The following is a 144,179-nucleotide window of genomic DNA, read 5'->3' as shown; positions in this document are numbered from 1 at the left end:
GGTTTGGGCTTTCTTTTTAGTTTTGGGCTTTTTGCCGTACTATTGGGTTTTGGGGAGGTTTTGAGCCTTTGGGATTTCTTGCCCTTGTTTGTTTTGTCGTTTTGACTCTGCCTTGCAATTTTGAGCTGTTTTCAAGCACTTTAGTTTTAATCCGGATTATATCTCCGGATAATCCGGATTATATTCCGGTTGCGTTTTTGAGGTTTCTTTGCTCTGAACTGTTCAATCACACTGAAGTTAAAATGTTGTGAGCTCTCAGGACTTTGTGCTGAGCTTTTTTGAGTTATTTTTGAATAAACTATATTTATCTAACTGGCTGGCATCTGACCTTTGACATATATATTACAATTGTAATGACAGCTGGTCATCAACTTTCTATCCCATTTATTTGAATTTTGTCACTTTAATAAGAGAGAGATTTGTGGATGTTTTTATACATGAAGAATTATATCATTACTGTCTAGCTGGAATTAAGATAATTGTGGATCTTTTTCAGAGGGACCTGCATCTCCATCCCATAAGACTAGCTCAAAAAAAACAAACAAACAAACAAAAAAACCCCAAAACAAAACAAAAAACGCTGCTTCTGCTATAACCTGAAATGGGATGTGTTATGATGAAATTGAACAATGGCTCTCAACCATTTATCCCTCAAATTTTTGGGGCGTCATCTCCCAGAAGCCCCAGCCAGCTTGGCCAATGGGATTTTTGAAGCTGAATGAAGCAGAGGAAAAAGAGGATGAAGTTTTGGCCCCTCTACTATGGCATCTTAGAGCTCAATCTCTACCATGGTTGATAGAGGAATCAGGAGTCTATACAATCGATTGCTTCCACTTTCCTCATAAATAATATATTAAAAGGCAATGAAAGCACAAGACAAAGAGAACATAAAAATAGTTATGCAACCATTTTGATAGCCTTTTCAGGTTCATGAATGAATTTAGCTTAATTTTTGGACTACATTGGTAGTTGGTCTACAATAGGGTTGTATAAATTTATTTTCTACTTCTTTTTCACAGCTGGGAGGCATGACACTACATTTTTATTATCTTCTCAGTAAAGGAAAAGGATCTTAAGCTGTTGGTAGTAAATGTCATTTCACATTCACATCTATTCAGGATTGATGGCAAGAAATTCAATGTAGCCTAAGATTTCCGCTGCTTGCTGTTCTTTGGTGAGATTTGTTACACAGGAAACAAAAATGCATGCTACTTCCACATACAGACAGCCAGAATGATGGGTGACATTTCCTTATATAGTTAGGATTGAGACTCTCTTTCTGAAAAATGGAATTAAAAACTTTCCCTTTTTTAGGAGCAAGCGCCACTTTGGCAAAACAACTAACCTGAAGCCCATTTGTTCTTTTGGTCAAAACATTAGCAGAGTACTTTGTTAACAAAATGTTCGGATCACGACAAGGTCAACACATGAACTGTAAGCCTTTTTATGAGCTAAATGTTTCCAAATAGCACTCCAAGTCAAAAGTGCTGAAAGTAAACTTTCCTCCTGTAAACAGGCAGCTGCTGAGCCAAACGCCTTTTCGTGATTCAGCATCAATGACAGTGCCACACACTTGTTCCTTGTGCAGAGTCAGAAAATAACAAACACAGCAAGGCAACTTTCCTTGCCCCCTTCCCCTTTGAAAATATTCAAACAACGAAGTTGCTTGGGTCAGAATTAAGCACTTTGAATCTCTACTTCATTGAACTGGAGATCTTTGAACTGCATCTTTGTTTTCCTTACTGAAGCTGAGGGAGGCTTAATTGGAAATAAATCATGCAGGGTTTTTTTTAGGGTATTTTTTTTCTCCAGGTGAAATTATGTTTATGCTCAGATATATTCGATGTAATACCAGTTTCTACTGGCCACAATGCCCGGGTACCAAAGTGAACATGGCATATTGCTCTGCCCATATAGCTCCTGGCTTTCCCTTAATGACAGGTAATAGAGGAGGCAGACGCATTTGGTTTGGACTTGTGGAGGAAAGAAATGAGAACATTTTCTTGTACAGTGATTTTTCTTCCTCTCAAAACAAAGGACACCCACATTTGTCTTTTAGCAGTTTCTGGTATCCCTAGAACACCCCTCAAATGAGCTGATTTTCTTCTTGGGATTGTTGTGTGTTTTCTGTGCTGTATGGCCATGTTCCAGAAGTATTCTCTCCTGATGTTTTGCTCACATCCATGGCAGGCATTCTCAGAGGTTGTGAGGTATGTGTGTACCTCACAATCTCTGAGGATGCCTACCATGGATGTGAGCAAAACGTCAGGAGAGAATACTTCTGGAACATGGCCATACAGCCTGGAAAATACACAACAACCCTGTGATTCCGGCCATGAAAGCTTTTGACAACACAATTTTCTTCTTGTCAGCTTTTTTTCACTATCCAACTTTCCCAACCATATATAGAAATACTGTGGCATACAAGGTTTTAACAAGGGCATAAATGAGAAGACTAAAAACAACACTTCCACTTTCAAATGGTTGTTTTGTTGCTGTGTGCCTTCAAATAATTTTCAGCTTATGGTGACCCTAACACATTGGTTTCTTAGAAAAAAAAAATTGTCTTCCTCTGAGTCTGTGAAAGTGCGATTTGCTGGTAAACTGGTTGGGATTTCTGGGAGTTGTAGGCCAAAACACCTGGGGACTCACAGGTTGAGAACCACTAATATGCATCCTTCTGGTCTCCTCTGAGACAGGAGAGAAAATGTGGTTTATTGTTCCACACAGACATGCTATAGCAATTATTTTTTCCCCTTTGCTAATAGACAGCTTATTGCTATCAGCATCTCTGAGCAATACTTTATTCCACCTTTGAGTCTTAACAAGAGGTTCATTATATTCCACAGATTATTTTATTAAAAGAGATAAAGTATGTATTTGTGTGCTTTCCTTCCATTCACACTTCTCCCCCTGTTTCTCCTCCTCCTCCATGGGAGAAGTTCAGACTGGATCTATCACTGGGAGATTACTTAAATGGCAGAAGCAGGATAAAGATTTCAAGATCTTCACTCTTCTTGTTTATGACCTCTCCTGCCTTCCACCCCTCATCCCCCGACCCCAACACTTGGCAAGCACATGGAGATCCATGACAAAGGTCCAGCTATACACCTTTCAGTTCCTTCAAAGTTACAACTTTTAAGAGACATGAGGGGAGGGGAAGGAGGAAGAGAGGTATGGGGAGAGAAATTGTAACTCCCCCTTTTACAAAAGAGCCTTTCAAAGTAGATCCTCTTTCTTCATCAGGTGATTTTTTTTAAAAAGAAAATATGTATAAAAGCTCCTTTATCAGTCCACTTGATCTGGAGAATAAAAGCAGCCTTTGAAGCAACTTAGTAAGAAAAAAGGGGAGCTGGTGGAGGACTTTAGGCATAACTTGTATTCTATTCCCTAACCTTTGCTTCAAGTCTTTGCCCTTCTGTCATTTGCTTCTAGCTTTTCAACATCAAGTCTGATATTCTAAAGAATAGCATTACAATGTTTAATTACCCCATTGAAAGTAAAGCGGGTAGGGAGGTGCACTATGGTAGTGGAGAGGTGTGAAGAAATAGGAGGAGGCTGGGAAGCTCTGGGAAGATAGATAAATGGCCTTTACCTATGTTCAGATAACCTTTTGATATCTTCCTTATTGCTTAGCTTTCCACAGGCTACAAGCCACTGAGCTAAGGTCACCTTCTGTTCTAAATAAGCCACACATTTTGGCCAACTGCCCCGTGACTGCAAAATTAAGGCAGTTGCTGAGTGTTCACTAGGCTAGTGGGTTTCATTTACCTGAGTGGTATAATCCTGCCACAGTAGTAAATAAGTGCTGCTCCCAGGATTCAGAAAACATGCAATAGCAAGAGTCCAAGGTCATAACTTTTAGAACTGATGTTGTAGCCAGCAACAAGTTGCTAGGCTAGAGTTCCTTAAATCCTAAATTCACAGATGTTACCTGTTGTTGGCTCTCTTCTCAGCTAGTCCGCATAGCTGAGACCTCTCAACTTGAACTGTTAACTCTTCCTCAGCCTGCTCAGAGGAATTTGCTTGCACTTGTTTTGCAGGTAGAGAAGTAGTAGCTCCTTCCATGGCCGCTTCTTCAAAGCTTGGCTGAGGGAGCTGCTGGGTACTGCTAGGCTCCAGCTTGACCACTGAGCCTTCCACCAGCATCTTCTCATCTATGCTTACACAACATCAGCCTTATGATAGCCTTCAAAGGCTGTTGTTGTTGTTGTTGTTGTTGTTTCCCCACTTTATCTCTCCCGAAGGAGACTCTAATCAGCTTACAATTAAAATCATGACCACATAATTTAGAATATATAAATATGCAAACATTAAGTAAAGGTAAAGGTTTCCCCTGACGTTAAGTCCAGTCATGTCTGACTCTGGGGGTTGGTGCTCATCTCCATTTCTAAGCTGAAGAGCCAGAGCTGTCCGTAGACACCTCCAAGGTCATGTGGCCGGCATGACTGCATGGAGTGCTGTTACCTTCTCACCGGAGCGGTACCTATTGATCTACTCACATTGGCATGTTTTCGAACTGCTAGGTTAGCAGACGCTGGAGCTAACCGCGGCCGCTCCCGGGGTTTGAACCTGGGACCTTTCGGTCTGCAAGTTCAACAGCTCAGTGCTTTAACACACTTCGCCACCGGGGCTCCTCATGCAAACATTAAAACAGGATTAAACATAACAGTATTAAAATTCAAAGTAAAAATCCATTAAAACATATTCAAAGCTAAAAATCATAGTACTGTGTGACTTGCTCTTAAAAAACATTGAATCTATGGATGGAGAACACGAGTGTACAGAGGACTAACTATAATGTTTTTACATCATGGCTGGTGCTCTTTAGTTTTTACTTAAATTGGTTCTCCAGTTGTTACTGCAGATGTTATATGTGTAATTGACCATGGAACGGCTTTAGACTATGAAGCTGGGAGACTCCTGCTCAGACCACTGGCCATTGACCTGTGGAGTCCCGCAAGGTTCTATTCTGTCTCCCATGCTTTTTAACATCTACATGAAACCGCTGGGAGAGGTCATCCGGAGTTTTGGAGTTCAGTGCCATCTCTATGCAGATGACACTCAACTCTACTACTCCTTTCCACCAAACTCCAAGGAAGCCCCTCAGATCCTTGACCTGTGCCTGGCCGCTGTGATGGACTGGATGAGGGTGAACAAGCTGAAACTTAATCCTGACAAGACAGGTCCTCCAGGGGTATAGGGTGGCAACCTGCGCTCGACGGGGTCACACTCCCCCTTAAGACACAGGCCCACAGCTTGGGGGTCCTCCTGGATTCAGCACAGCGCTGAGGCTCAGGTGTCGGCGGTGGCCGAGAGAGCCTTCGTACAGTTAAAGCTTGTGAGCCAGCTGCAACCATACCTCGTGAAGTCTGACTTGGCCATGGTGGTCCATGCCTTAGTTACCTCCAGGTTGGATTACTGCAGTGCACTCTACGTTGGGATGCCTTTGAAGACTGTCCAGAAACTACAGTTGGTACAAAAATCAGCGGCCAGATTAATAACAGGAGCAAGTTATCGAGAGCGGTCAACCCTCTTGTTTAAACAGCTCCACTGGCTACCAATAAGTTTCCGGGCCCAATTCAAGGTGCAGGTTATCACCTATAAAGCCTTAAACAGTTCAGGACCTGCCTATCTCCACAATCACCTCCTCCCCTACGAACCTACGCAGACCCTAAGATCATCCGGGGAGGTGCTCCTCTTGCTCCCACCCCTCTCTCAAATGCGGATAGTGGGGATGAGGGAGAGGGCCTTCTTGGTAGTGACCCCGCGGCTCTGGAACTCTCTCCCTAGGAAGATCAGGTTGGCTCCCTCTTTGCCCATCTTTTGCCGGGAACTGAAAACATGGATGTTCTGGTGCGCGTTTGAATAAATAGTCCCTTCAGACTTGTCTTCATACTGTTATTGGCTATGTTTACAAAATCATCTGGCACCTTATCACTGTTCCTTATCCCATTTGTTATAGCACTTTATGGAACCTGTCGCCATATTTCTCCTTTAATCGTTTTGATTTTATCTATGGACCCTTGAGAGTTGTACTTGTCACCTTTTGCCGTGTGTAATAATTGATGCTCAGGCTTTTAAGTAACTGTCTTGTTATGTTGTTTGGTTTATTGTTGGAATGTTTAATCTGCTGTTAAATTTTATACATGAAATGTTGTTATATTGTTGTTTGGGCTTGTCCCTGTGTAAGCTGCCCCGAGTCCCTTCGGGGAGATGGGGCGGGGTATAAGAAAAAAAATTATTATTACAGTAGAGTCTCACTTATCCAAGCTAAACGGGCCAGCAGAAGCTTGGATAAGCGAATATCTTGGATAATAAGGAGGGATTAAGAAAAAGCCTATTAAACATCAAATTAGGGTATGATTTTACAAATTAAGCACCAAAACATCATGTTATACAACAAATTTGACAGAAAAAGTAGTTCAATATGCAGTAATGTTATGTTGTAATTACTGTATTTACGAATTTAGCACCAAAATATCACAATATATTGAAAACATTGACTACAAAAATGGCTTGGATTATCCAGAGGCTTGGATAAGCGAGGCTTGGATTAGTGAGACTCTACTGTATTATTATTTTGGATAGTGTGATTTTAATTGATTATAAGGTTTTAATGTCATTGTATGAATTTCAATTTGTTTATATTTTAAACTCATGTTGATATGTGCTCTGAAGGCATTTTACAAGTGCCAGTGTAAGCCGCCTTGAGTTCCCTCCGGGGTGGAGAAAAGAGGGATACAAATGGAGGTAAATAAATAAATAAAAATAAATACTGAATGACAACTCCTAACACTTGGTTATCCACCAGGTGTACTGGGAATAAAGGGAATTGTAATCCAACAGAATTTGTGGCTTTGAGGTTGGGGAAAGCTTGAAGGACATTTTAAAGTGAGATATCGTATCCACAAGCCTTGTATTTAAATTCAAACCTTACTGAATAAACAGAACCAACTGCTGTCTTCCAAATGTTACTGTATCACAATTCTCATTAACTCTAGTCATGATGTCTAATGATAATAAATATAGGAGTTGTAGTCCAGCATCTGGAGGGACACTTAAAATTACATGGCTGGCCAGATTTGGATCGTAGGCCTTGAGTTTGACATATGTGCTCTAGGTCCTCCAGTATGGCACTATGGTCAACTACTTGTTGATTACTGGAGCCACAACACCAAAAGAGACCATAACATTTGCAAATAAATAATCTGCAAAAGTATAACTCATAAATATGGAACGCCAATTGTAAATTTTAATTTAGTTCAGTAACAGGTTTTCTCTTTCTCAAGCCCCCATTAGTCAGGTTTCAAAACTACTGATAGAGCCTTAATCTCTATCAGCATAGCTATGCTGCTGGCCTTGGGGATCCCTAAGTACAATTTGCATTGCTCCACCCTTTAGCTCTGGGAGTGGACTGCCCCACTGCCCTTGAAGTCAGGTGCCTTCTAGTGCAATGACAATCACCTCAAGTGAAACCAAAAGGACATTCAGCTGTTGATGAAAGGAAAGTTGGATGCTGCACAACACATATTATAGAAACATGGAATGTGAGAAGCATGAATCAGGGGAAGCGAGTCATTGTAAAACAAGAAATGGAATGTGTAAACATTTCAATTGGAGTGAGTGAGCTAAATACTTCGAGGGAGAGAGCTAAAGTGCACAGGAATGGGACATGGAATGTTTGTACTCAACCATTTGGGTTTACTTGGTCAATATATAAAGGTCTTATACAGTTAAAGGCAAAGAAAGAAAAGCTAGAGACCTTTAAACCAATTTGAAACTATGATTCTGACATTTGAAAAAAAACTGATTGAAAAACAGGAAAAGTAAAGAATCTATATAAATAAAAATGTAATATTTGGGACCTCATATCTCCCAAACTACTTCACTGATTGCTACGAAATTTGGACACAATGTAGCATTCAAATGGATGAGTGTTTTAAGGTATTCACATACCTACTATAACAAACCTGTCACACCTGAGACAGGTAAAACCATGCCCCTTAACAACGGCCAGTCAGACTCCTCCTCCTTTAGCAACCGTCATAGCAGTGGGCTCCTCCCCTTAGCAATGGCACTAGCAATGGCCAAGCAGTCTCCTCCCTTTAGCAACCAGAGTGGCCAGGGCCGCAAGGGACTGCTAGGCCCACCTTCTCACCACTCAGTTTGACTTGGCAAGTTATGCAAAGCTTCAGAAAGGAGGGATACTGAAAGTGAAAATTCTTTTTGCAGGCCCCAGCGAGGTGAGCGAGAGATACTACTTATTATAATATTATAATTGCATTACATTATTATTATATTTTATTATTATACTTATTATGTTATTATATTATAACATCATATTATAGCTGTATTATAGTATAATTAGTATAATAATATAATATAATAATAATATAGTATGTGTTATGTTATTATTATATATTATTATAATATTATAATATATTACACCATGTAACACTATGATTTTTGCTCCTAGGTTTATCAATGTCATTATTTCCTAGGATTCGATCATAAAAACATGGGAAAAGGTTTATTAAGCTGCAAAAATTATGTTGTTGCAAGACATCCTGCAGCACAGCACATTATATTATTATAGTATAATTATATTTTATTGTATTGTTTTTCTGTGTCAGGAACAACTTGAGAAACTGCAAGTCGCTTCTGGTGTGTGAGAATTGGCCATTGGGATGTTGCCCAGGGGATGCCCAGATGTTTTACTATCTTGTGGGAGGCTTCGCTTTATATAAGTGTGAATGTTGCAATTGGCCAGCTTGATTAGCATTGAATAGCCTTGCAGAAGCCTGGCTTCTTTCCATTGAACTAGACTGGGGCCACAGCAACACGTGACTGGGTACAGCTAGTATTCAATATGATCAAACTGAGGGACACAAATAAGTAGAGGAGCAAAACCTGAAAATAATGCTATCACCAACAGAATGTTGAAGATGGCTTTTCTAAGGTTAATCTCAGCCAAAGGCAAGAATAATGGGGTATATTAACACTTCTGAAGGCAAGCACATGAAATGGTGTTGCAACTGGGAATGTGTGAGTATATGTGGCATTTCTTTACATCTGTGGTAGTTGTGCACACAGAAGACCCATCCAGACAGGCCCAAAAACTGGGACTTGTCTCAGTTTTTACCAGAGGCATCCGAATGAGGCCTCTGGTAATAATGATGTGACGCCTCTAGGCTGCGTGAGCACTGGAAATCAGACACGGAGGCCAATAAACAATCTAATATCTTTATTAAAGCAATAAATGAGTCAAACAAAAATAAGCAGAGTATATAGTCCAGCAATAGTCCTTTTAGGAAAGGTCAAATATAGTCCAATAATATAAAATTAGATGTCCAGTATTAGAGTTCAAAGTTTTAAATCCAATAACCGAAACACACTCAAACTTCCAAGCAGTTTGAGTGGGGAATAAAGCAAGGTCTTTCAAAGAGTTCCAGGTTCAATGTCCAAGGCTGGGATAACAAGGCAAGGCAAAGTTGGTTGTGGTGGAACTGAATTGCAGTCCAGACTTGACAGGGAGACGAGATGCAACGCGCGGTCTACTCAAGAGTAGCGCGCCACAGGAACTAGAGTCGATGTTAACTTTCCAACTGACACGTTGACACCGCGCTGGCTAGCCTGCACGCAGAACTTTTATGGGTCTTCAAATCTCCCCTCTAACCAGGTGCCTGAACACTTTTTCCCAAGGGAAACGGACTGAAGAAAACAACTTTGCCAGATGCAACCCTCCCTGGAAACTCTCAAGGGAACCGGTTTAATTAGCGCCCTCTCTCTCCGCTAATCTCGGGCTTCGTCTCCGATTCTCCTTCTCAGAGCGGAATGTTTTCAAAAACAATCTCCTATCAAAAAGAACACTTTCCGGGGAACCAGGCTCTGTTTCAAGGGCTTTTGTAATTAGCTTTGGGCCCAAACTGTCAACAGGGAACATCTGGAAGGGAGCAGAATCTTGCTGAGTTGGCACAAACCCCATATCCTCTTCAGTCTGATCCATAATGGCTGTGGGGTCATGACTCGAGGGTCCGTGAGACATCACAAATGAATCAATTCGGAACAAACCAAGGTTTCTGAATTAATTAGATACTTCTTTAGATCCGGACCTTCTTGAAAGACCTGGGTCTAATGGGGCATTAGGCCTGTGGTGAATCACTCCTGAGATGCCCCAGGCGTGAGTCTTCAGAGCCACCCCTCACCTTTTGGGCTCCTGGAGTCTCAGAATGTAAATTGTCTTCACCATCATCATCATGCACAACAGTTCCCTAAAGGTGTCAGTTTACTTCACAAAAGGATCAAGATAGGTAGACAAGGAGAAAGGACATTTTGAGCCACTCAAAATATTCAACCCTATTACTATTTCTCACTTAGTGGCATTCTTGACTCGATAGTAAAAGCTATTGTCCTCCCAACTTTGTTATATGCCTGCGAAATGTGGACTGTCTACAGACGTCACACTCAACTCCTGGAATGATTACACCAGCGTTGCCTCCAAAAAATCCTGTAAATATTTTGGTAAGACAAGTGGACAAATGTTCTGGAAGAAGCAAAGGCCACCAGTATTGAAGCAATGATCCTACCCCATCAGCTCCACTGGACTGGCCATGTTGTCCGAATGCCTGATCACCATCTCCCAAAGCAGTTATTGTACTCCCAACTCAAGAAAGGAAAACAGAATGTTGGTGGTCAGGAAAAGAAATTTAAAAATGGGTTCAAATCTCAAAAACTGTGGCATAGACACCGAGAAGTGGGAAGCCCTGGCCCTTGAGCGCTCTAACTGGAGGTCAGCTTTGACCAGCAGTGCAGTGGAATTTGAAGGGGCACAAATGGAGGGCGAAAGGGAGAAACTTGCCAAGAGGAAGGTATGCCAAGCCAGCCCTGACCGAGTGTGATGTCCCATGGCCCTCTGGGTCGTGACCCTGGCGCCATTATGGATCACAGTGATGAGGAAATGGGATTTCTGCCATTTCAGCAAGAGGCTGTTCCTTTCCAGATGCCTTTTGTTGACAATTCTAGCTTGGAGCTCATTAAAAAGGACCTTGAACAGGCGCCTATTCCCAGCACCTTTGCGAGAAGGGAGTTTTGGGAAGCTAGCCGCTCAGAGAAAGCGCAAACACGAAAAAGCGCCTGATTAGCGGCCAGAGAGAGTGCTAATTAGCTCGTTTCCCCTGAGAGTTCTCAGGGAGGATCGCATCTGGACGAAGATGTTGTTTCAGTTCCTTTCCCTTGGGAAAAGGAGCACTGGACACCTGCTTTGTAGAAAGATTTGAAGTTCTTTAAAAGTTCCCTGCACTGGCTAGTCCTCGTGGAGTCAACGTGTGAATTTGGAGGATTAACTTCGCTTCCAGCCAAGTGTGGACTGCGTTTAAGTCCACTGCCTTCCAGACTTGTCATGCTTCGCCAAGCCGTGTTCCTTGACTTGCCTTGCCGTGAATCCAGTCTTGCCTTGTCGTGTCGTGTATTCAGCCTTGTCTTTAATTCCTTGCCTTTGGACTTGTTTTGAACTCTAGTGAAAGATTTGGACGTTTTTCCCCACTCAAACTGCTTGGAAGTTTGAGTGCGTTTTGGTTTTGGATTACAAACTTTGAACTCTAATATAAAATATTGGACAATATATTACTGGACTATATTTGACCTTTCCTGAAAGGTCTATTGATGGACTATACTTTCTACTTGTTTTCATCTTAATTCCTTAATAAAGATATTAGATTGTTTTTTGGCCTCGGTGTATTGGTTTCCAGTGTTCTCGCAGCCAGGGGCGTCACACCGAAACTGCCTTCCGCCTGGAAACAGATGCCCTCACTGTGGAAGAACATGTAAGTCAAGAATAGAACTCCACAGTCACCTAAATTACTTACTTAGGTGATTCCTCGTAGGTTGAGGACGATGGTCCTCCATTTGTGGGGTCTTGGGGGTGGGTCCGTAGATGACTGAAGAGACCTATTCTTGACCTGCATGTTCTCCTGCAGTGAGGACATTGGTTTCCAGGTGGAAGGCAGTCCCGGTCAGGGTTGGCTTGATGCTCCTTTCTTTTGGCACGTTTCTCCCTTAAGCCCTCCATTCCTACCTCTTCAAACTCCGCAGCACTGCTGTTCACAGTTAACCTCCAGTTGGAGCGCTCAAGGGCCAGGGCTTCCCAGTTCTCAGTGTTTATGCCACAGTTTTTAAGGTTTTTGAGCCCAAATTTAAATCTCTTTTCCTGCCCACCAACATTCCGTTTTCCATTCTTGAGTTGGGAGTAGAGTAACTGCTTTGGGAGATGGCGATCGCGCACTTGGACAATGTGGCCTGTCCAGCAGAGTTGATGGTGTAGGAGCATCACTTCAATGCCAGTGGTCTTTGCTTCTTCCAGCACACTGACATTTGTCCGCCTGTCTTCCCAAGAGATTTGCAGGATTTTTCTGAGGCAACGCTGATGGAAACGCTCCAGGAGTTGGGTGTGATGTCTGTAGACCGTCCATGTTCCGCAGGCATAGAGCAGGGTTGGGAGGACAATGGCTTTATAAATGAGCACCTTGGTATCTCTACGAATGTCCTGATCATCAAACACTCTCTGCTTCATTCGGAAAAATGCTGCACTCGCAGAGCTCAAGTGGTGTTGTAAGTAAGTATCCTAAGTACCCACTGCCAAGACACTACAATTGGAGGGCCATCATACTTGGACAACGAGGGATCGCCTAAGTAGGTTAAGTAAGTAAGTAAGCAAGCATTATTGCATTTCCAATAGGAGAAAGTGAAACTGAAACATTTCCCCTTCCATTCCTTGGGTCATTCATCTTGTAATACCAGGGAAATAACATTTCAGATTCATTCTTGCTTTAATCTCTCGGCTTGCTAACTCTTCCACAACATTTTTATGGCACATTTATTTTGCTCATGCTTCTTTGGCTCCATCTAACCCTACCAAGTAAATAATAATGATTTCAAGCAGGGTTGAGGCTTTGGTGCCTGAACCCCACCCTCTGGGACTAATCAAGGTTGCAAAGACGTCTTCCGCCGAATAGGCAAGTTACAGTTAAACTATAATTCCCTTTCCCTTTCCCCTGGTTTTGTGATCTCCCCACTTCATCACATTTGCCAATCGGCAGGAATTCTCTTCACAGTGCTGTCTTTGAAAGAGAACCAGACTCCGAAGAGTCCCTTTGGAAATGAGAACATTTCCTGCCTAGTGGTTCATGGAGAATGTGGAATGCCTGCACAGCTGACACCAAGTTTCTTTGTCCTGTCATAAAGGTATAGTCATTCAATAAAAAGAGAACTGGGGGGCGAAAGGAGGGGTGCGGCAGCTTTTGCCATGTGTAGCCCATTAGAGTAGAGTTGCATGGCAAATCTGCTCTTGATTACTGTTCCCCCCTCCCAGGAGAAACTCCCCCAAATCCCTTGTAATGCTAATGGTTCAGGAGATGTGCCAACACCTCTCAAAAACACAGAGACTTTAGCAGGACAACAATGTTTAAAACTGCAATATGGTCAAAAATGGAGCACCCTAAGCACAATTTCAAGCATTTCCAATGAAAGATATGCTGATGGAAGTGGAGAAGGGCTTCACTATTCAAATTTTCATTATAGCAGGAGAAAATGGCAGTACCTGAAGAGCATTTTAATAAAATGAACCCACAGAAGAAAACACTTATGAACTGTTATAAACAGTTTGGACCATAGTGGTAGGATGCTATCAGTACTGGACAAAGTTCCTTTTCACTCTCACCACAAAACTCTTCCTCTTTAGGCATCATTAGTTTCATTAAAACTTTAAACAGCTGTCACTTGTGATACTCTTCAAGTGTACATGTGGGGAAAATTACAGTGTTGCCAGAGATCTGCTACTCAACTACCTGCCAATGTGAAACCTCTTCCCTGAGCTTCACGTCGGGCTTGGAAATGTTCCATATAAAATTAGAGGTCCTGTGTAGTTATGCAAGTGAGTTGTTGAGATTGTGAGTTGTGCAACCTTATGAGCATTGGCTATTCTGCTATAGTTTCCCAAAACATGAGGATTTGATTCTCCTTATAAACATGTAGTACTGCATCTTTACAATACATATGATCCACTGACCTTTTTTTTCTGTTGTCAACATCTTTAACAAAAATGAAAATATGACATTAACCTACAGTAATAAAAGGTGGAAGTGTGTGTCTTTTTCTGCCATAGCTTATATTAGACCATGTAATATAAACATCTGAAATGTTGCACACATACCAACAAGACCAAATACTGTGTGCTTCAGCATTATCTGAATTGAAAATATCAATAGTCTGCAGTACCATCTTCAATGACAAGGTGGAAGACTTCCCTATCAGAGAGAAAGCAGTAGATGTGCCTGACACATTCATCTCTCTAAGATTGATATAAAAAGGTGGATAGTGAGGTTTGCATATATGTGCATTCTAACCCATACTTCTGCTAATCCTATACTAAATAAAATTGTTTACATTCAAGAAAATCTGTTAAATGTGTAAGGATGTGTATGGATAATATCTTGTCAGAAGTTAGAGATAGCACTGTAGAGCAGTAGAGCTTCCATTGTCTGTTGTACATAGTCTTCCATAAAACTAGTTCTATAGTAACATTTCTATGGTATTTTATGCATTACTCTGGGAAGTCTTCATTCCTACCAGTTTGTCCAGCTTTGTTAGAATAGAATAGTGTACATTTAGGTGTGGCTCACAGCAAGTTATTTAGCAATAGGGATGTAAGGAATACTTGAAAATGTTCAAAAATGGTCAGACTTGAGAAAGAAACTCTATCAAGGGGAATTCTGTACTGACCAGACTCTTCAAAGTTTGAAATTTATTTTGTGCAAATTTCGTGTATAGTTAGTTTGGACAGAAACAGCATTTCCTCATGGAAATCAACATTTCATTGTATAACATTCTGTTATCCACTCATTGCTATGGGAGACAACAGCTACTATAGCAACATTTTACATGTCACGACCCAGGCTGCAGAGCACCAATAACCATGCGCAGAGACCAGAATCTATCTAATATCTTTATTAAAGAAATATATAAAGTCAATAAAAACAAGTGAAGAGTATAGTTCAAAAGCAGACCTTTCAGGTGAGGTCAAATATAGTCCAGAAATATATTGTCCAATATAAGATATTAAAGTCCAAAGTTATAATCCACTTGACCGAAACACACACCTTGCCAAGCAATGGTGTGGGGAATGACAGGGTCTTTAAAGTCCAAGGGAGCTTGACAACAAGGCTGGAAAATAGGCTTGAATCTTGGCTAGATCAAACTTGAAACAAGGCAAACATGAAACAAGAACTGAGTCCATAGAAGTCCGTGAAACAAGGCAAGGCTGGAATCTTGATCCGTGAAACAAGGCTAGGTTGAAAACTTAATCCGTGAAACAGGGAACTGGGGTACGAAGTCTACACACGATCTCTCTCCTCAAGCTGAACAAATTGACTCCGCAAGGTTCCCCTTGCGGCAAAACCCCTATATAGAGTCTTGTTTTCCCGCCAATAGAACACTTTCCCTGGAGAACAAGAAGTGAAACCCAAACTGTGTCCAGATGCATGACTCCTTAGAATTTCCCAAGGGAAGCAGACCTAATCAGCTAATTGTCTGGCAGCGATTCTGAGGCTCCGGCGATTAGCCTCCCTCGCCCCTCTATCTCTCTTATAATTGTCCTTTCGGGAAAACGGGGGAGAATTCTGCCCAAGGCTTGTTTGGTTAACTTCCTGAGGACAAACATCCTCCAGGTGGCGAGGCTCCGATTCAAGCTGAACCGGTGGAAATCCCAAATTTTCCTCCTCATCTGCCACAATAGCACTAGGAACGGGACTACAAGGCCCATGAGACATCACATTACATTTATTTATTTTGTATTTATTTATTATATTTATGTATACCCTTGCTTTATCTCATCTGAAGGGGACTCCAAGTGGATTAACATAAAAGCGACAGCATACAATTTAAAATATTAAAAAATTTCCAGTTAAAATCATTAAGACAAATTCAAAGTTAAAAACACAGCACCTCTTGAATTGATCTTTAAAAACTTCATCTTTAAAGGCCTGTCTAAATAAAAAGATTTTAACTTTCTGCCAGAAGGATAGTAGGGAGAGGGCCATTCTGGCTTCCCTAGGCAGAAGGGAGTTCCAGAGTCGAGGTGCAGCCACTGAGAAGGAAGGCCTGCTCTCTTGTTCCCACCAACCAAGCTTGTGATGGAGGTGGGACCGAGAGAAGGGCCACTTCGCTACATGTTTGGGCCTGGACAAGTTCATACGAGGGGATGCGGTCAGCTAAATAGTCTGGACCTGAACTGTCTATGGTTTTAAAGGTCATAACCAGCACTTTGACTTGTGCCTGGAAACAGACTGGCAGTCAGTGGAGCTGCTGCAACAGGGGTTGTCCGCTTCCTGTAGCCAGCCCCAGTGAGCAACCTGGCTGCAGCTCTTTGAACCAGCTGAAGTTGCCGAACACTCTTCAGAGGCAGCCCCACATAGAGCACATTACAGTAATCCAGGTGGGATGTAACTAAGGCATGTACCACCATGGGCAGATCTGGCCTCTCAAGGAACAGGCGTAGTTGGTGCACAAGATTTAATTGTGCAAAGGCCCTCCCAGCCACCGCTGACACCTGGGCCTCAATGCCGAGTCCAGGAGGACCCTCAAACTGTGGTCCTGTGTCTTCAGGGGGAGTGTGCCCCCATCCAGCACAGGCTCAATCCCTATTCCCTGGTCTGCCTTCCAACTGATCATGAGCACCTTTCTCTTGTCTGGATTAAGTTTTAATTTGTTTGCCCTCATCCAGTCCATTACTGATGATAGGTACTGGTTTAGAGTCAGTACAGCTTCCTTGGCATTAGTAGAAAGGAGTAGTAGAAAGGAACCAGTGCATGGCAGTGGTTCACTGGTAACATGAGCTTCTTGGGGACATACTAATTTTGTCTTTTCCTTAAATAAATTGGCATTTTTTTTTCCAAAGAAAAACATAGAATTTTGCAATGATTGAAATATAGTATCAGGAATAAATTAAGCAAATTTATTTATTCAAAGAGTTGAAATTTCACGTGTAGTTTTTTTTTTTGGCTGCATCTATGCAATCTGAAATGGAGATAAGAGCCCTAAAGAATGGGACTACATCATTAAAGTCCAAGAATGGTGTTTGTCCAAATATTTCAGTCAGAGAAATTCAGGCTGTGAAGTCTCTGTTTTTAGATTTATATTAGTTGGCCAAAATAAATGTCAGCCTTTGTTACAGTGGTAGATATCTATCTATAACTCTGGAGTAATGAGATTTTCATTATTTGTATCTTCATATCCTTGTGATAACAGTGGGCTTATGTTGGCTGCAATGTCTGCCTCCTTTTACTGCCTTGCCTCACACAGCTACACTGATTCTTAGAAATGTGAATTATATCAGAGACTGCAAGAAAAAAGAAACATTTTCTAGAGTGTTTCCAGGTCTAGAAGTGGGTTAAGTCTTGCATTTTTAGTTACCTTATATTAGCAGGGCTGCAAAGAAATCAGAAATTAAAATAATTCTGCAGAGCTTTATAGCAAGGGCATTCAGACTTTGTGCCTGCAAGAACTCCTTGCCAAGGGAGATTAGGGAAGCCCCCTCACTCATGTCTTTCTGGAAACAGCTGAAGACCTGGCTGTGGGATCAAGTATTTGACCCATCCTAAGATATGAGCTGATATGACCTGATGGATTAATATTAATTTGAACACAGACTGGCTCTGACTTTGGCTTGAAACTTCCCCTTTTTGTAATGGTCACATGGTTTTAATTGTTTTAATTTGATTTGGATACCGGCTTTTATTTGTGTGTTATGTTTGGTTTTTCTACATGTTGTATTATATGTGGCATTTAATTCTGCTCTGGGTCCCCCTGGGGAAGAAGAGCGGCATATAAATTAAATAAATGAATGAATAAACTATGATATTACGTTATTCTGGCTTTTTTACTCTCACTTTGAAGTCCACCAGGTAGAGGCAAATGTTGGTTCTTAAAAATGAAAAAGGTTCAGAATTAAGGATCAACAGAAGTACAGTTGGCCTTCCACATTTGTGGGTTTAACTTTTTATGGATTTCATTATTTGCTATTTGAATTAGTATAATATCTCTAGGGACTTCATCGGATTATGCTGGGAAGTGTTCAGAAGTGTTCAGAAGAAGAGAGTTCAGTCTAACTCCATCTTGTAATAAAAAGGAGTTTTTCCCTACCTTGGGATCACACTGTTTAGTGCACTTAGTTGTCTTGCATATTTTTCAATGAAGAGGTTTCCACACTGCAGACATTTGCCCACCCACCATCCCTCTTGGTGCTTCCTGATACGTTGGGAAAAACAATGCTACCCTCAATGTTTAAAAGGCTCAAATCTTAGAATTGTGCTGGAGGATGTAGATATTCTGTTCGGAATCTATGAGCAGTTAGACTCAAAAGACAACCCTCTTTCGGGGGTGATTCCTCAAAAATACAGCAGAGTCACAGAACCATGATTCATAAGCAGCAAAAACTTTCTTAAGATGGCAAAGGATTGCAAAGTCTCCTTATAAGTTCAAAAAGTATTTATTGAGGTAAAAAGAAATCCATTGTGGATAGAAAAGGTTTTGGAGCTAACTAGCTCTCTAGGCTAGCATTTAAGGAAGGTAAGCAGGTAAAAATAACAAATATCTAAATAGCTACATTTTGTCAGGAGAGTGGGCAAAATGTGTCCATCTCAGGTAGAAGACAAAGGAGGAAAAGAGATATGCCTGACCGCATGGTCCAAGCCTTTGGGGCAATTAACATTCCAATCTAGATAGAGGAAGTTGCCTCATCCCTAAAAGGGTTAACATTACTATATCAACACATCCTGTGTAGTCCAGGATGATACCCAACACATCCTGTGTAGTCCAGGATGATATCCAACAGATTCCTAGAGATGACTTTTCTCTAGGTCTTTTAGTATGATTCTGTGGTCAACTTATTGTAACTCAATGCTACGGAATCCTGAGAATTGTAGTTTTACAAGGTTTTTAGCCTTCTCTGCTAAAGAGTGCAGGCACATCAAGAAACTACAACTCTCATGATTCCACAGTTTTGAGCCATAGCAATCAAAGTGGTGTCAAACTGCATTAATTTTACACTGTAGATGAAAGCTTATTTGCTTTTTGGTTGACTCTAGTGTTACTCCAGCAACACATTTCAAATGAGTTGACCTTCTTTGTCAAGAACTGAAAATCATACCTAAGAACTGGAAGTACCTTGGCATAGTTGATTCTGACTTTAGATTTCAGCTATAAATGCTGGACAGAAAGGAAAGCAGAGAGCAAGATGGGAAAGGAGCATTTTGAAAAGTGGCTAGACAGAGAGAGAGAGTCTGGGCACAGAGAAAAGAAGAGGAAGCGGGAAAGTGGCACTGGGTAGGATTTTGTTGTGGTAATCTCTGAGTGGTTAGACTCAATTTAACCCTCTCTGGGGGAGATTCTACCAAAATCAGCAGAGTAGCAAAAGCAAAGCTTTCAAATGCAACAGTTACTTATACGCAGGCGAGCAAGAGAAGCCTTTGTCTAATTAGGATTGCAATGGAGTGCAGAGTCTCAATAAAAGTTCAAAAAGTATTTATTCAGGTAAAAAGAACTCCATTGTAGATGGAAAGGCTTGGGAGCTGTCTAGACTACTCTAGACCGGTTTCTAAGGAAAAATAAGAAAGGAAAAATAACAAACACCTAAATAGTTACATCTTGCCAGGAGAGATGGCAGGATGCTTCTTGTTAGCTTGAAGAACAAAGGGAGAAGAGAGAACCAAAATGGTTCTGACCTCATGGTACAGTTTATTGGGGCCATAAAAGACATTCTGACCGATGAGAAGTTAGTGTCCCTGGAGAGTCACTTTTCTGCTAACTTCAAAGTAAGGGATGTGACGTAAACAGGATAGGGTGAAACACAGTAAAGCCCGTCTAGGCATGCTTTGGAAACAGGAAAGGATTCCCTCACTCTATCATCTATCTAACTACATTTAGACTTGAGTAGTCCAGGATTATTCCCAACAGATTTGACCTGGGAAGATATTTGGATTCAATGAGAATAGAGAGAGGAGATGAAAGTCTGAAAAGATAGTCAAAGCAAACAATGGGAGCAGAAAAAAGAGTCAAGAGAAATGTTAGCTCCTGAAAAACTCTTGTAGGGCAAATGATACAAGGGCAACCAGGGATCCAAGGACATACATATTTTTAAGGGTCTCTCCCCAATTTTAGCCAAATAGTGCAGCCTATGAGCAGTTCTATCAATTCAATTGCTGCTGTGGTAGACCAGGCCTCAGTTCTTAATCACTGTATTACACCATTTCTTTTTTTGCAGTTCTGTACCATGTGAAAATTGACCCCTAAGTGAGAAGAAACTGAAAAGGTCCTTAAGTGGCCAGATTGGGTGGCCTGGAAATATTTGGTTTAAGGAGCAAGGCCATTATTTTTATTCAGAGTGTGTAATCCTACAGATAAACAAGAGGGGGAATGTAAGCCTTTGCTGTTGCATTTTCAACTTGATGCTCTTGCATGTCTCCCTGTGTCACCATCAATCAGTACCCGGCAGGGCAGAAACAGGAGCACAAAGGCATAAAGGACCTTGTGAGTATCTGTTGAAACCCATTTTCATTTGGAGACAGGCTTAGAAAAGATTTTCCCAAAGAAAGCTGTGTCAGTAGTTGTTTAAACATCCATAAGTAAACAATTTATGTGAACAAATTGGCCGAGGATAGAGCTGTGGAGAGATCTAGCTGCTTCTTCTCATCTGAGATCTTATCTGCACAACCTGGCTGGGTGACAGGAGTAACAACATTTCTTTTAGCCCAAGTCCAAGGGGAGATGTCCTTGCTGTTCAAGTAAGATCTCTGTTGCAAAAAATCAAAACACAGCCATGCCAAAAGGGCTATGTTCTTTCAAATTCTCCCCTTTGAAATGTCCTGTTTAATATTCTCAGGGCTTGGAAAATGTTTCTTAAAAGGAAAATCGGTCTGTAACTCATTAGTAAAACACTGAAAATAACTAACTTGTGCTACCATTGTTTGTTTGTTATTGTTATTGCTGCTGTAACTTAAAACAGGACAAAGTGAGATCCTGTGGCTGCATGTATTCCCAGTCCCCACAGCTGTTTCTACAGCGTTCAACACTTCCAAAATCTCTCAACTGCCTTTTCTCTGGCCATAAAAATAAGGATATATTGCCAGTTCTGGAAGCATCTACAAGTGGTAAATCAGCCTTAAAATACATCGTGCATCTTCCCATGCTATTTAATTTTTAATGCCATTTTTTAAAACTAGAAGTGGATTGTCCACTTTCTTTGTGAATTGTTTGGCATTTTGAGCACTCCACATGGTCCTTGGAGAGTCCTTCGGCAGAAAAATAAAATACACATGTAGGGTAAAATAAACAGAACTTTATATCCTTACGAGAATGGCATAACAGATTAACCCAGAACCCAGCAATGATTACCCAAGGATGGTGTATAGAATTATGTTAACACTTGGAATGGTTGCACTTTAGATGCTTTTTGTAAATTGCCAGTTTCTAAAATGCATTGTTTAAATGCAGAAGAACAGGGAATGCTTCTTTAATCATGACATTGCCACTTGTGCTGAACAGACTTGTCAGGGTATAACATTGATAAACAATTTGTGGTCCAGATTGTATATTGCTGTCAGGAGATAGCTCATGAACATGCCATTCTCCTCTTGCAGGATGTCTAGAGACATGCCTGGTGACTCCATGGTCTATGGAACCCAGTTTCTCAGTGGTTATGACCCCAGTCTAGGAACGCTACTTCATTATTACATCTACTTTTAGTGGCACAATACACAGAAACTCAGTCAATTGTACAAATTCATCAAAAGTAGAATTCCATCTTGTTTGTTCTTCCAAAGCCTTTTTTCTTTTTAAAAGCCTTTATAGAAATTGGATGGAAAGTTAAAAACGTTCTTGGAATGATAAATAAAATATTTGCAGCAAAATGTTACTTCTCCAAAATTATTTTTGAAATCTATGCAATGGGAAATGGCTGTGTACAGCTTTTATGTTTAGCCATGTAGAATATGGTATTACTTTCCCTTTCTCAGTTCTTTTTATGGGATCGAGTGCTTTCCATCTGCTTGACACCAATGAGAACTGGAAGAGTATAAGATCATTGTCTTTGTTTTGCTAATGCTTGATGGCTTCTTATTCTTTTTAATTTTTTATTGCACCTCAAAGGTTGGCAAAGCTGAAAAGACTTCTTAAATTCTTGTGCTTCTAAAGCAGGGGTCCCCAAACTTTTAAAGCAGAGGGCCGGTCCACAATCCTTGAGACTGTGGAGGGGCCAAATTATCATTAAAAAAAAACCGAATAAATTCCTATGCACATTGCACGTGTCTTATTTGTAGTGCAAAACAACAAAAACAATGAAAGAACAATACAATATTTAAAAATGAAAACAATTATAACCAACACAAACCTATCAGGATTTCAATGGGAAGTGTGGGCCTGCTTCTGGCCAATGAGATAGTCAAGTTAATTAGGATTGTTATTGTTGTGTTCCTTCAAGTCATTTCAGACTTTGGGCGAGCTTAAGTCTAAAATTATTTATTTATTCATTTACTACATTTATTTACTACATTTATATCCCGCCCTTCTCACCCCAAAGGGGACTCAGAGCAGCTGTATGTACATATAATATATTATATTATTAGCACAGCACAATATTAGCATTATATATTACTATATTGAACTATACCACTATACTGTAATATATCTATATATATAAAAGAGTGATGGCATCAGGGTAGCGGACAAAACAACAAAACTACAGGCCCCCCAACCTCGAAATTGACAACACAACCCATCATTCACGGCTCTAGGTTGATACAACAAAAAGAAAAGAAAAATAAAGTCCTAATTACAGGGAGAGGAATAATAGTTTTTATCCAATTGCTGCCAGTTTGAAGGCTAAGCTCCACCCACTTGGTCTCCTAGCAACCTACTCAGCCCAGGGGACAGGCACAGTTAGGCCTCACTTAGGCCTCTTCCACAGATTATCAGATTTTAACTGGATTATATGGCAGTGTAGACTCAAGGCCCTTCCACACAGCTATATAACCCATTTAGAATCTTATATTATCTGCTTTGAACTGGATTATCTTGATTCCACACTGCCATATAATCCACTTCAGTGTGCATACTAAACATAAAGACAACCATACAACAGACATTCAATACCACCACTACTTCAACAATTTCTCACCAACGCCACAGCAACGCGTGGCTGGGCACAGCTAGTGTAATATATAACATATAAATAATATTATTATATGGTATTATTATGAGTATTATATTGTATAACATAATATTATTATCAATATTATATGTATATACAATATACTATACTATTTAAAATGATATAAAAATATTATATTATAAAACTGAGGGCGGGGCCCAGGTAAATGACCTTGGAGGGCCACATCCGGCCCCTGGGCCTTAGTTTGGGGACCCCTGTTCTAAAGGATTGAGGGTATATCTGGTTCATCTTTCATATGCTAAAAACATTGTCTGAACCTACTGCTTCTTCTTCAACTTTGCTACAATGTGTCTAGGGTCTTGGAGAGAGACACAAAGTCTTCCATGTCTACAGCACAAGCCAGCAATGTGGCCTTGAAAACTTAGATGCTTTGACAAATTGTGAAACCTTTTTTTGGTAGTGCACATAATGTATTTTGCAAATCATGTACTTCACATCTGTTTCACAAACTCCCTGGCTGCTGTTTTCTCAGTTCTTGCATACCTGATAACATAGTATCCTATACTGCACTTACTAGATCCTGAAATGCTATTCAAGGCTCCAAAATCCAGCACAGTGTTCCCTCACTTATCACAGGGGTTATGTTCCAGGACTACCCGCAATAAGTGAAAATCTGCCAAGTAGGAACACTATATTTATTTTAATATTTATACATTATTTTAGTAGTTATACACTATTTTAAGTCTTTATCAACCAATTGAGTGTTGATAAATCACCTCCTTCTCCTCCCGTTGCTGCTTGGGCTCCTTTTCTCTCCCTTCGGCTTCTCCTTCATCCCTTCCTTAGGCTGTAAATTGTAATTTTTTTATGATTTATAATAGTCTTTTAGAGTTTATTGAAAAACCGTGAAACAGCGAATCCGCGAAAAGTGAACTGTGAAGTAGTGAGGGAACACTGTAGTTCTGGTGTGGTAAAGGTCTTTTCATCCAGCACACTTGATGCTAAGGAAGAAATCCTGAGTCCAAAACAGCTCAGTTCCACTGAGAGAAAGACTACTTAGGTGATTTTTAACCAAGCTGCCATAAATCAAGATCTGCAAAGCAACAAAACTTTGTTTGCAGATGATGCGATGAGTGGGTTTTGTCACAGTCCCTTCATTAAGAGGCACTGAAGGTTAGCTAGGGAGGTGACCTCTGAGCTATATTAAAGCAACAAGAGTGGGAGAAAATTAGGGAAGGCTAAAATAACAACATAGGAGCACAATACAACTCACTGAACTTTGTCCATCTAGGCAGCCTAACAGAATAATCTAATGGATAAAAAGTTAATAATTTTCTCTATTTATATCCTGGAATACATTTTGTGTGTTTGTGTGTGTGGTGGGGAGAAAAGTCTGGCCAGTATCCAGTGGTGTCATTTTGCTATTCCACACCATTTGCAAGGGGGAATCCAATGTAGTTACACAATCAGTAACACACACAGTTATACATTGAGTTGTGTAACTGTTTGGTTAACCATTACTACAAGTGTTAGGGTGCCTAGGAACTTTAAGAATGAATATACTACAATTTCTACAACTGGAAGACAATTCAGCTAACTTCCAATTCAGCTAACATACTGTTTTCTTTATAATAATCTATTCAATGCAGGCATCTGAGACCTACATTAAACCTTTAGTAGGGTGAATTAAAGGAAAGAACACCAGGATTCCCAAGTAGTGTGTAGTACCTATTTGTGCCTGGTGTATAATAATTCTCAAGAAGTAGTTTGGGTGCATAATTAGCAATGGTTATGTATATGCAGTACAACCATGGTACCTATGGGACAGGTATCCATGATTATACCTACCCACATCTTTCAAAATATGTCTTTTCTAGGAATTTTCTAGATCCTTTCTTGGCAGAAGTTACCATGGAGTCATGCTACCAAACTCCTAGAGAGGATACTTCCTTAAGAAATTTCTAGATTCCCCCAGCATGATTTTTTAATAACTTCCAACAGATATTGTTCATTTCAATAAGATTAGCTATTATTCACATTTTGCTGATTTTACAGGAATGTATATCTCATGGATACAGGAACCTTACTCTGCAGTACTGAGCACTCTTGGTTGTTATTTTGGTGAAAGGAATGGAAACATAATTGTCCCCACAATAATTTACCTCCACATTTCTCTCTTTAAAAATGGAATTTTCTCATCTTTTGCATCCAGAAGATATGAAAGTACTAGACATAGAATGCCCTGGGCTGGGCAGGAAGCAAAGAGAAAGCAGAACAACAGGAAGGAGAAGAACAAGATTGTGGATAAAGGTGACAATCAAGATCCATTGTGTCTGTACAGAACAACAGGCGGTTTCCTCTGCAAGATCTGATAACCACTGGCCGATACTTCAATTAAACTGACTGCAGAAACAGGAACTCAAGGTGTACACACATATTGGATCCTTTTATTTGACACCCAGAGGCTCCTCACCCTTGTCTTTCCCAGGAAGCCTCTTGATCACCCAATATTAGGACAATTAAACCAATCAAGGACCCAATATGGACATGGACTTGCTGGGGCTTGCCTCCTCCCCGGAGAGCTGCCTCACTACAGCTGTTTGGCCTTCCCCAGGCCAATTTCCCCCATCCCTCGGTGAGGGAATCCCCACCTGGATGCGGCAACTAAGATGCCAACCAATCGGGGTGCAGATCCAAGCCGGTCCCTCTTTTGGCCAATCAGGGTAGGGAGCAGGCAGAGTGGGAAGGTTTGAATAGCTGTGTCAAGTGTATAAAGTCTCATGTCTCTGTATTCATGGTTATGCATGTATTTTTGGTGCTAGCCTTGCACGTATCCCTTCTGGCCAGATTGCGAATAAACCTCTGTTGCGAATGAACCTCTGTAAATGCAGTCTTTATTCTAAATTTGACCTCAGTAAGTGTTGTTTTTGAGCCATTGTTGTTTCAGAGAAGAGATTGTGGGCATTGAAATGAAGTGAATGGGAAGTATATTGTACATCAGCTGTTTCTGTGTTTTCAAAGCAACTTTTGTTTGGGGTCATATACACTAAATGAACCTCTTGAATACTTATATTAAAAGTCATCATGTGTTCTGTTTCTAGAAAGCTTATTTCATGTGATCATGTGTCTTTGAATTGTGATTAACAAGGCAAAGTTCAGTATATTTAAAATATGATTTTTTTTTGGAAGTGAGAGGAAGCAGCTTCACAATGTTTGGCTGTGAACACCTTGAAACACCTTGGTATGAATTTTGTACCTAAGCTTATTCAACATTTACTGCTAGTTGCTAGATTAGTCCTGGCAGTTTGCTGGAAATTTCCAGTCCCTCTGAAAATTCACACCTGTTTTTCAAGAAGTAACACACATATTTTGGTAGATATTACCAGTTTGAAATGGCAATATCTAGAAATTTACTATCTATAACTTAAGAGGAATTAATTCGGGGAATACACCATTCACAGCTCTGCCTTGTGGTAGACAAGGAATCAAGGTAGAATGTGAGTCCATCAAGCTTAGATCTCATTTTGTATGTAGTTTTGTGGTGGACAGCAATGACTACAGACAAATTAGACACCCTTCTATAGATTTATCCATAAAAAGGCTAGCATGGTCTAAATGTCTCCCCCTCCCAACTGAGGCATGATTGGAGACTAAAAGAGCTATGGATCCAGCATTCTTTCTCCTCTCTATCTCTCATCATTCCTCTCCCTCTCTTCTCTATGAGATGAACATCAACATTGTAGTGGGAGCCACCACAGAAATGTCTTCCATAATTAGGATGAGACAGAAGAAATATTCTGAGATGGATGATTCTTGGTTGAAGTGTTAAAGCTACACTCACATCTAGAAAATTTAGCACATGAAAGGATGTGTCTGAGGGTTCTTGTGCACAGGTGAGAAACCTAGAAGCTTGGGAATAGTGTCTTCAATTCAATTCCCAGCTGATATATTTTAGACCAGGGCCTCCTAAACTAAGGTCTGCAGGCCAAATGCGGCCCTCCAACGTTATTTAACCATTCCGACCCTAAACTTTAGACTTAGAAACATCCTAAGTTTGAAACTACTTGAAGGCACACAACAACAACTATTCTAATTAACAGGCCCACACTTCCTATTGAAATACTGGTAAATGTATGTTAGTTGAAATTGTTCTTCATTTTAAATACCGCATTGTTCTTTCATGTTATTTTGCACTACAAATAAGATATGTGCAGTGTGCATAGGAATTCATGTTTTTTTAAAAACTATAGTCCACCCCCCTCCACAAATAGTCTGGGGCACTGTGGACTGGGCCTCTGCTTAAAAAGTTTGAGAACCCGTGTTTTACACAGACCAAAGAGTACCAAGTCATCAAAAACTCCATCAGGTTGAAAGAAAATTCTAGCTTAAAAAGAGATAAGGAAAATTGTTTGTGTTTCTAAATGGCTATAAGAGAGACACTGGACCCTTCCACACAGCCATATAACCCAGAATATCAAGGCAGATAATCCACAATATCTGTGTTGAACTGCCATATAATACCCTGATCTGAAACCTTGTTTGCAAAGAATAAGAACCAGAAGTCAAAATAATCACCACTTCAGATTCACTTGCTTCTAGACCTTCCAGCTTCTGTTTTGATCTCACCAATTGAAGCAAACATATTAGAATATTTGATATAGGGAAAATTATTAATGAATCCTATTCACTAAATAACTTACTACTGAATTTTCTAATATGAGGGCAGGAAGACACCATGGGTGTTCGGAGAAATATAAAGTCTCATTGATAATCTGGAGTGCTAGGGAGAACTAGACTTAGGGCTGTGGCACAGGCTGGTGAGCAGGCTGCTGCAATAAATCACTCTGACCATGAGGTCATGAGTTCGAGGCCAGCTCGTGGCAGGGTGAGCACCCATCAATTAAAAAATAAAAATAGCCCCTGCTCATTGCTGACCTAGCAACCCGAAAGATAGTTGCATCTATCAAGTAGGAAATAAGATACCACTTATAAAGTGGGGAGGCAAATTTAACTAATTTACGACGTTGGAATGAGGAAGTGCCATCACAGTGGATGATGAAGCAGCTGCTCCCCCTTGTGGCCAGAATCGAATATTCCCTCAGGAGAAGGTTAAATTGCCTCTGCGTCTGTCTCGGTTCTATGTGTATATGGGCATTGAATGTTTGCCCTATATGTATATAATGTAATCCGCCCTGAGTCCCCTTCAGGGTGAGAAGGGCGGAATATAAATATTGTAAATAAATAAATAAATAAATAAATAAATAGACTTCTACATAGACCCATTATCCCAAAAGGGTGGTGGAGATTAGTATCATGGGATTGAACAGCACACGGAGGGTGCTTCTAGACAGGGACAAATAAATGGGGCAAAAAATTGCAGTACCTGACAGCAAGTCCAGACACAGAGCTGTAAGTCCCAGAAAATGCTCCTCCAGTATCCTGACACCTTCATTTGTAGTGGATTTTAGAAATCCACAGGATGGATGAGGCATATCCAGCAGAAGTTTACCTTAATTTTTTTATGCTCTGAGATGTGCTGGATTTCATATGCGTTGATGCGGATATCAAAATGTGCACACAAGCAGATTTCTTATTATCTCTCCTCACCCTACAGTAAATTCAAGCTCTGTTTAATTTCATAAACATCAGAACAAAGAAATGGTTGCAGAGAACTCTCATTATAATTGCTTTCCAATTGTGCTTCCATTTAGCCACGTGTGTTTCTGTGGTGCCATTTGTTTGCAGCCTTCATCAGCTGTTTTGAGATTTTAAAATGTGGACATGCACTGAAGCAGTCCACACCAGTGAATAGGAAGTCACATGTGTTCCTTGACTGCAGGGATATACAGTCATGTGAATATGCACATTTTCTGCACATTTTCGGCCAAAACCAGGTTTTAAGCACATCTTTTTAACGTGTGTTTTTCATCTTTTATTCCGAGTCAGCACATTTTCCTTAAACGACGTTTAGCCACCCCACCTCCTTTTATCCCACTTTCTTCTGCGTTTTAGAGTTTGTGTAAAAGGGCCCAGAGTACATTTGGGTTAATGAGGGTCAAGGTCATTTAATGTGGCCTTGAACCATATTAACAAATTAACAAATGGGTTGTTCTGAATTCCCCATGAGAATCTGAAGCAAACCATGATTTTGGGTCCATGTAAGCAGTTGGGCCAGGTCTGAGGTGGAAACGACCGCAAATGTTTATCCCACCATCCTATATTCCCCAGGTTCGGGTGACAGCGTGGGTTTTTTTTCTTCTTCTTTTTTAAAAAAAATAATCCGGAGTTACACATTTTCTATATTAACTACTTTCTTGAAAACCCTACATACAGGCCTAAGAACTTTGCCTAGATGGAAAAATAAACAAAAAAAATACAACTTAGCAGAAAGTAAATATCTAGATAATCTGCTATTAATTGACAAATATCACACATTTTGGAGAATGAATGTTGGAATTCCCCAGAATGGCAAGAAGCACAGAACCATCCTGAAAAGTCCCAGAACCATATGCAGTACTACATTTACTACTACAGGTAGACAAATTAATGGGTATGGGGTAGTAGGAACACCAGCTGAATCTGTCTCTCAAGCCCTATACCTTATTAAAAACATGCATTTGCTTTAACAAATTTCCTGACAAAGTATTGCCTATTATGAATCTAGGGATGGCTGGAAATTTCCAAGTCAATTAGATGGTGAATATACTCCAGGCTTTAGTCTGAATTTTAAAGGACTTATGGAAACTGCAGATTATCCTCAAAGTAGGTTCAATTTTGGATGACTAATTTAAAGTTAAGGCTAATACATGGAGTGGATTCATCAATCCTCTGACATGGGAGTCACTAGCTGTCATTGTGTGAATGTGTATGGGTGGCAACAAGCCTTCATCCTTGCCAATCTAGATGTTACGTAATATAAGTAGGTGGTCAAAATTCAGAAAAATACAATCTGTCCAGTTCATCCATTTAAATTTCTGTTATAGATATAAGGTCAGCAGTTAACATTAGTGGCCATAATATATGAATGACAGTTATACAAGAAAACTAGCAGGTGGCAGGGCAACTCATAACTCATAGAATTATGTATTTGCAAAGTCTGTAGTATACTTCCATGATCCAGTAATGAAAGTTCACATTTACATTGCATAAACTGTACTCATTAGCTATCACTCTGAGCATTTGTTTCTACATTAATTTTGGTTCCTTCCAAAGTCCCCATTTAATGTAAATAAAATATAATTTCCCCCAATAGTTAGACTAAGAAGAAGAGAAATATAAACGGAAAAGAACTATAATAAAAAGCTGTCTATTTTATTCTACTCTGAAATAATGCCCGCCTTTTCCTGACATTCTGGTTCTCACTCGAAAAAAAGGTTCTCATTTCCTTGCAGTAGGCACAGTGGTAGAAGAAAACATATACATTTGTGTAGCTATCTACCAAAGGCAAGTATTATTCCCTGTCATTATACCATAAGTCTTTCTGAGACCAAACAAGATATGCTTACTGCTAATAAATCAGAATGTTCTGCTTTTAGAGTCTACTAAATGCAGATACATAAATCAAGACCAGACCTAAAAAACCTATGTCTGATTGATTAATTGCCTCTTTCTCAACTAAGCCAAGAAAAAGTGATAAAGCCGTGAATTGTGTACTGAGAAGCTAATGCATTCAGTATGATTGTGGTTTTCATTTCTGAACTTAAATGTTACACACATAGAGGAGACTGGCCTTGTACAGTAACCAAAGCAGCAATTCTGAAAACCTGCCTAAAGTGAAAAAGAGAAATTCATAATGCTTGTTTTAGGGGTGTGTACCATTTTCGGTTCCATTTTCTGGGAACTTTCCAAAATTTGGGAGGGGGGTGTCATTTTCATTCTGGTAAGATTCTATTCATTGGTGCAAATGAGGAAATTTTAGAGACTAATTTTGCCATTATTTTAGGCATATCAGGATGAAACTTGCCTCAGTTGTAGGCCACATATATGACTGCAAGCCTGCCAAGTGTCAGAAGGTTTCACCAATTCACTGATACAACATTTCTTTTTTTTTTTTTTTAAACCCACAAGATGGGGTTCTGGGAATTGAAGTCCTAACCAGCGTGTGCCACAAGAGGGGAGGGGAATGGACAGAGTCAACTAGGCCTCTGATTGGCTGAGAAAGAAATGTGTGTGAGAGAAAATAATGCCCTGGGCAGGAGAGCAGAGGCTCCTTCAATGCCTGCACCATGAAAAGTGCTACTGGGAAAGTGATTTCCCAGCAGGGTCCTCTCTGGAGAGACCAGGGAAACCTTTTCCGCCTCTCTCTCTCTCCCTCTCTCTCTCCCTCTCTCTCTCTGGCCTTATTTGTCTCAAGTGGGTGCTCTGCCAGGAAAGAAAGAAGAGGAGCTGCCACCGGCAGGTGCCCACTCTTGCCTGATTTGCAAGAGTGGCCACTGCCTCATGTAGAGTGCTGCTCTGCCCCATCACTCTCAGTAGCCAAAAGATCCGGCTGCTCGTGACTCCATTCTAGTTAAGGCTTCGGCTGGGTCCTGGGGGATCTGGCTGTCAGATTGCTTAATTTTCCTAAATCCCCTGTTGTGAAACGGAATCATGCACACTCCTAGAAATGATTGCTACTCGTAACACTCGCTACATTAGTGTACCATATGCACCTGAAAATAAAGATATGCATCCTAATCTAGGAGCTCTATTATAGTTCTAAACATGTTTTAAAACTAACTAATTTGCAAGTGTTTTAAACTGTAGAGATGATGATAACAAATAATAAAACTTTATTTATATCCCGCCCTCCATCTCCCCAAGAGAACTCAGAGTGGTTCACATGGGACCTGAGCTCAAAAATCAAACAGATAAAAGCAGAACACAATAACAGCATATATAATTAAAACAATTAACAATAAAATAAACATTCATAAAATACATCAATGGGTTGATCTGGGTTGTCTTTCTGCATTTAGGCCATGATGCCAGTTTCTATAACCTAGTACTGCCAGAAATCACCATTTCACCTTCATCTTCCATATTGAACTTCCATGAACTTCCATGTTCCCAGTTTGACAGGAAAAATTAGCTTGCAAGACCTAAAGAGTTAATAAATTGTGCATTTGAAGTTTCTGCTAACTCTATGTATTAATACTGGCAAGGAAGTGGCCTACTTCGACAATACATTCAATTGAAACTGCTTGAAATTGACCTTTGCTGACAGTTTTTATCACGTGACACCATAAGCCTCCTATTACCAGTTTCCCTCCTAAACCCACAATTCTCTCATCCTATTGATAGGTAAACCCTATCATAGTATGATGGATCCCTTCTGCAGCTGTGCTGACATGCTGGCAGTCGTGTGAAGTCAGGGAGCAAGATCAGGGTTAGTGGGGAAGAGGGAGAGGGCCTTCTCGGTGGTGGCCCCTCGGCTCTGGAATTCCTTCCCCAGGGAGCTCAGACTGGCACCTTCACTGTCCACTTTCCATAAGGACCTTAAAATATGGCTGTTCTGACGCACCTTTGAATGAATAGTCCACCCAGATACCCAACTTGTTTACTATCACTGCACTTTATCATTGTCCCTCATCCTTGTTGACTGTTAATATTTTTAATAAGACTTTTCCCCGCCTTCCCTGAGCACCCATTTTATCCTCGAGTCTCACTCGGAGTCCTGCACAATCTCACCCCTGCACATACTTTACTTATGCCCAGGTTTTTTTTTTAAGTAACTGATATGTTTTTATGTTGTTTTATGCTGTTTTATGTTGTTTTATACTACATATATTGTTATATTGTTTTTAATTTCATAGATTGTTTTAAATTATGTTGATGTTGGGCTCGTGCCCATGTGAGCCGCCCCAAGTCCCTTTGGGGAGATGGAGGTGGGATACAAAAATAAAGTAGTAGTAGTAGTAGTAGTTGTTGTTATTACTGTATTATATTGTATGACACAGCAAACAAGATAGATATGCTGGATTTCGTATTACAAAATCACAAGTCAAACACTTCCCAAGTGTCTAGGACTGTTTGATGTATTTTCGGATGATGCGTGCAGATCCCACTAGGGTGGCCTTTTGCAGTTGGCAGATTGTAATTTTGTCAATATCTATTGTTTCCAAATGCCAGCTGAGATCTTTTGGCATGGCACCCAATGTGCCAATCACCACCGGGACCACCTGCACTGGTTTCTGCCAGAGTCTTTGAAGTTCAATCTTGAGGTCCTGATAGCAGCTGAGTTTTTCCTGTTGTTTTTCGTCAATGCGACTGTCACCTGGGATGGCGACATCAATGATCCAAACCTTTTTCTTTTCCAGAACTGTGATGTCTGGTGTGTTGTGTTCCAGAACTTTGTCAGTCTGGATTTGGAAGTCCCACAGTATCTTTGCGTGCTCATTTTCCAATACTTTTGCAGGTTTGTGATCCCACCAGTTCTTTACTGCTGAGAGGTGGTACTTGAGGCATAAGTTCCAATGAATCATTTGGGCCAGATAGTTGTGCCTCTGTTTGTAGTCTGTCTGTGCGATTTTCTTACAGCAGCTGAGGATATGATCAATGGTTTCATCGGTTTCCTTGCACAGTCTGCATTTTGGGTCATCAGCTGATTTTTCGATCTTGGCCTTAATTGCATTTGTTCTGATGGCTTGTTCCTGGGCTGCAAGGATCAGGCCTTCCGTCTCCTACTTCAGTGTCCCATTCGTGAGCTGGTATTATTATTATTATTATTATTATTATTATTATTATTATTATTATTATTATTATTATTATTTCTTACCCCTTGCCACATGCTATTCCTAAGCTGGTTTTTTTATACATAGTATCCATTATCTATGGGCCCTTCCACACAGCTATATAACCCAGAATATCAAGACAGATAATCCACAAGATTTGATTTGAACTGAGTTCATACTTCCATATGACCAAAAAATGTTGAAAGCAGAAAATGTGGGATGTTATAAAGCTGTGTGGAAGGGGCCTATGTTAACATGACTGCAGCAAAATAGTGAGTTGATCTGATAGTCCATGGAATTTTAACCATAGTTCTGTGTTTAAATTATTACTGAGAAAGTTGGGGTGTGTGTGTGTTCTGAATCTACATGCTTTCACCCTTCCTTTTTAATCCAATCACTATATCCATACGGGCTTCAGTTAGTGGCCAGGGAGGCCATTAAAAATATCCAGGTCCCCCTTGTAGCCTGGTAACTTTAACACTATCACTTCTGGGTTTCTTTGTTATTCCTGGAAGATTTTAAGTCCATCCATGGATAATAACCATTTCAGACATTATCCCATGCAGCCTCTCCCCATTTCTAAACATTTTGATACAGTAATGTACTGTAATTATTTATAATGGAGCCCATCACATGATGCAGGGGAACTTCCTTTCCATGTCTGTCATGCTTTGTTAAAAATTGTTTCTGAAGTGTCTGTTAATGGAGCCGGGGGGAGACCTCCCAGCCTTAAGGTCCTGCTTTTGAACGCCAGATCCGTCAACGGTAAAACAGCTGTTATCCAGGATTTGATCCTGGACGAGGGGGCGGATCTGGCATGCATCACCGAGACGTGGTTGGACGAGCAGGGTGGTGTGAATCTCACTCAGCTGTGCCCACCAGGTTTCAGGGTGCATCAGCAGGCCAGGGCTGGGGGGCGGGGAGGAGGAGTCGCGGTGATCGCTCGGCAGTCCATCGCCCTGATCAGATGCGCCGTTCCGCAGTCTTCGAGGTTTGAGTGTGTCTTCCTGAAGGTGGGAGCCCGAGACAGCTTGGGGATTCTGCTGGTGTACCGTCCACCCCGCGACCCAGCAGTCTCTCTGTCCGAGCTAGCAGAACTGGTCTCCAATTCGGCCCTGGTCTCCCAACAACTCATAGTTTTGGGGGACTTTAATATTCATGCCGAGACCACTTTGACAGGTGCAGCTCAGGATTTCATGGTTGCCATGAAGACCATGGGGCTGACTCAAGTTATATCTGGGCCTACACATCAGGCGGGACACACGCTGGACCTTGTCTTCATTGTGGACAGTGGGACAGTCAGAGTGGAAGAGCAAAATATTCTTCCATTGTCATGGTCTGACCATCATCTGATCTGTTTGAGTTTCGCCGTGTCTTCTAACCTCCGCAGGGGTGGTGGACCCATTAAGATGGTCCGCCCCAGGAGGCTGATGGATCCGGATGGACTCCTGAGGTCTCTTGGGGATCTTCCTGTTCTGGAGACTGGCGATCCTGTTGATGTCCTGGCTGATCGTTATAACAGCCAGTTGGCAAGGGCACTTGACACGATCGCTCCCGAACGTCCCCTTTCGCTGCGTAGAGTCACGTCGACTCCTTGGTTCACTGAGGAGCTGGCCGTGATGAAGCGTGCGAGGAGGGGACTAGAGTGCATCTGGAGGAAATCTCGGGATGTGTCTGACCAAGCACGGGCGAAAGCCGCTATTAAGGCTTACTCCGTGGCTCTGCGAGCAGCCAGGAAAGCTTTCACGACTGCCCGCATAGCGTCTGCGGCCAACAGGCCATCGGAGTTGTTCCGAGTTGTTGGGGAGCTCCTGCGGCCTCCTGAGACCCAGGGGCTTCCTGATGACTTGGCAACTAGGTGCAGCGATTTTGCGCACCACTTTGCAGGCAAAGTTGCTCAGATACGCCATGAGTTGGACTCCAGCTTAATTGTAGTTCCAGCGGAGGCAACCGAGGCACCTGTCTGTCCGATTTTGTGGGATTCTTTCCAGCTTGTTCTTCCGGATGACGTGGAGGGGATTCTTGGGTCTGTGAGGGCGACCACTTGTGCTCTGGATCCTTGTCCCTCTTGGCTGGTTAAGCAGGCCAAAGAGGGGTTGTTGGATTGGTTTGTGGCTATAATAAATGCCTCCCTGGGTCAGGGGTCATTTCCATCTTGTTTTAAGCAAGCGGTGGTAAAACCGTTACTAAAAAAGACCTCGCTAGACCCATCTGTATGTAACAACTACAGACCAATTTCCAACCTCCCGTTTTTGGGCAAGGTTCTGGAGTGGGTGGTGGCCACGCAGCTCCAGGAGTTCCTCGATGACACTGATTTTCTGGACCGCTCGCAGTCTGGCTTCAGGCCTGGGCACAGCACTGAGACGGCTTTGGTCGCCCTGGTGGATGACCTCCGCAGGGAACTGGACAGGGGGAGTGTGACCCTGCTGGTTCTCTTGGACATCTCAGCGGCTTTCGATACCATCGACCATGGTATCCTTCTGGGGAGGCTCTCCGGGATGGGACTCGGTGGCACTGTTTTGCAGTGGCTCCAGTCCTTCCTGGAGGGCCATTCCCAGATGGTGAAGCTGGGGGACACCTGCTCGGACCCCTGGCCTTTGACCTGTGGGGTCCCGCAAGGGTCTATTTTATCCCCCATGCTTTTTAACATCTACATGAAACCGCTGGGAGAGGTCATCCGGAGTTTTGGAGGGTGTTGCCATCTTTATGCAGATGACACACAAATCCACTACTCGTTCCCACCTGACTCCAAGGAAGCCCCTCGGGTGCTGAACCAGTGCCTGGCCGCTGTGGCGGACTGGATGAGGAGAAACAAGCTGAGGATCAATCCTGACAAGACAGAGGCCCTCCTGGTCAGTCGCTCGTCGGATCGGGGTATTGGGTGGCAACCTGTGCTGGACGGGGTTGCACTCCCCCTGAAATCACAGGTCCGCAGTTTGGGGGTCCTCCTGGATTCAGCGCTGACGCTTGAAGCGCAGGTGTCGGCGGTGGCCGGGAGGGCTTTTGCACAACTCAAACTTGTGCGCCAACTGCGACCATACCTCGTGAAGTCTGACTTGACCACGGTGGTGCATGCCTTAGTTACCTCTAGACTGGACTACTGTAATGCGCTCTACGTGGGGCTTCCCTTGAAGACGGCCCGGAAGTTACAGCTGGTCCAACGTTCGGCCGCCAGACTAATAACGGGGGCGAGTTACAGGGAGAGATCTACTCCCCTGTTTAAGGAGCTCCACTGGCTGCCGTTCATCTTCCGGTCCCAATTCAAGGTGCAGACCATCATTTAAAAAGCCGTAAACGGTTTGGGACCCGCCTACCTTTGTGACCGTATCTCCTACCATAAACCTGCCCGACCTCTCCGATCATCAGGGGAGGCCCTCCTGTCGCCACTACCTATATCTCAGGCCCGCCTTGTAGGAACAAGGGAGAGGGCCTTTTCTGCGGTGGCCCCTCGCTTGTGGAACTCGCTGCCCATTGAAATCAGGCAAGCCCCCACCCTTTTAGCCTTCAGGAAAGATTTAAAAACATGGCTCTTCCGGTGTGCTTTCGGAGAGTAAATGTTCTATGCTACTCCCCCCCAATATTTATCCTCTAGACTGGTTCACTATCTGATGTCCCGTCCCTCGAGGTTTTATTCTGATCCCTTTCTCACCCAGAGTTTTAATTTTTAATCTAGTTTTTAAATGTAGTGTTCATGCGGCCCGCTCTTCTTATATTGCTGTTTTGATCTTATGTTGTACTGTTTATTTTATGTAATGTATTATTTAATTGTATTATGTTATGGTTTATTGTATTGTCTTGGGCATGGCCCCATGTAAGCCGCCCCGAGTCCCCATTGGGGAGATGGTGGCGGGGTATAAATAAAGTTTTATTATTATTATTATTAAAATGGGCAGAGATTGTCTTCTGAGCTCAGTAATCACTATACAAATGGAGAAAATGGCAAAAAGCATATGGGTTGGGATCTGTGAGATTCCATTCACTGAATCGAACTGATGACATGGAGTAAGGGGTATTCTTACAGGTGAATGCCTACCAAACATTGACATGTCTCTTCCAAAATCCTGCTTCATGAGAAATATTGAAATTTCAAAATACCAACACTTGGTTTTTACTGTCATTTCTCCTTCAAAGTAATCTTGGCTTTCAAAATTGCACTATGGCTACCTTATGAGATTGGCAGAAAGGAGAAGAGCCAAGAAAATGGGGGGGGGGGGTGTAGATCAATGCCTCCTATCTCCTTGGGAATAGAATTGGAAGGGAAAGTCTATACTGCCAAAGTGGTGTCCATCTTCCCAGATCAATGCCTCCTGTCCTCTTGGGAGTAGCAGGATTGGAAGGGAAGGTCTAGTATTCCCCAAGATTTTTCCCAAGTTTTTTTAATTGGGCAGGAACTGCACTCGTGATGAATCTGAAAATGGATAGTTTCAGGAGAAAAGGCTTTCAATGGCGGTGATGGTGGGGGGTTCACATATGGCTGCCTGGGGCTTTCCTGCCAAGAGAAGAGCTTGGCATGGGACTCTCGGGGCTCTCTGCATGGGCCGTACATCCTCATGGTGAGAAGACAGGGAGATACACGGCTGTTGAGAGCTCCTAAGAGTTCTCAGCAGCTGCGTGTCTCTGCTTTGGTCCTCTCACAGTATGAGAGGCCGGGGTGAAAGGAGGGCCAGAGGAAGGAGGCCGAGCTGCTGCATTCAAACCACAGGCCTGAGTTTCCCCATACCTGTTGTAAACTCTCATAGGACAGGTCATTCCTTTCATGAGACAGCACCTGAAATATCAAGTTTCTTGTCAATATTGGTTTTTCATAATCTGAGTGAGTGTGAGCGAGAATTTTACAAGATAGGACGCATAAAAATGATAAACCAGAGCTGTCACCTGTTCTGATCCTTATTCATTGAGAGAAGTTATGGTTTATTATTAGACATAGTTACTGTAGTTTGCACTTGACTGCTATAAGATCAATTATTTAGAATGTTGCTACAGAATGTTGCTGGCTTCTTGCGTTCTTTCATCATCTACATAAATAAATAAAACATTATGGTTTAGTATCTGTCATGCAGTGTGGGATTTAAGTAATCAACAGTGCCTTTTTAATTCCAAAACTTTATCTGAAGGCTAACCAAGTGTGTCATTTTGTTGGACGTCTTTACATTGAGAGAGCCATAATCTATCACAAGAAGCCCAAGGAAGGATTAAAGCTAGTCACTTTGCAGGCGGTCTTCCCACAGAGATAGATGAGCAACTTGAATATATTATCCCAAATTTATTCTACATGGTGCTACAAGTTTTTGGATTTGAAGTCAGCAAACTTCATGGATGATTGAAGTTAAAGGAGGGCCCTTCTACACAGCCATATAACCCAGAATATTAAAGCAGATAATCCACAATATTTGCTTTGAACTGGGTTATCTGAGTCCACACTGCCATATAATCCAATTCAATGTGGATTTTTTACAGCTGTGTGGAAGGGGCCTTACTTATACATATGTTCCATGTTACAGACATTGATGGTGCAACTCATTTTCAGATTTTTCTCCACAAAATTTAACACATTTTGTTTGCTTGAATCATCTATATTTAGTTTGGTTACCACTGGTCTCATCCAGCAGTAATGCTTCTGAGAGCTCTTCAAAACTTAACAATAGATGAAAGAAAAGGAAGCAGATTTCCTATTACTTCTAAAGCAGTGGTTCTCAACCTGTGGGTCCCCAGATGTTTTGGCCTTTGATTCCCAGAAATCCTAACAGCTAGTAAACTGGCTAGGATTTCTAGGAGTTGTAGGCCTTAACAGCCAAAGGTTGAGAACCACTGTTCTAAAGGGAACCACTTCCACCTCCTCCATACTACTCTGCAAGACATACAAATTTCCATTTAGATATAACACAAAAAACTGTGTATACGTGACCAAATTAAAATGGACCCACCACTCAGCTCCTACAGGGAGTTCGCTTTTTTGGCCAGGTGAGGACCAACGACTTATAAAATCTAAACTCCATTAGCAACAGTAAGGTAACTCCTCTTGGGATGGAGGATGTCTCTGTCTTTCATGAAGCCCTTGCCCCTTTCCAAGAAGCACTGTACTACTATATCTGGAAAAACTTTAGGTGCTGTATAGGGACAACATAGCCTCATGCTGTCCTAAAGAAGTTTTATCTTTGCTGGAGGTAAAAACTCCAAATCTGCCTGCACTGCGATGTCTCCAGATCAACTGAACAACAGAAACAACTTGTGATACAAAATGTAACCCTGTGACTTCAGCACCATAACGTTTCCTTTCTGTCACTTACCTCGGTTTTATATATAATAAAATCTTTTGCTTGGTGAATGGACGTTTGGAAGCTTTAATGAAGAATTTTGTGCATAAAGTTATTGCTCTTTTGTGAATTTTGATTTACCTTATAGAAAGACGGAAACTGATGTGTAGGGAGTCTACAATGATAGCCAAACACAATCAGGTTACTGTAATTTATTGAAAGAATCAGCCTGTAGGACCAAAGGGGGCAAAAAAGGATGATAAAAAGGGCACTCTTTCTCAGGATAATTGCTTTTAAAATACAAATTGGGAAGGGTTGGAAATATTAACAAGAGGAAAGAAAAAAAAATCTGAGGACACTGAGAGAAGGTCGTGGTTAGGATGCATGAAAAGGAAGATGAAAGTCAACTTTAAAACCAGGATACGAGATGATTACAGATAAATGTAATAAGAATTGGAATGGATAATGATTTTTAAAACGATTTCAATGATATGAAATGTGATAAAAATATTGGTGTTTTAATAAAAAGGCTATCTTAAGAGTAATAATGGAGTAGTATAAATTTGGAGTAATATAAATCTTTGTTATACATTTCTAGCTTTAATTTGTAATGATTAATGCTATGTAATTAAGTAAGCAGCTATTAGTATTAAAGATTAGAAAATGGAAAACTACTTATCATGATGTATTATGATGTAATGGTTTATAGGTATAGGTTTGAGGGGAATATAGAAAGATAATGATTGCTAGAGTGATTTTTTTCATGTCAGGAGCAACTTGAGAAACTGATGCTAGATATGTTAACTTATGGAAGAAGAAAAATATTTTGCTTGTTGGGGAAAAAATGAAATAGGGGATGGGAAGAAGAGAACTGTACACTTTCTTTGAGACGCTGAAATAATTTGAGTGTAGTACAGTAGAGTCTCACTTATCCAAGCTAAACGGGCTGGCAGAAGCTTGGATAAGTGAATACCTTGGATAATAAGGAGGGATTAAGAAAAGGCCTATTAAACATCAAATTAGGTTATGATTTTACAAATTAAGCACCAAAACATCACGTTATACAACAAATTTGACAGAAAAAGTAGTTCAATACGCAGTAATGTTATGTTGTAATTACTGTATTTACGAATTTAGCACCAAAATATCATGATATATTGAAAACATTGACTACAAAAATGGCTTGGATAATCCAGAAGCTTGGATAAGCGAAGCTTGGATAAGTGAGACTCCACTGTACATGGTTCAAAGGAAGGGTGGAAGCCATCCTTGTCTTTGTTCTCTTTAAACTTTTATTTTATCTTTTTTGTTTTTTTCTTTCTTCCCTTTATATATATATATATATATATATATATAAATAATCTTTATTAAAGTTTTATTTACAATAATTAAAATCAGGTCAAATAAAAACATAGAGCTTAGAAAGGAAAAAGATAGGGAGGGAGGAGCCTCTCCTGAGAGGCAGAGGTGAAAATCCGGAATCATGAAACGGGGAAGGAGGGAAGAGAAGACAGAGTGTGTTCAAGAGTAAAAGAAAAAGATAATAGAGTGGGATAAAAGAAAAGAAAAAGGTAAAGAAGTGAGTAGATTTAAATTTAAATTGGTATTGACTTCCCGAAACATCTTCTGTGAGGTTTTTCCTTTTCAATCATCCGTATCTATCTCTCATCCTTTTTTCTCCTTATCTTCTTCCCATGTCTCTGGTTTCTTGGGTTTTTTCTTCATCCTCTTTTTCCTTGTTAATTTATTTGTTTGGTTTTCATGTTTGTTGTCTTCTTTTCTTCTCATTTATGGCTGTTGCTATTTTCATATTTATATCTATGTTTTATAGTTTTTTTGTTTTAGATAATCTGTGACCCCTCTCCAATCTGTTTCTATCATTGGGTTTCCCTTACTTTTTGATAATAAGAAAATAAGCCTGTGCATATTCCTTATGTCTTGGACTTTTTTGAGCCATACAGTCTCTTCCGAGATCTCCTTTGTTTTCTAGAGCCTAGCGTAACAAATCCTAGTCACTGTTGTTAGCAGGAACAGTAACTTATCTTTATTCTTTTCAATTTTCAGGTCATGGATGCCTAGTAGGAATAACTCTGGCTTCATTGGGATTTTTGTTTGTAACATTATTTCTACTCTATCTCTTATATTTTTCCAGTATGTTTTGGCCTTCCCACATGTCCACCACATGTGGTAGTGGGAACCTTCTTTTTCCTCACATTTCCAGCATTTATTCCAGCCACTTTCGATCCTTCCCCTAAGATGTCAATATCTTTCGTTAAGTTCCTTTGATAATTGGATAAGCCACTATTGATTCTTCCTTCCTCCTCCTAAATTTCCCTCCTTCCCAACAGCTTGTATTTCTCTTCTCTGTCCCTCCGGAGAACCTCCTCCCTCCTTCCAATGTTTCTTACTTACTTTCGTCTCTTCTTTCACGGCTTCTCAACCTCTGTGTTTTTTTTTAAAAAGGTGCACCCGGTTGGCGATTTCTGCCAGGGGTTTCCCCCTCACATGCTCTTTGCCGCGACCTGCCTTAACCGGGGGGCCCCAATACCGGGTCCTCTTTGAGACCTCCTGTTGAGGAGGGGGCCTCTTGTAGGACCGTTGGCTGGTCCCCCGTGGTTTCCGCAGTCCACCACCTCTCGATCCATGTGGTGGAGGGAGCTTGCTCTACCCAGTTGCCCGGCTTGAGCTGGCACCCTCTTACGAGCTCTAAGGTGCCTATCTTGCTGCCATGCTTGCACACCCAGAAGTTCCCCTTTTCATGTATCTGAAGAATTTTAGAGTATTTGAAAACATTTAATAAATCAAAATAAAAATTGTAAAAAAGTTTAAATTTCCAACCAGATTTTTTAAACTTTTGCATTACAATGCAGAAGTAGACCAGAACAACTCTAGTTGCACAACTTGAATGACATCAAGCTTGAAAGATTCACACATTCCTTGTCTGCAAACAGCATTGATCATCATGGGGCATGGTCTGGAAAGGTTTTGATGTATATGGCTGAGCTCTCAGTGAGTGGCCTTCTTCCAATGTTTTCAAAATGGTTTTCACGTTTTGAAAATTTTACAAAAATAATCACTCTGCTAAGATTAATAAATTACATCAACTGTCTTGACTATGGATTTTAAAGATTGGAGGCAATCTGGTTCAGTTCAGTACTAACTTAAATGTTTCAAATGATTGTTTTGTACTGTATTAGTACAGTTGTAAGAGGTGAAGCACACTTATGAGATAGTTGGAAAACACATAATACTTTTGGTATTGGTGCTGGGGGGGAAAGGCTCACAAGATAGGTCATTAGTAACATGAGTTAACTACCAGAACAATTCTTCTAAAACAAAATGGGTTTATATGAGCAGTTATATGCTGGTTTTGGACACGCTTCCAAACAGCTCAGAAGTCGCTTTGAAAAAACTTCCAAATATATACATAAATCAGAGAGATGCTAAATCTTGCCCTTCAGAATTTCCGTTTTTCCATCAAAATTCATATCTAAATAAATTATTCTTCCTGCAAAAATAGCACAGGGAGGAAATGTAACAGAAAAAATAATAAAATTAGTTGTTCCTTAATTATTAAATTGGTAAAAACAAAGATGTTTTCTCTCTATATATAATCATAGATTGAAGTTTATGAGAACGTTCTGCTGATACCAAAAATAAACCTTTTTATTATGGTGCTTTGGTGTTGAAGCCTAAGATATGATGTGCTTCAAATTCTTTCATCATCTACTAAAACTTGATTTGCTATGATAATTTTATCGCTTAATAATGATTTTACGGTCTTAGGGCCAAAAAGATGAAATGTGAATTGGCATTTCTAATTCCCACACATATGGGAATATTTTTTCCAGATGTTCAGTTGTAATATTGTTTGTGAAGATCCAAATGGGCTAAGTTTCACACATTTAAGAGCCAGAACAATATTAAAATTACAACATGTCTGGAAATTTGTGGGGCAGGATTAGAAAACAGGTGCCAAAGATATACATGATGTAATTTTAATTTTTTTAGTGAATTTGCATTTTGGTACAGGGGGAGTTACTTGAAATGTTTGGGATCAGAAGTATTTGGGATTTCAGCCCCCTCCCCCCAAGATTTTGTATTTTGTATAGGCACATATGTACATAACGTACATAATGAGCTATCTTGGAGATGGGAAACACAAAACACGAAAATTATGTAATGTTATGTAAGTTTCATACACACCTTATACACACAATCTAAAGGTAATTTTGCACCATTTCTTTCATAATTTTGTGCATGAAACAAAGTTTGTACACTGAACCACCAGAAAGCAAAAGTGTCACTATCTCAGCCGCCCATGTAGGCAATTTCAGATTTTGGAACATTTTGGAAATCCTGGATAAAGGATTTCTCAATCTGGATGGCATTTTAGAAAAATAAGTGAGGTTTGGGGAACAGCTCTTCTCTCTTTATAGCAACAACTCGTTGGATAGTGCAAGTGACTCAATATAGCACTTGGCTAGTGATCCCTTGTTTGTATGTGCTCCTCATCCACTAGCATTAGCTATGAGCCCACGGGAAGTGTCAGTTTGTATACAAATTGTAGATATCCCACACACAATTGCAATTTTGACAGAATATTGCAACATCCTCCTGTTTCATTTCCAGCAAGGAAAAGGAATGCTTTAAAACAATCTCTTTAAGCAGCTATTTCCAACTTGTTTTTACTAAACAAAAAACTGGATGCATTAGGTTGAAGCAATAGCAATGAAGCATAATGATTTGTGTATCTGGAGAAAACACAGTGCCAAGAACCTTGGTCCTTGAACTACGGAATCAATATTTTACCACCCTGTGGGGGGCGGGTAGGGGGACCAGGGTTTTTTTGTGCAAAATGCTTCGTACTCAGGAGGCCTTAGGGCTGAACAGGAGGTCTGAGTAGAGTGCATCTACCACACGGCAGCATTAATGCATCTTGACACCACTTTGACCGCCATGGCTGAAGTCTATGGAATCCTAGGAGTTGCAGTTTTACTTGGCCTTTAGTCTTATCTGCCAAAGAATGCTGGTACCTCAGCAAATTCCAAACCCAAAGATTCCACAGCATTGAGCCTTGGCAGTTAAAGTGATGTCAAACGGCATTAATTCTACAGTGTTGATGCCCCTGTAGAGAGGTTTCTCAGCTCTCTCATGCAAAACTTTATGCCTGGATTTTCTACATCAAGCAGAGGAATAGCATGCATTGCCAACTTTGACCCCATCTACACTGCCATATAATCTATATTATCAAAGCAGAAAAATCCTCATTATCTGATTTGAACTGGATTATATGAATCTACACTAACATATAATCCAGTTGAAAGCATATAACCTGGCTTTTATATGGCAGTGTAAAATAGACCACTGAATGGGATTCTTGTGGTCTGTCCCAGATTATCTGGCAGTGTAGACTCATATAATCCAGTTCAAAACAGAAAATCTGAGATCAAATCCTGGGATATAGGGCAGTGTAGATCCAATTTAAGAAAACTAATGCTAAAATAAACCAGTCTTAAAGGTGTTGTAAAATCCCCTTCTCCCCTTTTATGCCAGTCAGTCATAGTTTTGCTGCTGTTTTGGACCAGCAGAGGTTTCCAGAACATTTTCAAAGCCAGCCCAATCTGTAATGCATTGCAACAATCAAGCTTATCATATGTTTATTTCTTTGTGGGTTTTTTAAGTGTCAGTGGCTAATAAGGCAAGAACTATGAACCTTCCAAGTAGCAAGCTGCTAGATCAAAGCAAAACACCCAGCAAGAGCTTGTTTACACGTTAATTCACATAAACAACTTCAGCTTTCCAAGAATTCCAAAATACAACTGTATAGCAAACACTTGGGTTTTTTTTGTTTGTTACAGAAGCCAGAAGAGCATTTAGGAATCACTTTAAAAGGCAACCAGTAGCTGCTTATATAGTTCAAGTGATCCTGCTTTTCAAGTGTATATCTAATCGTGTGAGATTATATATGTTTTCAAGTGTCTTTTAAAACTAGTATGCATTTCATACATCGGCTACTAAATATGATGTTTCCCCAAGAATCTATGTAGAAGTGGCACAATGTAAATGTTTAATACTACAGCCTTGGAAATGGTCACTAATCCTAACAGTCACAAACAATATACCTAAATTGGCATTGCAACAGCTCACAACTAATGGGGAAAGTATGATATTAGAGCTGCTATTGATCAATAGGCAGGCAATAATATTGCTTTAAGAGCCCCTCTAGATGAAAAAAATTATCTAACACTTCCATTTTTTTTTTCATTGTTGTTGTTAATTACAGTCAAGTCAACTTCCATCCATGACAAACCTAAGGATGAGAAACCTCCAAGGGTACGTCTGTACTGTAGAATTAATGCATCTTGGTAACACTTTAACTGACATGATTCAATGCTATAGAATTAGGGGAATTGTAGTTTAATGAGGTTGTTAATCTGAGGTCATTAATGTTTCTTCCAGAAATTTTAACTCTAGCCTTGGATTCATCAAGCCCCGTACGTCGCATGAAGTGTTCTGCATACAGGTTTAATAGGTAGGGTGAGAGTATACAGCCCTGCCGTACTCCCTTCCCAATCTTGAATCAGTCCGTTGTTCCGTAGTCTGTTCTTACTGTTGCTAGTAAAGGTAAAGGTTTCCCCGGACATTAAATCCAGTCGTGACCAACTCTTCGGTTGGCGCCGAAGAGCCGGCGTTGTCCATAGACACCTCCAAGGTCATGTGGCCGGCATGACTGCATGGAGCGCCATTACCTTCCCGCCGGAGTACCTATTGATCTACTCACATTATTTGCATGTTTTCGAACTGCTAGGTTGGCAGGAGCTGGGGCTAACAGCGGGCGCTCATTCCGTTCCCGGGATTTGAACCTGGGACCTTTTGGTCCGCAAGTTCAGCAGCTCAGTGCTTTAACACACTGTGCCACCAGTGTTGCTACTTGGTTATTAAACAGATTTCTCAGGAGACAGACAAGGTGACTTGGTATCCCCATACCACCAAGAACATGCTACAATTTATTATGATCCACACAGTCAAAGGTTTTAGAATAGTCAATAAAACAAAAATAGATGCTTTTCTGAAACTCCCTACCTTCCTCCATTATCCAATGGATATCGGCAATTTGGTCTCGTGTTCCCAGGTCAGTTTAAATTAATATAGTATTTTCTGAAATTGAATGTATATCATCCAGGCCGCTTCTAAACTGCCATATAAAATCCAGTTTATCTGCTTTGAACTGGTTTATATGGTAATGTAGACTCAGATAATCCAGTTCAAAACAGGTAATGTGGATTATCTGTTGACATTCTGGGTTATATGGCAGAGTAGAAGGGCCTCCAGAAAGGGGGAAAAAGTCTCTGGAAGCATCAAAATTCCAGCTCTTTTTGTTTTGCCATGATTTTACCAATCCCAGATGTGTGACCTTCCATGAAATTTCTTTATTTCATTGTTGTTGTTGTTGTTGTTGTTAAATTATTATTTCTTGATGTTTTTCTCCACTCGATTCATTGTGTTTCTTTCTCATACCTATCTCACTGAGCACTTTGAGTATAACTCTTTGGGCCTTTCCACACGGCCGTATAACCCAGAATATCAAGGCAGAATAACCCACAATATCTGCTTTGAACTGGGCTATCTGGGTCCACACTGCCATATATTTCAGTTCAAAGCAGATAATTGGGTTTTTATTCAGCTGTGTGGAAGGGGCTTTTAATAACAATAAAGAAATGCAATGTAATTAAACTCCACCATCTAGGTACACAGCAGATATTTTGGATTACAACTCCCACCCAGTCTGTGGAAGTTACCTCTCAAAACATCTGGAAGGCGGTGGTCTATTCCTCCAAGGCTGGGAAGTGGTTCCCAATCTTTGGGCCTCCAAGTGTTTTGGACTTCAACTCCCACAAATCCCAGCCAGTTTACGAGCGGCTGGGAACAGTGGGAGTTGAAGCCCAAAACACCTGGAGGCCCAAAGGTTGGGAACCAATGCTCCAAGGCTTGGGCTGCATCTCCACTAAGGTATGACTGCAGTTTGACTTCACTTTCACTGCCATGGCTCAATGCTATGGAATACTGGGATATGTAGTTTAGTGAGGCACCAGCACTCCTTGGCAGAAGGCTAAGGACCTTGTAACACTACAGCTCTCAGGATTGAGCCATGGCAGTTAATATGCTATCAAGCTGTCAATGCTTCTATATCACGTATGGGCCAAATTGGTGGAGGGAGGGCCTTAAGCGGCTGAGGGGGAAAAGGAAAGTACCTGAGGAAAGGTGGGAATTGAAGTCCAAAACACCGGAAGCCGGGCCCAAGTTAGCCCATATCTATTCTATAATGTAGAGTGCATCCCTGCTTTAATATAAGGAGGGTGGCTGCGGAAACTAACCTCGGGCTTCAGCCTTCAGCCAAACTGTCGTTCGGCTATTTCCGGCAACATTCAATCTGGCTCGGAGCTTATGGGCGGAGCTTCGCTTCGCTCCCTTTCCCTTCCCTTCGCCAATCTGAGTATGTGCCGCCGCGCGTCATAGTTCCCTTGTGACGTAGCGTGGCGCGCGGCGGCAGCGGCACATTTGAATCTTCCTGGCGCAAGCGTAAGGCCTGTTGGGAGAGGACGGCGACAATGAGGCGCACTGTTCGGCGGAAAACTCTGAAGGACGCGGTGAAAAGGCACGAGCCCCATCTCGTCCTTCGCGGCGACCTTGACGTACTGGTAAGGGCCCGCCTCTTGCTGTACCTCGAGGTGACGAAGGAGAGCGTAGTAGTGAAGGGCCGGGTCCTCAGGCTGAAGAGGCAGGCAGGCCCTTCCCTCCTTTCAGAAGGCCTTGCAGCCCGCAGCCTTTGACAGGCCGCACTTCTTGGTTCAATGCTATGGTATCCCGGGTTGTGTAGTTTGGTGAGGTAACAGCACTCATTTGGCCGAGAAGGCTAAAGAGCTTGCAAAACTATAACTCCCATGATTCCTTAGTATTGAGCTATGGCAGTTCATGTGTCAACCGGCTAAATTCATTCTACAGTTTAGCGTAGACTTGGGCCCTCCGGGTGTTTTGGATTTCAACTCTCACAATTCCTAACAGCCCACTGGGAGTTGGATTCCAAAACACCTGGAAGACTGAAGTTTGCCCATGCCTGGTCTAGATCCAGGGAAGTCATGCTACCCCACTATTCTGCCTTGGTCAGACCACACCTTGAATACTGTCTCCAATTCTGGGAACTGCAGTTGAAAGATGTTGACAAGCTGGAAGGAGACTAAAATGATCAAGGGTCTGGAGACCATGCCCTATGAGGAGTGGCTTAAAGAACTGGGCATGCTTAGCCTGTAGAGGAGAAGGCTGAGAGGAGACATGATGGCCATATATTAATATGTGAAAGGGTGTCATAAGGAAGAGGGAGCAGGCTTGTTTTCTGCTGCCCTGGAGACATCATAACAACAACAACAACAACAACAACAATAATAAAAAACAACTTTATTTCTAGACTGCCCTCTCTCCCCAAAGGGACTCAGGGCGGTTAACATATATATAAATGGCAAACATTCAATACCACAATTTCTTCATAATGTTAAAAGTATAAAATGACAATAACATACACATTATAATAAAAATTCCACATTAAAAAAACAATGAATTTAAACATGACAATCAGTAAAAACATTATTGCACAGAGTGAGCGTATACCTGGACAAGTTAAAGTAACCAAGTTGCTGAAAATGTTCAGTTTCACTTAGACCATAGCTGCTATGGGGTGGCAGTTATGTTCGTCCTCCTCCTCTCCGTATGTTGAGGTGCATAGATGTGTTTTTAACTGTTTCTTAAAGGAGAGGAGGGTGGGGGCCATTTTTATTTCTTTAGGAGGTAGTTCCAGAGGTGGAGGGCGATCACGGAGAAGGCCCCCTCTCTCATACCCACCAGCCGCGCTTGTGATGGGGGTGGGACTGAGAGCAAGGCCTCCTCTGCTGACCGAAGTGCTTGAGATGGTCTATACAGGGAGATGTGGTTTGACAAATAGCCTGGACCTGAGCCATTTAGGGCTTTATAGGTAACTAAGATGTGGAACAATGGCTTCAAACTACAGGAAAGGAGATTCCACCTGAACATTAAGAAGAACTGTGAGAGCTGTTCAGCAGTGGAAATCTCTTCCCTGGAGTGTGGTGGAGGCTCCATTTTTGGGGGCTTTTAAGCAGAGGCTGGATGGCCATCTGTCGGGGTGCTTTGAATTTGATTTTCTTGCTTCTTGCCAGGGGGTTGGACTGGATGGCCCACGAGGTCTTCCAAATCTATGATTCTGTAAGTAAGTAAACTTTTATTACGGTCAATGACTAGCTCATATCAAGGGTAACCAGTCCCGTACATCCATATGAAACAGTTAAATACTTCAAACAGTTATATATTTCTGTAAGTACAAAACACCTGGAGGGCCGAAGTTTGCCCATGCCTATGTTAAAGGGGAAAAATTCCCAGTGATTCCGTTTTTCCACCAACAACAGAAGACATATGCCTCAGTAATTAGATTTATCAGACAAATTAAGCCCATATTATTATTATTATTATGTTTATTTATATCACACTTTTTCTTGCCATAAGGAGATTCAAAGTGGCTTATATTAAAAATATTTCAATGCAGTTTTAAAATATTACAAATATTAAAACAAATATCATCTATATATATAAAAGAGTGATGGCATCACGGCAATTCACAAAACAACAAAAGTACAGGCCCCCCAACCTCAAAATTTGACAACACAACCTATCATCCATGCCTCAAGGTTGATACAACAAAAAGAAAAGAAAAATAAAGTCCTAATTAGAGGGAGAGCAATATTTTTTTTTATCCAATTGCTGCCAGTTTAGAGGGCTAATCTCTGCCCACTTGGTTGCCTAGCAACCAAGGGACAGCCAGGATTCAGTTAGAGGACAGGCAGATTTAGGCCTTACTTAGATTTCTTCCACAGATTATCTAATTTGCAGTGGATTATATGGCAGTGTAGACTCAAGGCCCTTCCTCACAGCTATATAACCTATTTATAATCTTATATTATCTGCTTTGCACTGGATTATCTTGACTCCACACTACCATATAATCCACTTCAGTGTGCATTTTATACAGCTGTGAAGAAGGAGCCTCATATAATCCAGTTCTGAGCAGATAATATAAGATGATCAATATACAGTAGAGTCTCACTTATCCAACATAAACAGGCCGGCAGGATAAGTGAATATGTTGGATAATAAGAAGGGATTCAGGAAAAGCCAATTAAACATCAAATTAGGTAATCGTTATACAAATTAAACACCAAAACATCATATTATACAACAAATTTGACAGAAAAAGTAGTTCCATGCGCAGTAATGCTATGTAGTATTTACAGTAGAGTCTCACTTATCCAACGTTCTGGATTATCCAACGCATTTTTGTAGTCAATGTTTTCAATATATCGTGATATTTTGGTGCTAAATTCATAAATACAGTAATTACTATATAGCATTACTGTGTACTGAACTACTTTTTCTGACAAATTTGTTGTCTAACATGATGTTTTGGTGCTTAATTTGTAAAATCATAACTTAATTTGATGTTTAATAGGGTTATCCTTAATTCCTCATTATCCAACGTATTCGCTTATCCAACGTTCTGCCGGCCCGTTTATGTTGGATAAGTGAGACTCTACTGTACTGTATTTACAAATTTACCACTAAAATATCACAATGAATTTAAAACACTGACTACAAAAACATTGATTATGAAAAGGCAGACTGCGTTGGATAATCCAGAACATTGTGTAAGCGAATGTTGGATAAGTGAGATTCTTCTTTAATATGAAATAATTACTGGGATAGAATAAGGCAGAACAATATAATCTCTAAAACCAGGACAGTAAATAAACGGGAATTCCACACAGGAAACAATCAGGGCCAGCTAACACCTCCCAACAAAGGATTCCCATCATCAAAGTCTGGCAAATCCTCTGTTTTCTCAGGGCCACAGACAGTAGAAGCACATAAAAATATCGCAAACAACACCACTCTGAAAACAAGGGAATTCCAGACAGGAAACAATCAGGGCCAGCTAACACCTCCCAACAAAAAATTCACTCAGGGAGGAAACAGCCATGCTTTAAAGCTGCAAGGCCATTACATCCTAATCATTTTTCCTAATTGCAGCATTCATACTTGCCTCCAACAAACAAAAAAAGCCAATCAGAAATATTGTATGTTCACAACCTTTAGGAAATAATATCCCCTGATGGCGCAGCGTGTTAAAGCGGGGAGCGGAGAGAGCCCCCACTGTTAGCCCCAGCTTCTGCCAACCCAGAAGTTCGAAAACATGCAAATGTGAGTGGATCAATACGTACTGCTCCGGTGGGAAGGTAACGCCGCTCCATGCAGTCATCCCACATGACCTTGGAGGAGTCTACGGACAACGCCGGCTCTTCGGCTTAGAAATGGAAATGAGCACCAACCTCCAGAGTAAGACACGACTGGACTTAATGTCTCGGGAAAACCTTTACCCTTGACCTTAACTACCACCAATTCCTCAATACTTTATTTCCCAGACCACCATACTTCGCCACAGCAACGCGTGGCCGGGCACAGCTAGTTAGTATTAAAAACAATTCAGTTAAAAATCAAACATATTCAAAACTAAAAACCAAAGCATTGATACTCTGTAAAAGATAATGGCTTTCGCCAATGGCTGGTACAGTCTAGGCACCTTAATTAGAAATATGTGCTTATTGTGCTTAGGATGAGTAATGGGCCTGCTATGGGAGCCTTGGAATCCAAGGTTGTTTCTGTTTTGAAAGACAGGGAAGTGGGGAAACCAAAAGATGTTTTAATCATACTATGTAACAAAATTTGAAAAATGTTCTGTTCCTGGTTTGAAAGTGTTATTTTTCTAGTGTCAAATCACAAAACAAAACAAGTGGGAGGGGAAAAAACATGTGCTATGACAAACAGACAGCTTTTACCACTTGAGGAAGCACCTCTTCTAGATGCATATGCTAAGCATATTGTATGGTTTCATCCCAAGAGCCTTGGGCAGACCACATCTTTTTTATACTCCAGCCTAAGGGCATTAAAGATACACTGAGAAAGACAACAGGAATAATTATTCATGAAATCATATGATGTTAAGACAAATCTTCCCAAAGGTAATTAATCAGATCCAAGCTAGGTAGAGTTTGCCCTTGGTATCCACTGGAGTTTGGCTCCAGGAGCCTCCTGGATACCAAAATCCATGGATGCTTAGGTCCCATTATATACGATGTTGTAGTGAAATGATTCAGATATGTGCATAAGAAGAGGGTAGAGCACTAAATCTCCCATCCCTGGCCGTCACCACCACCACCATTTCCCCGTCAGGAAGTGTTGAGGGGGTTGGTGCCTGTTTTTGGTTGTCCCAGGATGGAATAAGGGCCCTTTCACGCAACCATGTAACCCAGTATATCAAGGCAGATAATCCACAACGTCTGCTTTGAATTGGATTATCTGAGTCCGCACTGCCATATAAAGACAAAGATCCTAAAGACCCTAAAGACAAAGAGTATAACTGTATTATATTAAATTTCTATTAACTGGTAGTTTTGGCAAAAAGAATGGTGATACAAGATCATGCTGAAGTGATGTGCTTGACTAGAAATAGACTTCAAAAATAAAGAAGCTTTATCTGTTATATAATAAGAAGTAATAGTTATATAATTAAATACTTAGTAAAATTAGTATACATTTGTTTGTCTAATATATATTTATATGTATAGCTTGACATTCCTTGAAAAGTTTATCTCATAAATCAAAATGTGCCAATCTTAAACATCCCTTTTAATGCATTCTCTTTCGTTAAAGGTATTTTTGAACTTTTTGTTGTTTCTACATCGATTAGCAGAGGAAGCCAGGACCATAGCTATAGCAGGAAAGAGCAAAATAATTAAATATGAACATGTTCTCTCTTCAGCAAAGGTAATTGCTATTAGAAACTGAAATCTCTGTCCTGTGATATTAAGCTGGTGACATTTTTCTATTTAGTGTCAAGAGAGTATAATGCTGATACCACCTGACTACCTTTTTCAAATATGGTATCTATTATACTTTTGAGTTATTAAATCAAGTAAAACTATAGTTAGTATAATATCATATATTAAATTGTGTTGCTTCAAATCATGTTTGTGTAAAACATGATTATACAGAATTATATTCTGTAAGGTTGCTGGCAGGTTTCTAGAAAAGACAGAAAGTGGCCCATGGCACTTTGAGGTTGAAAATGTCGATTCCCCACATCACATAATTTGAGAAGCAGTGATCTAGGTCAATATGGAACAGGAACCTCTATACACACTTCTCAAGAACTCATTCATGCCAGTCAAAAAGGAAATATAGTATGAAAAGACATCTAAGGAAGCACCTGTATAATGAGATAAACTAAAAGCCAAAATTGAGCTTTCATTAACTGTGTGAGTATAAAAGACATTTATAATCATATCAATAACATTGGAAGAGAGAGCATTGTGGACTGTGGGAGATGAGAGGCAATTTCCCCTCTTCCTCTCATCCACCATCAGAATTTTAAATTTCCCTTTTAATTTCAAGGGAAGTTTCCAGAAATGTATAAAAAGTGGAGATGAAGAATGCAAAAGGTCCCAAGTATTTTACTTGGTAAAAGACCCACTTTCATTCTTTCTGTAGGAAAGCAAAATCTCTTGTCAGTAAGAATGGACAGTTGTCCATAAGGGCAGGTTGTCATCTCAGCCTATTGCTTGTCTGCTTAGTAAATGTAGTAATGGTGGCTTAGGAAGCTTATTTAGATGATAAGCTTGTGTCATCCTCAAGGTAATCTTTGAGAGCAGGAATTCCCTCAGCCTCTTGTGTAATTACAATTTTCTGTGCCTTCCAAGTTTTTTTTCCTGACAAGACGACCCTAAGGCGAATCCATTATGTGGTTTTCTTGGCAGGATTTGTTCAGAGGGTGTTGCCTTCGCCTTTATGTGAGGCTGAGAGAGTGACTTGCCCAAGATCATCCAGTGGGTTACCATGGATTCCAACTGTGCTCACCAGACTCATAGTCTGATGCTCAAACTGCTACCCCACAGTGACTCTGAATTGGTTAATATATAATTTGTGCAAACATTGCCTAATAATACTAAACAATTTAAATTCCTTTCATATCTCTTTATCTGGAATCAGATTATTTGTCATACAGATAAAAAGAACTTGTGGAGCTCCAAATATCATGGACTACAGAAAAACTCAGTTCCTTACTATTGGCTATGCTGTGTGACCTGAAATGTCTAGAGAACCATATGTTCCATACTTTTATTATAATGTTGTGTGTCTTCAAGTTACAGAGTTTCCTTGGCAAGAGTCACACTCTGTTCTCCCACAGTTCTAATCTAACACTAAAATCACTAAAGTACACTGGCTCTCCCTCCTGCTATATGGTCACTAGATCAAGGCAAGATATATAGCACGGCAAACTGAATATAAATTATGCTTTTCTACTTGAAATGAAGGAGCTTGAGCTTTATGGCAGTTAAAGTACATTCTAGAACATAAGTACTTTTATATGGTTCCTTCTGTATCTAGATATAAGAGGTGACCTACATGCAATAAATAGAAATGTAGAAGAAGAAATAAAAAGTGTTTTCTGTTTGTGGTGTTTGTCAGACTTTCTCAGGGATGTTCGCTAGATGGATCTATCTGAAGGAAGTTCCTTCCTTTGACACCACAGGGAAGGTTTGTGACAGGCCTCCCTTGATCTTAACTGATGAGTGTCTTCAGAAAATCTAAAAACATAGGTGAGGGGGAGGAGGAATCTGTAAATCCATTTGCAGGATTTGTAATTAGATGCATTGCTGTGTGAATTTCTGTCATGAATTGGATTTGAAGAAGAGTGTTCCTTCTGACATATTCAGATCTACACACAAAAACACAACAGCAAACAGAATGAGAATGAAGTTCTTTTTTATTTCAGTGGGTTGGTTTAGTAGCATAAAAAGAAAATTACTGTTTTTGCTCGGTTATCTTTGTAGCAATGTAAATATAAATAAATAAGAACACTGTATAACTAATCTATTTATCTGACATGATAGATTTATATATCTGTATTTGTGTTTTCCTCCAGATAATTTTGAAGAAGAGCCGTGGCTAGAGCCAAGAAGTATTCTTTCATCCTCTGGCTGAATTTAATGCAGTGTATTAAATTGTCAAGTAACTATGTATGCTAATGCCAAAATAGCTTGATAATTGCATTTTCATGCTCTTGTACATGATCATTTTCAGGAAAGGTTATGTAATAATATAGTGTAAGAATGACTGCATAATGAACTAATGTATGTAAATATCAGTGACTGAGATGCAAGTTTTAATATTAGCTACAAAGTTTGTTTTCTAATACTAACTATATAAGATGGCTTCTGTGCGACTGTGAATGTTAACTTATCTGGATGTTATTATGAATAGTACATAATTCTTTCTATAAAAACAAATTATCTTCTAGAATATTTATCAACAAGTCTTTAAAATGTACATACTTCTCATTCTTTTTAAACACCCTTCAAGGTTTTTAAGTGACATTACAAATAAAATTGCAGTTAAGCAGATGCTTGCTGTAGAAAACTTAGAATAGGAAACAGAATATATATGGCAGTAGTTGTAAACATAATATAGAAACTGTTACACTATTTCAGAAATTTACACTCCCCTCCCTCTTGGTTTCTCATGATTTTTCCAAAGTAAATGAAAATAAAATAAAATAAAACATTTTGCAAGGTCCACTTCAAACAGAAGTTTCCTAGAAAGGATATTGGTATATTGTTTTCCTCCTTTTATCAAAGAGCTGGTGGGTGGTAGGAGTGGAAAACTGAAATTCCCCTTTTACATTGACACACCAGTTCCCATTTTTGGAAGAAGCGGCATGTCTAAAATCTTCATTCTTATTTTATACAAACAAGAGAAAAGATGTAACAGGAAGCCTAAATCCCCATCTTTCTTTTTCAGAAGTAACAATGCTCAAGAATACCAGTCATAGGCTTCTGTTTTATCGTTCCTGTTTGGAATGCTGTTCTAAGCCAGTAAGTCCAGATCCCTTAGAGGGATAGAAAAATGATACAAAACTTTATATTTATATTCTGTAGTCTTTTTATAGAATGTAAACTATATGTTCGGAATGCCTGCATTATTTATGTATGATTCTTTATAAATATGATTCAATAAATGAAAGTTTCTATATTAAATCATGTTTTGCCTCACAGTGCCTGAGTGGCATAGAATATGTTGGAATAAATGCATTTTGTGAATAAATTCTACTATCAGTGTCTTTGTTATGTAAACCTACTTTGAGATTAAAATTCCTCACCTCAGTAGATGTTCCTTTAGCAGCCATAAGATGGGGATAGAGTTAAGTGTCCCATATATTTGTTGTATGTAAACTTTTGTTTTATTAATTCGCTCCTTTTCTAGAATTATAATTTTACATTAAAATGACAACAGGCATGAGGTGTACCAAGTTTTTATTGTTGACAGATATAGGGCAATTAAACATTCAGTTTTTCACATAAAGGAAATAAAGTAGTTTTGAGCTTTCATATATCTTGGTAATGAAGGTGAGAAGGAGGAATGTTCTGTGTTTTGACAGGATGCCGAAGATGCCTCATTTTCTCAACTAAGAAGTGTCATCACCTAATCATCCAGCATAATTAATCAAGCCTGGGTGATTAACACTAGACATTGTAGTCTGTAAAGTGAATATATATTTCAATCAATGCAGATTTTAGCACAAATATAGAAATCATCTACTTAAAAATAATAATCATATTGCATCGACGAGATTTAAGCATGAAATAGAAAGAAAATCTACCCCCTTTTTCCATCCAGTATTGGAAGATCTATTTTAAGATTGCTTTGCTTTCAAGTGATGTATGGTTATGGTTTTGTGGAACAATAATGCTATGTCAACAAACAGCACAATTAAGATAATTTGTAATAGACAAAATAAAGCTCACTACACAACCTATTCCAGGACTATTATAAACATTAACTGGAAAGTTCAAATATGTTATATTGATGCTTGTTTTAATGTTTCTTAGATTGATTGTGACTTTTTTTGTCTTGTCTTTATTCTGTTTATATCCAAGTTTCTGAATGTACTGGTTCTGATTCACCAGATTTGTACTTATACATGCTGGTATTTTCCAGTTCATACATTAAACTTCTTTTTGAATGGTTTGCGTACACTTGTTTTCAAGGCCCATGATTTTAATATTTTTATGTTAGACTAACAGAAGCAATGTTCCCTGTCTCAAGCTCATTCTTGCACTCTTCTTGTTGACTATTCGCCAGATAAATTAGTTCCCTTTTCTGTTGTGCTAGAGTGTGGGAGTCACAGCAGCCCAGCTCTTTCCCATGCCTCTAGGGTAATACGAGATTCAAGATTTGCTGGGCTTCATGGGAGGAAGGCCGGTGGGGTCCTTATTTCAGCTTAAGCTTGGCTTTGTGGGAAGGTCACCGTGCAATAGCTCTCATGCTACCAAAGTAAAGGGAGAAGAGAGTTTTAAAACTTTTGAATAATATAACTAATAACCTTGGAAGAAGCACCTGGTGTTCTTCCACATTAAGCAAGCAACGCGAGGCATTCTCACTAGGGCATAAGTCCTATTGAATTCAAGGCAATTTCTGAGTGGCGGTGCATAAGAAGATTAATAGTCCTGTACTCTCTAGTACTTCAAGTGAAAGATCACATTCAGGAACACATCCATAAATTATTCTTTTGATTATACAAATAGGTATACTGTTTGATTTAATTAGAATTAAAATAAATAACATCACTTCCTCAGGACCCAACAATGATGGTTTAACATACATAGTCCAAGGTCGTTGATCTTTTGTCAGAATCTTAGTTTTACAAAATTCTGAAATTGTTTCAAATACAGGAAATTATAATTTTTATTAATGTCCTCATCACTTTGAAGTTCATACAGTGCATTTTAAACCAAAACTTTCACATTTTAAAATGCAAATGAATATAATTTGAAACTTGCTGCTGTTCAGCAAATTTACTTATTCTGTAGCACTTTTGTCTCTGAAAATGGGACTCAAAATAGCTCTTACTGATATTGAACAAAAAACCACAATTAAATACAGTTTAAAACTTGAACAAAGATTGTTAGAACCACATTTTTAAGAGCCTTTTGCTCTTGTCTATTTTGAAAACACTGAAACAAAAGGCATTTTCCTGTTCGGGAAAATACAACAAGGAGAAAATATCACAACTTGGGAACAAACCAAGAAAATCTTTGAAGATGGTGGGGCCAAGAGAGGCACCTCTGAAAAAAATAAGGTTTATATGGAAGATTATGGTGTGTCAGATCCCAGTTTTGTGTTGGATGTTGACTCTGTTTTGATATGCATAGCTAATGTTAGTAAGTTTAAGCCAGTGGTTCTCAACCTTCCTAATGCCACGGCTCCTTAATACAGCCCCTCATGTTGTGCTGACCCCCAACCATAAAATTATTTTCGTTGCTACTTCATAATTGTCATTTGGCTACTGTTATGAATCGTAATGTAAATATCTGATATGCAGGGCGTATTTTCATTCACTGGACCAAATTAAACACAAATACCCAATATACCCAAATTTGAATACTGGTGGCGTTGTGGAGAGGGGGATTGATTTTGTCATCTGAGAGTTGTAGTTGCTGGGATTTATAGTTCTGCAAACAAAGAGCATTCAGAACTCCACCAACAATGGAATTGAACGAAATTTGGCACAACGAACTTGCATGACCAATAGGAAATACTGGAAGGGTTTGGTGGGTATTGACCTTGAGTTTTGGAGTTGTAGTTCACCTACATCCAGAGAGCACTGTGGACTGAAATAATGATGAATCTGGACAATACTTGACATAAATACTCAATATGGCCAAATTTGAACACTGGTGGAGTTTGGAGAAAATAGACCTTGACATTTGGGAGTTGTAGTTGCTGAGATTTATAGTTCACGTACAATCAAAGAGCATTCTAAACTCCACTAATAATAGAATTGGGCCAAACTTCCCACACAGAACTCCATGATCAACAGAAAATACTAGAGGGATTTGGGAGGAATTGATAGTAATTATGGGAGATGTAGTTCACCTACATCCAGAGAGCACTGTAAACCCAAACAATGATGGATCTGGACCAAATTTGGCACAAATACCTGATATGCTGAAATTTGAATACTAGTGAGTTGGGAGGGGATTGATTTTGTCATTTGGGTGAAGGACAGGCGGAGAGATCTTCAGCCTTCTCTGCCAAAGGAGTTCCGAAGACCATCAGAAATATGTATTTTCTGGTGGTCTTTGGCAACCCCTCTGACACCCCCCTCGCGACCCCTCAGAGGTCCCGACCCCCAGGTTGAGAAACACTGGTTTAAACAAAACTAATATTTCAGCTACATTGTTTCTCATTTAAGAATAGGGATAATGTGTTGCATAGATTTCAAATACTGGGTCTCAAAAGCTAAAGCAAGGGGTTACTTTTCCTTTCTCCATGTTAAGCAACACAGGGAACACTTTTATGACCTCTTTCAATGTCAAAACATGAAACAGGGAGGATATCCTATGGTTTATAGTGTTAAGGGAATTACCTCACCAGCTTTGAAAGGTCAATAGCTAATGAACACCAGGGAAAAGTGAGATATTGGAACCCCACAGCCTACAGAACATAATGCAATACATCATTGCTTTGGGGTTTTATTTGTTTTTCATTAGAAAAATCATATGAGCCTGCTCTTGGTATCTTATTTTCCTTAAATCATATTTCACCTACTGCATCCAAAAGAAAATCTTATACTAGAGGGACCATTAAAAGTATGGAAATTAAAAGCTCATTCGTAGGGTAATGAAATTATGTCAGATTTATCGATCCCACCCCCTTCCCTTTGTTTCAGGTACTCTTAGCAGGCAGATGTCCAAGCCAACAGATAGGTCTTGCTGGCTAAGTTCATTTTGAGCATTAGTAGTAGACTTCTCAATTTCACAGCTTCATTCAATCCCCTTTGAGAAAATGCTGTCATCGGGACATTTAAAACTGATCAAAACTTGTCTTCAAATGCTGACTTTCCCCCTATCATCTGTAATTTGAGTGGCTTGAGTATATATGGCATTGAAGCAAGTTCCCAAAGCAACATTAGTTTCAATACCTCTTAAAAAGTTGCACTGGGAGGAAAGCACTGAAGGATAAATATAGGTGGGATTTATTTTGCAGTATTAGTAATGGTTTCATTATGTTCAAATACTATATAGTGAATTGGGGGGAAAGTCTGCAATGGTGTTATATGAGCCTTTTTATTGTAGGCTTTCTATACCTTGGCAGATGCCCTTGTTTTGCACATACTCATGCCATGCCACAATCTGATTGCTATGATAGGATTAGTTTATTCATATGCCAGTACTTGTCCGCCCCCCCCCCCCCTTGAATGCATTTCCAGTATATATTTGGGCTTTCCCAATTGTTTGCTTAAGAGTACCACATGATAATTCATCACACTGTGTGTAAGTGCTATCCAAACACCACAAAGGCAGTTCCAAAGTTCAGACATTTACCAGTCCTCCATGTCTCCCAAAGCAGATAATAGTAAATCTTTCTTCTAAATTCAAGGCAAGCCGAATACTAGAGTATCTTCAGAGTAAAAGGCTAGCTGCAGGCTTCTTATGTATTAACCATAATTGGGTTGACTGTCTGCCAAAAAATTTCTACATAATTAACAAACTGAAAAAAAATGCTACATGTCTCTATATGTGATAATTACCAAGTTAACTTCAACACTAGCTAGGGCATTTCCCCAAATGCTTAAATTTTTTTGTATGTGCATTCAAAATTCTTGCCAGTATCCCATTAGCTCAAGTCTAGGGCCTCTTTGCTGGAAAATGATGAAATGAAATCTAGCTCAATTCTTTTTTGTAATTCGAATAACTTTCTTCAAAGAAACAGAATATTTAACCTTGGGGAGAAATGCTTGTCAGAATGCACACTAAGAAATACAACGTTAAACACTTGGGCATCAGTTTGCTCGCTACATGGGAGCAATGCTCACAAGCCAAGGCTGCTTAAGTCTACATAAAAGTAGGACCAGGACCAGCAAATTCTTATGGGGAACTTGAGGGCAAGGCACATTTTCCATATACTTATCCAACTCAGTTGTGTCTGCTCAGTACAGTTAAGTGAGATCCAGACTCTTGATAGATATTGTACACATTACAAAGTCTATTTTCTCTTGCTTGAGAAGGAAGGACCCGAGCCAATGGGTTAAAAACAATGGGGGGAGGGGGGGTTGACACCAGGAGCTGTTTGATGGGAGAACATCTTTGGAAAGATACAGACTTTTTTGGGGACTTTTTAAGCAGAGTATTTAAGGTCACCTTCTAGAATCCTAAAATGTATTTCAGACAAAGGAGAATGGAGTAGATGACCTTTGATGTATCTTTCAATTTTGAATATGCTAGAACTAAGACTGCTTCTTGATTTTTCTAGATTAACCCCCCCCCCCTACAAATAAGGAGGCACTTTAGAATATCCCATGTTTTGCTGTTCACTACTAAGCAGCCTAAAAATGTAAACATTAATTGGCAGATGTTAGCACTATCTTAGCATTTCAAGCATCAACTTATATTATAATCAGCTGAAGTTGAAACCCCTTTCTGAAAATTTCAAAGTTACTGTAGATAAACATTAGACGTAATCAGGGACAGCTGTATTCATTAGTTTCTGGAAGAACAAAAATAATAGTTGTGGTGCCCTTGCTTGGAAGAGAGTCTAGCTCTGATCATCTCTATGCTTTCCTCAAGCCAAGTTCAATTGAGTTCAGTAAGGATTGCATATGATTACATATATAAAGAATTACACTATAAATCTCCTGCTATCTAGTGGTCATTTGAATGTAATGGGTTGATAATGATAGAACATGCATACAGTGGCTAGCTGCTATTATTAAGGAGCATTGACACCAATGGTAATAGGAAATAAACTAAGGTTTTATTATATGAATTCCATTAGATATAGGAAAACTCTCTAAGGATGTGAGGTTAAACTAAGCTAGAACAGGAAGAAGAAAAGTTTACTTTTGGAGCAATGAAAGAGCAAAAAGGAGCCGAAGAGGTGGAATGATCCCTAAGAATACCAGTCTAAGGACTTTATTACATGAACCCGCTACCCTACTACGGTCATGTTATGATAGCAGTATTGACTACTTTTTATATTATGCCTCTCTTTGTTAGCATAATTACTCTAGTTTGCCCATTTGTACTTCCATGACTGTACTTCTGCACATCCTGGAACTCCTCCATCCCTCACGATTGTTCTATGATGATGGTGATAATAATAATGGTGCTCAGTTGCACAATCTCACAATGTAAACACAAAAAGGCAAATATATATAAAGTATAAAATAAATTTTAAAATATAATTTTGAGTATGAGGGAAGGCAGAAAGGAGGGGAATCCCACCTCCAGATGTCACTTTAATGCTGATGTGCTGGCAGAGAAATGAAATAGACTATTGCACCAAGGTAGGTGATGGGAGTTAAAAAGTCAGTATACTTCCAAAACAGGATTCTCGCTCCTCCCAACCTCCTTTGGCAGTCACATGACACAGAACCAGGGAGTGCTATGGACCAGCAGCATGCATGTCTTGTAGTAGCCAATGTAGGTGGTAATGGTGGGGTGGGAGAGTGGGCAGGGGCCAGTTGGGTCCCTACCCAGCAGCGCTGAACCAGCTTTGATGTGGCTGGACAGTGCCATTTTGAATGCCAATTCCAGCCTTCATTTGTTTATGGTAAAAAAATTCAGTCTTTAACTACACTGGCATGGGGAAAAATGAATGAAAGAAGAACAATGTGTAGTAAAGAAAACGTCTGACTTCAAAGGGGAAGAACTATAGTATTAATGACCTGTTTTTCATATTGACATGTGACAACCAACCATTGTTAGTCTATCTCTAGTCCTAGAAGAACAGAGTTTTATCTTTTTGCTCTATTTTGGTTATTATTGGTGCTGAATAGGGACAAGGAGAATGCAGCCATGTGCTAATGCAGTTGATGGTGCCAACATAGCGAGGGAGGGGAAGAAGCCCTTGCGTTATTGTCGCTCATTAAGTAGGGTCATTAAGTGACCCTAATTGTACAGCACAAATACAGCATCTCTGTTCGATTTAGTTCTGAGTGAGGAACAAAATGCAACTTTAATCATTTTCAACTGGATGATCCTTTTCATCTGGAGTACATTTATTTCCTGCACCCCTTGCATTTTGAGAGGTATGCACTGCAGAGACCTAAAATGTAATTCTTCATTTCAAATTCTGTATTGAATAACCATATTTTCAAAAGACACATTTTTAGCTGATTGCAGGAATATGGCCCTTAGTGCACAGTCAGCAAACGAGAGAAAAACATGCAGATTAGCAGAGGCATAGCAGTGAAAGTCTATTGGGTCAGTTTAAGGAAATGGCAGGAGTCCTAGGGGTTGTAACACACCTATTCAGTGAGAGACCACATAATAACTTAATCCTGATGATATCATTTTCATCATGTTGGTATTTCTCTGCATCCCATAGCCCCACTCTTTCGTCTAAGAAGGTAAAATAATAGCTTCTCCCTGCTGAGCAAACAAACTCAGATTCAGTTTACTGTGCAATAAACATTGGATAGACTAATTCCATTTGCACGAAAAAGGGCCGAGAAATTCTGCCTGTTGAGGGTTTTGTGATCTCAGAGGAGAAACTTGGTTTTGAAAATAAATATTACTTATGTCTGGAAGGTTTGCAGCTGTTTTCCATTGTTAACTGTCCACTGCCTGCTCTGCTAAGATGAATGCAAGCACACATTATGATGACAGTAAAAAATTGATAGGGGAAGCTTAAAAGGAGAGAGACATAGGCTTCATTTTTTGGGTTAATTATAAGACAAGATGAAATACTAGAATGCACTAATCTGCTGTCTAACAGCTGGATTAGCATGGGCATTATTTTGATAAGGAAAAAGATAACACTATTAAGAAAACAGATATCTTTAATAGCTTTTCATGTAGTAGATTAGGAATGGCAAACTTCTGAACTCTTGGCAATTGTAAGTCTCTGGGACGAGAAGTGTCAGATGCAGGCATATGCAGCTAAGCTGGTCAAACCACCCTGCTTCCCTTCAGCCTTGAACTTCCAGAAGTTTTAGGTGTCAGCTATCAGAAACAGCAGCAAGTATGGCCAATGGTATGGGATTATGAGAACTGCAACCCAAGTCATCCCATGAGTCAAAAATTTGCTATTGCTTATAGAGTAAATTTGCTTTGCTTAACAGTATGGGCTATGCTATATCATCACCATCAGGAAGATAATTCTGGACTCTAAATACTGAAGAAATGGCATTTCCATACTACAAAAACACAGTTTATTTTGGAAATATAACAAAGCATTTCCAGTTTGCTTGTGTTTTTTTAAGATACCAAATGCAAAGATGTTCCAGAAAGTTTCCACAGCTTTCTCATAACCAGAAGAAATGTTGATAATGATTTTCCTTTTAGTGGATATCAACTTCCTAAACATTCCTGAACAAGATCCAAATGATTTTGGTAGCCTCTGAACTTGGAAAAATAGAAGTATATTTTTACTGGGTTGGTATTTTGATCAGGGGTACATTTCAAGAAAAGCCAAGCAGGCATAATAATTTTGTATCTGAATAAAGGTGTGAAATAATCTCTTTAAATTATTTCCTCCAGCCATATCTGACTCAATTAACCACATGGTAACCATACATAGACAGTGCAAATTAATGCTAATCGGGTGTCATGTGCAGGTTTTCCTGGGTCTTTAAGGTTTTGGGGTTCTGTGAGGGATTATGATTAGGAAAAAAATAAACTTTTTTTTAGCTCTAGATAGTTTATTTTTATGCACAGTTTCTCTGATACCTAAAATATATTTCAAAGGTCCCTTCAAATAATAAAGTTAGAAAGAGCTGCACAGGAAGGACCAACAAGTGAAGCATGAGATTTTTATACATCTCATGTTTTAACATGCAGTGCTTCTCAATAATGGGGAACATGTATATTTTACTCTTATTTGACTCCAACTTTTATGCTTTGAATACTGAGTAGAATTCATTATGTTTTATGCTGACATGGTTTTTTATACTGACTTTCCTGAACCCACAGTGCAGCAGAACCTAGAAAATAGGACACTGCTGGGATCTATACAACATATTACCAACCTGCAAAATTTGTTTTCAGAATTGGCCTTGAGAATGTTTATTTTACACTTCATCTTTTCCCTACAGAAAGGTTGAAAGACTTGGTTGAGAATTTTATTATTTCTATTCCTAAGAAGGAAGAAAATTGAGAATCATTTTAAGCCAATATAAACCAAAATTATTTCTGCAACAAATGCTAATTTGGTAGGGAAATATTTATTTTGAGCTTTCTTTCAATGTTTATGTGTATGCACACAGACATAGCTAGCAGAACTGCTATTAGTGCCCCAAATCTTGCACATTTACATGTGACTGAGTGTCACATTAGAAATCTGCTTTCCAGTTAGTCTGTTCCATGGAGCTACAATATTTACATGAACTAGCAACTCTAGGGTCAGTTATGTGGGTCTTTCCTCATGAATAAGAATGCAAAACATACACATGAACAATTACATAGAATGGTAAAGATTTCATGTGAATCATAGAGTTGGAGGGCCATCCAGTCCAACCCCCTGCCATGCAGGAACACACAATTAAAGCACTCCTGACAGATGACCGTTCAGACTATGTTTAAAAAACTTGAGAGAAGGAGATTTCACCACACTCTGAAGCAGCATATTATACTGTGGAACAGCTCTTACTACCATAAAGTTAGTCCTAATGTTTAGGTGGAATATCTATTCCTGCAATTACTTGCTTTTTATTCTAGTATCTAGTGCAGCAAAAAACAAACTTACTCCCTCCTCAATGTGATATCCTTTTAAATCATAGAATCATAAAATAATAGAGTTGGAAGATACCTCATGGGCCATCCAGTCCAACCCCTTGCCAAGAAGCAGGAAATCGCATTCAAAGCACCCCTGACAGATGGCCATCCAGCCTCTGCTTAAAAGCCTCCAAAGAAGGAGCCTCCACCACAGTCCGGGGCAGAGAGTTCCACTGCCGAACAGCCCTCACAGTGAGGAAATTCTTCCTGATGTTGAGGTGGAATCTCTTTTCCTGTAGTTTAAAGCCATTGTTCCACATCCTAGTCTGCAGGGCAGCAGAAAACAAGATTGCTTCCTCCTCCCTATGACTTCCCCTCACATATTTATACATGGCCATCATGTCTCCTCTCAGCCTTCTCTTCTGCAAGCTAAACATGCCCAGCTCTTTAAGCCGCACTTTGTAGGGCTTGTTCTCCAGACCCTTGATCATTTTAGTTGCCCTCCTATGGATACATTCCAGCTTGTCAACATCTCCCTTCAATTGCGGTGCCCAGAATTGGACACAGTGTGATTCCAGGTGTGGTCTGACCAAGGCAGAATAGAGGGGGAGCATGACTTCCCTGGATCTAGACACTATACTCCTATTTATTTATTATTTATTTATTTATTTCAATTATTTATACCCCGCCCTTCTCACCCGAGGGGACTCAGGGCGGCTTACAAGTGGCAATTAATGCCGTTACACGGATATACAATAAACTAAAATGATTAAAACAGTTAAAACAATCATAAAATAGTCATAAAATAGTCATAAAATACAATATACAAAGTTTAAAACAATGCAAAGTGCTTATTGATGCAGGCCAAAATCCTGTTGGCTTTTTAAGCTGCTGCATCACATTGTTGGCTAATGTTTAACTTGTTATCCATGAGAACTTCAAGGTCTTTTTCACACGTACTGCTGTCGAGCCAAGCGTCTGCCATTCTGTATCTTTGCATTCCATTTCTTTTTTTGCCAAAGTGAAGTATCTTGCATTTGTCCCTGTTGAACTTCATTTTGTTAGTGTCGGCCCATCTCTCTAGTCTGTTAAGATCGCTTTGAATTCTGCTCCTGTCTTCTGGAGCGTTAGCTATCCCTCCCAGTCTTCTTGGTCTTCTCCTAACCTTCTCTTCTCCAAGCTAAACATATCCAGCTCCTTAAGCCCCTCCTCATAGGGCTTGGCTTTCAGAGCTTTGGCTATTTTGGTTAATATCCTTGAACTAGACACTGGGATTACTGTCTATGTTTTAAGTTATTTTAACTTTTGTAAGATGTGTTATTATACTGTGATTTTATTATGTTACTGTTTTTATTGATGTAATACTGTTTTGGACTTGTCCCAGTGTAAGCCGGTCGAGTCCTTCGGGAGATGGAGTGAGGTATAAAGTTATTATTATTATTTTTTTATTATTATTATTATTTTATTATGACACAGCAAACAAGATAGATATGCTGGATTTCGTATCACAAAATCACAAGTTGAACACTTCCCAAGTGTCTAGGACTGTGTGATGCATTTTCAGATGATGAGTGCAGATCCCAGTAGGGTGGCCTTTTGCAGTTGGCAGATCGTAATTTTGTCAATGTCTATTGTTTCCAAATGCCAGCTGAGATCTTATGGCATGGCACCCAGTGTACCCATCACCACCGGGACCACCTGCACTGGTTTCTGCCAGAGTCTTTGAAGTTCAATCTTGAGGTCCTGATAGCGGCTGAGTTTTTTCTGTTGTTTTTCATCAATGCGACTGTCACCTGGGATGGCAACATCAATGATCCAAACCTTTTTCCTTTCCACAACTGTGATGTCTGGTGTGTTGTGTTCCAGAACTTTGTCAGTCTGGATTCGGAAGTCTCACAGTATCTTTGCGTGCTCATTCTCCAATACTTTTACAGGTTTGTGATCCCACCAGTTCTTTACTGCAGGGAGGTGGTACTTGAGGCATAAGTTCCAATGAATCATTTGGGCCAGATAGTTGTGCCTCTGTTTGTAGTCTGTCTGTGTGATTTTCTTACAGCAGCTGAGGATATGATCAATGGTTTCATCGGCTTCCTTGCACAGTCTGAATTTTGGGTCATCAGCTGATTTTTCGATCTTGGCCTTAATTGCATTTGTTCTGATGGCTTGCACCTGGGCTGCAAGGATCAGGCCTTCTGTCTCCTTCTTCAGGGTCCCATTTTTGAGCCATAGCCAGGTCTTCTCATCAGCTTTTCCTTCAATTTTGTCAAGGAACTTTCCATGCAGTCTTTTGTTGTGCCAGCTGTCAGCTCTAGTTTGCAGTGCGGTTTTCTTGTACTGATTCTTTGTCTGCTGTGTTTTGAGGAGTTTCTGATTTTTGACTTCAATCAAAGCAGGTTCTTCACTTTGCTTTACATATTCTGCCAGGGCATGTTCTTCTTCTTTGACTCTTTGTTTTATTTGTAAGATTCCTCTGCCCCCAGATCTTCTAGGCAGATATAGCCGGTCAACATCTTTGTGGGGGTGCAATGAATGATGAATGGTCATGAGTTTTCTTGTTTTTCTGTCTAAATTGTCCAGTTCCACCTGTGTCCAGTTTATGATGCCAGCAGTATATCTTATGACAGGTATGGCCCAGGTGTTTATGGCCTTGGTGGTGTTGCCTCCATTGAGCTTGCTTTTGAGAATTTTTCTGACCCTTTGTATGTATTCTTTGCTGACCACAGTTTTCACATGTTCATGCTTGATGTTGTCCAGCTGTAATATGCCCAGATATTTATAGGCTTCTGGTTGGTGACTTTATTGTTTGGCCATTAGGCATATTTATGCCCTCACTTTCAATGATTTTTCCCTTCTTCAATGCCACTGTCGAACAAGACAGATAACAAAACTCACAGATAACAGAACTCACAGATAACAGAACCCCGACTGGCTGACCAACGAAGATTCATACGTTGTTATTATTATTATTATTATTATTATTATTAATAATAATAATAATAATAATATTATTATTATTATTATCCATAGCAGGGTAGAGTGATTTTATTATTTTCCTCAGTCTAGATAGTAGACTCCTGTCGATGTATCCTAGAAATGCATTGGCTTTTTAAACTGCCACATCACACTGTTGCCTCACGTTCAGCTTCTGATCTACTAAGACACAGAGATCCCTTTGACATAGGCTGCTTTTAGCCAGATGTCATCCCGCTTATATATGGGAATTTAATTTTTATGCCTGTATAGTTGAAATACTTTTTAAAAAAGTTTTGGCTCAATACTCTAATCTGGTAAGGTCATTTTGGATTCTGGTCCTGTCCCCTGAAATATTAGCTCATTCTCCTAATTTGGTGTCATTTGAAAATTTGATAAACATGCCTATTATTTCATCATCCAAGTCATTGATAAAGATGTTGACAAGCACTGGACCCAGGAGAGAACCCTGTGTCACCTCACTGATCACCTCTCTCCAGGATGAGGTAGAGCCACTGGTAAGCATCCTTTGGGTTTGGCCAGTCAACCAATTCTTAATCCACCTAACAATAACAATGTCCAGCCCACATTTTACTAGCTTTTTTGTGAGAAAATCATGGGGGACCTTGAGGTCAAAGGCCTTACCAAAATCAAGATGTGCTATATGCTATATTTCCTTGATCTACCAAACTTGTAACTCTATTTTTAAAAAGGGTTAAGATTATGTGTGGCATGACTTGTTTTTGAGAATGTATCCTTACGTTGTATTTTTCCACTGTTAATATCAGTGGCACGTTTTCAAATTTTACTGACTTCTTTGGTTGTCAAGTTCGCAATAAATGATACTATGTGCGTGCTCAAAGTTTAGCTTTTTGGATTGTCGCATTGCATGACCATTTCATCCAATTCATCCACTCTCCACTGTCTAGTCTGATAAATGCAGTTGCTGTACAGTTTTATAATCTTGGAGAGATATTGAATTCTGATGAAACCAAATATTTAACAGAATTATTCACTTTGCTGCACTGTATTTTTAAAATAAGTCATGTTCCTTTTTTTAATGAACTTTATTAAGTATTTCACAAAGCATACATAAATAAACGATCATGGAAGAAAGAGAGAAGAAAAAAACAGACAAAGGAAAGCAACAACATTGGGAGATCTCCCCCTTCACCCCAAATTTCCTACTAATTCTTCTTCTTACTTATGTAGTTCTGTACCTACAATCACCTCTGTGAAGTAGTAATTATACACTGTGACTCCAATATTATATAATGCATCGCCAGGGGAGGTGGGAGAGAGGGGAGCGAGAAAAAGAAAAGAAAAAAACAAAAACAAAAAAAGGATAAATAAAAGAAAGTGGGGAGCAAAAGAGAAAAAAGAAAAAAAGAAAAAAAAAGGACAAGGAAAAGAAAAAAGGAGGGGAAAGCAGGGGAATTGGGGGGGGATTTAAAAGGACCTCCGGTCCATTCCGCAGGAAACTATAATTTTCTTAATTCCTTCTTATTTTGGAACTTGCTCACTCTTTATTGCTCTCCTGTTCATCCCCTTTACCATTTTTAGCATTATCGGAGAAGACTATTCAAAACTAATCTGCCATTTATCCTGGAGATAGCTTTTAACAGGAGACCAGCCTGTCTTATATCTTTTATTCTGATCTCTCAGCAGGAAAGTCAGAGAGTCCATATTCATATATTCTTTAAGTTTTATTATCCATTCTTCCACAGTCGGAATGTCTTTGGTGTGCCACTTCTGGGCCAAAGAGTCTGCACTGCTACCATAATATAAAGTAAGATTATGTCCTCATTTCTTCCTAGCTCAAAATCTGTAATATTTAGCAAATAATATTCTGGTTTAAAATCAAATTTGTATTGTATTGTTAGTATTTTTTTGGGAGTGCTCGTTGATTTTTTTCCAGAATCCTTTCACGTCCTTGCAGTCCCACCACGCATGAAAAAAAGTCCCTTCTTTATCACCACATTTTCAATACTTCTTATTTTGATGTAAATTAATAATTTTAATCTGATTTATAGTGTATTGTATAATTTTTATATGTGTGTTTATTGTAAGCCGCCCTGAGTCCCCTCTCGGGTGAGAAGGGTGGGATATAAATGTTAAAAATAAATAAATAAATACATTTTGGTTCTTGTAATATTTTGCCAATCGCGTTGGAGTTAAATACCAACGGAAAAACATTTTATAACAATTGTCCCTCACCACTGTTGATCTTGAATACTTTAACTTTACCCTCCATAATTTCTCCCAATCCTCAAACATGATAGAATGACCTATGTCTTGTGCCCATTTAATCATATTATCTTTCACCCTTCCCTTTCCGTATCCCATTCAAAAAGTTTTTGGTATAATATCTTAATCATTTTTTTCTCACATTTCATTATCTTATCCCATAAAGTCTCTTGCATCATGAACTCTTTTTTTTTTGTCTTCTACATAGCATTCCCATATCTGTCTGTATTGAAACCAGGCTATTTTCTCCTCTATTTTCCTAAGTTCGTCTAGTGGTTATATACACCAAATGTTGCCCTTTTTCCCCCAATAACTGCTTGTATGTTAACCAGTTATCTCCTGCTATTTCTCTCATTTGATAAGCCTCCCCTGGAGAAATGCAGCTCGGTGTTTTATTGCAAAATTATCTGCAAAGGCCTTAACCTTAAACTCATCCTTTCTTATTTTTGTCCCGTTAAGCTAGTCATCTTTTCTAATTTCCTCCATTAACATTTCCAACACAAGAATAAACAAAAGAGGGTACAACTGGCACGCCTGTCTGGTACCCTTATGTAGATGTATCAGTCCTGTTTCTTGACCATTAATTAGAATATTGGCACTTTGTTTAGAATAGATTATCTTTATAGCATTCTCGAAATAAAATCCTATATCCATACCCCTTATAAGTTCTAACAAAACTTCCCAACTTGTATTGTCAAAGGCCTTCTCTGCATCCAAAAAGAGAAGACCTACTTCTTTTTGTGGGTTGTTCTCATAATATTCGACTATATTTAACACAGTTCTTATATTATCCCTCATGTATCTATTGGGTAAGAAACCGGTTTGATCTTCACTAATTCTTTCCTTTAAAAAAACCTTTAATCTATTAGAAATTATATTTGCAAAGATTTTATAATTGTTATTTAACAAGGAAATGGGGCGATAATTTCTTACGTCCGATGGGTCAGTCCCTTCTTTATGGATTAAGGTTATGTTTGCGCTTTGCCATGAACTTGGTACTTTTTGCATGGCTCAGGATGTTGTTCATTATTTCTTTTAAGAAATAAATCAGCTCCTCTTGAAATAATTTGTAATAGATAGCCGTTATCCCATCCGGGACAGGTGCTTTGTTATTGGGAAGGTTTTTTATTGCCTGCTCAATCTCTTCCTCATCAATCAGCTTGTTAAGCACTCCCCTTTCTTCCTCTGTGAGTTTACCCAGTTTAGCTCTTTCTATATAGTTAATAATGTCTTCTCTTTTAACCTGATCTTTTTGGTATAACTTTTTATAATAATCCTTAAATTGTTTTACAATATCAACATCTGTTCTATAAGTTTTCCCATCCCTTATTATCTGTGTTATATGCTGTTGTTGCCTCCTTTTTTTCTAATTTCTTGGCTAACCATTTGCCTGGTTTTTTAGCATTTGCAAAGTGATTCATTTTTAAATATTTTAGAATTCTTGCCATTTTCTCTATTTGGGCTGAGTTTATTCTATTCTTAATCAGTTCTATGTCTAATTTTACTTTTCTGTCTCTTGGGTTTACATTTTAGAAGTTTTTCTTTTTCTTTTAATTCCTCATACATTTTTGTTCGCTCTTCCTCTCTTTCTCTGTTTTTCCGTGCTCCTTGTTGAATGAAGTGCCCCCTCATCACCGCCTTACTCGCATCCCAGACTGTTTCCATATTAGTTTCCTTATTATTATTAATCTCAAAATATTCTTTCAAAAGTTTCTTATTTTTTTCTATATCCACTTCTGTTTTAAGGAGGTTCTCGTTTAGTCTCCATCTTCTCAATCTGTGATTAACTTTAATTTCAACTTTTACTGGGAAATGGTCAGAATTTACCCTCGGAAGAATTTGAACTTTGTTGACTTTAGTTACAAGTGTATTTGAGGCCCAGATCATATCGATCCATGACCAAGATTGGTGGTGGTCGGAGAAAAAAGTGTAGTCTCTCTCTGACTTGTTGTAGCTTCTCCAAATGTCGTGCAGAAAGAGATGATCTTTCAATTTAAGAAAACTGGGAGTTTCCCCACTCTAGTCCACTCTCCTCTTCACCTTTCTGGTTCTATCTATCTGTGATGAGTCATGGGCCATGTAGTCCCATTCCTAGTGCTGTTGTGACTGACGAAGAGGAGAACTTGGGTTTTCCTCCATTTCAGCCAGAAAGGGAACCATTTCAGCCAGAAATTGAGCCTTTGCACCTGCAGGAGGCTTGTCTTCCAGAAATCTCCCAAACAAGCCCGGAGTCGAGTTCTCCCCCTTTTTCGCGCCGTAATTACATTCTCCAGCAGAAAGGAGTGCAACAGGCTAATCGCAGGAGTTTGAGAATAGCAGCAAAGCATTCAGATGATTAAAGCCTGTTCCCATGAGAAATTTTAGGGAGTCATACATCTGGACACAGAGATTGACTTTCGTTTCTGGTTCCCCAGAGAAGTGTTCTCTGGTGGGGAAAACAAGGCCTATTTAGGTTCCTTGCTCCCGGAGGGATCTTGCGGAGTCAATTCGTCAGCAACTGGAGTAGTGTGTGTGGACAGCTACTCCGCTTCCAAGCCTTTGTTCCTGATTCAAGCCTTCGTTTTCCAGCCTTGTTCTTCCACGGATTTTGCCTTGCTTTCCAAGACCCAGCCTTGCCTTGTTTCCCGGATTTTGCCAAGTAAATACCACGGATCTTGTCCTTGCTCCTCGTTCCTTGCTGCCTTGTATCCAAGCCTTGTTTTTCCAAGAATCAAGTTACTTCCTAGCCTCGTTCAAGTTCATGGACTAAAAGACCTTGTCATCTCCCCTCACTTTGCCTGGCAAAGTGAGTGTTTCGGTTATTGGATTACAACTTTGGACCTTAATATTTCATATTGGACATTGCTTCTTTGGACTAATTTTGACCTTTCCTGAAAGGTCTACTCCTGGACTAATTCATACGCTTGCTTTTATTAACTTTACATATTTCCTTAATAAAGATATTAGATAGATTCTGGCCTCTGTGTATGGTTATTGGTGCTCTGCTGCCTGGGTCCTGACAGTTTGACTCCGCCACCCTAAGCACCAATTAACCTAGGCCAGAATGTCTACCGGAGCCGGGCCGGGTGGCCAACCGATCAGCTACACCATCGACAAGGATGAGGTGGACCGGATCCGTGATAAGCTCAATGCGCAGGATGGGGAAATAAAGGGTTTGAAGGAACGCAGAATCCGTCTCCCGGCCATGGCGTTGCCAACCAAGTTTTCTGGAGAAGCTTCTAAGGTTCATGTTTTCCGTCGTCAATGCCAGGCTTATCTAGAGGCCCGTGCTGCCGAGTTTCCTCAAGAAGACATCAAGGTGGCGTGGGTTTACAGTCTCCTAGACGGGCCAGCGGCCAACTGGGCGACGGCACTGTTCGACCAAGCCTCCCCACATCTAAGGTCAGCGCAACACTTCTTGGACCACCTTAAGGAGACCTGGGGAATCGAGGACAATTTGGAGGCAGCCGGCCACAAACTCCGGCGCCTCTCCCAAGGGGACAGACCCTTGTCCCAGTACATAGCCGAGTTCCGAGTGCTGGCCCACAACACTGGATGGAACGATGTAGCCCTTAGAGGACAATTTCGGGAGGGCCTCAACATTGAGATGCTGGAAGAAATCTCCAAGGTGGATCCTCCCCACTCTCTTGAAGCACTCATTGATCAATGTTTACGAGCTGAAGTCATGCTTGCCAACAGAAAACAATGGGTCCGAGGCCAGAGCGGTAGAGCTGGGGTGAAACCTCCCGCTCCCACCGGCGTCCAGCCGCGCCCAGTATGGAGACCCCCGCCACCAGCCCCATACCCCAGAGGGAGCGAGGAGGTGCCGATGCAGTTGGGCAATGTGCGTCCCAGATTAGATGCCGCCGAGAAGGCCCGCCGCCAACGCCTAAATCTCTGTTGGTACTGCGGAAACGGGGGCCACTTCGCCAGAGAATGCCCAGCCAAAGGGAAGCCCGCCGCCCGTCTGGCGGCGGCGTCCTCCACGGAGACGAAGACGTCTGAGGCGGCTGGCGCACAGCCGGCGGGGGAAGCCAGCGACCGGGCGTAGAGAGGCTCGCCAACCCGGTCAAAAAACCCACTCAAGAGCCGCCAACCGGGGTCCTGTTTCTTCTAGTGGTCACCTTGTGGTCAGCAAAAAAAGGACCCGTCATGGTCCATGCCATGATAGACTCCGGAGCCACCAACAATTTCATTGATAGAGAGTATGCCGACTCTCTGGGATTACAATATCATGATTTCAAGAATGCCCGTGTGGTGCAAGCCATCGATGGCCGCCCCCTCAAGACGGGTCCCGTAAGTCAGTGGTCGGAACCCACCAGAATGTGGATAAGGGAACATATGGAAGAGATTTCCTTCTTTGTTACCGAGGTTCCCCATTTCCCTGTGATTTTGGGTATTCCATGGCTGACACTTCACGACCCAAGCATCTCCTGGTCCAACAGAGAACTGCAGTTTGCTTCAAAATATTGCCAAAACCATTGCCTTGTAGCTAAGATCTGCCATACCACAGACACTGAACCCATTATCACCTTGCCCAAGAAGTACTCAGAATATTGGGATGTATTCAATGAAAAAGAGGCCGAGAGATTACCCCCACATAGACCTTATGACTGTGCCATTGACTTGGTGGAGGGGGCCCCGATCCCGCGAGGACATCTCTACTCCCTGACTGAACCGGAGCAAGAAGCTCTCAGGGAGTTCATAGAGTCAAACCTTCGCAAGGGATTCATCAGACCCTCTCAATCCCCAGCCGCTTCCCCAGTGATGTTTGTGAAAAAGAAGTCAGGGGAATTACGCTTGGTGGTGGACTATAGAGCATTGAACAATATCACTAAGCGGAACAGCTATCCCCTGCCCTTAATCTCGGACCTACTAGACCGACTTCGAGGAGCCAAGGTCTACACCAAGCTGGATCTTCGGGGAGCGTATAATCTAGTTCGCATCAGAGAAGGGGACGAGTGGAAGACCGCCTTCCAGACTAAATTCGGATTATTCGAGTCCCGAGTTATGAATTATGGATTATGTGGAGCTCCCGCAACGTTCCAGCATTTTGTCAATGACATCTTTCAGGATTATCTAGATCGGTTCTTGATCATCTACCTGGACGATTTTTTGGTGTTTTCTAGATCACAATCAGAACATGAGAACCACGTCAGAATGGTGTTACAACGATTGCGGGATCATGGACTTTATGCCAAGCTGGAAAAATGTGCTTTTGATCTACAGGAGGTAGATTTCCTGGGGTACCGCGTCTCGCCACTAGGGCTCTCCATGGACCCGGCAAAAGTTTCAGCAGTATTGGAATGGCGGGCGCCAACAAACAAAAAAGAGGTGCAACGATTCTTGGGGTTCGCGAACTATTACCGCAAGTTCATTCCAGATTTTGCCCGCTGGTCTGACCCAATCACCAGCTGCATCCGTGGGAAACAGCCCTTCCGCTGGACAGATCAAGCAGAGAAAGGGTTCCAGCAACTAAAGAAATTATTCACGTCCCAGCCAATCCTTCAGCACCCAGATCCTGAAACCCCTTTTGTTGTGCAGGCGGACGCCTCCGATGTAGCAATTGGGGCTGTACTCCTACAACCGGTGGGAGATCATCTTCATCCTTGTGCCTTTTATTCCCGTCAATTGACCGCACCAGAGAGAAACTACACCATTTGGGAAAAGGAACTATTGGCCATAAAGGCAGCCTTTGAAACTTGGAGACATTGGTTAGAAGGGGCCAAATTTCCCATTGAAGTCCATACTGATCATCGGAATCTAGAGCATCTAAGAACTGCCCGCAAGCTAAATCAGAGACAACAACGCTGGGCTTTATTCTTTGAACGTTTTAACTTCCAAATTCATTATGTAACCCCAGCCCAGACCAAGCAAGCAGATGCTCTGTCACGGAAACCGGAATACGCTGCAGGACGCAAGGAGACCTTTGAGTCCCAGCTGCTACAACCCGGGAACTTTGCCACGCTCACAGTGGGGAACACCAAATCCACTCCCATTGAATCAACTCCCTCTACTCCAGGGCCCCTTTGTGCTCAAGAAATCAGGGCTAGTCAGCAAGCAGATGCCTGGGCGCAGGACCAACTTCGCCAAGGACTACATTTTCCCTTTTCGCTTAAGGATGGGCTGCTTTGCTATAGAAATCATGTTTACATCCCCCCAGGACCGGGCAGGGAAAAGGCACTTCGTTTGTGTCATGACTGCAAGCCAGCAGGGCATTTCGGGCTATTCAAAACTATGCATTTGATCCTAAGAGATTTCTGGTGGCCCAAGATCCGCAAGGATGTAGAAAAATATATCAACACCTGCCCAGTATGCCAGCGCTCCAAGACAAGAAGGGAAAAGTCCTCAGGGCTTCTGCATCCCCTTCCTACCCCATCTCGCCCATGGGAAATAATCTCTGCGGATTTTATAACTGATCTACCACCTTCCTGTGGATTCACCACGATCCTAGTGGTGGTGGACCTTTTCACCAAGTTAGCCCATTTTATTCCCTGCGAAGGCCTTCCCACGGCCAAAGAGACTGCAGATCTATTTCTCCAACATGTTTTCAGATTGCATGGATTGCCCAAGAGTTTGGTCACTGACCGTGGGTCCCAATTCACCTCTTGCTTCTGGAAGGCACTACAAAAACTATTGGGCATAGACTCTCGTTTATCTTCGGCTCATCATCCTCAAACAGATGGGCAAACTGAGCGCACCAATGCCACTTTGGAACAGTACCTTCGCTGTTATGTAAACTACCAACAGGACAATTGGGCTTCCCTGTTACCACTGTCGGAGTTTGCCTACAATAATGGGGTCCAGGCTTCAATTAAGGAAACCCCGTTCTTTGCAAACTATGGCTTCCATCCACGTTTCTTTCCTCCTGTCATTGAAACCTCAGAAGTTCCCGCAGCAGAGGACTGGCTGCAGGAACTCACAGGAGTGCAGCAACTTTTGCTCCAGCAACTGGACCAAGCCAAGGAGGACTATAAACGCCACGCTGACAAGCATCGCCAGCCGGGCCCCGAAATCAAGGTAGGAGACCGGGTTCTTCTGTCCACTCGCTTTTTGCCCTCCCACCGTCCCTGCCGGAAGCTAGATGCCCGTTTCATTGGTCCCTATCCAGTGGTGGCGCAACTTAACCCCGTGACTTTCAAACTCCAACTTCCGCGCTCTATGCGCATTCATCCAGTGTTCCATCGCTCCCTGCTCCTTCCGGCGGATGGTGTGCGCCCTGATGCAGACCGGCCGGCCCCCGCCCCTGTTCTGGTGGACGGAGAAGAAGAGTTCGAGGTTCAGGACATTTTGGATTCTCGCTTTCACCGCCGCCGCCTACAATATCTCATTGACTGGGTGGGTTTTGGCCCCGAAGAGCGCTCTTGGGAAGACGCTTCCACGGTTCATGCTCCTGATCTAACCCGCCGCTTCCATCAAACCTATCCCGCCAAACCGCGGCCTCGCGCCTCGGGGAGAGAGTCCCAGTTTGATAGGGGGCTTGAGGAGGGGGATAGTGTGATGAGTCATGGGCCATGTAGTCCCATTCCTAGTGCTGTTGTGACTGACGAAGAGGAGAACTTGGGTTTTCCTCCATTTCAGCCAGAAAGGGAACCATTTCAGCCAGAAATTGAGCCTTTGCACCTGCAGGAGGCTTGTCTTCCAGAAATCTCCCAAACAAGCCCGGAGTCGAGTTCTCCCCCTTTTTCGCGCCGTAATTACATTCTCCAGCAGAAAGGAGTGCAACAGGCTAATCGCAGGAGTTTGAGAATAGCAGCAAAGCATTCAGATGATTAAAGCCTGTTCCCATGAGAAATTTTAGGGAGTCATACATCTGGACACAGAGATTGACTTTCGTTTCTGGTTCCCCAGAGAAGTGTTCTCTGGTGGGGAAAACAAGGCCTATTTAGGTTCCTTGCTCCCGGAGGGATCTTGCGGAGTCAATTCGTCAGCAACTGGAGTAGTGTGTGTGGACAGCTACTCCGCTTCCAAGCCTTTGTTCCTGATTCAAGCCTTCGTTTTCCAGCCTTGTTCTTCCACGGATTTTGCCTTGCTTTCCAAGACCCAGCCTTGCCTTGTTTCCCGGATTTTGCCAAGTAAATACCACGGATCTTGTCCTTGCTCCTCGTTCCTTGCTGCCTTGTATCCAAGCCTTGTTTTTCCAAGAATCAAGTTACTTCCTAGCCTCGTTCAAGTTCATGGACTAAAAGACCTTGTCATCTCCCCTCACTTTGCCTGGCAAAGTGAGTGTTTCGGTTATTGGATTACAACTTTGGACCTTAATATTTCATATTGGACATTGCTTCTTTGGACTAATTTTGACCTTTCCTGAAAGGTCTACTCCTGGACTAATTCATACGCTTGCTTTTATTAACTTTACATATTTCCTTAATAAAGATATTAGATAGATTCTGGCCTCTGTGTATGGTTATTGGTGCTCTGCTGCCTGGGTCCTGACGCTATCTCTCCATCTAGTACCCCATTGAAGTCACCTAAGATTATTAAATTTTCATATTCCTGTTCCTGGATTTTGTTGATCATTTGTTTTATAAAGGAAGATTTTGCCCCTGTCGGGGCATATATATTACAGATTAGTGTATCCTGATTATTTATTTTTACTTTAATTCCTACCATTTTCCCTTCCTGATCCTTAAACATTAGCCTTGCTTCCAAGTTTTCCTTCACATATGTAACCACCCTTCTTTTTTTGTTGCTGATGAATAAAATTATTTGCCTAATGATTTCTGGGCTAGATGTGTTACGTGTTGTTGTTTTATATGTGTTTCCTGTAAGGCGATAATATCGTACTTCCCCTTCTTCAAGGAATTAAATATTAACTTTCTTTTATTTGCAACATTTAATCCATTAACATTATTTGAAAAGATCGACAAAGACATTATCTAAATCACCTTCTGTAACTTCCCTATTAATCGTAGCCTTATCCAACAGCATTTCATAAACTTCTGGGGAATTCTCTCTAAGCCTTTTTTCTCCTTTCTTTTTAGCATCATTGGCTTCCTTTTCCTCTGATTCTGGATCTGGCTTTGTGTTTTTTTTGCTCTTATTGTCCATTTTCCCTTGGTTAAGTCCTTTTTCCATCTCTGCCTTGAGTACTTTATAAAAGTCCTTAGCTTTTTGTTCTGTTGTTAATCAAAACTTCTTAGCTTTAAACAGAAGCTTCAGCCCTTCTGTTTTTTCCCACCTAAATTTTATCTTATGTTATTTTAAGTTCATCTGTTAGGAAATAGTACTTTTTCCTCCTGTTCATTACTCCAATGGGTAATTCCTTTAATATTATGACTTTTTCCCCATTGTAGGATGGTGGGTTCTTGGCCTTGTTTTTAAGAATATCATCCCTAATTTTTTTTCCTTCCGAAGTGGGCCATCACGTCTCTAGGTACTTTATTCTTCCTCGCGAAGTTTGTATTTATTCTGTACACCCTAACAATGTTTTGGTCCATCTCTTCCATTGTTGTATTCAAAAATTCTGCCGTAATCTTTATAATTACATTTCTTAATTCCGGATTTTCCCTTTCTTTTATATTTCTAAATCTCACTTGGAATTCAGCTTCATTGATCGCCATCTGTTCTTGTTGGTTTTGTATTTTTTCATTAACCTCCTCCAGCCTGATCATTTTCTGGTTTATTTTTTCTTGTTGTTTTACTAAAATTGTCGTATCTTTTTTATCATGCTAACCTCTTGCTGAATTTCCCTTATTTCTTATTTTAATTGTTATTATTTCTTCCTTAACTTCTCTTCTAAGTTTCTCTATCCCATCCTGAAACATCTGTTGTAAATTTTCTTGCATTCTTTCTTGATACTCTTGTATTTTATGCATTTGTGTTATGAGATCTTTTAGAGATGTTTCTCCTTGAATTGAGTGTCTCCTACTAGGTATGGCTGAGGTTGGTGCAATAGTTATAGCTGCTTTGCCCACCTTGGGTGTCATTGATTTATCCATTTTATCTCTTATAATTTTAAATAATTCGAGTGAAGAAGGAAAATAAAAGAATTTTTAAAAGAAGCCATGTTCCTTGAATAGCACATCTTGGGAGCTCTTCCAGTTTGTGGTTGTTTCTCCTCATTCAGGTTTTCCACCTAAATCTTGTACATTATCTTGAACAAAAGGTAAGCACAAAACTGTCTAAAATATCTTATGTTGAGAAGTTACATTGTTATTGCCATTGTTCATACAAATTTTAGTTCAGGCTATCAGATCCAAGTTTTGAACACTTTCTCATTTTGGTTTGTGAGGAAAAAAAGTAAACATTATGTTTCAGGTTTGTTGATAAAGCATCCTAGTTGTGTAATCTGTACAATGTTCTTTGTTTCTACTCATGCTGTTCTACCCCATCATGTATTTTGCAGCTTCACCACAGAATCTTGTAAAGAAATAGTAAAAGATCACTGTGTTTTCGAACATTTCTGCCCCTCAATATCGCTATGTTTGTGACAACCTGTGAGGTTAACATTTGTCACATATATAATCAATTTAAGATGTGGGGATGCTGATGTTAGGAATACATGACCAAATCTATTTGGCTCCAAAGAATTAGTGTATCTTGTGAAATCTATCATATACTCACACTAAGTTCATTCACCTCAGTTTGGCACATTGTGCTATTCGAGATTGTTTATAACACATTTGTATCTGGTGGCAGGCCACTCTTCCTCCCCTCGTGCACATTTGAGTCATAAATCAGTCTGCAAAACCTCATCTTTTCAAAACTTGAAAATAGCTCAATTTATTCTAAGTTCAATTGCACAGAAAGTGCACCCCTTCATGCCTCAATGACATCACGGGAAATGCCTGGAAAAAGAATTGAAAATAGCAGCTATGGAAAGGATTCTGGTGATAACCAATGCACCAGGAAGGATACAACCAATTTTTTTTGTTTCCACTGTATGAGTACTTGCAACCAATGCTGATAAGCACACAGTCCATTTTTGAAGATATTTCTTTGAAAACTGGGGAAACATAATCAGAAATAGAAAAATGAAAACTCCTTTTAAAAGAGTGTTATTCTACTACATAGTTATTTAAAGCAGGAGACTCTTTTTGTGTATGTATGCATATAAATCACACAGCAGTTGTTCTGTAATGTCTGTTGGTCCCTACTAGTCTTTATCTTCCAAGGCAGCCCTTTTCTGTAAATTTTGGCTCTGTTAATACTAAGAAAGCTGTTTCTTCTCAGATTTCTTGGCTGATGCTTTCCTTGATGTGACCTCTCCCTTCGGGATGTGTCAGTGACATTCAGTTGTGTCACGCAGCACATAGTGGAGCGTAACTTTGAGGGATTAGTAGGGACCCTCAGTAGACCAGGAGTCTATACGAGCCTTTCCTCAACTAATGAGTTAAAAAGAGAGAAAATAATATGCCAAAAGTTAATTGGGCCAGAGATTTTCCCCTGTTATGGCCCCTTTGTTTTTCTTGAAAAGGGAACTAATATCTGGCCATATTTGGGCAGTAAAAAATTCCCTTAAGAGCATATTCTCCTTCTTTCTGACATATAGCAAGCATTAGGCACCATGTGATGATTCATGGGAGAGAAGAGGTATAAGAATGTAAACTAAGTTCATCTGCTAGGCACAATGTGGAGTTCTTCTTGGATCTTTAAATATATCCTGGACATTGCTGAAAAACAATGCTTTGCCAATTCACCTAAGATTGCCAGACTGAAAAACGGAGTCACATCCTATATGTTTAATGGATGTGTGGAAGATGAAATTTTGACAGGTGTTTCTTGTCACCCAGCCAAAGCAACACCTGCTGGAACTGACAAATTGAAATAAAGACAAACTATGAAGACCAGCAAATAATTTGATATATCTCAATACTGCTAGGAATTAACATTGTAGAACATCTTATTAATAAGAACGATTGCTTTCAAGCAACTGAAGGTCTTCAGTTAGAATTTCAAGTTCCAAAATCTGATTTTCACAATACTTGAAGTCAGACACTGCCTGAAGGCAACATTTGACCTAGAAATTGGCCTGATGGTATGCACTGGGACATAATTTCCAAATGGCATTCAGGTTTCTGTATCACCAACTGAGCTGGTTTCTGGGCTGTATGGGTGAAACAAATGGGCCATCAACTAGCAAAACTATTATATCTGGAATTGCATTCTGGCAAACATCACAATTTTTTACTTGGACCTGTGATTGCAACTAATTCAAAATAAAATTAGCTTGTGTGCATACTGGATGCCAGACAAGTTTCTATTGCCTTAATACACTGAAACAAAACAGATGTTGGAGATTCTCTGAATATATGGAATCCTTAACCCATTTGTTGTGGTCCTTTCCGATTACTACCTCATTCTTAGCAATGAAAGCAATGAAATGTATCAGCTTTGTATTAGAGATAACACTGATCTTCTCCTTCCTACAATTTGCTGGTAGGATGTTCACCAGCAGAATGGGCACTAGAAACGGATGCAAGTTAATAATTCAGCCCAACAACAAAACATTTTTTTCTTGGTGTCTTGGTTTTTAGGCCTGTTCCTGGGGCGCTGATTCATAACATTGTATTGGATAGACTACATTATCACTAGTTTCTTAGATATCATGGTTTTCTATAGACGAGCAGATGGCAAATAGTAGATGGCATATGTTCTGTATCTCAAAAGTTAGAGTTGATAGGAGAAAACAGGAGCCATTTTTTGGAATCAGCAGGTCAAATAAATCAGAAACAGATCACAGATTCGAGGCAGTTGTGTTGGTCAGTGTAATCAAACACTTCTTGCAGAGCTTGAAATTCTCAGTCATACCACATAGAAAATACTGGATTTGTTGAGCTTTCCACAAGGAAGAAAACAATATTGAATAGGAGGGAGGCTGGGAAAAATATTTACATATATCATTCAGTTTCCTGGAAATGATTATAATGATTTAAATGATTTAAATCTAGTTCAATTAAGTACTTGAAGTGATCAATGAGCAAATATGAGCAAACTGTATGTTGTAGAACAGGGGTAGCCAATTGAGCTGGGAAAAGGATGAATTTCAAGCTTCCCCTGGCTACTGTAGCATATGATTGGACATTGGATAATGCCACAAAATGTCCAGTGTCCAATCATATTCATTTTTGTTCTAGCTTTATATTTTGCTGATTTTGGCATCATTTTTCTGTGCTGTTTTGTGGCAGTTAATTGTGGCCATATTTCAAACCAAAAATGCATGGAGAGATTTTGGAAAATTGAAGAATCCTAGGAGTTTAGAGAGCTGCTGGCCTCAAAATGCCTCTTCTCCACCAACCACAGATGGAGATATGCATGCAGGTTACCAAGGAAGTTGAAGGCACCAATATTTGGAATATATATGTGTTTAAGTTTATGATTATCCTGTTTCCATTGCATTAAAAATGACCATAACCTTAAATAATAAGTTTTTAAACTCAGTGCCCAAGATCCTACAATATACTTGCAACTATGTGAATATAGTTATGAATAACTAAGGGAATGAGACCCAAAACCCACCTTAAACTTAAGGGAGCTGTTCCTAGTCATAGAGATCTTTGGTACAGGAGAGTGGAGCACTTCACAGGATAAAACTGGACCTTTCAACTCCTGAACCACAGTATGGCAAGCCCCCCCCCCCCCCCACACACACACATTTAAGCCACAGTGCAATTAACAGAGATTTCTGTTTGTCACCCTTTAGCTCCTAGGAAGCAAGAGGAGGCTAGACATGCCATCCAAAAGCGCCCACTAAATTGTACCACAGATCTCTAGCATTCAGAATGGAGCAAGAGTGCCACCACTGTGAGTATGTAGGCTATCTACATATGGAGCAGTCACAGAACTATCAGTTTATGAATCTGCAATTGCAAAGCAGGATGCTATCCCTCCCCCAATCTACTGTGAATATACCCTGTTTTCTCCAAAATAAATCATACCTATAAAATAAGGAGCCCCGGTGGCGAAGTGCGTTAAAGCACTCAGCTGGAGACCGAAAGGTTCCAGGTTCAAACCCCGGGAGCGGCGTGAGTGCCCGCTGTCAGCTCCAGCTCCTGCCAACCTAGCAGTTCGAAAACATGCCAATGTGAGTAGATCAATAAGTACCGCTCCGGCGGGAAGGTAACGGCACTCCATGCAGTCATGCCAGCCACATGACCTTGGAGGTGTCTACGGACAACCTTGGAGGTGTCTACTTGGAAAAGGCTCTTCGGCTTGGAAATGGAGATGAGCACCAACCCCCAGAGTCAGACATGACTGGACTTAACGTCAGGGGAAACCTTTACCTTTTTATAAAATAAGCCATAGCAAGATTTCTAAGCATCTGCGCAATATAAGCCACACTCCGAAAATAAGACATAGTGATAGGTGTGGCTATGCAGCATACAAGGTCGGCTCCCTCTGCCGAGTCTCAATTGTTCTGTGCGTGCTGCAAACTGAGGCATAGAGGGAGACATAGAAAGTGAAAATCTTCTCAATGAAGTGAGGAGCAGGACACTCTGCTTTAGGTATTGTGTGTCCTCAGGGGGAAGAAGTAAAGCTGTGACTGCTGTTTTACTCAGCACTGTGGATCTCTCTCTCTCAGCACCAATCAGCAACAGTCTGTGGGTCTCTCTCACCCCCCCCCCACAAACACCAGTAAAGCTGCTGCTCCCCAGCACTGACCACCACAGTCTGTGGGTCTCTGTCATCCCACACAAACACCAGGGCATAGGGGAAAAGCTTCAGCAAGCAGCCTGCAACTGAGCCCAGAGAGATCATCCCATAAATGCAGATTATTGTACCAAACTTAACAAAAATAAGTCATCCCCTGAAAATAAACCATAGTGTGTTTTCTTGAGGAAAAATAAATATAACACAATGTCTTATTTTTGGGGAAACATGGTAGTATAACTCCCACATCCAAGATGATAGCCATCTTTTCATTTATTCCTGTGACAAAAAGTCTTTTCTAGGTTATCTATGATATTCTTGGACCAACCTTCATTTCATTAGGGTTTGGTATTATCCATAGTTTTGCATATCTAACCAAAGTCTGGAAGTATATTGCCTGCAGATACAGGGGTTGTACTGTACTTGGAAAAATCTGGAACACTTACAAACACTTGTAATTACAGTTGTGTCAGAAATAACTGACTAGATCCATAGTTCTTCCTGTGAAATGTTAATAATAATAATAATAATAATCATCATCATCATCATCATCATCATCATCATCATCATCATCATCATCTTTATTTGTATCCCACTCTATCTCCCCGTGAGAACTCAGGGTGGTTTCCAACAAAACAGGCAAACATTCAATGCCTATAAAACAGAAACTCAAGAGAAAAATTAAATATAAAACACACGAAACAGTATACAACAAATTAAAGTATACAATTTACATCAAATAAAAACAATTAAAAAGCCATCCTAGGAAAAGTGTCATACCAGTTTCATTTCCTTTCCACTTAGTCTGCAATACAGATTTTATACCTTCTCATTGTATGCTTGTGAGCATAAAAAAGTTTTAAGTTTTTCAAACAAAAGTAAAAAGGGGGCTATTTTGATCTCCTTGGGGAGGGAGTTCCAAGGGGGAGGGCGACCATGGAGAAGACCCCCCTCTTGTTCCCCCCAGCCGTGATTGAGACGAAGGTGGGACCAAGAGCAGGGCCTCCTCTGCCGATCACAGGGCTCGGGCAGGCTTGTACAAGGAGATGTGGTTTGTTAGATAGTCTGGGCCTGAGTTGTTTAGGGCTTTAAAGGTAATAACCAGCACTTTGTATTTAGCCCGGAAATGAACTGGCAGCCAGTGGAGCTGCTGTAACATGGGAGTGGTTCTCTCCCTGTGCGGAATCCCAGTTAATAATCTGGCTACAGATCTCTGTGCCAGTTGAAGCTTCTGAACTATCTTCAAAGGCAGCCCCAAGTAGAGCGTGTTGCAGTAATCCAAATGGGATGTGACTAAGGCATGGACTTCCATGGCCAGATCAGGTGTCCCAAGGTACAGGTGCAGCTGGCACACATGTATTAGTTGTGCATAGGTGGTCCTGGCCACCTCTGATACCCGAGGCTTCAGGGTCAATGGTGAATCCAGGATCACCCCCAAACTGCAAACCTGTGTCTTCAGGGGGAGTGTAACTCCATCCAGCACAGGTTGTAACCCTATACCCTGATCTACCTTATGACTGACCAGGAGCACCTCTGTCTCGTCAGGATTCAATTTCAATTTATTAGCTCTCATTCAGTCCATTACTGATGACAAGAACTGGTTTAAGATCAGGACCGCATCCTTAACTTTTGGTGGAAAGGAGTAATAGAGTTGGGTGCTGTCTGCATAATTATGACACTGAACTCCAAACCACCAGATGATCTCACTCAGCGGTTTTATGTAGATATTAAACAACATGGGGGACAAGATCGAACCTTGTAGGACCACACAGGCCACAGGCCAGGGGGTCAAACAGGAGTTCCCCCCAGCACCACCTTTTGGGTCTGGTCTCCTAGGAAAGACCAGAGCCACTGTAAAACAGTGCCTCCTAATTCCATCCTAGAAAGACAATTCAGAAGGATACCATGGTCGATGGCATCAAATGCTGCTGAGAGGTCCAAGAGAACCAACAGGGACACACTCCCCCTGTCTAACTCTCTTTGTAGATCATCTATGAAGATAAAGATAAAGAGAAGGCAACACCACAGCAGATAGTCTTGGGGTGCTCCTTCTCTTTACCAGGATGCCGAATGAATGCCAGAGGCCACTAAGCTCAGGGTTTATTCGTTTTCACCCAGTCTTGAAAGATAATATAGTCTGGGGAAGGAAGAAATAGCTGTCAATTCCCTATTCACAGAAGCCCAGTCAAAAATATGATAAGGCTCTGTAGCTCAGAAATAATTGGTGAGTTTCACCAGTCAGTATGCACAAAACTATAACCATCACATCACATTAATTCTTAACATAATTAGACATCATGTTTATTATTTCTTCATATAGAACCTTCAGTAAACATGACACTATGCAAAGCAGCATTAACTTACTAAAAAAGTTACATCTGCATGCCTTCTTATGGGATTGTAACTTATATCTCACTTTTCCACCAACCTGGTTTTCCAAAGCAACTAATAGATTTTTCAAAGTCAGAATGAGATTACTATAAACCTATTCCGTATGCAAAGGAATCTTGTAACACTTTAGATAGAGAATAACTGAGAGAGGTTCTCTCCATTAGTTTCCAAGGTGCTACAAGATTCCTTTAAATACTGACATTCCAGATTGTTATAGCTAAGTCTTTTAATGATAAATTCACTTAGTTCATGTCATCTGTGTTACCATGTAAGAGAGGTACGTGGAGCGGCCCTTTTCCTCTATACCCTTAACTGATTCACATTTTACTGGAGCTCTTCTGTAATAGCTACACCAGTCATTTAACAAAAGGCTGATTTCTACTAACCATGTCTTTTGATGACTATTCACTCAGTAATTCTTCTCCCCTTTGAACTAGGGAAATGGACAGACCTGTTAGCTCTGTTTCTACAGGCTCATCTTTTTCTTACCTTCGAGTTTGTTCTGTGCTAGTTCTGTAAGACTTTTTTTTTTAAAAAAAGAATATACTTTGTGCACATTTTTCAAATTGTATTAACAGATGTATCACAGCACTTTAGTCAATGTGAAAATTTTAAAACTGTCTGAAATTTTCAGATTTGTATGTGCTGTTTTTGATTTACAGAACACTTCACATACCTGGATATATCTGGTTTTTGTTTTCAGAAGTAATATCCATACCTATGTTTGATCTGGGTGATATGGTCCAGGTAAATCAGCTTTTTTTAAAAAGCCTCTGTGCAATAAATTTCTTAAAATGCTTCTTGGCCCATAGTCAAAATTAATTGAGTGCCATTGACTAATTTGTATCTGATGAGTTAAATCAACAGTTATTATAGATTTCTGGTCTCTTGACTGCTTCGGTGATTTTATATAAGTAGCATTTTTTAGGAAGAAAACTATATAGAAATATAGTTATGTACCATAGAATTTTTCACCCCTGTCTGCAAATGCTAACTGAATTCACACATTTTCTGTATCTGCTAATGCACATTGTAATATTTTGCATCCTCAGTTTAAAGAACAAAACGACGTTTCTTGGTGGTAACTAGCTGCTGGCTCTAGTCAAGTGATTGACTGCATATTAAACTCTTTAGGTTTTCTTCTGTCATCATATGCCTCAGGCACTAGCTATATGCTATGTAAAAATTCTAGTTTTGATGTGAAGTAAAATAACATTCAGAATCAAACTGCAGTCTGGTTCATTTCATGTCGTTTCTGTTTCTTAGAAACAAAAAGGAAATTACTCTTGAGTGTACAAATGTGGAAAGAAGAAAAATCCTCAAGGCACATATTTTTTTATTTAAATTGAATATTGGGTAGTTATCATCTGTGCCAACTTTTGCTTAAAGTACACCAGTGACATAAAGGTTGAAAGTAGACTTTGGCAAAATAAAGAAGGGAAAACACCCTTTAAAATCTGTATTTCATCAAGAACTTTCTCTGTATCTGTCTCCTTCAGAGCAGATATAGTTCACACAAACTCTGCAAACATATACTATATACCTATCAAGGCACCTGCTTCCACTTTACATACTTTTCTATGCCAGTCATGAAACCTGTAGTGAGCATCATTTCTCATTACAAGATCAAGACATGCTCCCAGTCGTATAGGGAAGTCAGAGTTCACAATGGTAAAGCCCTAAAATGTTTTGATTAGCAGAGATGATTATGTCATCTAACACAACCTTCTCAAGCTTCCCTGTCCTTCTCACCTTAGATTCAGTTTTCACAAGAACAAGATAAACCACAGTTCAACCTTTTAAATGGAAATCTTACTTTTATCATGGTATCGACAGTATATAGCACAGGTGTCAAATGCAAGGCCCATGGGTCAAATCTGGCCCACCACATCATTTTATGTGGCCCACAAGGTTTCAATCCCAGGGCAACATAGTTATATTTATATAGTCTTACAATTACAACTGATCCTTTGAAGGTAGCAATGAAGCTGATGTGGTCCTCTGTGAAAATGAGTTTGATACCTGTCGTGCCCCATGAAACCCTCACTGTTTACCCCTAGTTAAGCCCTTTTTAGTTAGGGGGAATTAGCATTTTGTGTATAGTTTTGTGGGGGGTCAGTCTAGACAGCCTCTTTGCATTAGAATCCTCCGTCACCCTGCCCTTTAAGAATCTTCTCAGGGGTGGAGCCTCAGGCAAGGCACTTCTGGTTCTTGGAAAAGTCAGCCTTTTCATGACTGGAGGGTGAAGAGAGAGGAGGGCTAGAGGGTCTACAAAATAGCATATCCAGTTGGAGCTGTATTCAAGTCCAGTCAGAGTTAAATATTAAGACCATCTTAGAGACAGTTGAACACCATACAAGAAAGAGACAATATAAAGAAATAAATATTCAAGAGCCTCAGTTCATCCAGAATTGTCTCTCAAATACTTTACCTTTCTGCATAAAGACTTTGTAGTGAGACTCAGGAGGTGAGTAAGTCTCAAATTCTTGTCCGTTAATAAATTCTTGTTTGATTCTCTGATCTGTCCCCTGCACAGCCAATTCGCCTTCCAAGTAGTTAAGATAGCATGGGGGCAGAACAACACCCCTGATTTACAGTGTTTGATAAAGAGACATTTGCGTAAAGCTCAACACAAACCAGAATGTCAGAATAAGCCCTCAGATCATTCAAAAGTACTAACAATATTACAGAAGCATATTCAAGGAACTCAACCAAACATGCTAAGATATTCTGATGGCTATAGCCAGATACCACAGCACATGATTCCTGTGCCCAATGTTTCTATTTCAAGATGACTGAATTCACAGACCATATGAACCCAAAAATATTTAGGCCAGAATTCTACAATGTTTAGTTCTGTTCAGGGCCGGTTGACTATACGAGGCCGCTGACGCGGCCGCCTCGGGCGCTGGCCGCTAGGGGCGCTGTCGAGGTGTCGACAGCGGCCCGTAGCGCCACCGACGTCTCCGGTGTTGGCGCGGCCGCGCGGGGCTTCAATCCCCGCGCCCGCGCCAAACCGCTGAAAACAGATATGCCATTTTGCCCTTAGTCGACAAACTAAGGGCAAAATGGCCTATCTGGCTGTGCGCATGCCGCTGGCATGTGCGCAAACCGCTGAAAACAGATATGCCATTTTGCCCTTAGTTTGTCGACTAAGGGCAAAATGGCATATTTGTGCTGTGCGCATGCGCACAGCACAGATAGGCCATTTGGCCCTTACTTCCTGGTCGCGGCCGCCGATTGCCCGGCGGCCGCGACCAGGAAGTAAGGCCCAAATGGCCTATCTGTGCTGTGCGCATGCGCACAGCCAGATAGGCCTTTTTGCCCTTAGTTTGTAGACTAAGGGCCAAATGGCCTATCTGTGCTGTGCGCATACGCACAGCACAGATAGGCCATTTGGGCCTTACTTCCTGGTCGTGGCCGCCGATCGCCCGGGCGATCGGCGGCCGCGACCAGGAAGTAAGGGCAAAAAGGCCTATCTGGCTGTGCGCATGCGCACAGCACAGATAGGCCATTTTGCCCTTTCTTCCTGGTCGCGGCCAGGGCACGCTGGACGGGGAGCGGGGCCAACTCTGGCCCCGCCCCCAGCACTATTCGCCCTGGCCCCGCCTCCCACGCAGCGTGGGAGGCGGGGCCAGGGCATGCTGGGCGGGGCCAGGGCATGGGAGGCGGGGCCGGTGGCGGGGGCGCTTTTTAGCACCCCCGCTTAACATTTAAAAATATCTCCGGCCGGCCCTGGTTCTGTTTCTGTAACTAGGTAACATATCTTGGCCTGACTACCTCCCTCTTCCCCAATCTACCTATTAAAACAAGTAGGCCAATTCTGCTTACCATTGAGACATACATGGATGATGTTTTCTCCTTCTCCTTCCAAAGAGTGAGGTTTCAGCCTGGAGTTGCAACAAAGATCTTGCTTCTGATTGTCACATCTTCACTTGCTGGTGGGAAGGAGTGATGGAAACTTCACCTACTCATGCTCAATTGCCAGAAAAACAGATCATCGTCTCTTGATGCAACGAATGCCTGATACAGTGAGGTGAGGGAGGCAGTGACACTCATGGCAATAATGCTATAATTCAAACTCTTTGGGGATTGTGAATTACAAATCAGTTACAGAAATGTAATTCTAAGTTACACATAGGTAAGTATGATACTGAAATCGGCACATATTTTTACTACTTTAAAACTTGCAAAAGCAGTTTTTTTATTTATATCATATGCTGGAAATGTCAAAAACCTCTTAAGAAACATACAGAATATCTTCTGTGATAAAAGGATCAACTAAAACCAGATAATTCTTTGCTGATCTACTTTTTGGAACAACATTATCCATGGACCTTAAGAATTTGGGCAATAAAGAAGATGATCACTGAGTGGATTTTGAAGTTAAAATACTTAGTTCCTACAGAGATAAAATGTGCCATTATTTTAGACAGGCCCAGATATCCATGTGCGCTTGAATGAAATCCATATTTTTTTACTATCTGCTTATAAGACATACTCATATGCACGCACACATAACTACAGTCATTGTTGATATATTTCCATTTTCCCAGTAAATGGTTTTGGAGTTTCTAAACTTTTGATGATAAACAATGCAATGTGACAATGTATTTAGATGCTTTAGTTTTATGATTTTGTATAGCCTCATGAAGAATACTTTAGGAGCACCCATAGGCCAGATTGTGTCTGGCTTTTCACCTAATAAACAGACGATCCTTTGAGCATCTTGAGATGTATTTTTCATTCATCTTTCATGCAATTTGGTTTTGAATGGACCATTTAGAGCTTTTACCTTAACAAAAACCTGACCCTGGAATGCACACTGCAGAACAACATTGCTGCCTGTCTTTTGGAACTCTATTTGGAGACTGGTTATAGGGATTTCCATTATGAGTGCCTGCACTTCTGAATTTACCTCTTCCTTCTGCTTCTAAAATGTCCCAGTTTCCCTTGTCTCCTTCCACTTTCCCACTTTGTTCTTAGCTTACTTCCGTTGATGAAAACTGAGTTTAAATTATTTTGCTTGCATTTAATTTAGGGCCCTTCCACATTGTCCTTTATTCCAGGATTTGATCTCAGATTATCTGCTTCAGACTGGAATATATGAGTCCCCACTGCCAAATCACCTGGGATAAACAGATAATCTGGTATCAGATCCTGGGATAAAGGGGCAGTGTGGATGGGCTCTCAGTGGGAACAGAAAGGAGGCAGGCAGAAAAACAGATTATTTGAGTCTCTCCTAGGATTATGTGTTCTTCCTCTTTAACATTTGCTGTCTTGTCTGCACTTTGATGTTTTCATCAATGAAAAGTTGGAGGGTATGTAAATATGTTTCAGATTATAACATTATGTATCTGGAATACCTTTGCCCACCTGAGACAAGTTGACGTGGCACTCACTGTATATCTTTGGGGAACTTACTGGTGTTATAAACTTGTCTTAACACTGTGTTTTACTTGGTTTTTAAAATCCATTTTTACTCCTATTAACCATATAACATCTGATCAAGTTGTTGAATTTTTCTTGTACACTCACTTTTGAATAGGTTATCGCTTAATTAGTCCTTTCAGTTGGGTAGTAAGGTAAATATCTTCCAAATAAATAAATTGAAAATTCCCATTCCCATTCCCAACTGCTACACTCCCAGTACATTAGAATCCCAGAAGCAAGATGTCATGGCCCATTCATAAGCAGCAGCCTGGGAAGAGCTGGAAATCCGATCAACAATAGAGCCAAGTAGTAAGAGCCTAAGAGCATATCAAGAATTAGAGCCAAGAAAGAAGACAGAATGCAAACCGGAGAACCAGTCAGCCTTAGAATTGAAAAAGGAGTTGAACTGCAGGCACAAGCTGGAGATGGAGCTGTAAAACAAGAGCAGGAGTCAGAATGAAGAAGCAAAGTCAAATGTCAGTACCAATGGGTAAGGCAGACAGGATTGCACCAGAGATAGGGAGATCTTGTTGATCCACCAAAAATAACTGAACCCTTTCTTTTCAACAAGATTCAGTGGTTGGATTAGCAGACTCTGCAACTCTTTTAGGCATTATTTAAATGCCTAGGCCAGAAATGGTCTTGTGGTCTTCTTGTTTGCCTACTATTCTCTTCAACCCTAACTGATTCAAATAATGGAGAAGAATGGCTTTCAGTACAGTATCATCTAGATCAGGAGTGTCAAACTCATTTTCACCAGGGGCCACATCGTCCTTACAGTTGCCTTTAAATGTCCATTTGTAATTGTAAGACTGTACGAATGTAATTATGTTACCCTGGCATTGAACGTCTCGTGGGCCACATAAAATGACATGACGGACTTAAGCTCACTAGTTGTGTGTTTGACACATGTGATCTAGGGGGACACAGTTTCCCCACTTCTGTCCTCAGCAGACAATTCAACCTGCATTTCTCATGTGCAACACAATTGACCAAAGAATATACTTCATCAAATAATAGAAGCAGATAGTGTGGATATAAGAAAAGGAAAACGTTAATGGTCGAACTCCCACTTTTACCCCTGTGCTGTGTCTTGAGATCCCAAAAGTCCAAGCAGTGTGTGTGCTTCCTATGCCACATTCGACAAGACAATTTTACAATTAGCCACTACCAACAAGAACCTTCTTCTTAATGTAACTAGGAACAATGGAAGAAGGAATGAAGAATTGGGCCATGTTTTGAAGGAGAGAGGGGTCAAATACTTGACCTGGAATATCTCTCCTGGCAGTGGCTATTTTCTTTATATTTTTAAACAATACCTGGTACTTCTATTTTTGTCATTCTTCATTGGTTTTGCCCTACATTATATAGTTTTGCAGCAAATTTTGAGTTAAATAGGATATACATACACACACCCTGAATTATAGAAGGCCAGTATATATATGTTTCTGAGAATAGGAACACCAGCTTCATTCCAAGAAAATGAAATTGCATATAAGAAACCTGACATAGTCATATATAGACAAAACCTAGGCAACATGGAAACACATCTATTGCCAACAGAGAACGTAATCACGCTTTTACATCTGGAACTCATGTGTATATTTACTTAATAATAATTAGTGGGAGCTGGTGGTGAGCTTCATTTCCCACCAGGGAACATAACATCACAATAACTAAAAATAAAGATGAGGAGAAAAGACAAATATGATTTACATTTATGTGACTGTATAACACATTTTAAACATTTTGGCACCACAAACTTTTCAAGGGGATTTTGAAACCACATTAGGCCTCCAAAGTTGCACCTAAAGATAGTCATAGAGCACAGAGAGGAAGCCAATGCAGAATGTGAGGATTCCATACAGATAATCAAAACTTGGGCTTTCAAATCTGCTGAATATGATATTGTGCAACCAGTTGTGTATCTGTAAATGAGCTGGCTCTTTCTATAGTCCCAGTGAATCACGGGATATTGTGAAGCCTCTGATGAGCTTCACTATGGCCAAGAATAGTCATACTTACAAAACTATGAACTGAATGCAGATGTTACACCATGGTTAAAATACAAGCATTTACCTAAGGGAACTTACATTGTGTAAAACACCCACCAAATGTTAGCCAAAGTCTTTCAAGCATTTTAAAGGGTTGCTCATATTGTTTCATGTACTCTGTGGCTGTGTTATCTAAGATGCCTTATACACTGGCATATAATACAGAATATCAAGACAGAGTCTACACTGCCATGTAATTCACTTAAAAGCAGATAATCTGGATTTTATTCAATTGTGTAGAAGGGGCCTAAGATTTCAGGATATAAATGTGATATTGCTGAACTATAACAATGATAAAACCTTTTCATATATCTGCCAAGCACTGGGCTACTGGTATGGTAGAGCCAACTACCACATTGGGTGGTAGGCTACAAGTACGATCCTACTCCATACATTTGCTGTATATGTGAAGATTAATGTCTAAACAGATCCTGCAAGCAGGGGATTTGGAAACAAACTGTTTCCAGGTGTCTATTCTTCCCACTTTAAAAGTTCATGAATGGAAGTTTCTACACTGCAAATAATTGTATGAGTCCATTTTTTCCTTCGACTTCTCAAAAGTCAAGACTGGCTGGCCATTTGGGAAAATAACCTTTAATTAAGAATATCTTGTTTTCATATCTCTTTCTTTTTTTCTTTTTCTTTTCTTTTTCTTTTTTAAAAAACCTCATTTCTGTCTTTATTTTGCTTTTCATTTATTGCCAGTATAAGCCAGTCAAATGATGATGATGAAGAAGAATAGAATGCAATTGTAAAGTAAAAGCTCATAGTAAATCCCTTCTCTGTTTGTTCAGGTTTCTTGAGGTTTCTTCAAATATGATGGACTGCAATGCCCTTTATTCCTAGCCAATCTGCCATTAACCATGTGAGCTGGGGATCCTAACAGCTGCAGTCCAACTTGAGTTTGGAAAACTTATTTTTTGGATCACAGCTTCCAGAATATCTCAGCCTATGTGGCTATTGGAAATAGATGTACTTGGAAATAGATGCACCCTTTTACTTTCCCCTTTCCAAGAAAAACAGCAACTGAGTGGAGAGATGCTTTTGAATGGGAAAATGGCATGATGATGGTATTTGCCATCCCTTCTCTCAGTACTCTTCTCTGATCAAATGAGCAGTCTCCCTCCCAAAGTTATATTTCATTAAAGGAAATCACATTCAGAGATCAAATCCATTTAATGTGTAGTTTAACTCTTAAAAGAAACACAAGGTAATGCATGAAACACAAAGTCTGATGTGTCTTCCATCCATTAATTGTCATTCAATTGCAAGATATCAGCAGATTAAACCACTGACCTGCTGAACTTGCTGACTGAAAGGTCGGCAGTTCGAATCTAGTGAGAGGGGTGAGCTCCCACTGTTAGTCCCAGCTTCTGCTAATCTAACAGTTCAAAAACATGCAAATGTGAATAGATCAATAGGTGCTGCTCCGGTAGGAAGGTAATGGTGCTCCATGCAGTCATACCAGCCACATGACCTAGGAGGTATCTATGGACAACGCTGGTTTTTCGGTTTAGGAATGGAGATGAGCCCCAACCCCCAGAGTCAGACACGACTAGACTTAATGTCAGGGGAAAACCTTTACCTTTACTTTATAGCATGAAAAAAGCTATAATTGCTTCTTGGTTTATTATGACAATTTTTTTAAGATGCTTTAAACTGATTTGCCTGCCTGAATTTCAGCAAATGATTGATAAAGTCAACAGAAGACAAATTTTACTGTGCTGTAACCACACTTTCAAACACTGCTAGTCTTAAAGGTGCATACTTTTGCATACTGATCAGACTTATGTGGTTCTATCTTTGCATTGTCCCACTAGGGATGGAGAAAGTAATCTCCTTTGCTTTTTCCCACACACAAATGGTATCAAGTTCTTCTCATCCTGCTTGTGAAAAATAAGTTCTTATTGAAAACAAATCAATTTCTGAACTTTCTACAATAATCAAATGCAACAGCCAAATGAGAAGAAGCTGTATTATACCTGCTTGCTGAATAACCATTCAAGACGGGGAGTCTGTCTAAAAAAAGAGGTCAAAACCATACAACCACAAACCTAGATGAACAAAACAGAACCGAATTCAAACTTTGAGCTCAGTAGTCAAAGCCTGGATAACCAATTCTGCACACTTTTCTTTCCAGTAGAATACACTATTTGTTTTTTCATCTCAAATTTATTCTGTCATGTTTATGAATAAATTTGCAAATTTTGATCCAAACAAAATTTTCACCATCCCTACTAATTTTTTTCCCTAACCCCCTTTCTTTCTCTCACATACAGACATGGCAATATAGCATTATGTATTCAGAAAATGGAAAAAAGGGAGGTGGCTGGACAGTTTACTTAAAGATGTTTTAGATGATTTGATAAAATCATGGGGCTCCTATCCCTATCGCATATAGAAATCAGCCCGTCACTTTCATAGAAGTCATTGAATCCCACCCATGGGAAAAAGCAGGATATAAGTAAACTAATAATAATAATAATAATAATAATAATAATAATAATAATAATGAAGAGAAACAACTGGAAAAGCTGACACAATACAAAGATTTAAAGATCGAACTGCAAAGACTCTGGCACACCCTGTAAAAGTGGTTCCAGTGGTGATTGGCACACTGGGTGCAGTGCCTAAAGACCTTGGCCTGCACTCAGAGGCAGTCCATCAGCGAGGCCAATTAGGCTGCTGCCTGTAGTGCATTGTTCTCCGGGGCGCCGTGGAAGCGCCTCGAAGCGGCGGTGGTGGCGGCATCCCAAAAAGCGATCCCCACGCCGCTTTTCTGCTTTGGAGAGTGGAGATCGCCTTCCTGGCCAGAAGGGAGGTGATCCCCACTCTGCAAAGCAGAGAAACCCCACTTTTCTGCTTGGTGAGGTGGGGATCGCCTCCCTTCTGGCTAGAAGGAAGGCGGTTCCCACTTTGCCAAGCAAAGAAACGCGGCTTTTCTGGTTGGCGAAGTGGAGATGGGCTCCCTTCTGGGCAGAAGGGAGCCAATCTCCACTTTGCCACCAAGAAACGCCGTGTTTCTGCATGGCGAAGTGGAGATGGGCTCCCTTCTGGGCAGAAGGGAGCCAATCTCCATTTTGCCAGGCAGAGAAACCCCGCTTTTCTGCAGAGCCCACCCTTCTGGAGCCTGCATCAGCCCTTCCAGTGGGCCTGGTGGGCCATCTGAAGCCCGCTTTGGGCACTCCAGAGCCCGCGTCGGCCCTTTCGGTGGGCAAGGCGGGCCCTCCGGAGCCCATGTCAGGCACTTTGGAGCCCGTTGCCGTCTGTTGGAAGCTAGGCAAGTGGGGTTTATTTGTTTGTGGAATAATGTCCAGGGTGGGAGAAAGAGCTCTTGTCTGTTGGGAGGCAGGTGTGGATGTTGTAATTAATCATCTCGATTAGCATTTAATGGCCCTGTGGCTTCAAGACCTGGCTTCCTCTTGCCTTCTTCTTTGGGGAGGTGTTAGGTCTCCTTGATTGCTTCCTGTCTGGATTTCCCCTGAGTGTTGTTCTTTATTTAGGCTTTTCCTTAATCCCTCCTTATTATCCAACATTTTCTCTTATCCAACGCTTTTATTTTGGTTTATTATTGGTTTTGGGGAGGGGGGGGGGCCAAAATCTCTGTTCGCCTATACTTGAAAATTACCTCGGATCTCCTCTGCCTGCACTCAAACACAATGGGTGCTGACAAAATTATCATCTGTCAGCTGCAAAAGGCCACCCTACTCAGATCTGCACTCATTATTTGCCGATACAGCACACAGTCCTAGATACTTAGGAAGTGTCTGACGTGTGATCCAATAAATCAGCCAGCATAGTGATCTTGTTTGTTGTATACTAATCTTGTTGTGTATCAAATAATAGTGATGATGATGATAATTTTTCTCTATAAAACCTTGGGAGCATGACACATTTAATACACATAACTGAAATGTGTAAATCAGTATGTATACTGCCAAGTGCCAATATAAAATGAAATCCCAATTGGTACATGACCAGTTCATCAACTCATACCGTCAATATCATGGGTTGACTCTCAATCTAATCAGTCTGATGTGATAATTGTGACAATAATTTGACAAGGGAGATCATATGTGGTGCCCTGTGGTCCTGAGAGAAAGAAAAGGGTAAAATATATCAGGAAAAACTTCACAAAATGCACAGATGTCCCATGTCTTTTGTTTACATAATTGCTTAATCATAGAGATTATTCTTTCATTTTCTTCCCCAATACTTTGGATTTTCCTGCCTTGTTATTAGTTATAGCAGTCCACATTGCCAACATCAAATGACCTCAAGAATGCAGAGCAGTTAAAAGATTGCTTAAATGTCTTAATACTTTTAATCCTTACTTGTTATAATTTGATTACTGAAACAGATTTTCTCTGTGGGCCTCATATTAAGTCATTTTCAAGTTGAAAGAAACCAGAAATCCTTTTAACTTAACAGAGCTACAATTTGGTTTGAGTTGCACAGAACTAGCTCAAAGGTTGGAAGATGTTGCATGATAGTTCTCCTGGTTTCAATACCTTCCCAGCAAGTAATTGCATTTCCAAAATGTAATTTTAAAATTCATGATCATATTTTCTGCTAAATAGTTTGGATGGGACTTTGTTCTAAATGCACAGATTCAGACACAAAATATGGGCTTAATAAAACATTGGGCTGGATGCATCTACACTTGCAAAAAAAAAAAAAAAAAGGGCAGACTTATCTCAAAGCTGGTCCTGGCAGTCCAGATGACATACGGCTATTTTTTTTTTTTACCTTACCCCAAATATGCTTTGCACTAAGCAAAGTCAGGAAAAGTCAGGAACTCTAGAATGACCTTGGGTGCTTTTACCATATGGTAAGCTGGATCCAGTTTCAGCCTGATCAGTCATCCATATAGTAGAAGTCACACTATCCATGTTCTCCATGTGATGAACACAAGGAGCACTCTCCTTGTTGATCACAGGTCAAAGTGCCCATTTCTGACCTTAACAGAAGCAACAGCATGAGTATCGAAAACATAGGATCAAAATAGTGAAGTTGATGCAGCATCTGTGTGGACAACAGCACAACATCACATAGGATTTGTCCCAACGTTTGTGGTTGTCATCATGGTTGGTCCAGGGCCAATCTGGACTATGATGCTCTGGGCTGGTCCTGGATTAAGTACCCAGTATAGACATGCCCTTAATCATACTTAGATTAGACCTATTAAAACCAAGTCATGAGAAACTCAAGTCCCATTGATTTCCAAGAGTCTTTCCTAAGTATGTATGTGTCTATATCAAATGTACATACCTTTAATCATTTGTTGTTTTTTATTCATTCAGTCACTTCTGACTCTTTGTGGCCCCATGGACCAGCCCACGCCAGAGCTCCCTCTCAGCCATCACCATGCCCAGCTCCTTCAAGGTCAAGCCAGTCACTTCAAGGATCCATCCATCCATCTTACCCTTGGTCGCCCCTCTTCCTTTTTCCTTCCAGTTTCCCCAACATCATTACCTCCTCCAAGCTTTCATTTCCTTTCTTCTCATTGTGTGGCCAAAATACTTAATCTTTGCCTCCAATATCCTTCCCTCCAGCGAGCAGTCAGACACTATCTTCTGGAGGATGGACTGGTTGTATCTTCTTGTGGTCCAAGGCACTCTTAACCATTAGAGAATGCCAAATTAAAAAGAGGATCTGAAACTTATGTATCTTACGTGGGAATGCTCTAGAAATTAACAGCCTGGATTGTTCCATTTCATCTTCATTGAGAAGGATCAGTTAACTTTGCAATATCACAATGTGGTATACAATTGATTGCATTTGATTGGGATGACAATATCACAAGGGGAGGAACGTGATTCTTCATTTTATCAGATTGTATGGGAGAATTCAATATTAGCTGAATTCAAACATGAGCAGGGTGGCATTGGAATTTTTTTGGCATGACAAAAGGGAATACTATGAGGATGATAGCAAGTAATCGTTAAAGCATAAAGAGTGAACTTGAAATGCCAATGTCACAGTGTATCATGTGTCGATGGATTGCTCGTTTGTTTGCTTATTTCTAAAACATAAGAACATTACTGCTATCTAATAAACACCAATAATCCCAGGTAAGTGCCTACAATTCAATGGCTGAATCTTTCTAACAGAGCTGTGAACAGAGAGTGCTTTTGATCAATCTACGTATCCTAAAGAAAGAAAAGATAATTTGGGGTCTTGTAATTTTGGTCTAGATACTAGGTTTTTTGGATGCATTTAGGATATTAGTATCTGTGAGTTGAGGCACACATCGCCATTCTGAACTCACACCAGTTCGCAGATAATTGTTGGGTTGTTCTTTTCAAGAAATGGGGCTGTAGTAAGCATTTTCTAACTTGAGGTGGTGTGACTTGGGTCAAAGAGAAACAACAAAGCATGTGCTCCTCCAGTGCATGTTCTACAGGGACATTCGATCCACACTCATCCTGCCCTTGCTATATAATTACCCAGGCCATACAGGACAAGTTTACACCAACCTGCTGCTCTCAGATACCAACCCAATTATAACCTACAATACCACCAAGTTTTGTGCAGCAGCACCTAACATCTGCTGACTGATGACCGGATCCAACAGCTAACAATCCAACTATCAGCTAACTGAAATGTAAATCAGTTATTTTCACCCCGGTCCCCAAGACTTGTGCCCTGAATGCTTATACTCATCCATCAATCTCCCCCCTCCCCCTCCCCCCCTCTCCATCCCTTTTTTGTCCAATCCCTTCTATAAAGAGTTTTGTGGTCTACCCCTCAACATACCTTTTTTTAGCCTTTTAGATTTTATGTACATGCTTCTATGAGACTGTACCCCACTTATGCTGGTCTATGACTGTAATAAAGATTTTGAATTTGAATTTGAAGTGGTGCAAGTTTGGGATAATATGTATTGTTGTGGGTTTGTTGTGGGTATCATGTTCCACAGAATATTAAGAGACCTTTCTCCCTAAGGTAAACAACTTCAAAAACATGCATCTCTTCAAATCCTTCTTCAGGATTCACAATTCTTTTAATGTTACTATTGCAACCTATTGATGGATTATAGTTTTTCTCTTTCTCATCATCCAGGACGTGAAATATTCTGTAGGCTCCATTTTATAGAAGGCTGGAATGCCTACACATTGGTGGATATATGCTTGAATAATTGGCTGATCCTATTGTCTAGCAACAATTGGAAAACTGTCTGCTAAAATAGCCATATTAGCAAATAAACATGTCCACTGCTGTTTAGTTATGACCAGCTAGGCCATCGAGGACTGCTTACTTAATACAGATGACAAAATTTCTCTATGGTAGAGACTTTTTATTTTGTCCATTAGCAAAGAGAACAAATGTTAGTTATAAACTTTAGATCATGGCCTGCAATGTAGTGTCTTATTTAGTTATGTTTTCCAACCTAATATTGTTCCAAGTTGATCTGTGTAGATGTGTATGAGTTCATCATAAGCATATAGAAAACACCTCTTGGTAGAATTCCAGTCATGTAGACTTTACCTCTTTCTGTTTACAGAGTCCTTGTGGCAGAGGATTGGGAGGAGCACTTTATCATATGAATTCCAGTTGGCGCCCTTATTCTCTTCTCTTGCCTGAGAATAAAGAGAAAATAATATTTTAAGCAACCTCTAAACTCAATTTCCTGATATATGTTTATAGAGAAGGGATTTTATTTGTCCAGTTAATGTTTCATAACATTTCCTCATGTGACATATAATCTCCAACATGTTACATATAAAGCCAACAATTTGGATATCAGCTCAGACTTTGTGGCTTGCTTTCTATCAGGAAAAATGAAGGAAAACATTGAATTTCTTCTAAATTAAAAGATTTTCAGAAGGTTTTTTTTATCATAGTGAAGTCTCACATTGAAAAATGGCAAAAACAAAGGGACATGTCCATTGTGCTGCAGAAAACACCACAATGGATGGATGTATTTATACACAATGCTCAGAAATCTCAAAACATTTCAAGAAGGTCCCTCTTCATGAAAGGAAATTTCAAAATGAAGACATTTACAAAATCAATTATAAGTAGATATGAGTAGGGGCTGAATCCTATTTCATCTGTTTCTTACGTGGTTTTGTACCATTCCATCCATTTGGATGGCATGGAACGGTACAACCCCCTGAGAATGAAAGAAGCAGTGAAACGAAAGGAAAAAGGGCAATGGTAGCCATTTGGTCAGCTGATTTTTGACACTTGGCTGTAGGCCCTGGCTGGCAGGGCCTACAGGGCCTACAGCCAAGGGCTGGGTACTCAACGCTCGCAGGTCCAGCTTGCAGGGCCTACAGTCGATTGCTCGATTGTACGCCCTGTGAACTGGGCCTATGAGCCATTGAGTGCTCAATGTTCGTAGGCCCTGCCTGCCGGGACTACAGTTGAGCACTCAGCTGTAGGCCCTACAAGCTGGGCCTATGAGCCATTGAGCACCCGATGCTCATACCCCTGTCTCACAGGACCTACAGTCATGCACCGGGCTCGCTCAGCCATAGACCCTGGCTGCCAGGCCCTGGCTGGCAGGCCCTGGTGCTTTGCTGCTCAAGGCCTGAAAAATCTTTGTTTTTTTTCAGACCTTGGACAGAAAAACTCATTTGTATAGGTGCCCATTTTCATAAGCGGCAGATGGAAATGGGGCCACACAAATGGTATAAATAGAAACAGACAGTGATTCTATATAAATGCACAAGACTAATGGTTAGTAACTATGGAGTCCACGATTACAAGAGAAGAAAGGTTCAAGCATGTAGAAAAGCAGAGTATTCTTGAAGCACTTCTGTTGCCAATCAATTTATTATTACATGAATATCAGCTTCAACTTAAGGAAATGCTATGAACAAGACACATCCAAGAAACCCTTTTATCAACAGACCACTCAGGTCTTACAAATTCAGAGCCATTGTTTTTTCATTGTCTATCTATTTGTCATGCACTCTTCTTCTTTACCTCTTTACCTACCCCTTTCTACCTTGCAATGCACCATTATCTTTTCGGATGAACCATGCCTTCTCATGATAAAGTGCGAAGTGTGAAAGTCTCAATTTAGTCAACTTAGCTTCTAAGGAATATTCGGGTATGATTTGCTCTCGTCCTCCTTTAATTGTCTTTTTGGCATGGTATCCAAATCACTCATTCAGCGTCATACATCACATGACATTGTTCTCTTCTTGTTAGCTTTCTTCTCTGTCCAACCATACACAGAAATCAGAAATATTATGGCACAAATTATAATGACTTTGGTAATTATATAATATCTTTGCATTTGAAAATGTTGTATTGTTCATAATTGCCCTCGCAAGCCCTAGACTTCTTCTGATTTCTTCACTGCGGTTTCCATACTGGCTTACATTCAAGAAATGATTCAGTGCTCTATTCTTTTTGGGACTGAATAATAATAACAACTAAGCTACAGTGATGATTTAAAGCATTGATCCTAGTTGGTAGAGTGCACCATTTTACTCTGATTCAGGCAGAAGAAAACATGTTATGCAAGCTTTGGGACTGCTGGCATGCTAGAACAGTTGGATAGTTCAGTAACTTTATACATAATTTTCTCCCCCTACATTTTAATGCCAGCATGGGAGAGAACTATCGCTGCCTATTGGCCGTTTGTGTGCTGCTAATTGATTTGGCATACATTACAGCTGTTCTTGGATTGTGTTTGGTTTAATCTCTGTGCTACAAAACAAGGAGCATTGTAGCTACTTTTAAAAGTCATGCTTGATATCAAATTGTTAACTTCGTTTTTAGGGCAGAAACAAATGGTTTCTATATACATGTAACATTCTTACACAAACCCATCTAGTGAAAAACCCAAGTGATTTTATTTCCCAAATGAGAGAACTACAACAGATTAGCTACTGATGTATAATGTTGCACTGACAAATTGCACATCGTGATTTCTGATCATTCGACTTCAAAGAATGAAAGAAATTTGGAAGACCTAATTGCTTACAATGAAGTTCCTCTTTATGCTGAACATTTTGGCAAGAACATTCTTAAAAACTGATATATATTTTCATATCCATGGCAGAAAAATAAGATATAGGTTGAACTATGAAATAATAGCAATATACATATAAATGATGTTGTGATTAAATGCTGGACTAGGTGTCTGGCAGACGAAGGATCAAATCTTGCAGTGCTTTCCAAAATTTTGTTCTCCACCACCTCTGACTTGAACTCCCATATCCCCAGCTGGCTTGGCCAACAGGAATTCTGGGAGCTGAAGTCCAAAGCATCTGGAAGACCAAACTTTGGGAAATACTGGTATAGTGGCTCAAAAGAAACTAGGTGATTAGTACTGCTATGTAGTATGTGCTACTTGAGATAATTGCCTCACTCTGTGTAATGATTTGGCTGGTTAGTGTATGTGAGGAAAAGGAGAGAACTGGGGACAAAGTAACAGGAGTGTTTCCTCCTAAACTTTATATACCCAGACAAAGAGATGTCTGGATAGAGGGACAAATAGATAAAGAAATAGACGGATAGGCATACTGTCAGGAAGTAATCAAACAGTAAGACAAATCTGCATAGCAATCAGTGTTTCTGTGTTATATTTCATGTAAAAATACATGTCTAAAAGTTATATTTTTTGCAATCTGTTCATTATCCTATGCTGATATATCAAAACAGTTATGATATCCAGGGACTTCATCAATTGGGCAAATTTACTCGTTGTACGACACTTTCACTACAGTTCGGTAACAGAACTTCGTGGATCCCATCAAACAACTTAGAGCTATTTCCGATGGGGTCCATCCCCAAACTGTGGTGAAAGCATAGTACAAGGGAGCAATGAGATTCACCATGTCTGCCAGATTCACCATGCTGCCTGGAAAACCCTCCCACTGTTGCCCGTGTTGGGTGACTGAATGTGATGAGGTGCTAAGACTTCAGTCTGCAGCATGACAAGAATGAAGGCTCCAAATACAGCAGGATTGCATTCTGCATTTTGAAGAGTAACACACTTTACCATCTAAATAGATCCCTGTCTCCTATCATACAATTAAATCCAGAGTTTAGAATTACTTAACAGTATGACTGTCTCATAAGAAAGATGTAATATTTTGAAGAATGAAATGTTTTCTTTGGAATGTTTTTCTGCCATCCCAGGGGCTCAGTAAAGCTGAACTGGCACCATATTCCTCATTCCTTGAATGGCAATGTGGTTTCAGTACTCATTGCACACTAGAATACTTATGCCCTCAGTGTGACATCTTTTAAAGAAGGCAAAGAATATTCAGGATATTGAAGGGTTCAATGTTTTTTTTTAAAAAAAGCAGAATAGATTGAGATTGATAGAAGTCACATGCATGAGACAAACTACAATCATTTAAGCAAAATTGTATTATGAGGTAGAGGGATAGTGCAGCCCATGGAGTCCCACATCTGCAATATTATTCCTTTTTTCCATATATACACCACCCCCTCATGTATTATTTTTTTAAATTTTTTATTGTTGTTTTATTGTTTTATCACATTCCCACCCTCCCCTCCTTGTACATGCAATTTATACAGCAAACTACAGAAGTTGCATTTGAAATATCAATCTCGATCTTAATTTTTCCACTCCACATCTTAGCACATTCTCTAAATAGTTCCTAACTGGTTCCCACATTCACTTGATTATTGCAACCTTTTCAGTTTTATCTATATTGTTCAATTTGCAATTTGTTATTTCCACCCCCTTATGTATTATTAGCCCATCAGAGTGCTGGTCCCAACATTAGACAGAATGAGACATCCACCAGAGGCATATGATTTGGGGCCCCACAAAAGGGCAACAAAGTGATAGTTATTTGGCTATTATTACAGACAATTAAGACATCAAAGGGCTCCCTGGTGGCACAGTGGGTTACACCGCTGAGCTGCTGAACTTGCTGATCGAAAGGTTGGTGGTTCGAATCCGGGGAGGAGATGAGCTCCCTCTGTTAGGCCCAGCTTCTTCCAACCTAGCAGTTCGAAAACATACGAATGTGAGTAGATCAATAGGTACCTCTCCGGTGGGAAGGTAACGGCGCTCCACGCAGTCATGCCGGCCACATGACCATGGAGGTGTCTACGGACAATGCTGGCTCTTCGGCTTAGAAATGGAGATGAGCATCAAATCCCAGAGTCAGACATGATTAGACCTAATGTCAGGGGAACCCTTTACCTTTTTTTACTAAGACATCAACATAGTTCCAAAATATTCATGCCATAGTCATGGTCATTAATCAGAATGGAAACTGCAGTAAAAAAATCAGAAAACCAGGATTTGGAAAGGCAGTCATGAAGGAACTAGCCAAGATCCTGAAGTGTACATACAATTGAACACTAAAGTTAAGATTGCTGTTGCCATTTCCCATTTTTATGTATGGAGGAAATAAGAAAATTGTATTGCAGATGGATAAATTCAGTGAAGGAAGCCGTGGCTCTGAGTCTGCAAGACATGAGCAGAGTGACTGATGATATGCGCACATGGAGGTTCCTTATTCATGGGGTCATGAGGCCAGTTAACAACACAATTTTACTTTGTTGTTAGGAAGAAGACGAAGCACTTGTGGAATTTTTTGCTTTGAGATCCAAATTTGCCCGGCTTTCACACAAAACACATATTGTGTAGCCATGGGGAAGGTGCTCTTCCTCTGAAAGGAAAAGGTATTATTAACATAAGGGTTGAATATATAAGATGTTGTTTTAGCACAGAAATGGTAGATTGACTATGATAATATAATACTGCTGAACAGTCAAATTAAGGGAAAGCATTGTTAGGGAGCCACCATGGTACAATGATTTAAATGTAATAATAGGTCTAGAGTTTGAATTCCTGCTCAGCCCAGAAACTAGCTGGAAGCTTTCAGGCAAGTTACCCTCTCTCAGCCTTTGAACAAATCTTTCTGCAAAACCTCAATGACAGATTTGTTTTATTGTTGCCATGAGTCAGAAATAACTTGAAGGCACACAACAGCAAATTATTATAATGAGAACATTATTGGGGAAAGTAGATCTTGCAGACATCAATGAAAGCCTACAGAAAATAAATGCTATTTATTATTTACTATATCAAAATCTTACAGAACCATGAGGAACACATAAATTGAAGTTACAGTCATTAAACCAGGCCACTAGTTAAACAGTAAATGTACAAGCCCATGAATTACCAGTGGGAGTTTGTTTGGACTGCTTTGACTGCAATATAACATTTTACCTCCCAAAATAATTATAAACTTATTAACTGAAGTGATCTGCTCAGATGAATAAAGCAGAACCTAGATGTATACATTGCTTAAAAGGAAAAGAACTCAAGAATTTACTGCATACAGAGAACATACAGAGAGGTTTTATAGGGAGATTTTTTTTATGTTAGTACTTACATTAAACTAAACCATTTGGATAAGGATCTTGGCCAGAGGCAATTTAAGCCATGAAAAATGAACTCCCCAAGTACTTCTGTCACAACCCAGTGATGGAAGGAGCCCTGTAAATTCCTAATCTCCTTTTCTTCATGGTAAGACAATGTCGTTCTATAGAAAGGAAGGTCAAGGAACTGATTCCCCCCACAGTAGGTATCCGAAAAACCAATCAAGCTAAACTAGCAGGGAGTAGATTCCAGCAGAACTCGGTGGGGAACGGCTTTTCTCTTCCTCCATAGGTTCCTTCAGAAGAGAAGATTCTTAGGACTAGAGGCTTAATTTCTCTGGCTACCATGCTAATCACACATCTCTAATTACTGTCTTTCTTTCTTTTCCCTAGACACTCATTCTTCCATCTAAGCTCCTTTCAATAGAAAGACAATGTGGATACAAAGGCTATAGAAGGTGGCTAGACACCTGATGGACCTCTGAGTCTCCAGGAGATATCCCTTCTCCTCCCCCAGATTTCATTGGCATTCTTTCCCAGGAACTACCACATATCCATGGCATGCTCTTCCTTCTCTCCCTCCACTGCCCAGGAGTGTAGCTATGGTGGCGATGGGAAAGGAGCAAATGAAAGTGTTGCCTCCTATAAGAATTTTGTTCCCAAAAACATTCTCCTTCACTCCCCAAATATCTAGTATTGTAATATTGCAAATTTTGGTTGAAATATGGGTTAGACATCCAAAGAAAAAGAGAAGGCAAAATTACCAATAGAATGTGAACACAACAAATGTAAAACTTCTAGGTGTGACAGATTTCAGTCTTTCATCCTTTGCCATGCTAGAAATTTGTGGGTAGAAGGAAAGTGGCATTGGTGGGCAGAGATCCTATGGTGAGGGGGGTACAGCCTTCATGCCCTCCTAGTAGTTAGACTCTTGTCTCTAAATTCATTATCTGAATTAATCATAATTGTCTCTGTCTCTAAGTTTTGCCTTTAGCAAATCATAAGTGTACCATAGATTCTGACAAAATCCATGCAAATTTTTAGTGTGGCTTGTTCAAAGAAGTGTAGTCCAAATGACAAGAGCAGAGGCTTTTGATATATTTTTCTTTTGCACATGCTAACACCTTTGAAAGCACGGAAAGCATAAATGTGGTAACATGGGAAAAGCTTGCAGTTTATTAGCTGCTTGGGAGATTATAACATAGGCTGTGTTGCCACAGATGTGTGGAAATAGTCATGGGATTCAAATGGCTTTGGCTACAGTGCTATTTATGTGAATACTTGTACATTGAGCACAACCTATGTGTAGGATCGGAGCCTTTAATCTGATACTAAATAACAACGATGACAGCAACAACAACATAAAGAGCTAAGTGGTGAAAACTTCTGCCACTGAGATACCATTCTGTTGTGAGATACTAATACAGGAATGTGTTCTCTTTTCTCCTCATATGCCCCCCTTTTATACTGAATGAGGGAGAGAGCATCCATTTTTAATGGGAAGGGGTGTGAAAGAAAACAGATGCAACTAATTAAAATGCAACATGTTTAACAACGTTGGAAATTCTGAAAAGAATAGTTTTACATTAAAAAACAAGCTTTATTATATAATTGTGTGTGATCCTCCAGGTGTGGCCATTAAGGTATGATACATAAGATACAGTATAGAAACTTATTTTAGTGTTTTCTGTTGCATTGCTTGATTTTTATTTTTTAGCAAAGCTTGTGAAACATGATTGGGTATTAATGATGCAGATATAATGGTTTAGCAAAAAAGTATACAGAGGACATTAAACAAACTATGTATAGACAACCCACTGTAACACAGATTCAGCATTCACAACTTGAAAATATTCCTCCACCCCACACACAAAAATAATTCTGAAAGCAAACTTAATTTTGCCAGTTTATCTAAGAGATACCATTTTAATTTACTATTGTATATAATGAGATTTGAGCAACCATGAATTTTGATATCAATGGGGCTCCTGCAATAAAACTCCAGCAGGTATCAAAGTGCCATTAAACTAGTTAGCTCAGGTTCTTTCCGTGTGACTCACCACCTCATCATACAGCGCTAAATTCAGTGGCATGCACCAATTTAGTCCCGGTCACCCACTGAGCCAGCCGGCTCCCATCAGTGGGTGAAGGAGGGCAAAGCCGGTGCATGCCGCCAGCAGGGTGACATGGGAGGGCTTCCGTGTTGCCATTGCAATGCATGGAGGGAAGCTGCACACACCACGCACACTCATGTTTCCCACATCTGATTGCCCTCAGCTGGAGCTAGGCATGGGGCACTGGATTACCCATGCCCCTTTATGAAGCAGAGCAACATCAGTGGCTCTCTGACAAGGTCGTAAGATTGTAACCAAGGGCAATGTGTGTTCCAAGAGGAACTGTAATTGCCAACAAGATTGACTTCTTTAATTTTCATAGTTTCTCACTTTTCCTCCCTTAGAAAGCTACAAAGAAACTTCAATGATTGCATAGTCTAACACTAGCCAAAGAACAACAGTTAATGCAGCTAATGTGGAAGACATCAGTGACCCTTTCTTTCCTATCCCTAATTCTACTTATTAAATCATAGAATCATAGAGCTGGAAGAGACCACAGGGCCATCCAGTCCAGGCCCCTGACTTGCAGGAAAAGCACAAAGTTCCCCTGATAGATATCCATCCAAACCTTTGATCATTTTAGTTGTGCTTCTCTGGACATGTTACAGCTTGTAACATTGTGGTGCCCAGAATTGGACACAGTATTTCAGGAGGGTTCTGAGCAAAACAGAATAGAGAGGCACCATGACTTCCCTTAATCTAGACACTATACTCCTTTTGATGCAGCACAAAATTCAATTGGCTTTTTAAGCTGTTGCATCACATTGTTGACTCATGTTTAACTTGCTGTTCAAGATCTTTTTATATATTCTGTTGCTGAACCAGGCATTACCCATCCTGTATCTTTGCATTTTGTTTTTAATACCTAAGTGTAGTATCTTACATTTCTCTTAGTTGAAATTCATGTTGTTAGTTCTGGCTCAGCTCTCTAATCTGTTCTTTTGAATTCTGATCCTCTCTTCTGGAGTAATAACTATCCCTCCCAAACTGGTTATACAGTGAGGTAAGAGAGGTGTAGGATGAAGGCTAAGTTTGTGGTGATAGGTTTGTTTATGGTTTTGCTGTGATACAATCCCAGAACCCCAATTCTCAATATGCATATTTGTGAACAAAACCCAGTGGACATAATGGAGGCTTATTTCTAAGAAAACCTATCCAGGATTGTGCTATAATTTTAAAACCTGTTTGTTTAGGGGTGTGTGTTGGCATTAACAACAAATTTTCACTATTTTGTATCAAAATTCTTCATCCTCTTGAATTTTGGCATATAGTCTGGATTTTTCAAGGCTATCTTCTGTTGACAGTAGCAGAATATATGAATTGGTTCTCAGTTGAAAATGTTCAAAGAAACCATTGACAAATCATTTTAGCTCAAAAGCATAAGCCTTCCACTCATAAGAAACCAAATTATCTTCTTATGAATTAGGTTTATCAGAGAACACTATCGTGTAAAGTGACTACTGAGACTGACCAGCTTTAGGAATGACCTCATGACTGATAAGTTTTGAAGCTGAGTGTCTTTCAATCTATGAGGTAGCCCCAGAGAAACAGATAAGTTTCGTCTTTGAAGGCTTGACTTTGGTGCATGACTTTATGGCCTTGTAATTCTTGCTATGGGGAGGGGAGAGAAGAAAGGGGCATAGGAATAGTTTCAACCTGCTCAATAAAATTCTCCAGAGTACGTGCAATAAACAGAACATGCAATAAACTTCAGTGTTCTGGTTGAACTGTGGATAGGCTTCCCCATAAATGCAAGAAGGCACTCCACAATTTTTAAACAAATGGAAGAAAAACTGTGCTTGGGGATAAGCAGTCTCATGGTCTACAGCATAAAAGCCTTCCAAAGTATGTAAACACAACAAGTATAAAGAAGGGGCTAGTATAAAATAAACCACAGTGTTTGCCAAGATGTAACAGGCAAATCTGGCACAAAAATGTGACAAGGGAGACAAGAGTAGTACTCATAGTCACATGAATTATAGCAGGACACTTTCACCCATACTGAATTCTGAATCCCAGGCAGTAGTGGTTTGTGTAGTGGTTGACTATGACTCTGAAGAACACGTTTCAAATCCCAGCCATGAAAACCCACTGGATGACCTTGGGAAAGTCACATACTATTAGCCCCAGAAAACCACGTCATAGGTTTTCCTTAGGGTTGCCATAGGCTGGAAACTAGTTGAAGGTATACAATTACTACTACTACTACTACTTCTACTTCTACTTCTACTTCTACTTCTACTACTACTACTACGAATGTAGCTCTTGTTAGAGAACATGATATTAACACGAGTAAATTGCATACATCCAACATTTCACAGATTTAAAGCAAGAAGTATGGCAGAGCACCAAAATGTTGCCAAAATGTCCCCCCGGCTGTGGAGCACCCTCCCAAGAGAGATGCATCAAATTCCAACCCTCTTGGGCTTCAGAAAAGCCCTAAAAACATGGCTGTGTGCCCAGGCTTTTAATCAATAAATGGTGAAGATGACACGGACTGAACTATGGACAAAGCATGAGGAAGAACAGATCTGATTTTATGTTTGAAATGTATATTTTTAATTCATCATGTATTTTAATAGTTTTAACTGTTTTATGTGCTGTTTTATATTGGTTTGTATGGGCATCTAATTGTTGCCACTGTTGTAAGCCACCCTGAGTCCCTTCGGGTGAGAAGGGTGGGATATAAATGTGAGAAATAAATAAATAGAAATAAATAAGATGACAAAACATTGTGATGTTAAATCATTTTTAATTAACCAATGCTAAAGTATCACAATTCATTGAACTGTATTTTAATGGTATAAATGTGTGCATTTTTCACTAGCTTTCAAGATAATCTTTTTTTATCTTGTTTAATTAAGAATCTGTGTTGTTGAAAAATGGGGAGATCCAAATTACAAATGTACATGCATCCATAAAATATGCCTTATTGAAATTTACATATTAACACGCAGAGGCATCATCTGCAAGCTACAGGGTGAGCATCAGGTAAAAGTTTCACATCAGACATCATTGATTTTCCCCCCCTACACATCTGTGAAAATCAATGGGTTTGCTTCACAGCTGGTCAGCAACTCCTCTATGTATGAAATGATGCATTGAGCTGATCTTTACTTTACTTAACAGAAGAGATGCCATGAACTTCCTCTTCTTTTTTCAGCCACTGAAAGTTGCAGCCACTGCCCGTATAACGTAATCAAGCTCATAATAATTTTTGATATTTACATGAAGAATGAGTAGTCTAAGGATCACAGACTCAGAGAATGTTACAGCCAGAATCAAATACAAGGATCATTTAGTCTACTTTGCCTCTTGTATGGAAGAGTTCACAGCTAAAGCATCCATGAGAGATAGCCATTCAAATTTTGCTGAAAAATATGCAGTGAAGCCCATACCTTTTGAAGGTAGTATATTCCACTGTCAAATAGTTTTATGAATATTTACCATCTAGAATTTCTCCTCTGAAGAACAACTCAGTATGGAAGATTAACTAGTTGAGCATATCTTCAAACCTGTCCTTGCCTCTCGGTATGTTTGGCTAATTGGTGAAATTTCACATCCCTCTGAGGAGATAGAGCAAAATATAAATAAACTTCATTATTATTATTACTACTACTACTAATACTTCTATTTCAGTTTTTATAAAAAATATGTTTCAATCTAAATTTGGAAACTAATTGTTTACAAGCCATTCATATATATTCATTCAGGTCTCAATAAAACAGATTCTTAGGACCCATGAAATTCAGATGAAAGTTGATGTACCAAGTTCCCAATGACTGAATGGAAATTTTATTGGGATTAACAATCAGACTTAGGACTCACTACTTGCATGAAGCTTTTTACATTTACTAAAATATTGTTTGTATGAGCTGTTTCATTAAGCATATGCTTTGAATGAGATATCTAAAATGACACTGAGATTTTTTTGCACTTCAGGGGAAAGCTGATTTACAGCTGGTTATGTTTCTTTCACCAACATAAACTCCTTTCCTTTGTTAGTTATGAATTGAATTTGAACATGGATCTGAATGTATTAGGTTTTGGGCATTTCAGAAGTGTTTTGATACAGACCCTGCTAAATTACTCGGTGAATACCAATAACTTCAATACCTGGCACTGTTTGATGGAATTATTCTCTATTATTTCTATGATTAATAAAAGACATTGGCTTTTTTGGGAATGGAATGGAAATAGGAATCAATTTTAAATAAATCTAGTTTTGGTTGTAGTACCTAATAAGCAGAAAGGAAGAAAAACTAGAGATTTATTAAAGAGGGAATGTTGATTCACACTATCTCCATTCAATTCCCAAAGTTAATCAGTTGTCTTGTGGTCTGTGTATGGCAGTGTAGATGGGGCCTTTGTTTCAGTAATATTATAGTGTTTGTTGTGTTCAGGTTATTCACTGGTGGTGCATCTCCACTGTAGAATTAGTGCAGTTTGATATCACTTTAACTGCCATGCTATGGAATCTGGGAACTGTAGTTTTACAAGGTCTTCAGTCTTCTTTGTGTTCACTGAACTAAAACTCCATAGCATTAAACTAGGGCAGTTGAAGTGGGGCCAAACTGCATTAATTTTACAGTGGAGATGCACCCTGGGACAGTGATTTATAACCAAGCCTTGCGAGCAGAACTTGTGAAAGAAATATGCTTTTGCTTGCTTTGGAAAACAAAAATATGCACTGTTTGATAAAATGTCCACAAAGTATAGCCAGTGTTACAAATCTTTTAGTACTCTATGTATCTAAATCAAGTAAACCAAAACAGATATTTCAGTACTAATTGGCTTTTGCTGTATAAACAGATCACACTCCGGGGGGTGGGGGGGTGGGGGGGAGAATCCCTTCATTGTTGCCATGAAGAAGAAATCTATGTTCCCTATTAAAGGAGCTATTCTTGGCAAACCATCTTTATGAAGTTTCAGTATGAGGCTTTCCACAGACCTGCTTTCAGGTTTTTCCTCTATGCAGGATCTTCATTGAAGGACTGGGGCAGATGTGGTAGGAGAGAAGTTGTGTCTTGGAGCCTTCAAGCAACATAAAGCAACTCTGTCACATCTTTCAGACTAACCTGCTGCTGCTGCTCAGTCATTTAGTTGTCTCCGACTCTTCGTGACCTCATGGACCAGTCCACGCCAGAGCTCCCTGTCGGCCGTCACCGCCCCAGTTCCTTCAAGGTCAACGCAGTCACTTCAAGGATACCGTCTATCCATCTTGCCCTTGGTCGGCCTCTCTTCCTTTTTCCTTCCATTTTCCCCAGCATCGTGATCTTTTCCAAGCTTTCCTGTCTCCTCATGATGTGGCCAAAATACTTCAACTTTGCCTCTACTATCCTTCCCTCCAGTGAGCAGCCGGGCATTATTTCCTGGAGGATGGACTGGTTGGATCTTCTTGCGGTCCAAGGCACTCTCAGGATTTTCCTCCAGCACCAGAGTTCAAAAGTGTCTATCTTCCTTCGCTCAGCCTTCCTTATGGTCCAGCTCTCACATCCATAGGTTACTATGGGGAATACCATTGCTTTGACTATGCGGACCTTCGTTGCCAGTGTGATGTCTCTGCTCTTCACTATTTTGTCAAGGTTGGCCATTGCTCTCCTTCCAAGAAGTAAACGTCTTCTGATTTCCTGGCTGCAATCTGCATCTGCAGTGATCTTCACGCCTAGAAATATAAAGTCTGTCACTGCCTCCACATTTTCTCCCTCTATTTGCCAGTTATCAATAGGTGTAGTTGCCATGATCTTGGTTTTCTTGACGTTTAACTGCAACCAAGCTTTTGCACTTTCTTCTTTCACCTTGGTGATAAGGCTCCTCAGCTCCTCCTCGCTTCCGGCCATCAGAGTGGTATCATCTGCATACCTAAGGTTGTTAATGTTTCTTCCAGCAATTTTAACTCCGGCCTTGGATTCCTCAAGCCCCGCATGTCGCATGATGTGTTCTGCGTATAAGTTGAATAGGGAGGGTGAACGTATGCAGCCCTGCCGCACTCCTTTCCCAATCTTGAACCAGTCTGTTGTTCCGTGGTCTCTTCTTATTGTGGCTACTTGGTCTTTATACAGATTTCTCAGGAGACAGACAAGGTGACTTGGTATTTCCATACCACCAAGAACATGCCATAGTTTATTATAATCCACACAGTCGAAGGCTTTAGAATAGTCAATAAAGTAGAAGTAGATGTTTTTTTCTGAAACTCCCTGGCTTCCTCCATTATCCAGTGGATATTGGCAATTTGGTCTCTCGTCTCTCAGACTAACCAGGAAAATTCTAGTATACGCTTTTTTGGACATGACTCACTTTATCAGATGCATGGAGTGAAACCTCTATGGACAGATGTGTATACAACTACAGTGTGCAAAAAGTAATGGGAATGCAAAACGTGTTGAAGTAGTGATAAGTACTAGCTTAATAATGATTGTAGAGAGTAGTTAAAAGGACAAAGCTGAGAGACAGAGTTTTCATATGAACCTAAATAAGTAGATAAACATAAGTATACAGGCAGCCTCCAGATTACCAACAAGACAGGTTTTGTAGGTTTGTTTTTAAGTTGAATTTGTATGTAAGTCAGAACAGGTACATTTTTAAGTGTAACTCCAGCCAAATAAATGTTTTAGTTTGAAGAGCATAGGGAAGTGTTAACACCCCTGTAACATTTATTTTGCTATTTGTGTCCCTGTTCAGAAGATTTCACCTCATTTTCTGCCCTCTGACAATTGGATTTTGAAAGTTTGGGACTGTCATGGAAATAAGGATTGGTGATAAAACACATCAGTGGAGACACATTTTCCCCATGATAACTCTTTCATGGGAAAGAGTTCCTAGGAGTATATTTCCTTTCACTTTTGTTGTCTCATTCGTGTTTGCAACTAGGAGTCAGATGTAAGTCAGATATTTGTAACTCTCTGGGGCTGCCTATAGTCAGAGCCGGCCCTAGATATTTTTCAAGTGTAGGCGAACAGAATTTCCCCCCCCCCCCCCCCCCAAACCAATCACTGAAAAATAAAAGCGTTGGATAAGCGAAAATGTTTGATAATAAGGAGGGATTAACGAAAAGCCTATTAAACATCAAATTACATTAAGATTTTACAAATTAAGCACTAAAACATCATGTTTTACAACAAATCAACATAAAAAGCAGTTCAATAGCTTGCGGAGGCAGGCCGCAGGAGACAGGAGTTGCCTCAATGGCGCCCCCAACAAGATGGCGCCACAGGCAACTGCCTAGTTGGCCTGGTGGTTGAACCGCCTCTGCCTATAGTGGAGAAAAGTCTCTACCACATTGGTGTGAGTGAAGACTTGAGCAAAATTATCTTGGGTATGACTCTGCTAAAAACTGGACCATATGCCACCCCCCCCCCCCCAAAAAAAACTGGATAATTTCTTAGATAATGAAGTTCAGACCACTAAGAAATGGCACATACAACTGCTGAGAATGGGCAGCTGGAGAGAGCCCACCTGTTCCTTCCACAACTGCTTCTCACAATGTGTCACATGATTAAGAAAACCAAGCTTATGTTTGTGCTGCAATAGAAATAATCAAGCAAGGCTCTTTCCCTAGTTTTCAAGAGTAGTTTCTCACGGAAAGCAAGGAAGCTGTTGATTTTATAAAGGAACAATCCTGATTGCACAGATTAATATTGGAGACAGTATATGGGAAAACACAGTGGTGAAAGATGTTTCCAAAATAAAAAAATGTTTAGGGTTAGGTCATAAAACACTCTCAGCATACATTACAATACTGTTTTACATTAAATGCTTTGTTTTGTGTTCAGTTTCCAGAATTTCCCGTTATTATTACTTTAAGCTGTAAGGATGATTATGTTCAGCAGAGTGGCTGGGTCCAAATTTTCAATGGGAAGGATTAAGGCATTAAAATTATTTTGTTCTGCTGTTTGAGAAATACCTGCATGTTTTGTTTTTTTCTAATTAAAACTAACAAATAAGTTTGGCACACAAGTTTCATGACCTTTGCCATCTGGTGAATGAATGAAATATGGTTTTCACTGAGACATAGCTAGCAACATTTTAATATGTACAATATGTATATATAATATGTAAAACTATATATTCCTTGTGTGTTTACTTAAATTGCTTTTTGTGTAAAAATGCTGGGAAAAGATATGTGGAATTCTGCGGAAATTTCAGGATTAGTAGTTCTGAAGGACTGGAATAGCCTCAGTGCAGAACAGTTCACCTTTGTTTTATCACCAGGGATTTGGTGCTATTCTTTTTTTTTTTTTTTTGATAAAGTGAAAAGAGGTTACAAAGGATCACTCACATGAAGGGATTGGGACTGCCAACCAGCTCCTTCTCTTTTGACAGTGGGACAAATCCCCGTTGATTAGGCTTGAGCCCATATCTGTTTTTAGCCATTTCCTTTGGCCAATCTGACTTCTTTCGTTTGTTTGGGTGCCCGCAATGGCAAGGGGCCAGCTGTCACAGATTCCCATCCATAATGGGACCACGTGGCAGCTGATCTTGTTTCCTCCTCCCCTATGTGGCACCACAGTTTAATCTTTTTGATTTTCCTTTATTTTCCATTATTTTCTTGATTCTTTTTATTTAGTGGGACAGACTGGGAGTTGGGGGTGTGCAGGGATGTGCGGGTGGGGTGCGCACATTCATTTGGGGGCTTGGGAGGGTCACCCTTTTAGCTTTTTTCTCCTTCCGTTCCTCTCCTTCAAATACTTCTTAATTATTATTGTTATTGTTATTATTATTATTATTATTATTATTATTATTATTATTATTATTATTATTTTATTGTATGACACAGCAAATAAGATAGACATGCTGGATTTCATATCACAAAATCACAAGTCGAACACTTCCCAAGCGTTTAGGACTGTGTGATGTATTTTCGGATGATGTGCACAGATCCCAGTAGGGTGGCCTTTTGCAGTTGACAGATCGTAATTTTGTCAATGTCTATTGTTTCCAAATGCCGGCTGAGATCTTTTGGCATGGCACCCAGTGTGCCCATCACCGCCGGGACCACCTGCACTAGTTTCTGCCAGAGTCTTTGAAGTTCAATCTTGAGGTCCTGATAGTGGCTGAGTTTTTCCTGTTGTTTTTCGTCAATGCGACTGTCACCTGGGATGGCGACATCAAGGATCCAAACCTTTTTCCTTTCCACAACTGTGATGTCTGGTGTGTTGTGTTCCAGAACTTTGTCAGTCTGGATTCGGAAGTCCCACAGTATCTTTGCGTACTCATTTTCCAATACTTTTGCAGGTTTGTGATCCCACCAGTTCTTTACTGCTGGGAGGTGGTACTTGAGGCATAAGTTCCAGTGGATCATTTGGGCCACATAGTTGTGCCTCTGTTTGTAGTCTGTCTGTGTGATTTTCTTACAGCAGCAGAGGATATGATCAATGGTTTCGTCGGTTTCCTTGCACAGTCTGCATTTTGGGTCATCAGCTGATTTTTCGATCTTGGCCTTAATTGTCTTTGTTCTGATGGCTTGCTCATGTGCTGCAAGGATCAGGCCTTCTGTCTCCTTCTTCAGTGTCCCATTTGTGAGCCAGAGCCAGGTCTTCTCCTTATCAGCTTTTCCTTCAGTTTTGTCAAGGAACTTTCCATGCAATGTTTTGTTGTGCCAGCTGTCAGCTCTAGTTTGTAGTGCGGTTTTCTTGTACTGATTTTTGTCTGCTGTGCTTTGGGGATTTCCTTTTGCTTGCTGGGATTATAATAATAATAATAATAATAATAATAATAATAATAATAATTAATCCCAGCAAGCAAAAAGAAATCCCTTATTCTCTGAAAACTACTAGCACCTAGTTACCTCTCCTCTAGAGTAGAAACTAGAAATAAGGAAGCATTAAACCTGGAGACTGAAATGTGCCCACTCCAGACAGGGCCTGTAGTAAAGAAAAAAGAGGGTTTTTAAAGGAAGCCCAGGGAGATAGCTTCAGGTCGATTGTGCTTTCTTCCCTGGGAAGTGGGAAGACTCCTTAAATGCAGGGAGAAAGCGTGTGCGCCTGCAGCCTGTCTCCCCTAGAGTAGAAAGAAACACTTTTAAGGAAGCATTAAACCCGGTCTCCTCTACAGACAGAAGGGAAAAGAATGCAGAAAGAGTGGTATCTTAACTTTGATGCTTTTAATCCAGGTCTTAATGAAGGATATGGAAGGGGAGCCTGTGGGAAGTGTCCCCATAATGAGCTGGATAGGTTGTTTTCTTAACCCTGTTGCTGACACCCAGGCTCCCTTGAAGGAAAAAAAGGAAAAGCCCCTAGGAACAGAAAGCGAAACCTCATAAGTTCCCCATTGCCGCATTTTTTGGCTACGGACCGAAATTGGCTATCTGGCTACCTACCCGTTTTTGGGAGTCATGCGAAAATGGATTTGGGGGTCTACTGGTATCTGGCCAGCAGAGAGGAATGGAGGTTTAGCCAAAATGCACACGCCTGTTGTTGGTTGCAACAGCTGCTGCCCAGGGTGTCAAAGACTTTTATGGTCACCGCCACATATCCTATAAATTAGGGGTTTCATGAATACAAAAATGATCACAAGTCTATTAACTCTTTGATATACATTTGCATCCATCCAATCAGATTCTGGCCCTAATTGTTACAGTGCCTCACTTATATTACCTCAGTGATATCTTCAAATGTGACACCCAAGTACCTTAGCCAAAGAAACACGCAAATGCACTAAGTCAGTGGTTCTCAACCTGTGGGTCCCCTGCTGTTTTGGCCTACAACTCCCAGAAATCCCAGCTAGATTACCAGATGTTAGGATTTCTGGGAGCTGAAGGCCAGAATATCTGGAGACCCAAGGGGTAAGACCACTCAGTGAAGAGAAGTTTTGCCTTTTGGGGTGCTGTTCAGCAGCTGCTCCTAAGCTTTTTATTTTATTTTATTTTATTTTATTTTATTTTATTTATATACCGCTCTTCTCCCCCAGGGGAAAAAACTATGGCGTTTTCTCTCATGGCATGCTCAGTTGGCTCCTTCTCTGGTCTCATTTCACTGGCATGACTTTAGCTTTTAAGTTATTGAGGTCACAGTATTTGTAATGGGTATGTTTGTCTTTTAATGTATCTTGGAATTTAAGCAGGGTAAGCTCTGGTTATTACTTAGATGGGAGACAGCCAACAAAGACAAGATGCTACATGTTAGATTTTAGAGGAAGGAACTGGCAAAAACTACTTTTGAGTAGTTCTTGCTTTAACAAATAGGCAAATAAAAGGCACATGCGTGAACAGCGTATACTTAATGTTTTTCTAATCGTTTTAAATAAGTATTTTAGTTGGATTAATTGTTTCATGCTTTTTAAAACATTTGTACCACATATAATATTAGCTGTAGCTTTTAATGTGTATTGTAAGCTGCTTTGGATGTTATATTGGGAGTAAGGCAGAGTAGAAATTAAATAGATCAAATAGATAAATGTACCTTTCTTATCTAGAATCATTATCTGAGGCATGATCCGAGAGCTCCTGCAAGTCTTTGCAAAACATGAGATGTGTGAAAGATTGTAATGCAATTAACACATAGATGGCTAATTGGGAAGGTGCGGGAAGCAGAGGTTGGCTGAGCACTTCTAATGGAACTGAAAAGATACAAGAGATCTCACATATTTGGGAGAAGGGGGAGGACAAGGAGAAGCGATGTGCCAGTGCTTATCTTACAAGGCCACCACTGGCACTGGCTCTCAGGCAGAGCTATCAGTGAGCCCAAAACATGTGCAGGGATGGTGAATTTGCTTCCTCTGGTCATCTTTCCTCTTCTTCGTTTTCCCTGGCATTGAAACAGTCCAGGCTTAATCAGGCAGCTGCACTATCAGTATTGGTCTGTAGTATAAGCACAAAGAAAGGCTGCCACACAAATGTGAAGTTCAGTGATATTCTCGGTTTTGAACTTGTCTCTGAGTTAATGAACCTTTGTTGTCTGGAAAAAATCAAGGATATCCAGTCTGTCTATATGTAGCCTGCAAATGTGACATGGTGAAGATCTGGGAACAACCAGCTGAAGATATGGACATGTGTCCATATTGCTGCAAAATTTCTCATTGTATCTAGGACCATAATACCTGAAAGCTGCTTTCCCTAATGCATTTTTGTAGATGTCAAAATCAGCGGAAGATCACTGCTGAAAGCCCTCGGTTTTAAGATAGATACAAGTAGTTTGAATCACACTCTGAGTTGAAATAGGATAGTACTGAGACCCAATACACTTGATCACAGATGTAGTCTCAACATAAAGTAAGTGTGGGTGTAGATAGTCAAACTGGAATGTAATTTCTGCATCCTCAAATATCTCATAGATGAGAACTGGCACACAGTTACCTGCGAGGAAGCTCCACTGAATCCTTTGTAAAATACAGTCATAACAATTATTTACTTACTTACTTACTTACTTACTTACTTACGGCATTTATATCCCTCCCTTCTCACCCCAAAGGGGACTCAGAGCAGCTTACAAGTTATATTATACAATATATTATATTATTAGCATCTGCATTGTTTCGTTGTATGTTTTCAAGTCATTTCTGACTCATAGCAACTTTATGGCAAACCTATCATGGGGGGTTTGGCTACTTTGGCCACATAATGAGAAGACAGGAAAGCTTAGAGAAGAGAATGATGCTGGGGAAAATGGAAAGAAAAAGGAAGAGAAGCCGACCAAGGGCACGATGGATGGATGGTATTGTTGAAGTGACTGGCTTGACCTTGAAGGAGCTGGGGGTGGTGATGGCCGACAGGGAGCTCTGACGTGGGCTGGTCCATGAGGTCACGAAGAGTCAGAAGTGACTGAACAAATGAACAACAACAAATCATGGGGTTTTCTTTTCAAGATTTGGTCAGAGGTAGCTTGCCTTTGCCCTCCACAGCTTGCCTAGGATCATTCAGTGGGTTTACATGGCTGAGTAGGGTTTCAAAGCCTTGTTTCCCAGTGTCCTAAGCCCCTTCTACACTGTCATATAATCCAGATAATCAGATCAGATAATCCACATTATCTACTGTGAGGTGGATTATATGAATCTACACTGCCATATAATCCAGTTCAAAGCAGATAATTTCGATTTTATATGGCAGCGTAGAGGGGGCCTTCAAGAGTTTAATTTGGTCATTTGAGCTGCCCCATGAAACTACTGTCGGTTGTTTCTTGGATTTTAGATTATTTTCCCCATTTTTTAAAAATGAAGTGTGTCCCCCTAAACCATTGGGTCACAAACAGATGTGCTTGTATAAACCAAACATCTTCCAGTAATGGAAGGAGATTTTCTGTTTGTGGAAGAAAAAAGTCTGGATCCAACACAGATTCCTCCCCCCCCCCCCCCTATTTTCCACTTATAAATAAATTCTATTATCTCTGTAATTTTCATACCATTCGTCTATTTACAATTCAACTGTCTTTGTTTTATATGCAACTCAACAGGATAATCAAAAGAATACATGAGACATCTTGTCATTATTCCCTCAATTATTGTTCAGTTCTTCCACATAAATAATTTTTTGGACAAGCCCATCAAATATGGAAATAATCAGCACTGCTTTGTAAGGGAAAAACTAGAATACATGTTCAGTGCTAGAATACATGTTTTTTATATTAAATGCCCCAGGTGTTATCTTTGATCCCAGTGAGAGATAGGAAAGACATCTGTCAGAAATTGTTGGGAATCTATGAGCGGTTAGACTCAAAAAATAACCCTCTTTCGGCGGTGATTCCTCAAAAATACAGCAGAGTGGCAGAAACACACTTCACAAGCAGCAGAAACTTACGTGAGGTGAGTTTGGGGAAGCCTTTGTTCCTGAGAATGAGCGCTCGCTGTTAGCCCCAGCTCCTGACAACCTAGCAGTTCGAAAACATGCAAATGTGAGTAGATCAATAGGTACTGCTCCGGCGGGAAGGTAACAGTGCTCCATGCAGTCATGCTGACTTGGAGATGTCTATGGACAATGCCGGCTCTTTGGCTTAGAAATGGAGATGAGCACCAACCCCCAGAGTCGGTCACGACTGGACTTAACACCAGAGGAAACCTTTACCCTTTACCTTTTATTAGCTGCTTCACTGTCCATGTAATTGGCATATTATGTCACCTTGCTTTAGAATCGTCTCCCTAATGGCTGAGGTGGGAATACTGGATTTATTGGGGAAATGATGGCAGGAACCCACTAAACCATATATGAAAGCATTACCTAAAATTATGCATTTGTGACTGTTTTATGTTCACGATCTTTGTGTATTCCCCTCATCAATCACAATGGTTTTTGTATGGTAAATAGGGATTGCAAAGCTGGGCCGGGAGTCACTGCTTAGCTATAGAAATACAGTGCTTATGTATTCAAAATGGCCTAGGTGAATTCTGGCCAATACACACATACATTTTAAATAATATTCTGTAATAATATTCTTTTTCTCTAGTCTATATTAAAATTAATTGCAATAGAAATGTGTGGATTTAAAACTCCATAATTTAGAGAAAGTAAATGGTTAGTTACACGACTTGTGTATTTTACCTTTCTTGATTTGTTACATCAAAAGTGCTTTGTCTCAAAATATTTATAGTTGCTTCCCTTACCACCATAATTTTAAAAAATCAGTATCTCTCTTTTAAATTGCCTTAAAAGCTATTACATCTACACTGGGCAGTTTATCTCAATATACATCTGCCCTGGAGCACCCCGGATTCAGCATATTCTACACAGCATTGTTCTGGGAGGCCTGCCTCTCATCTCTTCCACGTTGCTGCTGCTGCGTCAACTCCTAATTGGCCATGGAGAACTGTCGAATCTCCTGGTCATCACAGGTACCTCTACTGATGTCAGAAAGGGGTGACCGTGTGACAAGCAAAAAAGAATGTGCCCAGAAAAGGTGCTGGTACTAGTATTCAGTCGGGATAGCAGGCAGAGCCAAGCTGAACCTTATCCCATTGTTCATACTGCTCCAAAGCTATGAGATACTCCAGAGTTTCCAGAAAAATCCTGAGTATCCCCCAACTTTGCCCAAAGCAGAGTGAAGTTGGTTTAAGCCACAAAGACACACAATATTTACCAAAAGCTGCTGTGCATTGTGGGAACAACCAGCATGCATTTGAGGTGAGCCCAAGTTTTTGGGCTCATGTAGACAAACCACCAGGTTGAATTTAAGGCAGGTACAAGTTTAAGAAGGAGAATCAAAGTGGCTTAACATAAAAACATCAGCATACAATTTAAAATATGCAAATATTAAAATATTAAAACAGCATTAAACATCATTAGAATTAAATACAATTCAGATTAAATCCATAAAACATATAAAACCACAGCAACCCCTGACATGATGTTATAAACCTTCTTCTTTAAAAGCCTGCTGCCGGAAGGACAGCAGAGAGGGGGCCATTCTGGTTTCCCTGGGAAGAAGGGAGTTCCAGAGTCGAGGGGCAGACACCAAGAAGGAAGGAAGGCCTGCTCTCTTGTTCCCTATTCCCTGGTCTGCCTTCCAACTGACCAGTAAAACAGTGCCTCCCAGTGCCATCCCAACGAGACGACCCAGAAGGTCGTCAATTGTATTGAAAGCCGCTGAGAGGTCCAGGAGAACCAGTGAGTGTCTAGCTCTCTGTAGAGATCATCCACCAAGGTGACCAAAGCTGTCTCTGTTCCATAGCCAGGCCTGAAACCAGATTGAAATGGATCTAGATAATTCGTTTCATCCAGAAATCACTGGAGTTGGGAGGCCACCACACACTCCAAGACCTTGCTCAGAAATGGAAGGCTGGACACTGGGCGATAGTTGTCCATAATGTCCAATAAAGAGGGGTTCAGGGTTGGCTTTTTAAATATAGGTCTCACAATTGCCTCCTTTAGGAAAGTTGGAATTTTGCCTTGTTCAAGAAAGGCATTGATCACCACCTTCACCCACTCAAGTTGAAGTCCTCATTATATTTAGATAGCATTTATTTTGCTGTTTAATTTTCATGTGAACTCATAGTTTGCTTTAAGCTCGTCTCTCTTAAGTGATCTGCTGCTGGAGAGTGACAGAGTGTTTTTCCCAATGTGCCAGAGACTGGCACCATATTTGTGTCTGGTGACTATAACTGTTTCTTTCTTTCCTAGAAATTTGCTGCAGACTGGAAACCTACTGCTCACAGACTGGCACTTGTTCACAACCACCACTTAATCAAATTTAACCTCTTTTCTAGGACTGAAGGGATAGTCAGAAGAATGACATGGGAATCAAGCTGAACAATTTTGTAATGTTAAAATGAATGTGACAACTGTAAGTTTTTTGCTGTGAGTTTTCTGGGCTGTATGGCCATGTTCCAGAGGCATTCTCACCTGACATTTCACCCGCATCTATGGCAGGCATCCTCAGAGATTGTGAGGTCTGTTGGAAACTTGGCAAGTGAGGTTTATATATCTGTGGAAAGTCCAGGGTGGGAGAAAAAACTCTTGTCTGTTTGAGGCAAATGTGAATGTTGCAATTGATCACCTTGATTAGCATTGAATGACCTTGCAGCTTCAAAGTCTGGCTGCTTTCTGCTTGGGGAAATTCTTTGTTGGGAGGTGTTAGCTGGCCCTGAGAGTTTCCTCTCTGGAATCCCACTTTTTTTAGGGTTGTTCTTTATTTACTGATGTTAGAGGGTTTTTTTTTAAATACTAGTAGCCAGATTTTGTTCATGTTCATGTTTCCTCCTTTCTATTGAAAGGAGGAAACCATGAAAATGAACAATAAAACAGATTCTGAGGTCACCTGCCATAGATGTGGGCAAAACATTAGAAGAGAATGCTTCTGGAATATGGCCATACAGCCCGGATAACTTACAGCAACCCAGTGATTTCGGACATGAAAACCTTTGACAACACAATGTGACACCTTCCAGTGGCAGGAGGGATCACCTCTTTTGCACATTCTTTCATGTTGTATTCAGGAATGGATTCATTGGATGGTTGAATCCTGACACAGCATAATAACATGTCCCACTCCCACAAAATGCTAAGCCACCCACAATAAAATGTTCAAGGATTTATTAGTCAGTGATGCAAGAAGGAAATGAAATAGGATATGTTGAGTGGATTGTGGTTGACAGCTTGCTACATTTAGCCCTATAGTTTTCATCTCTTATCCTAATGCTGGGGGGAGAGATGATCTGACCTTCCAGATGTTGCTGTGTAAAAATGTCCAATATTGACTTTACTTGATCTGGGCTGCAGGTAATCCCAGCAATTTAAGTTACTGTGAATATCAACTAAATACCTATAGAATTTGGATCTGTTTCTTATCTAATCTGTATCAAGTCACCCATTAAAACCCAATGCTTCAGTCTGCTTTTCTGTAACACTTACTCTATTGTTTAAATGTTGCGACTGCCTTGGATTTCATTATACTGTACTTGATGATAGATTTATAAGCAAAGGAGTGCTGTTGAGCTAAAGAAAAAAATGTGAGCTTTTTCTCCACTTGCCAACACCATTGTAAAGTTTTTCATGGAAATGTTCATGATATAAACAGACATTGGATTTATTCCCATTCTTCTGTTTATAGATCCATCTGGATAACTATATTGTTCATTATTGGGTTATGGCAAAACTTTAAGCTTATTATTACAACACATTAAGTTCATCTCACATGAATCTCGCTTTTAATTTGCTTTCTCATACCAGGCTCATGAGAGATTTGTCCTCCAATAAATGCTCACTGTCTCCTTATATGATTGAACATTAATATCTTTATTAATAATCTAAAGTCTCTAGATCCTGTCTGTCCTTGGAAGCTATGTAGGGTTGGCTCTAGCTAGTAGTTGGATGGGAGACCACCAACGGAAACTAGGTGCTCCAGGCCAGATTTCAAAGGAATGAACCAGGTGGCATGTGGGCACATAAATAAACAAGCCAGTGATCAATGGATATGTGCATGTTGTGAATTTTTTAGCTGTGTTTGTGCTAGTTGTTGTAAGCTGTACTGAGTCCCAACTTGGAAGGAGGGAGGGAGGGAGGGAGGGAAGGAAGGAAGGAAGGAAGGAAGGAAGGAAGGAAGGAAGGAGAGAGAGAGAGAGAAAGAAAGAAGGAAAGAAAGGAAGGAAGGAAGGAAGGAAGGAAGGAGGAAGGAAGGAAGGAAGGAAGGAAGGAAGGAAGGAAGGAAGGAAGGAAGGAAAGAGCAAGACTGCATTTTGATAATATTAATACTTAATATCTCCCAGAAACAGAATGACAAGACAGAGATCTCATATGAACGAAAGTGTTAAATTGTGCCAAAGGAATCTTAGCTACAGTTGTGCAACGATCCACTACATGCTAATAAAGTTAGAATCAGTGGAATGTTTTGATGGTTTGTACAATCAAAGAATGGTTTACACATCTATCTGCCTTGAAGGTTAGCAGAGCACAGACCATGTCACCTTCAGAAGGTAAAGGTAAATATTTGTTGGCACAATCCAGTTTAGTCACTTGTGTGCAAACTACCAAGGAGTATGGTTCAGTTGGGAAAATAGGGCTGTTGTGACTGCGCCTTCGGGGATTATGGTTGATGGTGATGGAATTCGAAGAGGAAGAAAAAACCCTCGTGATGAGGGTTCACTGGAGGAGTTGCGCAGGAAGCGACTTAGAGAGCTATATGGGGGATCTTCTGAGGAAGATTCAGATGGGGAGATGGATGCTGAGGAACAGGTGGTGGCTGGGGAAGCGGGCACTGAATGGGCACAGCCACCGGAGATGTCTGGGGATTTGGGGCCTATGGATACTTCTGAACCTGGGGTTTCTGCAGGAGCTGATCCCAATTGGGATGCTTGGAGAAGGGAGGATGGTTCTTTAAGTGTTCATGGGGCTAAGTGTGGGCAGGATGATTGGGACTCCGACGAATTGCTAGGTACTCCAGATCCACGAGCTCTAGCTGTGTGGAGTTCAGACTCTGAGTAGATATGGGACACCTGGTGTTTGGGTGTGAGTGTTTGGTCACCCAGGAGGAAGGGGAATAAAATGGGAATGTTTGGCCACTGCACTTTGCGTGTGGCAAGGTGTTGCTGAGGCGCCATTGGGATCTCTGTGTTTCCATGAAGACTGGACTTGGACTATGATTTGAATCTGCTGATATCACCTAGCTTGGCTCTCGCTGTGTCTTATCGTGGACCTGTTTTGGATGACTGCACCCTCTTCGGACTTTGGATTGAATTTGACCTGGCTTCTGTCTACACCCTCTGACTGACGGCTACTCCCGGCTTCTGACTATTGGTTTGTCTTTCGGAATTTCTGCTGCCTCCTGACCTGACCTTGGATTCCTCTGACGACGGCTATTCATCATCCCTTTGAGGCTTTCGGCTTATCTGCACCGTGGAAGCAGCTTTATTGCTTTTCTAGTTTGTTTATTTTCCAGCAATTAACTCTATTTGTTTTCCAAAGCTGAATTGAAGCGTTATTTAGTTTTTTATTGAATGCCAGCATGGGAAATTAGCGTGGCTCATTTTTTGAGTTGTTATTGTCCAATCTACTCTCGAAACACTGAAAAGTGAAGTGTTTCAAGGATATTTCCTGTGTTTATGTTATTTTCTGGCTTATCTTCGGAATAAAATCTGTTTTGTATGTTAACTGGCGTCTGACTCTTGACAAGGGCAATGTCACTAGGCTTAGGCTAAACTCAGACAGCCCATTTCATCCTGCTACCTTACCTACAAGACAGAGGGGCAACTACAAAGGGGATGGTGCCATTTTTGGCCCCCATGTCTGCCCCTGGGAGGCTACACCAGCATACTTAACATGACTGGAAATTACAAGGTGCCACTTCTATTTTTTTTAGGGGCTGGACATTAGGGGCCCATAACAATGTACCTTCCCTCCCTTTATATATATATATATATATATATATATATATATATATATATATATAAAGGGAGGGAAGGTACATTGTTATGTATACATATACATATACACACACACAAACACACACATACATATACATACACACACACACACACACACACACATAACAGTGTTCCCTCACTACTTCGTGGTTCATTTTTCGCAGATTAGCTGTTTCGCGGTTTTTCAATAAACTCTAAAAGAATATTATAAATCATAAAAAATTACAATTTACAGCCTAAGGAAGGAAGGAAGGGGAAGCTGAAGGGAGAGAAAAGGAGCCCAAGCGGCAATGGGAGGAGAAGGAGGCAATTTATCAACACATGATTGGTTGATAAAGACTTAAAATAGTGTATAACTACTAAAATAATGTATAAATATTAAAATAAATATAGTGTCCCTACTTCGCGGATTTTCACTTATTGCAGGTGGTTCTGGAATGTAACCTCCGCGATAAGTGAGAGAACACTTGTGTATATATATATATTTATATATGTGTGTGTCTCTCTGTGTGTGTATATATGTATATGTGTGTGTGTAAATATGTATGTGTGCGCACAAACCAAGATATTTCTTGGCTTTTCTTTTTATGTTTGATCCTTTAGATGCCTGTTTATTCTATAGTTTTCTAAATCATTCGTGCCTTGCTTCTAGTTCAAATATGATATGAGGAACACAAAAGCTAAGGAAAAAACAAAAACAACATCACTCCCCCTCTACTATCCTGAAAATTTACAAGCTTGTTTTGAAAATTAAGTGAGGGAAAGAATAAAGTTATTGCACTGACATATATAAAATCTAATTTCACTTATTTACCTTCATGCAGATAATTTTATGCCCAAATTGGGTATTGCTGCCACTCTGTCAAACTAGAGTAATGCTACTGAGTATAATTAGTGTATTGTGTGATTTGATTATGATGCATAAATATTTATTACTTACAGTCCCACAGGAGGAAATAGGGCAGCCTATATACCATGTATAACATTTTGTTTAATGCATTGGAAATGCTACTAAAATTGCATATTTTAGCAATTTTTGCCAGCAACAGCATCAGATTCATTTCATTTATAGCAAAACTTCTAATTCTTAGGTTTACAGCATTTCAAAGTCCTTGTGAAACAAAGCACCTTCAAGTCATTTCAGACTTAGGGCATTTCACTTTGTGTGCCTTCAAGTCATTTCAGACTTAGGGCAACCCTAAATCTAAAGTTTAGGCCGGGGGGAGGGGGATAGGTAAATTACCTTGGAGGGCTGCATCTTGCCTGTGAGCCTTAGTTTGGAGACCCCATAGAGATTGTACATCTAACTAGAGCTGCTTTTAGACAGATGGCCTTTAGCATTACTCGCCAAAAGACATAATCCAGCAATTCCATCACTCTCTCCTTGATGGGTTCTGTCTTGTCAGAGGGGAAAAAACTTAGGCAATAGCTGGGAAAATTAGAACATATTGGAGACAGCGACCTTTGCTTGTATCACTAACTGGTTGTCCACAAGTTACTCTTTGAGATTTTAGGCACACCATACATTTACCTTCTCCTTCTCTCCACCCCCCAACTAGGGATTACAGGAACTTCTGAGTTTCAAGCTCAGCTGATGCCTGCAAAGCAATGGATGGGAGTGTTGGCTTTATTCTCTGAGTTCTGTACCATTGGTGGGGAAAGTGAAGGGTAAATGAAATAATCTTAGCCAGCACCTGAGAACACCATTTGAATGTACCCTGCTTTGCACATTACATTTTATCCTGATATAGAGAACAACAGCACAAAGAAGGGTCTCTACTGGTTTCTTCAATTACAACAGAGTTTATCTCCAATGAGTGATTGATGGAAGAAAACAGTCTGCTACCCCAATTTCTACAAAGGATGGGGACTTGGTGTAGGGCAGTGGTTCTCAATCTGTGGGTCCCCAGACACTTTGGCCTTCGACTTCCAGAAATTCTAACAGCTGGTAAACTGGGTGGGATTTCTGGGAGTTGTAGGCCAAAACATCTGGGGACCCACAGGTTGAGAACCACTGTTTGTGTGGGTCAACTATCCAGATTCTGAGCTTCTGTGAGTCACATTAGACATGTGGTTTGAAGGGAGCCCCTCCTGTTTGAAATAACCACTTGCTGGTGTAGATCATCCATCTGAAAAATATTGATTTACGGTCAGTACATATTTTTTTCTTTAGTGAACTCAGCCATTAGTAGTATTTAGCAAATACATGATGAGTCTCAGGAGACTGACAGCTTATAATAAAGCAGTCATTATAAATGGTGAACAGAACACATCTGGTTCCCTGGATGATTCTATGGGTGGTACCTTCAATAAATGGGGTGGAATACAATTTGCCTACAGTAATGAATCAACATGTAACCTGAAGAAATAGGATTGATTGCTGAGAAGGAAAAATCTATTCAGTCCTGACCCACAAATCAAGTTCAAAGTAAGCTTTCTTGTAAGGATTTTATATTTTAATGACAAAGAAGAGGTTGTTACCTAGCAGAATGCACATCTGGGCTATGCATTTTGATTAGCATGTTTGTCACAAGCCCGCAAAGGGATTCCAGCTGGATGTCAGATCAGGATTTCCTTTCTAGGTAATTGGTTCTATTGCCAAACCAGTCATGAAGTTCCTTCTAATATTCAATCAAAATATAGCTCTTTAACTTAAAACCATTCAAGTTACAAGCATCCAACTTACATACAAAGGTTGTTTGTGTGTGTGTGGGGGGGGGGGGGGGGGAGATGATAGCGAGAAGAAATCTACCCCAGGAAGGGAGATTCACTCCTATTAGAGTTATCATGGGAAAAATGTGTCTCCCACTGAAGCTTTATTCCAAATCCTTGTTTCCACCACAAGCCAAAATTTTCAAAATCCAATTGCCACAGGGACATGTGAAGTGAAAGGCCATGTTCCAGTAACATTCTCTCCTGACGTTTCACCTGTATCTGTGGCAAGCATCCTCAGAGGATTGTACAGAGGTCTGTTGGAAATGAGGCAAGTGGAATGCAAAGTTCATCAGTAAGGGTATTTACTGGCAGTTGTTGCCTGGGTGTATCATTTGTTTGACAGAACACCACCTAGCTGCCACCTACAGTCTTCAGCTGAAATGGCTCAAATGCATAAAGAATTGGTTCTAACCAGTTCTGGAGAATAACATTACCATTTCACAAGCTCTGGGGTGGCAGGTCTTTATTGGACTACAAAGGAGAGAGAGAAATGGACCATTAAACAAAGAGAACTAGAGGTTATCATAACATAACACATTGCAAATATACTGCTATACATTTCTAGAGTTGTATAATACATTCCAAAGAAAGCGACAATTAAAGCAAAGAGAACGAGAGATTATCATCCCTGCATGGTCTCAGGTAATCAGGTGAGAAAAAAGGAGCAAATGATTTCTCTGAAATTGGTTTCAAGCATATCCAATGCAATTACCTTAAATGTTACCTTCATTTATTTATCTCTTACATATTAATCTTTATATTAAGGATTGTAGATTCAACTCTTCATTGAGATCAGTAGACCTGATATTAATATTGTATTTCCATTCCGTAATTTTACTGTTTTAAAGAATTTTTTAGTATATATCTTCTATTATTGTTATTTTTTTACCATGTGCATTGTGTAGTAGGATCTTTGTTGGAAAGGTAAGTTTTTCCATTACAACACTTGATGCAATTTCAGGAATTCTTACCATGTTTCTTTAAAGAAATTATTGTTGTTTATTTCTATCCCATCTTTTCCCCAGTACTGAACCAGTACTCAAAGTGGCTAAAAAACTGAGCTGTTAAGTGTTATTAGAGCTACCCAGGTCTCAGTCACTCTGCCTTGCTTACTCATGCAACAAAGAGAGAGTTTCTCCAAAAGCTGATCATATAATCACTCTAGAGGGCCTAGAGATTCATAGGGAGAACATATTAATCAAATCCACAAATGATCAAATCTGCAAAATTAAACCTGCAAATGTGGAGGAATTACTGTACTTGGTGGGTTTTTTTTGGGGGGGGGGGGGGCTGGATGACATGTAGCAATCATAATTTTGGAGTAATCCTTCAAAAGTGCTTAGGTAGAGCCAAGTGTTGGGTTTGCTCCTCTGTACCTTGCCTCTTTAAAAATAGAACTTTATATCAGTGTTCTCTTTTTCAAAAGTATAGCTTTTGAAAGAAGAAGAGCAATGACCTTGTAAGAAGGCAGCTGACATCGCTCCACTTCGCAGAGGGGTGTGGGTAATCCGGCGCCCCATGACCCACATCGCCTGGCTCCAGCCGATGACAATCAGATGGGGGGAAGTGTGAGTACTCACAGCTTCCCCCATGCATTACCGTAGGAACACAGGAGCCCTTCCGTGTTGCCCTGCCAGCAGCATGTGCCGTCTCCTCCCTCTTTCACCCATGGAACTGGTATGCTGTCAAGTGATGGGAGCCGGCCGGCTCGGTGCATGACCTGGGCTAAATTGGCGTATGCCATCAATTTCAGCCCTTTGTGATGAGGTCCTTAGGTTTCTTTAAAAGAGCCACCAACATGTCCAGGGTTGATACAATTTCAGGAATTCCCCCCCCCCCCCCAAGATATAAGCCTGTTTTGTCGTCTATTTTCTTTCAGTAACATGTTTAATGTAACATCCCTGCTAATGCCTCTTCAATGGGTCTCAGTTGGCTTGCCTCCAGTTACTTGAGTTTAACTGATGTGTGGAACACTGCCAACTTGTTTTAAACAAAATCTTTGACTGGATTGTCATCAGCCTTATTCTAAACAATTGTGCCAGTGTTACAAAGGATTAGAAATGATGTGTGATATCATGGTTTGCAAAGAAACTCTGGCATAGTTGTTAATACTAGAAGGCTGAAGAGGCGTCACTAGTTAAATGCATATATTTAATTCTTGCCACACTGTTGTTGTTTATTTCTGTTCTATCTAGTTACATGCTTACATTTAACTAGTCATGCCTCCCCAACCTTCTCGAATGAGGCATTGCCTAGGTTATAGCTCAACCTCTTAAGTGCTTAAGCCTAAATACTCTAAAGGCAACCAATCTCATATGATCTTGGAAGATAAGCAGGGTCAACCCTGGCTAGTACTTCACTGAGAGACCACCAATGAATGCAGGTGTGATCAACTATATTTTAGATGAAGGAAATGACAAAGCCATGCCTGAATATTACTTGCCTATAAAATACATGGAGTCACCATATGTTTACAGGTGACTTGGTGTTAGACTTGGTTTTTTATATTTTCTAATCTCTTCTTTTGGTGATATATGATTGAAATCTTGTTGAAAAGTACATTGGGACTTAGGTTCTTGCAGATGAAAAAACTTTTTAAAATTGTCACATTGATCACATTACAGTTAACTATCCTATAACTGTTGATCGCCTTAAGATAGCAATGTTATTGTTAGTAGTTGGCGCCAGCATATTTTCCAAGACAATTGTTATAAACATGATTATTTCAAACTGCCTGAAGTCTGTTTTTTTCTTCCTTCAGCAAAAAACCCCAAAAACCAAAAACAAAACCCCCCCAAAACAAACACACATTGGGTCTGACATGCCGGGAGAAGTAAGAGCTCTGCTAGCATGCTGTGCAGGTCTAGATTTTTCACACTTCTTCATGGCAGATATACAACTCCATGCAAGTGACACCAGAATATTAGACAATTGCCTGTTTTTCCTGTTTAACACCTCTTAACCCTGTTCAAGCAAATTATTTACCCAAGGCTTTATTGGCAAACAAGAACTCTTTCCTTCCAAATAAATGCACAAGATTGACTGCAGCTGTTCCATCAGCAACTGCTTGGGAAAATAAAGAGTGACAAGTAGGCAGCCAAACTGAGTCTCTGCTTAAAAAAACACTCACGGTACAATATTGTATGACTGATCCACATACAAAGTGTTCAGCACAGAAGCTCAGCCCTGCCCTGTTACCTTTTGTTCAGTAACTAGTTTTTGGAATGCTTCAACAGTGACAGCTGGTGCTGAATGGATTGATGAAAATGATGGTAGGGACAATCAGAGGAAAAATCAAAGCAATATTAGAGGTGGTGCAAAATATAGTTACCAACAACTCTCCACATTTGAAGGGTCTAAGTATCCCTTGTACTTCTTTGCTGGTTAGGAGCAGTGTTGCGGTGTTTCAGTTATCAGTATCCCATCTGCTTTAAGTGGGACAATTGCCTCTGTGGCTTGGGAAACTTGACTTGGGAAACAACTTGGGAAACAACGTAATAATGGCAAAATTCAATGCCAAACATACATGTAAACCAAATTATATATCTAAACAATAAATGCATAATTATGCATTAAAGCAATAGAACCATTAAAACAAGATATAAACAACATTTAGACATTAAAACATAGAATTAAAACACCTAGTACACACTTTAAAATCACATGATTGTTAGGATACACCCAAACTTGCTTCATGTATCTCAATTAGTGGGTTGGACTGCCCCTACATTTGGGATGACATCTGTATTTGAGATAAACCTCCTAGAAGACGATATTAGCAGAACTGCCTGGTGGAACTTATTGAGACTGCTTTCTGTGACTCAACTAGCCATTGTGTAAACCTGAATGCTGAATTTACTTGTGAGTTTATGGAAATCATCCCATGGGTGTGTGTGTGTGGGGGGGGGGGGGAAGGGTCTGACTTCATTCCTTACTGTCGAGGTCCGTCTTCTGGGATGGCCAGCTATCTCACGTCCTTTCGCTGTCTTAAGCCATTTGGTGTTGGGCAGTACCTGACTCCTGAAAATGCAGAAATGGAATCACACGGAGTCCATGGCCTTACATCATGTGATGGCCTCTGTGGGACTCAGTTTCTGAAGTGCATGGAAACAGAGCTCCCAATGCGTGGGATGAGGACCTCTGTCTACTTCACAAATACCTTTTCTAGAAAGAAGTGTCCTTGTAAACATACTATGGTTACAATTTTTCACTAAGTTTCTTCTTGAATCATTATAACAAAATTACAATGAGTAATTTCAGCAATTTTGTTTCTGCTGCTTTCTTGCATATTTTCAAAAACCATGTAGTTTTCAAAAGCTAATTCCAATTTGGGACTTATTTTGCTCAAAAATTGTACATGGTTGTTTGTGCAGCAAGTAGCATTTTCTAGTCAGAAAACAACATTTTCTGGATGAGAAATAATTTTTCAATGCAAAAAAGAAATTCTGTTGCAGAATATACAGGAAATACATATAAACCATATACAAATTCTAGACAGAATAACATTTTAATTATAGGATTATCTATACAGAAAACTACATTTCCTATGCAGAAATTGGTATTTCTGGTTTGAAATATTATTTTCCATAAAAATGCTGTTTCCAGTACAGAAATTCTGTGTTCTGTGCAAACTAACTACACACTAATTTTGTGCAGAATAAGTTCCAAAGTGTGCAGATTCTCATCAGTCCAGGTCTCTTGTTGTCAGGGCTCCTCAACATTCAAAAAACACATTTTTGACCATTTAAACAAATATTTTCAAATATTTTTATTTGACCTTGATCAACTTGTTTTTTTTAAACTAAGAAATCATCAATGCTGTTTCTATATATGTAAGTGCAACATTGGCATGTGTTTAAGTGTGCATGTGTGTATATTTAAAATTCTCCTGATGCAGTGGTTTCAGACTTACAGGTATAGACCATGATGTCTTCAGGCCTGCCTGCCTAATATTTGCCAGACCAACCTGCTTCCTGCTTTTGGTTTATATTCTCTGATTGATTGCAGTAGTGTCAATTTTGCCATTCATCTATTACCATTTCCTAATAGTCCAGACAGGGTTCTTCATTGCTGACGAAAGGATACACATACCCCCCTCCCCCCAAGGAAACAGTGTGCTAATGTCATTGTTAAATAACAGAAGGTCAGTCCATCTAGTCTTAAGTCTGAGTTTCAATAATATAACTATTCCAGTTCATGTTGTACAGATATTGCATGACTGAAATGACTAAAAGTGTCCTTGAAATGCTACTTTTGAATCTTTGTAGCCTCTCCCATTAGAGATATTTCTGAGACCACCAGAAAATGGAGCAGTGGGTATTGACATGCAGGCAGGTATCTCCAAAGAGAAACTGTTTATTATCCACAGGTTGCTTTATGCCACTATCATTGCATTTGGTGTCATAAATTTTGGAGTATGTTTAATATGAATGATTTTACGGAGCTTAACTGTGCTAGTTTGTGATGTTTGTACCTCTCAGCTGACCTTGACAATCCATGTCAACTAGGGATACTCACCCATGTCTTATATAACATGCATTATTATTCAGCATTTCATACATTCACCTATCCTCTTCCAGATGTGTCCTAGTACAGTGTTTCCCAACCTTTGGTCCTCCAGGTGTTTTGGACTTCAGCTCCCACAATTCCTAACAGTTGGGTGGAATTTCTGGGAGTTGAAGTCCAAAACACCTTGAGGACCAAAGGTCCTAGTACCTCATAAACCAAACTTCCCTAATCAGAGCCACCTGTGATATCATGGATTTGTATATAAAATAGTTACTTTGTTTATTATGTAAATATGAGGTAAATAACTGTTGCAAGGGGCAGGTGAGAGAATAAAGTGTTAAAGAAAATGCTGATTGAATATTTATTTAGGGAGATTTGCATGGGGTGGTTGGTGAATGGTAACTAGAGTTTGTGTGTGGTGGTTCTGCCTGTAATTTGAGAAGAATGGCATTGTGGGAATGTGTTGAGAGAGACTAGGTTGGAGTGAGAGAAATGAGTGAGTTGTGTGATTGGTAAACATCTGATTTGGCTTTAGATGAGAGAGTATGGTGCTTCTAATGCCATATATAAATAACCTGCTGTTTTATGATTAACTTCTGCAAATAAGGTTTGTTTTTGTTTTTATACACTTTTGCCCTCTTGAATTGTTATCATTCTTAGAGCTAAGGTTCAGACATGGTGCCAATGGTGGCAACAATGAAGGTGGAGGTCTTTTTGGAGATGAAAACTGTATAAATCCTCACATGAACATTCAGGGCATTTAGACAGTCACATAAATGTTGGAAATCCCCACACCATCCCAATATTTTGAAGCCATATCTGCCATTACCCGCTGACCTTTGACTATTTAGCTGAACCTAATGTGATCTATAGTGCAACTCCTCCCCTCCCACAAACATCTGGAGGGCATCAGATTTGAGAAGACTATCATAAACCATGACATTTCTCACTGATTAAATCTTCTCTGGTCAGAAGGCCTTGTAATGTTTCATTCCATATTATGAATCTGGGACATTTTACCATGTTTATTTGACTATTTGCACCAAATGTCTCACTGGGCCTATAAAATATTCTCTGCCTCTTTTAAAAGTTTGATTGAGAATGTTATTTAAATACTTCAAAAGGAAAATCCAAAAAGACACATGGTGACTTATAGGGCATGGTGGTATGAGCTACACAGTGAATAATGGGAGGGACTGGCTACACTGTCTGCTTGGCTTGAGTTGCTCAACGGTTCATATGTTTTGCATGTGTCTCCTGTCTAGCTCCAGTTGAAGCAAAGAATTAAGCCTTCAATGAATTTCAACTTGTACTTCTTCCACTGAAGGACTCATATATCACACTATGCAAATCACTAACAATAAATAAACACTTTTCACTTAGGGATACATTTGCTACCTTGTTCTCATGTAATGAAAATACTCCTTTCTTAAACATAGTGTCATATTGTTAGTCTCTGCTGGCACATGGGGCATACAGTCCCTTCCCCCTTAAAAGAAATAAATATTGAACTGTTATCTGAGCCTTGTGTAGTTAAAAATGTCTGCTGCTTGGCAGCAAAATTTGTTACCTCCAGGCAGCCTATCTTTGTACTAAGCAGCTTTTACTTATTACTGCTTTATGAGGAAGTGCCAGTGCACTTGAATGATCCAGTCTAATGCATGGATTCAAAAGTAAAGACCTAGGTTGATTGTACAGAACATCTCAAACCCATACATTAGACAACTCATGAAATGTACTCTTCTTACTTGTACTTGAGTAGGCACCTTTTTTTTCTCAATAAATTTCAGACTTGGGGTCACACAACACTTTAGCTCCCTGTATGTTTTTCCTTTAATGAAAAGAAAGGGACAATCCACACGGGGACTATTATGCACTGAGCAGAATCCTTTTAAGCTCAGGTACATCCCTCCTCCCAATGTTCCTCCCTTAGAAATGAGGCTGGGATACAAATAATAAGGAAACCTTTCTCTCATTACTGGTAGTGCCAGGTGGGCATATTTTTGGAGGAGGAAAATTGACTGGAAAAGGGAAAACCAATGGATTTGCAGTAGTTTGGCAGTTTTGGGATATCCTGTGTGGGAGGTGAGATGATTTGGGTGTGTACTCCTGGTGGGCGGGAAGACTCCATGTGATACAAAGACCGCATTTTCTCAATTGTTAGGAAAGGATTCAGACATTATTCTCCCTTTAACCACAATGCAATGTACCTAATGATTCCCCTTAGCAATTGCTACGTGGATCTAGAACAGTGGTTCTCAACCTATGGGTCCCCAGATGTTTTGGCCTTCAATTCCCAGAAATCTAACAGCTGGTAAACTGGCTGGGATTTCTGGGAATTGTAGGCCAAAACACCCGGGGACCCACAGGTTGAGAACCACTACTCTAGAAGCTTGCTCTTGCATGAATTTCTTATATTCAACAATCATATAATACTCATCTTCAGTATTGTTAAGATGACAACCGGGACAAACAGTTTGCAAAAGTGGAAGTGCAATAGATATGAGGAGGAGGAAAAATAAGAGGAGAAGGAGGAAAGAAGAGGAAGGAGGTAGGGAAAGAGAAAAAGTTTGAAGTTCCTTCCAAAATGTGGGTCTGCAGAGGAGCCTGCATTGCTGACAGGCCCCTCCATTTTTGGGGGGAAATGAGAGGCTGGAGGGGGGGGGTGTTGATGCCATCCCAGCAACCTTTGGTAACCCAGGATGGCATCTAACCACCCCTCAAAGAAAAGCCTGGTATTTGGGTTTGAGTTGGGGACAGAAACCTGGGAGGAAGTGAGTTATTTTAACCTGCATCCTCCAGGGTTTTCTGATGTGGCTGGAAGTGTCCAAAGTTGAATTCCTCTCTCTCCCCCCCTCCCCAGTTCTTCCAAATTCTTCCCTCCAATCTCTTGTTTTTCATATGCTCACCTTTGCTTTTGCTTTAACTGGAAGGTGTTTTAATATTTAGTAAAGGTAAAGGTTTCCCCTGACGTTAAGTCGAGTCATGTCTGTCTCATGTCTGTGCTCATCTCCATTTCTAAGCCGAAGAGCTGGCATTGTCCGTAGACACCTCCAAGGTCATGTGGCTGGCATGACTGCATGAAGCGTCATTATCTTCCCACTTGTGCGGTACCTATGAATCTACTCACATTGGGATGTTTTCGAACTGCTAGGTTGGCAGAAGCTGGAGCTAACAGCGGGCGCTCACTCCACTCCTGGGAATTGAACCTGGGACCTTTCGGTCTGGTAGTTCAGCAGCTCAGTGCTTTAACACACTTCGCCACCGGGGCTCCTGTTTTAATATTTAGCCAACCCTTAACAGACATATTTTAAGTTCTGTCTGCAGCCAAAAGGAGGTAAGAATCATGTATTTCTGGGCAGTGTCCATGTTACAATTTTTCCTACCGGAGCATTTCTGGAGACTCTTGGTCCATTTGACATACACAACCTATTAAACAATATTCTGTTGAAAGTCTTATGTGGTAGTTTAACCACCAGTAAACTGTTTTTGCAGCCCAGTGCTCTATCCTCTGATTCCAAACAAGTTTCTGAACAATTCCATAAATTAATGATGTCTACACACAAAAACCCAGGAAGGAGCAAGAGGTCAGACTTCTCGGTTGCTTTTTAAAAAGAATTCTAATCTTTTTTGTTGTTGTTTCTGGTAAAACTTTGATTCCACCTGCAGCCTGAAGTGGGGATGAAAAAGTGCCAAGGGTTTATATATTCAGTGGGATCTGATAAATTATTAGTGGGCCTGGTCCAGCTGTGCTCTCATCAGGTTGATTTAATGGCTCTTAAGAGAAACCATAAAAGTGTTTTGGTAGTTGTAGGCCCCAGCTGTTCCTCACAGCATTGCCTAATTTTGCAAGCAAAGTTAACTATAGATTCATGAGTATGAAATGGCTTCTTTGACTATATAACTTTTCAAATGGGCAGGTCTCCTAGAAAATATGGTTCACTGAGAATAATTATATAAAGGGAGGAGGGAAATTTGGAGGAA

The 144,179-nt window shown here is 40.3% G+C and overlaps 1 protein-coding gene and 1 long non-coding RNA gene across 2 annotated transcripts; one reads left to right on the top strand and one right to left on the bottom strand.

Annotated features, from left to right (window-relative positions):
* Positions 1-48,544: 48,544 nt before the first annotated feature.
* Positions 48,545-58,394, top strand: cenpw (centromere protein W). The gene is made up of 3 exons (XM_003215556.4): positions 48,545-48,886; positions 54,015-54,128; positions 56,287-58,394. Exons 1-3 carry the CDS (start codon positions 48,797-48,799, stop codon positions 56,311-56,313), a joined length of 231 nt encoding a protein of 76 aa, XP_003215604.1. The 5' UTR covers positions 48,545-48,796; the 3' UTR covers positions 56,314-58,394.
* Positions 57,657-98,850, bottom strand: LOC103280517 (uncharacterized). Its single transcript, XR_010005635.1, has 2 exons — positions 93,089-98,850; positions 57,657-58,686 (listed from the first exon to the last, which is right to left on the bottom strand). It is a non-coding gene; the product is annotated as an uncharacterized LOC103280517 (long non-coding RNA).
* Positions 98,851-144,179: the final 45,329 nt, after the last annotated feature.

Source organism: Anolis carolinensis, chromosome 1, assembly GCF_035594765.1.
Source record: "Anolis carolinensis isolate JA03-04 chromosome 1, rAnoCar3.1.pri, whole genome shotgun sequence".
Lineage (NCBI taxonomy): Eukaryota > Metazoa > Chordata > Lepidosauria > Squamata > Dactyloidae > Anolis > Anolis carolinensis.
This window is presented reverse-complemented; position numbering and strand designations above follow the sequence as displayed.

Bases quoted from the DNA above. Each gene is read 5' to 3' on its own strand.
- cenpw (XM_003215556.4), top strand. From the start codon at position 48,797: ATGAGGCGCACTGTTCGGCGGAAAACTCTGAAGGACGCGGTGAAAAGG. The intron at 48,887-54,014 runs GTAAGGGCCCGC...CTTTCGTTAAAG, and splicing joins GCGGCGACCTTGACGTACTG to GTATTTTTGAACTTTTTGTT. The intron at 54,129-56,286 runs GTAATTGCTATT...GTTTTCCTCCAG, and splicing joins ATGTTCTCTCTTCAGCAAAG to ATAATTTTGAAGAAGAGCCG.